At 41.0% G+C, this 143,683-nt stretch overlaps 5 protein-coding genes, 4 non-coding genes and 1 pseudogene across 14 annotated transcripts; 8 read left to right on the top strand and 2 right to left on the bottom strand.

The window, feature by feature from the left end:
- Nucleotides 1-17,961: 17,961 nt before the first annotated feature.
- Nucleotides 17,962-37,200, top strand: FETUB (fetuin B). 3 transcript variants are annotated; one of them, XM_060100110.1, is made up of 7 exons: nt 17,962-18,189; nt 18,523-18,633; nt 20,177-20,264; nt 22,373-22,542; nt 23,257-23,355; nt 35,728-35,811; nt 36,826-37,200. In XM_060100110.1, exons 1-7 carry the CDS (start codon nt 17,962-17,964, stop codon nt 37,198-37,200), a joined length of 1,155 nt encoding a protein of 384 aa, XP_059956093.1. The 3 variants fall into 3 exon arrangements, with proteins under 3 accessions (XP_059956093.1, XP_059956094.1, XP_059956095.1); XM_060100111.1 differs by lacking the exon at nt 18,523-18,633; XM_060100112.1 differs by lacking the exons at nt 18,523-18,633; nt 20,177-20,264 and having other exon boundaries at nt 17,962-18,193.
- A 6,617-nt stretch (nt 37,201-43,817) lies between these two features.
- On the top strand, nt 43,818-52,337 carry HRG (histidine rich glycoprotein). Its single transcript, XM_060098842.1, is given in 9 exon segments — nt 43,818-43,871; nt 45,213-45,292; nt 45,294-45,327; nt 46,322-46,412; nt 47,852-47,961; nt 47,963-48,019; nt 49,017-49,097; nt 50,887-50,988; nt 52,140-52,337. Coding segments are annotated over 9 exon segments (807 nt in total).
- A 3,945-nt stretch (nt 52,338-56,282) lies between these two features.
- On the top strand, nt 56,283-83,229 carry KNG1 (kininogen 1). The gene is made up of 10 exons (XM_060100113.1): nt 56,283-56,474; nt 58,700-58,810; nt 59,628-59,712; nt 62,699-62,871; nt 63,995-64,102; nt 74,083-74,167; nt 75,043-75,215; nt 80,758-80,865; nt 80,984-81,070; nt 82,438-83,229. Exons 1-10 carry the CDS (start codon nt 56,283-56,285, stop codon nt 83,227-83,229), a joined length of 1,914 nt encoding a protein of 637 aa, XP_059956096.1.
- A 21,075-nt stretch (nt 83,230-104,304) lies between these two features.
- Nucleotides 104,305-110,104, bottom strand: LOC132490514 (putative uncharacterized protein MSANTD5; annotated as a pseudogene).
- A 597-nt stretch (nt 110,105-110,701) lies between these two features.
- On the top strand, nt 110,702-116,945 carry EIF4A2 (eukaryotic translation initiation factor 4A2). Of its 4 annotated transcripts, none has more exons than XR_009532600.1 (12): nt 110,703-110,765; nt 111,577-111,625; nt 111,713-111,845; nt 112,138-112,277; nt 113,026-113,194; nt 113,297-113,406; nt 113,650-113,793; nt 114,112-114,249; nt 114,495-114,584; nt 114,807-114,886; nt 115,333-115,439; nt 116,159-116,250. XR_009532600.1 is itself a non-coding variant. In XM_060099272.1 (11 exons), the coding sequence occupies exons 1-11, from the start codon at nt 110,737-110,739 to the stop codon at nt 116,301-116,303; spliced, it is 1,224 nt and encodes a 407-aa protein (XP_059955255.1). In that variant the 5' UTR covers nt 110,702-110,736; the 3' UTR covers nt 116,304-116,945. The 4 variants fall into 4 exon arrangements, 2 of the variants coding, with proteins under 2 accessions (XP_059955255.1, XP_059955254.1); XR_009532599.1 differs by having other exon boundaries at nt 115,333-115,443; nt 116,159-116,249; XM_060099272.1 differs by lacking the exon at nt 115,333-115,439 and having other exon boundaries at nt 110,702-110,765; nt 111,580-111,625; nt 116,159-116,945.
- LOC132491495 (small nucleolar RNA SNORD2) lies at nt 111,968-112,036 on the top strand. The gene has a single exon (XR_009532708.1). It is a non-coding gene; the product is annotated as a small nucleolar RNA SNORD2 (small nucleolar RNA).
- On the top strand, nt 113,842-114,020 carry LOC132491491 (small nucleolar RNA SNORA81). Its single transcript, XR_009532704.1, has one exon. It is a non-coding gene; the product is annotated as a small nucleolar RNA SNORA81 (small nucleolar RNA).
- Nucleotides 114,299-114,430, top strand: LOC132491463 (small nucleolar RNA SNORA63). Its single transcript, XR_009532681.1, has one exon. It is a non-coding gene; the product is annotated as a small nucleolar RNA SNORA63 (small nucleolar RNA).
- LOC132491477 (small nucleolar RNA SNORA4) lies at nt 114,611-114,750 on the top strand. Its single transcript, XR_009532693.1, has one exon. It is a non-coding gene; the product is annotated as a small nucleolar RNA SNORA4 (small nucleolar RNA).
- A 655-nt stretch (nt 116,946-117,600) lies between the features above and the next one.
- RFC4 (replication factor C subunit 4) lies at nt 117,601-131,244 on the bottom strand. Its single transcript, XM_060100114.1, has 11 exons — nt 130,999-131,244; nt 129,509-129,651; nt 127,914-127,992; nt 124,395-124,474; nt 121,886-122,005; nt 120,307-120,450; nt 119,997-120,117; nt 119,353-119,478; nt 118,154-118,234; nt 117,966-118,082; nt 117,601-117,884 (listed from the first exon to the last, which is right to left on the bottom strand). The coding sequence occupies exons 2-11, from the start codon at nt 129,637-129,639 to the stop codon at nt 117,789-117,791; spliced, it is 1,095 nt and encodes a 364-aa protein (XP_059956097.1). The 5' UTR covers nt 129,640-129,651; nt 130,999-131,244; the 3' UTR covers nt 117,601-117,788.
- Nucleotides 131,245-143,683: the final 12,439 nt, after the last annotated feature.

The following is a 143,683-nucleotide window of genomic DNA, read 5'->3' on the forward strand; positions in this document are numbered from 1 at the left end:
TCCTGTGGAACTGATGAGGATCCTACTCATCCCCTTTCAGCTTCGGGTCCCTATATCAAACATCTATTATAAATCTCCACTTAGAGATCCATCAGGCTCTTCAGATTGAAGAGTCCCAACTCAGTTCTCCATCTCCTTCTCTCTCAAACCTGCTCCACTCCCCTGATGGCTATACAACTCCTCAGCCCAGTCACCTGGCCTGAAACCTCTGGGGTCATTCTTGACCCCTCCCCACTCCTCACTGCCATATTTGATGGGTGTTATTTTCTACATCCTTAATATATCTCAGATTCATCCCTTTCTGTTGGCACTGTCACTTCTATCTCTGCAGCAGCATCACCTCTGACAGGTCTCCCTGGTTCATGACTGTATCAGTCAGGGTTCAACTAGAGGATCAGAACCCTTGGGAGTTATTACAAGGAGCTGGCTTATGCAGTTGTGCACCCCTCCCTGTTGTGGAGGCTGAATAAACAGTCCCTCTAAGGCTGTCTCTGTATCTGATGCTAGACCCTGAAGTCCACAGAGCAGCTGTTCCGGAAGACAAGACTGATGTGAAGTGGGGGGATGGAGAGCAGCCTGGAACCCACAAGCGTGAGTTGGAACCCCATGTCCATTCTTTTGCCTCTGACCTCATTGAGGAGGGTGTCCTGCAGAAGCTGGGTCTTTTATCATTGTTACCTGGAATGATCTTTATGAGAACCAAGTCTTTAAAACTCTATCATGACTCCATTGCTTTGAGAAGGCTATGCAAATCATACAGCACAGGGGGCCCTCAGGTCCCTGCCTGGCTACCTCTCTGGCTTGGTAACTTGTCCTTCCCCAGTCCTCCCCCTTCTCCCCTCCTCCCCTTCCCCTTTTAATTCACACACAGACAGACACACACACACACGTGCACACATGCACACGCACACACATGTGCCTGTGCACACATGTGCACGTGCACATACTCAAGTCATATAAAACTGCAGCAGAAAAGAAATTACCCATAATCTTTGGGGCCCAGTTTGTTCAAAATTAATGCTATTTTTGAAGTTCAGCTATCTTAACTCCCCAAAAAAAGGTGAACACTTGAAAAACTATGTTGTTACCTGTTAAAACACAGAAGAGGCTGGGGACAGTCACAAATTATGTATCACAAGCCAGGTATCCTCCATCACATGGGGATTTCATTATAAAGAGCATGACCCAATCCACAAACAATAAATGCTGGAGAAGTATGGAGAAGAGGGAACCCTCCTACACTGTTGGTGGGACCGTAAATTGGTACAGCCGCTGTGGAGAACAGTATGGAGGTTCCTTAAAAAACTAAAAATAGAACTACCATATGATCCAGCAATCCCACTCCTGGGCATATATCTGGAGAAAACCATAATTCAAAAAGATACATGCACCCCAATGTTCATTGCAGCACTATTTACAATAGCCAAGACATGGAAGCAACTTAATGCTCATCAACAGAGGAATGGTTAAAGAAGAAGTGGTACATGTGTACAATGGAATATTACTCAGCCATAAAAAAGAATGAAATAATGCCATTTACAGCAACATGGATGGACCTAGAGATTGTCAGACTGAGTGAAGTAAGTCAGACAGAGAAAGACAAATATCATATGATACCGCTTATATGTGGAATCTAAAAAAAAGGGTATAAATGAATTTATCTACAAAACAGAAATAGAGTTACAGATGTAGAAAACAAACTTATGGTTACCAGGGGGTAAGTGGGGACAGGGATAAATTGGGAGATTGGGATTGACATAAACACACTACTACATATAAGATAGATAAGGACCTACTGTATAGTACAGGGAACTCTACTGGGAACTCTGCTCAATACTCGGTAATGGCCTATATGGGAAAAGAATCTAAAAAAGAGTGGATATATGTATATGTATAACTGATTCACTTTGCTATGCACCTGAAACTAACACAACATTGTAAATCAACTATACTCCAATAAAATTTTTTTAAAAATTAATGAACCAAAAAAAAAAAAAAAAAAGAGCATAACCCTGTTCTCCTAAGTCAGGCCGTCCTCCCTGTCATCACTGACTGTCATCTGCAGCCCCATGATGCCTGTTATCCACCACATGCCACTGGCCACTGGAGCAAATGATTCTCAAGTTACAATGGAATGGATCGAAAAATAGGCACTTATTTAAAAAGCCTCTTTAGAACATTTCTGGGTTTGGATTTGTTGGTGCTTAGACTCCCCTGAATCTGCTCTTACTTCGAGGTCTTGATCATGTGATTCCTCTGCCCTTCCTTTGCCCTTCGTCATGGAACTAACTCTTGTTAACTTCAAAGCTTCTGTAGGATGTCACGTCCTCCAGGAAATCTTTGCTAGTTCCCTTTGGCCCCTCCATCTGCCCAGGACTGGGTTAGGGGCTAATCCGTAGGCTTAACTTTTGTCGTTAGACTTACCACATGGTATTTCATCTGCTTCTCAGGCAGGGAATATGCTGTTTTTAGAGGATTTAGTTCCTAATCCCCAGCATGTAGCATAGTGCCTATCACAGCTTCATTCACTGGAGAAGAATTTAGGACATTATACTTGAATGAAGGAACTTGCTTCTTACCTGCACCCCCATCCTGCCAAAATCCTGATCCATCTGTCTGTCCACGGACGAGTCCAAAAACGAAAGCTTAGGACATTCAAATGAAGATCATTTCCCAGTGTTTTATACAATGCTGGTGTGAATACTATTTTTTATAATTTTGTGGAGGGCAATGTGATAAATTATCAAAAACTTTAGCATTAGGAATTGCCTTTAACTCTGTAATTCCATTTCTAGGCATTTGTACTAAGAAAATAATTAAGGGTGTGAACAAAGGTTTACCCACAATAATGTTAATTGTAGTGTTGTTTATAACAGCAGAAAATTGAAAATAATCTATGCATCTAAAAAAGAGAATTAATTTGAATAATTGTCAATGAACTATATAGTAATTGAAAATTAAATTCTACACTTAGGTTTATTTATATGTTAAGATGTACATGATCTATTGTTGGATTTTAAAAGCAATTTACAATACAGTAAGCACAGTATTTTATTATTTTTATATAAAAATATGTGTAACGTATGCATAGAAGAAAGTATAGTGGAATATCTTATCTTTTTTATTGTCTGTTTCTTAAATTTTTCTAAAATGCATATAAATTGCTTCTAAAATATTATTTTAGCAAGAAAAACATTAAAGTTACTTGTAGTGAGTTCTCCAATCCCTCTACCTAAGCTCTGTTAATAGGCATAAATGCTTTGGGACTGAAAGAAAAAAGAAAAAAATTACCGAACATTAAGACTTGGGACTGGCTGGGCATACAACACATACATGATCTCATTTGGTCCTGTAAAATGTATATGTTGCCTCCATTTATATTGATGAGAAAACTGAGTGCCAGAGAAAATAATTGCTCTTGTGCCTGAAATCCCACAGCTAGTGACAGATTCCATCCAACAGGTTCACCCAACCATAAACTCCAGCCTTTCTTTCACACCACACAGCAGAGGCCCCACTTGGGAACACCCACCCCTGAGGCCAGTGCCGGCACTGGGAAGGGTGAAAACAAATTCATTCCCAAGGTCAGTGTCCTCTAATGTAAGCCCACCAGAGGTCAGGGACCCTTGCATTAACAGAAGGTGGATCGAAGCTGTGGGGCTTATTGGTTTTGCCCTGTAGTTAATGATAGTCTATCTATCTGAGTATTGACCCAACAAGTTCCACGATGAAGGAGAACAGCAAACACCACGCACTCGCCCGGAAGAGCACCAGGTTGGGTTGTCTTGCATTCAACCCCTGCTGGATGTGTGGTTTCAGGAGGATCATCTAATTTCTCCGAACTTTGGTTATCCCATTTACAGAATGTGAGGGTTGGCGGCCCAAACTCCAAGGACCCTTCCATCTCTGATGCTCTACCATCCTGTGATAAAACACATATCACACATGCAGGAAGGGCATCTTCACAGGAAGGGGAACAGGAACAAACATTTCCAGTGTCTCAAAGACCCCAGTTTTCACCAACCCTCAGAGAGAGGTTTTCCTATTCTTGTTTTCAAGATGAGGAAACTGGTTCTTAGAAAAGTTACAGGGACGATTTCTCAAACTTCTGAGCAGCTTCCTATGTGGAACTTCACACTCTTTCTCCCTCTCCTCGCCCCTTTCTTATTCTTTTTAAGAATCTGTGATTAAGATAACTTCCAAGTTTTCTAGAAAATTAGTGAAGGGCAAGTTAATGCTTTCTCTAACAGAGTGGCAAAAGGCTGGCACATCTTTTTTCCTCTGATAGAAACAGATATCTTTGCTCAGCTCAGCTGCAAGTCCTTTAGCCTGGCTCAGGGGATGCAAGACCAATCTTTCTTAAAGGGACATTCCTCGAAGCTTACTTATTCTTCATTTATTTCCCAGAAATATGATACACTCTGAGTGCTGTAGAACACACAGCCTCCATGTTCTTTGTGTGCTTTGAGGACCTGGATCCTGAGCATTTGCACTCAGTACTGTCAAAGACACTGCTTAGAGTACCCCAGGACTCAACTGTGTTTTGAAAGTGAAGGAAATTTAATAAATTTTTTGAACACTGAAAAGCAAGGTAATGGCAAGGTAATGTTTGTAATTTAGAAACAAAGAAGACAACTTCAGAAATGTTGTTCTCTGTTCATTTCCTACTAACTGGAAGATACTGGTGCAATGGGGAAGGGACAGGAAATGGAAAAAGTTCACCCACTCCCTCCAGATTCAGGGCAGGAATTTTCAGTCTTCCCTCCTTCTCTGCTACCCACCCTTGTATCATTACCCCTCTTCTTCTCTTCTCCCCTCTCTCTCTCGCCATCCACCGTTCCCCTTAGAGCTTCAACAGGAGCGGCTCAGTTCAGCTGGCAATTAGGCGGTAATTATCAGCAAAGGGCATAATTGAGGTGTTACCTCCTGGAGGACATAAACCTCATCCTTGCCTCCAGTGAAATGCAGACAGGGCTAGTTCCCTCCCCCCTGTGCTCCTATAGCATCCAGATGTGTGCGTGTGTGTGTGTGTGTGTGTGTGTGTTAGTTAATCTTCATTATTTGCAGATTCTGTATTTGCAAGTTCACTTACTTGCTGCAACTTACTTGTAATCCCAGAATCCCTGTCCACACTCCTATTACTTTGGCAGATATGCACAGAGTGGTGGAAAAGTTGAGTCCCCGGATGGAGCAGTTTGAGTTTTGAGCTGAAGTCAAATGTGTTTGTGCCCTGCTTTTTGTTTCCACTCTGATGCTATAAACAAGTGTAATTTTTGCAGTCTATTTAGTGCCACATTTTTCACAATTTTATGCTTTTTGTTGATGACTTCATTATTTAAAATATCCCCCAAGCATAGAGCTAAAGTGAACAAGAAGGCTGAAAATGCACTCGTGTGATAAGCTTCATTCAGGTATGAGTTACAGTGCCTGGTAAATTCAATGTTAATGAACTAACAGTAAGTACTAAATAAGATGTCTTTGAACAGAAACACATATAAAACAGGGTTATGTATTATTATTGATTTGATGAAAATGTTGTGACCAGAGAATCAGTGGACGGACACACACACACACACATAACACCATATTGTTATTTTCTCCTTACAAATATTCCTTCTCCTCTAGGCTATATGTTCCTTATGAGTCAGAACCCTGTCTAATTCATATCTCAATCTCCCCTTCTATTTAGTGCCTGGTACTTATAGGTGCCCACCAGGAGTCTGCTGAATGAAGAATGAACGACAATCTTCTAAAGTTGTTTGAACCACACTGCAAAACCTCTAGTCCATTGGACACCCCCCGCACAGGCCTGAATCCCCATATGTGTTGTTTCCTTGGTTTCCCCAAAGTGATCAGTGTGGAGGTGTCAAGATAAAGTCATTTGTATTAGTACGTGTTTGAATAAAGCAAATGCCAGCTTCATAGCTATAATTTTATTCCCTGTACGCTGCCATAATACATATTAATTATAACATGAGAAAGCCTTGGATCTCTTGGGCTCCCTGGCCCCAAGAGTAAACACTGAGTAAACTTATGTAAAAAAACGTGAGATGGCATCTTATAAAGGACGGGGTCCATCTTTTAAAGGAAAGAGTCTTTCTCTTTAGAAAATTTACAGAACTATAGTAGAACTCTGACAGTCAGTCTCTAAAATTCCAATAGAGTTAGTATATAAATTCTCTCCTTGACTCTTTCCCTAGGCTCAGCCCTCGTGGCCTTATCAATCCTCGGGGCTTCTACTATCAAGGCTAAGAGTTTGTCTTCCAGCCCTAGCCTCTCTCACTTGATTGGCAAACAATTATTGAGCAGGTACTGTCTGGTAAACATCACATGGATATCCTGCAGGTATGTTGAATCCAGTATTTATTCCAAAATTTAGCTCCTCATCTCTTTCCTATCTTTCCCTCAAACCTACTCCTCTTCCTGGCATATCTTTTTCATGATACGCCTCCCTAACATTCTCCCCAAATCATATCTCTGCAGCCATTTCTGGCCCTTCTTCACCCACGTCCCCCATCAGCTGCTTGCCAAGGCCCTTGCATGTTGAGTGAATGAACAAACTAAGCAGACCAATCAGTGATTCTGTCCTGGCTTCACACTGTTGAAACATTTCCTCCTCAAAGGTATCAGGATCTAGAGAGTATGAGGTAGAAATTATCAAAAGTAATGGAAAGGAGGAAAGCTCAGGGATGAAGACTGGGGCAGAACAAGCACAGCATCAGGCCTCATTGACTCAGGGTTCCAGAAGTGGTACAGGGATCATCTGTGTGGTCAGTCATTTCATAGAAAAATGAACATATGCACTCAGTCTAGTGGGAGTGTGAGGTGGTACTTCTGAAATCCATGTATAATGCTGTTGTTGGGAATGTCTCAAGCTATAAGCATTTGGCCCCCAAACTTAAATCTTCTCACTGGGAGATCACTTTACATTTAGGGTTTCATGTTACATGGAGCTTAGTCTGCTTGGACTGCTGTAACAAATACCATAGACTGAGTGGCTTAAATAACCGAAATTTATTTCTCATAATTCTAGAAGCCAGAAGTCCTTGGCTAGAAGTTCAAGATCAGGGTGCCAGCCTGGTTGGGTTCTTGATGAGGACTCTTCTGGCTTGTAGACAGCCACCTTCTTGCTGTATCCTTACATGATGGAGAGGAAGATCACTGGTCTTTTTCCTCTCATAAGGGCACCAATTCCATCACAAGGGGTCCACCCCATGATGTCATCTAAACCCAATTACCTCCCAAAGACCTTACCTCCAATACCATCACACTGGGGATGGGGTCTTCAACATATAGATTTTGAGGGGACACATTCAGTGTGTCCACTGAATGAATTCTATAGCATTTGGACATTTATGGTAAATAATGCTACTAATAATTTCCTGCTTTTAATCATTATCTGGTATTTATATAACTAGCAACTTTATAGTATTTTGAAATTTTTATTTTGATTATCTTCAAAATTACAGAATTGTAGTAGTACAAAGACCTCTCAGATATTCTTTGCCCTTTGAACCAATTGTTGATATTTTATCACACTGTCTCTGTCCCTTTCTCTCTCTCTCTCTCTCTACACACACACACACACACACACACACACACACACACACACACACTCAGATTACCGTTATTTTTTTCAAAACCATTTGAGAATAAGTTACAGATATCATCACTTTTCTCTTTATTCCTAAATACTTCAGGTCTATTTTCTAAGAACAAGCATATTTTCTTACATGATCACAGTATCATTATCAAATTCAGAAAATTTAACATGCATATACAATTATATAATTTACATTCCATTTGCAAAATTTGTTAACTGTTCCAACGGTTTTTTTTTTTTTTTTTTTTTTTTTGCGGTACGCGGGCCTCTCACTGTTGTGGCCTCTCCTGTTGCGGAGCACAGGCTCCAGATGCGCAGGCTCAGCAGCCATGGCTCACGGGCCTAGCCGCTCTGCAGCATGTGGGGTCTTCCCGGACTGGGGCACGAACCCGTGTCCCCTGCATTGGCAGGCGGACGCTCAACCACTGTGCCACCAGGGAAGCCCCCAACGGTGTTTTTTAAAGCAATCTTTCCTCCTTATCTCAAGATTCAATCCAGGATCAAACTGGAATCACATATTGCCTTTAGTTCCAAAGTCTTTTTAATCTCCTTTAGTCTAGAATAGTTCTTAGGCTTTTCTTTGTCTTTCATGAGTTGCCATTTTGGAAGAGTACAAACTCGTTGTTCTGTAGAACACCCTTCAATTTGGTGTGTCTAATCTTTCCTCGTGATTAGATTTAGGTTATGCTTTCCCCCTCCCCACAAGAATACCGTGGAAGTGCTGCTGTGTCCTCAGTGCATCACATCAGGAAACACGTGGTATGTTTGTCCCATTATTGGTGATGTTAATTTTGATTGTTTGGTTAAGGTGGTGTCTTCCATGTTTCTCTGCTAATGTAATTATAATTTCTTCTTTTACAACTAATAAGTAATTAATAATTAATAAGTAGTTTGTAGGGAGATATTTTGAGACTATATAGATAAACTATTCCATATAAAATTTTCATTCAGTCGTTTTAATATACATTGATGATTCTTACCTTAATTAATTATTACAATGATGGTTACAATGTTGATTTTCTGTCATTTTGTCTATATTTAGTAATTGGCATTTTATTGTAATCAAAAGTTTTTCCTTCTTCCTTATTTAGTCAGTACCAGTAGAGACTCATGGATCACTATTTTATTCAATGAGTTTAATTCACGACTATCATTATTTGTTTTGATGCTCAGGCTATCCTAGATTTGGCAATTGATTTCCTTCAAGTGGTTCTTTTTACATGAACTAATCATTCTTTCAGTACTTGCTTACTTTCTGGCACAAGGCCATCTTGTACTTTTTCTTTTCCTGGAATTAGTCACTTCTTCAAGGAGCTTTGCTTGCTTTTCATGGGGACCAGTGCGTAGAAACCAAGATCTGAGCACTCGATGGGCTCACTGCTACTGAGTGCCTTTGCTTCTAGGTCTGCACAGTGGACAAAACTGGAAAGAATAGTAATTTTGTATGGTTCAACAGTCACTCGTGCTACCTATGTAAAATTATGAGTTTATACTGCCTTCTCTAGCACCTATTCAAACTCACAGTGTTTTCCTTGTCTTCCCCCTTTCTCACTCTCTTCCGCAGTGAGAACCAAACAGTAGAACAACGTTATTTGCTCAGTATTACAACACAGAAAATAGTTCCAGGAATTGCTACATTTATTCCACTATGGAAGAACAAACCTACTAAGGAGAGTTCAAGATTTGTTTGCATTTCTTTTTTCTTAAGATTGATAATATACAATCAAAGAATTGTATTCAAAAGTTACTTGGATTAATTCTTTTTTTTCCCTTTCACTGTTTGGTATGCATCTGAAATACAGGCTCATTTGTTTCTGTTTGTATTCAATTTTACCTCCCCTCCCCCAGTTTTATTGACTTAATTTTATTGTTTTGACTCTGTATAATAAAACATTAACATGATTCCAAAAGTCGAAACTGTACAAAAAGGATACCCCAAAAATAGTACTAGCAATTTTGAGTAATATATTTTTGTTTCATTTATATTTAGAATTCTCTTTTAATCAGTTAGGTATGCCTCCTTCCAATGGGATTTGGTGAGATCTCCCACTGAATACACCTCCTCCTTGCCCCACTCAACTTTGGCTGTCCCGTATCCCTTTTCTCTTTCCAGCTTTACTGTGATGTAATTAATATCGAACATTGTATAAATTTTAAGGTGTACAACATGATGATTTGCTATATGTATATATTGCAAAATAATTACCATAATACGGTTAGTTAACACATCCATCACCTAATATACCTGCCATTTTTCTCTTTTTTGTGTGTGGTGAGAACATTTAAGATCTACTCTCTTAGCAACTTTCAAGTATACAACACAGCATTGTTAACTAATCTAGCTAATGTCACCATGCTGTACGTTAGATCCCCAGAACTTACTCATATTATAACTGGAAGTTTGTACCCTTTGACCGCCATCACCCATTTCCCCCACCTTCTAACCTATATCCTTTTACTTCAGCGGAATCTCCTTAACCCCCAACATGCAGACCAAATCCAGAAAAGAAGCTACTGAATCATAGCAGAGCTTCCACTGAAAGAAAATGTGTCAGAGCTGCAGCCCCTCCATGACAATGTGTCCTGAAACCAAGTTCTGGTTCTGTTAATTTGGCAGATCTTACACTTGGGTATTAGAAAGGACATATGTTTTGGGCTGACACAGTCATCAAATGGGCATGAAGATAACTTCCAACAGGGCTTTATGAGGGTTGAGGGAGCAGCTCCTCAGAGAGAGTCTGTCCCTAATTAAATCTTAGACTTCTGTCTGGACCATGCCTCTAATTCAGGAACCAGGGTGTATGCCCAGCACTGGATGCCAGCTATTGAAGGCCAAGTGTATTGTTGCCTGGCATTCTGAAGTGACAAGGCAGTCTATTTGCAGGATATAAAAGCGTGATCAGAGAGGAAGAACTTGGTGGTGTTTGTCCAGCCTGCTGGGGAGATGCCAGAGAGACATCCCTCTCCAGTGTAAATTAACCATCAGGCGTCTGGTTTATACATCAGTTGCTTGTGCATAGTGTGAGTTGGCCCCCAGGCCTGAGTGACCCTGGGTACCCTGCAAAGCTGAGACACCCTTGATATCTCTTCAGAAACCACCACATCTGCCTCCAACCTCCTTCATTAAAGTGAGTGTGAGATGTGGTTTGGAGATCCTACCTGCCTTCCCTTAGGGTCCCTGTTATCTTTTAGAATCTCTTTGGTGACATGCTGAGGGCCAACTGTGTCCCAAGCACTTTATTTGTGTGCAGGACCCTGCCTGATCCTCACAGCCTTCCTGTGGGTTAAATGTGGCCTCAATCTATGTATTAACGCTCACAGGGCTGACGAGTGGTAGAGCTGGGATCACACCCAGGCTTGTTTGAGCCCAGAGTCTGTGCTCTTGGCCACAACACCATAGGGATTCTTGGAGAAAATCCCACTTTCAATACTGCAAAGCAGATTTGCCCCAAGAATATTTTGATACTGAAAGATGAGCTCTAAACCTTCTGAATTTTTTCATACATTGCCTACATATGATTGATAAAAGGGAGAGAGAGGTTCCAGAGTCCAGGAACTTTAGGAGACAGACTGTCAATGGGTGGCCTGAGGCTACTGGGTGGGTTGGGAGCAACAAATACCCTTCAGTTTATAGAGGAGGCAGCTGGAAGGGTTGGAAGGGCATAGAAGGTAAACTACATAATTCACATTTTTTATTTTTACTGCTGCTCCAGCTCCCGCTTCCTTGGATGCCCTCCCTGCCTTGCCCATCAGGCATACTCCTATTCCTCCTTCAAGCTCCAGCCAGAATGTCACTTCCTCTGGGAAGCCTTTCCTGACTTCTCCAGCAGAGCTAGTTCCTCCCCTGTTGCTTTCCTAGAATCCACTCACTGAAGACAAGAACTCTGCCTTCTTCTCTGAAGCCATATGGGCTAGATGTACACCCTGCTGTAAAACCTTGGGCAAGCTGCTTAACCTCTCTGTTCCTCAGTTTTCCTCATTTGAACAATGGGAATTATAGTGGTACCTAGAGTGCTAGGTTGGTTGAGGACTTTAAATGAGAGGAGGAACACAAAATGTTTAGCACAGGGCTGGCACACACTGAGAGCTCAGCAGTGGTACTTATTATGTGTAATGCTGAGCCTTGGCAGCATATGGAATAAATGTTCATTCAGTATTTATGGAAGGAAGAGAAGATAAAAGGAGGAAAGGAGAAGGGAGAGAGAAACACAGCAACCAGCTGCAGAGACGGTCTTTAATGAGGGCAGTGCCAGCCTGACATTCTGGAGCTGTGGCTGCTGAACATTCTTCCTGAGTACACAACCCACCCTCTCAGGTCAAGACTTGATACCATTTTTCTACCTCCCCAGGGACCTAATCCTATGGGCTGTGCCTCTCCCAGCTGCAGCAAACAATGCCTCACCTGGCCAACCTCTCCCTGTTGTAAAATCAACAATCCTCTATCTCTGCCCTGAATCACACCATTGTCAGGAGGCTGGTGGGTGGGGAGCCCAGGTGACGCCCCCTCCTGGCTCAAGGATAATCAGCCCGGTTTCTCCTAACCTGGCTCCCTGAGCTGTGACTCCGTTTGGGTGGGCTGGGAAAAGTCTCCAGCAGAGTCTCCTGGGGTCTGTGCTATGTGAGACAAGGTGAGGACCACAAGGACAGTCACGGCTGTGACAGCAGATGTTGTCCCACGTGTCCTATGCACCAGGGCTGTACCAAGCACCTTGCACTTACCTCCCCTGTGACCAGTCCTCACTGAGGCCTCAGAACATGGAGGTTCCCGCTACCTTTCTTGGACCGGGAGAGCCTGTGCCCTCTAGTCAGTGGCCACATCTGATTGTTAGCATCTTAAATGAGGCGTGCCATAGTGTAAAACGAGTGGAAACGATCTTATTCATAAATCTTTCTATTAATGATAGATTGAAATGATGATATTTTGAATCTATTGGATTAAGTCAAATGTTAAAATTAATTTCACCTGCTTTTTTCTTTCTTTACTTTTTAAATGTGGCTACTAGGAAATTTAAAATAAAACATGTGACTTGCAGTGTGTTTTATGGAAAGCACTGGATTAGATGATCACCCTAAGCCAGAGCCAAGATTTAAACCTGGGGTGATGGCTCCACAGCCTTGCTCTCACGTTCCTATGCCAAACTAAACTGCTCTGCTGATACTAAAATCCTCCACATACGTGATGGGGACAAAACAGAAGTGTACCTGGGGTGGGGCTCCTGGGGAAAGACCAAATGTGTTCCCCTCTTTCTACAAGTAGGTGCAGGTTTGTGTGTGTGTGAGCCTGTGCGTGCTGGTGTTTTATGGGCAAGGAAGCTAAATGTTACGGCACCCACAGTGTCTCAGGCCGTCTACAAAGCAACTGGCAGAGGCAGAATTTTTTTTTTTTTTTTTTTTTTTTGCCGTATGCAGGCCTCTCACTGTTGTGGCCTCTCCCGTTGCGGAACACAGGCTCCGAACGCGCAGGCTCAGCGGCCATGGCTCTCGGGCCCAGCCGCTCTGCGGCATGTGGGATCTTCCCGGACCGGGGCACAAACCCGTGTCCCTTGCATCGGCAGGCGGACTCTCAACCACTGCGCCACCAGGGAAGCCCGGCAGAGGCAGAATTTAAACCCAGGTCTACCTGACTCCAAAGACCGGCCTCCTCTCCCTGCTGCTTCTCACAGGGCTCCGCACTCCACAACCTAGCAGGAGGCTGGGCCCAGGTTGTTTGAAACTGGCTTGAAACGCAGATTCCCTGGGCCCTGGTGAACAAGTTCCATCTTACCAGATCCTAGGAGGGATCTCTCCTGGAAAATGGAACCATGTCAGGTAAACAAAAGGGCAGGCATGCCTTCAAGGCAGGGCTGAGGGCTCTCAGCAGTCGCCTGATTCTACACCCGATTTCACAGTTGAGGAAACCGATGCCTCTCACCCGTGGTCACACAGCTAAGGGCTGAACCAGGACATTCGAGTCAAAGTCCAGTTTCCTCTCCGGTCAGTCAGAGTTTAATCCCCCTTTAATCTATTTGCCTTTCTTCTTAGGTGCGGTGAAGGCCTTTACCCCTGCATGTCCAGTGCATTTCCTCAGGCCCCAAACTCTCTCCTCCTCTTTTGGCTTCTCTTAGGTCCTGTCTCCTCCATCCTTCCCAACCTTTTTCTGTACATCATCTGAGCCCTGTGAATGTTTGTTCCCTCGCTGGCTGTAAATCTTTGTTGTACTCCAATAATTGAACGTCTGACGCCCATACCCATTTCTGGTTTTCATACTCATTTTCCTAGTGTTGCTCCTGGTTGAAAACAAGGCCTCATGCCCATCTCTAAGGAGTTGGGATCATTAGATTTGAGTTTATAAATCAAGCCTTGAAAACTGATTGTTTGTTTGCAGAAATTAGTTAGGGGCTGTATCATATTAAGCTAATTAGTCTTATTAACCCTTGATTACAGAGAGCCTAACACAGTCCCTGGCATAACCCTAACCCTCAATCAGTGCATGTGGGGTTTCAAGTAACTGCCATGATTATACCTATAACACTAGCTATCCTGGGTACCAAGTGCGGGTCTAGCCCTCCTCGTATAGAAGAATCTCCTATGAGGCAGGCTCTGTGATTAGCCCATTTTACAGATCTGTCTATTGAGGTTTATGGTGGTTACCTGACTTTCCATGTTCATTCAGTTGGTAATTAAAAGAGTTACAATTAGGCTATTGCTGTAATATTTGCTCTGATGAAAAACATTCTAAACTAGAAGTTTTCTATAACTGGTTCTGCCACTAATTCACTTACGATTTTTGTTAGGCACTCCCTTCCTAAACCTCAGTTTTCTCACCTCAGAAATCTGCTGGTTAGTCACTAAATTACCACTAAGGGCACAGTACATTTCTGTGAGTCTGTATGCTACCACCAAGTGATCTACAGTGACCCCCAAGAACATGGTGATTGATGAAGAAAAAACTATTTTCCACTCAACTTTTTAATAAAAATTTAAATTTTATCACAATAGCTAATTACAGTAATCCTTATTAGCAACACAAATCATTATATTTAAGTTTAGTGTGAAATTAAAGTTTTAAATAAACAGATAATATTAAATGACTTGCTTAGGTTTAGTTCACTGTTATCAGCCGTGACTACCGTGCTGTGCATTTCAGTTCAGGGAGGGACATTTCTTTCAAACCACTCGGAATAGCTCCACTTTCAGTAAAAAATCTTCATACCTCTGAGCAGGCTCCTATCAAAAAATCTCACAGATAGCTATCCTTATTTACCAGTGCAGCAATTCCAAAACTGGATTTTGCAGGTTAATAATAAGTAACACAAAAATCTCTCTTATAGTCAAGTTAGTGTAGGAAATTGTGATATAAATAGATTTCTTCACCTCAAAGCTTCAGAGAGGCTTTAACATGCTCACGTGTGTTCAGACTCTGTAAGACTGTGCATCTATGGATGCAGCAGTTCCTAAACTTCTTTGAGCACAGAACACTGAGGGCGGGGGGTGGGAAGGGTGGAGAGAGGGGTGGGTAATGTGCATATCTCACGGAATAGGGTTCTATAGAATACCTTCCGTGGTAGCCTAGTCTAGAAGCTTTCCTTCTCTTGTGACAAGCTATTTCTGATGTGTGTATGTGTTTTCAAATAGAAAGTTTTAAAAGATGTTTGTGCTTTGTACAGTTCCAGTCAGTAGTAACTTCCACGTGGAACCCCAAGCAGAAGCTAAAAGAGAAAAGCCAGGGTCCGAACCAGTGTACTCCTGTATTTCAGCCCACCTTCCAATCATTATCTATCTCTTAACAATAGTATTAGGTTTTAGCCTCTGAACAAGTTTGCTTCCACACAGATCCATAGAAAAAAGTGTAGAATTGGAGTATGATGCGAGAACTATTGACATGCCATTCACTTTTCTTTTTAAATTAATTAATTAATTTATTTTTGGCTGCACTGGGTCTTTGTTGCTGCTCACTGGCTTTCTCTAGTTGCCTAGAGCGGAGGCTACTCTTCGTTGCAGTGCGTGAGCTTCTCATTGAGGTGGCTTCTCTTGTTGCGGGGCACGGGCTCTAGGCACGTGGGCTTCAGTAGTTGTGGCACATGGGCTCAGTAGCTGTGGCTCGCGGGTTCTAGAGCTCAGGCTCAGTAGTTGTGGTGCATGGGCTTAGTTGCTCCGCGGCATGTGGGATCTTCCCGGACCAGGGATAGAGCCCACCTCCCCTGCATTGGCAGGTGGACTCTTAACCACTGCTCCGCCAGCGAAGTCCCTCACTTTTTTTTAATGTAAATGAACTCCTTGTTTTAAAAAAACTAAACGAGGCTAAATAGAACACTTTTTTAAAAAGTTTTAAAAATTTATTTTTTATTGAAATATAGTTGATTTAAAACTATATTAGTTGTGTTGGTTTCTGGATGTACAGCCAAGTGATTCAGTTATACATATGTATGCATATTATTTTTCATATTCTTTTCCATTATGGTTTATTACAGGATACTGAATATAGTTCCCTGTGCTATACAGTAGGACCCTGTTGTTTATCTATTTTATATATTGTAGTTTGTATCTGCTAATCCAAGACTCCTAATTTATCCCTCCCTCACCCCTTTCCCCTTTGTTAACCATAAGCTTGTTTTCTATGTCTGTGAGTCTGTTTCTGTTTTGTAAATAAGTTCACTTGTGTCATATTTTAGATTTCACATATAAGCAATATCATATGATATTTGTCTTTGTCCTACTTCACTTAGTATGATAATCTTTAGGTCTATCCATGTTGCCGCAAATGGCATTATTTCATTCTTTTTTATGGCTGAGTAACATTCCATGAGATATATATATATATACGTATATATATATATATATATATATATATATATATATATATATACACACACATACATATATCACATCTTCTTTATCCATTCATCTGTCAGTGGACACTTAGATTGCTTCCATGACTTGGCTATTGTAAATAGTGCTGTTAAGGACATTGGGGTGCATGTATCTTTTTGAATTAAAAGTTTCTTCTGGATATATGCCCAGGAGTGGGATGGCTGGATCATATGACAACTCTATTTTTAGTATGTTAAGGAACCTCCATACTGTTCTCCATAGTGGCTGCCCCAATTTACATTCCCACCAACAGTGCAGGAGGGTTCCCTTTTCTCCACACCCTCTCCAGCATTTATTATTTGTAGCCTTTTTTTTTTTTTTTGCCGTACACGGACCTCTCACTGTTGTGGCCTCTCCCGTTGCGGAGCACAGGCTCCGGACGCGCAGGCTCAGCGGCCATGGCTCACGGGCCCAGCCGCTCCGCGGCATGTGGGATCTTCCCGGACCTGGGCACGAACCCGTGTCCCCTGCATCGGCAGGCGGACTCTCAACCAACTGCCCCACCAGGGAAGCCCTATCTGTAGACTTTTTAATGATGGCCATTCTAACTGGTGTGACGTGATACCTCATTGTAGGTTTTTTTTTTTTTTTTTTTTTTTTTTTTTTTTTTACGGTATGCGGGCCTCTCACTGTTGTGGCCTCTCCCGTTGTGGAGCACAGGCTTTGGATGTGCAGGCTCGGGTCCAGCCACTCCGCGGCATGTGGGATATTCCCGGACCGGGGCACGACCCGCGTCCCCTGCATCGGCAGGTGGACTCTCAACCACTGCGCCACCAGGGAAGTCCCCTCATTGTAGTTTTGATTTGCATTTCTCTAATAATTAGCAATGTTGAGCATTTTTTCATGTGCCTATTGGCCATCTGTATGTATGCTAAACAAAACTGTTTCTAGCCAGATCCCAAAGTGCTTTAGGAATCTCACGGGGCCTTTATGTAGATGATATGGGGTTAAAGCCCTTTTTCAGATATAACAAGAATGGTGATCCTGGGAGGTGGAGCATGAAGTCACTGAGCACCATTAGTACAGTGATTCTGGGCTCCAAGACGGAGATAAAGATCAGTGTGGCCAGGTCATCAGCTAGAGGCAAAGTGCTAGGGGCGATGAGAGAACGTGATAGTCTGCATATTCTGACTCAGCTGGAGCCCTGGACACAAACCAGAACTCAATCATGACTTCCTGGGAGCCTTGACCCAAGGGTTTATTTTGATTTCTTGGGAAAACAAAGTTAAGTTAGGAACTTAAACTTAAATCTGTTTACATGTACACATGAATGTGAGATTACTCAGGGGTCTAAGGTTACAGATAGTGGCAAATCCCATCCAAAGTACTGACTCAGGGAAATCCACACTTAGAATTCAAAGAGATAAAATAGGACATTGTGTTTCAAATCCAGATCACTGGTTTAGCTTGCAATCACAAAGCTGCTCAAGTTGGCCTCAGAGCCCTATAAACAGCCCGGTGCCTGCAGCTCTGCATATTGACCCCTCCTGGGCCTTGCTCCCCACAGGATGAGTCTGTTTCTACCCCTGGCGCTCTGCACCCTGGCCGCGTGCTGCGGGGCTGCACCTCCACCCCAGCCAGACCCCAGCCCCTCGCCTCTCCTCTCCCTTGCCTGCGACAGCTCATATGTGCTGGATATCGCGAACTTCATCCTGCAGGACATCAACAGGGACCGAAAGGACGGCTACGTGCTGAGCCTCAACCGAGTGAGCAATGCCCGTGAACACAGACAAGAGGTAAGTGGCAGTACCCTCTGGGGCAGGTGTTTGCACGGTTTGGGGAGGCTGGCCAGGGGACGGGAACCCAGAGACACCTGTTGGCAGGTGTTTTCCAAATCAGAAACCCTGCTGAGTACATGTTGCTCTCCTTTGCCAGGGCGCTACAGGCTCTTATTGTTATTAGAGACAAGTGCTAACGGTATCTGCTCAGAAACGTGAGTCCCACCGTTTATAAGAAATCGTCACAAACGTCATAGCCTTTGGTTTGGCCATAAAGCAGGGACCTTTTTTGCTGGTCTTTAGGGGTTTCTGCTTCATGTGGGTTGTGCATTTCTCCTCCCCTTCCCACAGGCTGGTCTGGGGTCTCTGTTCTATTTCACGCTGGACGTGTTAGAGACTGGCTGCCATGTGCTCAGCAGGAGGTCGTGGAAGGATTGTGGGGTGAGGGTCTTACATGAATCGGTAAGTACTTGTGTCCAGGAGCTTGAGGGGGGAAAACTAGGTGTTCTCTGTCTACAGGATGAAGATGGTTCAATGTGTACCATCTTTAAATGTCCCTCTTTAAAATCTCTTTGGCGGGGTGCCTATGTGGTTATTCCAATTCTACAGACAAAATAGAGTTTAATCAGAGGGGTGTCTGAGGCTCCCACTGGGGTCATGACACCAGAATTGAAAAGTTGCCCCCAAATTATTTCCTACCTCCAAGACCTTTCTATAGGCTCTGAGCTAGTGTTTAAATTGAGAAAAAAAGATCTGAGGTGTAGTGCTCTGGAAGTGTGTCTAAGGAAAACTGTAGAAGTAATGGAGGGGGAACTTTTAAATTTGTTTTATTTTGCTTTAGTTTGTTTCACTGAACACTGATATGAGATTTGAGGCTGGGGACAGGGAGGGCTATGGTATGGGAGCTCTCAGAGGTTCCATGGAAGGATTTCCTGGAATCATAGAACCTAAAGGGAGTCAGAATTGATCCTATTAAAGATGACCATAGAAGAGGCTTGAAAATAACATAGTCAGTTTTCATTTGGTTCTCAATTATCCTGAGGTTATTTTCATTAATTTATATGAAATTTTATGAGTACAGGAGTGTGATACAGGTGTTTAGAAGTGAACTATTTGACCAAGATATCTTTTTCTAATCATTTAACCAAATTTGTCAAACTGCACCTACCTGGTTTTGAAAAGCAAATAGTCTATTTACCGTATTGTGAATTACATTTGTTAAGGTGACACTAGCTGCTATAACACATACACTAAAAAGCGTATACTGATGGCAAAATGATAGAAGTTGATTCCCATTCACATAAAGTTCAAAATAGAAATTCTTAATCAGGAAGGGGCTTTCCTCCAGGAGTGATTTGGAGACCCAGGTACCTTCCATGTTGTGGCTCTAGACTCTGCTGCCTTCAGCTCGTGGCTTCTGTGGTCACCATGCTCATCTGCATCAAGCTATGGAAAGGGAAAGAGCATGGAGGACAGATAGCACATGGGAGAGCTTTATGGGCTAGACCTGGAAGTGGTTACACATCACTTCTTCTCACCTCGCTGTGGTTAGAACTCAGTTTCACACAGTCTCATCTAAGCAGGAAGGAGGCTGGGAAGAAGTCAAGCTGTGTCTCAGGAGAAGGTTAAACTGTTTAATGATCAGCTGGCAGTTTCCCCACCCAAAACTACTAAAATTGACCTTAAGTTTCTTGTTCTTTAAAAATGAAATGTCCAGGGCTTCCCTGGTGGCGCAGTGGTTGAGAGTCCGCCTGCCGATGCAGGGGACGGGGGTTCATGCCCCGGTCTGGGAGGATCCCACATGCTGCGGAGCGGCTGGGCCCGTGAGCCATGGCCACTGAGCCTGTGTGTCCGGAGCCTGTGCTCCACAACGGGAAAGGCCACAGCAGTGAGAGACCCGTGTACTGCAAAAAAAAAAAAAAAAAAAAAGTCCAATTTCATTCTGGGGGTATTTAAAAGTCTTAGCTCATTCCACTGCGTCATAAAATGTATTTGTTGGTTCCAGGTTTATGGTCAATGCAAAGCAATATTTTACATTAATAAGGCAAGAAGAATTTTCTATTTACCTGCTTATAATTGTACTCTTCGCCCAGGTAAGAGATCACTTTGATTTTGTGCATTTTAATAATAGATGGAAAAAGAGCATTTAACTACACTATGCTATAGTGTATAGGGTTTCTCCCATCCTTACTTCCTATTCATTCCAAAGCCAAGTTCTTCATATATCCAACACTTGCACTGCTCCTCTTCCCACAATTAATCTTCCTAAATAACCTGCAATAGCTCTGTATTGTGTCCTACATCAAATCCTAAATTTTCAGTCTGACTTAAATGGCATAATCTCTTTGACTGGTCCCCAGACTTCCTTTCTAACTATTTCTGCCTTACTTCCTTGACTATACCAACTCTGCCCTCCATTCAACTGGATCGCTCACTATCTTCTGAATACACATCACACTTTCCAATCTCTGCATCTTGTTTGTTCTTCTCCCTCTGCTGAGGATGCCCTCCACTGATAACCTCTGCCCTTGGAACTCATAAGTATTCTTTAAAGATCATTGTCAATGCTGCTTCCTCCACCACATTCTCTATTTAAGAAACTCCCCCTCCCCTCAAAAAACAAACAAGAAGTGGTGCTTTCCTATTCTACAACCCTATACAACTTTAACCTAACCATTCATGGAGTACAGACCATGCACTGCCTTGATTTGGGGTCTTCTGTCTTATATTGTGTAGAACGTTTTATCCCTTCTTCCTCTCTGCTTCAACTCTCCCCCAGTTCCTATCAAGTGTAAGGAGTCTGTAATATCATTGAATAAATTAATAAATACATACATTCATTCTGGGTCTCTCTTTGAAAAGCAAGCATCCATGGCATGGGAAAATAGGATATGGCTACTCATCAATGAGTATGGCTACTCATTATGTGTGTGTGACTCCCCTGGGAGATCTTGTTCAAGTGCAGATTCTGATTCCATAGGTCTGGGGCAGGGCCTGAGGTTCTGCATTTCTAACAAGCTCTAGGTGATAATAATGCCGTTGGTTCCTTTGAGAGACAGGGCAACAGATCTAAACCTTCCTGGTTGTGAAGATGAGACTCGCCTAAATTAGAGGACAACAACCAATAAAACGGATCAGGTCTTAAATGGAAGTCCTAGGTACCTGAGGTATGGGAGGTCAGGAAGTGACATGTGGGGATGGCGCCGGGAGTGACAGCTGTGGGTGTAACTTCCCCACAAAATGCCCGAATACATCCAAATAAACACACAGTTGATCAAAGCAATGTGCTTGCTTTGTCAAAACAACTTCTAGACAAGTTTCCTAGCCTGACTTTTATACAAGTTTTGCCACCCCCAGCTCCTCCCAATCAGACATTCTAGCTGTACCATTAGTGTGATTATCTTACCCAGTCATACAGTGATTTGATCAACTTTTATTTTCCAGGTCACTTGCATTTTCTAACCAAAGAGGGTGTGCTTCCACCTTCTGTGTGTCATTCACTCACTCATTCATTCAGCAGGTATTTACTAAGCACCAACCATGCATTAGACATTATGTTAGGTGTTGGCAACTAAAAGGTAAATAAAACATGACGGTAATGAAATCCCAACTCAGTCTGCTTTACAGAGGCAATAATGGTGGAAGATATTGAACTAATTAAGAAAATGTTTTTATACCAATATACAGTTGACCCTTGAACAACATGGGTTTGAACTAACTATCATGGTCCACTCATACGTGGATTTTGTTTTCACTAAATACATACTGTAATATTACACTATATGCAGTTGGTTGAATCTGTGGATGCAGAACTGTGGATACGGAGGGCTGAATGTAAAGTTAAACTGGGATTTTTGGCTGTGTGGAGGGTCAGCACCCCTAACCGCCGTGTTGTTCAAGGGTCAACTGTACTATATTATGTGTTTTTTAACTAAATTCCTAGGGTAAAAAAATTTGTGTAAGGTGAAAAAATATTGCTTTGTTTCCTTTTAAATTATGAAAGTAATACACACTCATTGAAGAAAACTCTGCAGAAAGCTAACTTTCTTTCTAAATAATGCTTTTCCACTCCATCCTTGACAAAGCTGAGCATTATCTTTTTTTTCTTTCAATCTCTGCTTCTGTTGTGATCATATGATTTATAGGATTATGTATCATTAAGGAGTTTTATTTTTAAACTTGCTCCCTTTGGCATCAACAGTTTCTCGAAGGGAGATTAGCATGATGTGCCCTGACTGCCCCAGCTCCAGCCCCTATGATTTGTCAGACCCCAGGTTCCTGGAAACTGCTACTGAGTCTCTTGCAAGATACAACAATAAGAGCCCCTCGAAGCAGTATGATCTCGTCAAAATCACCAAGACTTCTAGTCAGGTGAGGCTGAAAGGCCAGTTACAACAATATGTCTCATAGCTGTTGCTATTGCTATCGAGGCCCCCTTTTTGATTAGAACCCTAAGAGCCTTTGCTTCATTCCCTACCTTTGGTAACCCTGATGCACATTCAATCATGTTTTAGTTTCTGAGTCATTCCATGGGATTTCCATTAGAGTTGTGTGATATGATTTTACTTCATTGCCCTGAAGGCAAGAAGGGAAATGGACTCACAGTCTCCCTGGGTTATTCTACTTAAGTTCACTATTTACTACCACATTCCCGTATCTGGTTGACCTTGGACCACTTAGCAAGTCAACTTCTATTCTGTGTTTTAAGTACAGGAGTGGATGTTGAGTTTTATGGGTTAGGGGAAATGTTCATTTGTACCTGAATTATGTTGATATGTATCATATGGAGAAAAGCTAATTTAAAAACAAATTTACTTGAGGAAAAATAAGCTCACCCAGGGGAAGGTTTTTAGAGCCCATTTAAATCCTTAAGAAGGGAAGAAAAGTATGGTGATTATGTTTTCTAAACAACAAAATCATAATACATGGTTTGATCATGGTGGGGATTACAGGGTCAAAAAGAGACCTGTGTTGACAATGACTCTGGGAATGTATGGTTTCTGTAAATATAATGTTGCCAAACCTGAGTCATTTCTCCACTTGAGAAAGTTTGATTTTTATTTCTCACCTCTTGTCTCCTACCAGTGGGTGTTTGGCCCCGCCTACTTTGTAGAATATTTAATCAAAGAGTCATGTACCAAGTCCCAGGCTAGCAGCTGTGCACTTCAGCCCCCTAACTCTGTGGTGAGTATTGTTGAATGTCTTCATAATTTAAGCTTTGTGCTCACAGATCATCTATATATATTTATTGAGCATAAATTATACATGAAGAGTTGTAATGCATGAGATACTTTTCTTCCCCTTAAGGAGCAACTGACTAGGTAGAGATGGCCCAGATACAATAATATTTTATTGTAAATGCAGTTTTCATCAGCAATGTGATGCCTTTGCAAAAAATGATCATAGGAGGCTATAAAAAGATAGGCAAATCTTCTCAGTGGTTGGTGGTAGTCCTGCTTTTATCCAAACAGACCTAGTTACATTTGGAATACAGCATGGTGTTCCATTCCTTGGACCTCTCTTTAAGAAGGACAAAGTGAAACAGGGCTTCTTTCAAAGAATGCAGCCAAGATGGGGAGGGTGCCCTGAAACTATCTGAAGCACACCTAGTAGGAATGTCAATTGGCAAAATGTATTGTAGCACAATTAGGAAAAATGCAAGCCTCTTCCCCCCCTTATTCACTTAGTTATAATAAAATTTTATTAAGATATAATTCACACACCATAAAATTCACCCTTTTAAGGTGTACAAGTCATTATTTTTTAGTCTATTCATAGAGTTGTGGTGTCATCACCACTATCTAATTTTAGAATATTTTCATCAGCCCAAAAAGAAACTCCACATCCATTAGCAGTCATTCCCCTTGCCCTCTCACCCATGCTCCCGGAAGCCACTAATCTACTTACTGACTCTATGACTACATTTTTTGAACATTTTATATAATGGAATCACACTGTATGTGGCCTTTTGTGTCTGGCTTCTCTCACTTAGCAAAATGTTTTTAAGGGTTATCCTTGTTCAGCATTGATGTATCAGTGCTTCATTTCTTTTAATGGCCAAATAATATTTCATTGCATGGATATGCCATGTATTGTTAATCCATTCAACAGCTGATTGATATTTGAGTTGTTTCCTCATTTGAGATGTTACGAATAGTACTACTATGAACATTTGTGTATAAGTTTTTTTCTTTTGGCTTGCGGGATCTTAGTTCCCCAACCAAGGGTTGAACCTAGGCCCATGGCAGTGAAAGCACCAAGTCCTAACCACTGGATGGCCAGGGAATTCCCTGTGTATAAGTTTTTATGTATACATATGTTTTCATTTCTTTTGAGTACATACCTTAGAGTGGGACTGCTGGGTCATATGAGAATTCTATGTTTAACCTTTCAACTAACTGCAAACTGTTTTCCAAAGTGATGGCACCAGTTTCATAATCCCATCAGCAATGTGTGAGGGTTTCAATTTCTTCATGTTTTTGCCAATGCTTATTATTATGATCTGTCCTTTTTATTATAGCTATATTACTGAATATGAAGTAGTCTCTCATTTTGGTTATATTTGAATTTTCCTAATGGCTAATGATTGAATATCTTTTAATGTGCTTTTTGGCCATTTGTATGTATTCTTTGGAGGAATGTCTATTCAAATCCTTTGTCATTTAAAACTTAGATTATTTATCTTTTTATTGTTGAATTGTAAGAATTCTTTACATATTCTGGATATAATCCCCTTGTCAGATATATGATTTTCAAATATTTTCTCCCATTCTCTGATTTGTCTACTCATTTTCTTGATGATGTTCTTTGAAGTACAGAAATTTTTAATTTTAATGAAATCTTCCTTATATTTTTTCTTTTGTTGAATGTGCTTTTTGTGTCATATCTAAGAATCCATTACCTAATCCAAGATCACTAAGATTTACTCCTCTGTATTCCTCTAAGAGTTTTATAGTTTTAGCTTTAGGTCTCTGACCCTATTTTTTTTTTTGGCCACGCTGCATGGCATGTGGGATTTTAGTTGCATGTGGGATCTTAGTTCCCCGACCAGGGATCAAACCCCTGTCCCTGCATTGGAAGCACAGAGTCTTATCCACTGGACAGCCAGGGAAGTCCCCTCTGACCCACTTTTGAGTTAATTTTTGTATATGATATGAGGTAGGAGGTTCAATTTCATTCTTCTGCTTGTGGATCTCCAGTTGTCCCAGCACCATTGGTTGAAAAGGCTATTATTTCCCCCATTTAATTGTATTGACATACTTTTTGAAGATCAACTGACTATAAATGTAAGATTTCTTTTTTTTTTTTTTTCGGTATGCGGGCCTCTCACTGTTGTGGCCTCTCCCGTTGCGGAGCACAGGCTCTGGACATGCAGACTCAGTGGCCATGTCTCACGGGCCTAGCCGCTCCGCAGCATGTGGGATCTTCCTGGACCAGGGCACGAACCCGTGTGCCCTGCATCGGCAGGTGGACTCTCAACCACTGCGCCACCAGGGAAGCCCTTTTTTTTGAATTTTTGAATTGTATTTTATTTATTTTTTTATACAGCAGGTTGTTATTAGTCATCAATTTTATACACATCAGTGTATACATGTCAATCCCAATCTCCCAATTCATCACACCACTACCACACACCCTGCCACATTCCCCCCTTGGTGTCCATACGTTTGTTTTCTACATCTGTGTCTCAATTTCTGCCCTGCAAACCAGTTCATCTGTACCATTTTTCTAACTCCATATATATGCATTAATATACGATATTTGGTTTTCTCTTTCTGTTTTTCTTTTACTTCACTCTGTATGACAGTCTCTAGGTCCATCCATGTCTCAACAAAAGACCCAATTTCGTTCCTTTTTATAGCTGAGTAATATTCCATTGTGTATATGTACCACATCTTCTTTATCCATTTGTCTGTCAGTGGGCATTTAGGTTACTTCCATGACCTGGCTATTGTAAGTAGTGCTGCAATGAACATTGGGGTGCATGTGTCTTTTTGAATTATGGTTTTCTCTGGGTATATGTCCAGTAGTGGGATTGGTAGATCATATGGTAATTCTATTTTCAGTTTTTTAAGGAACCTCCATACTGTTCTCCATAGTGGCTGTATCAATTTACATTCCCACCAACAGGGCAAGAGGGTTCCCTTTTCTCCACACCCTCTCCAGCATTTGTTGTTTGTACATTTTCTGATGATGCCCATTCTAACTGGTGTGAGGTGATACCTCACTGTAGGTTTGATTTGCATTTCTCTAATAATTAGTGATGTTGATCAGCTTTTCATGTGCTTCTTGGCCATCTGTATGTCTTCTTTGGAGAGATGTCTTTTTAGGCCCTCTGCCCATTTTTGGATTGGGTTGTTTGTTTTTTTAATATTGAGCTGCAGGAGCTGTTTATGTATTTTGGAGATTAATCCTTTGTCCGTTGATTCATTTGCAAATATTTTCTCCCATTCTGAGGGTTGTCTTTTCATCTTGTTTATGGTTTCCTTTGCTGTGCAAAAGCTTTTAAGTTTCATTAGGTCCCATTTGTTTATTTTTGTTTTTATTTCCATTACTCTAGGATGTGGATCAAAAAAGACCTTGCTGTGATTTATGTCAAAGTGTGTTCTTCCTATGTTTTCCTCTAAGAGTTTTATAGTGTCCGGTCTTACATTTACGTCTTGAATCCATTTTGAGTTTATTTTTGTGTATGGTGTTAGGGAGTGTTCTAATTTCATTCTTTTACATGTAGCTGTCCAGTTTTCCCAGCACCACTCATTGAAAAGACTGTCTTTTCTCCATTGTATATCCTTGTCTCCTTTGTCATAGATTAGCTGACCATAGGTGCCTGGGTTTATCTCTGGTCTTTCTATCTTGTTCCATTGATCTATATTTCTGTTTTTGTGCCAGTACCATATTGTCTTGATTACTTTAGCTTTGTAGTATAGTCTGAAGTCAGGGAGTCTGATTCCTCCAGCTCCACTTTTTTCGCTCAAGACTGCTTTAGCTATTCGGGATCTTTTGTGTCTCCATACAAATTTTAAGATTTTTTGTTCTAGTTCTGTAAAAAATGCCATTGGTAATTTGATAGGGATTGCATTGAATCTGTAGATTGCTTTGGGTAGTATAGTCATTTTCACAATATTGATTCTTCTAATCCAAGAACATGGTGTATCTCTCCATCTGTTGGTATCATCTTTAATTTCTTTCATCAGTAGACATAGTTTTCTGCCTAGGTAGGAAACTTTTGTCTTTTGTCTCCCAAGGTTGGTTTATTCCTAGGCATTTTATTCTTTTTGTTGCAATGGTAAATGGGAGTGTTTCCTTAATTTTTCTTTCAGATTTTTCATCATTAGTGTATAGGAATGCAAGAGATTTCTGTGCATTAATTTTGTTTCCTGCAACTTTACCAAATTCATTGATTAGCTCTAGTAGTTTTCTGGTGGCATCCTTAGGATTCTCTATGTACAGTATCATGTCATCTGCAAACAGTGACAGTTTTACTTCTTCTTTTCAATTTGTATTCCTTTTATTTCTTTTTCTTCTCAATTGCCATGGCTAGAACTTCCAAAACTATGTTGAATAATAGTTATGAGAGTGGACATCCTTGTCTTGTTCCTGATTTTAGAGGAAATGCTTTTGGTTTTTCACCATTGAGAATGATGTTTCCTGTGGGTTTGTCGTATATGGCCTTTATTATGTTGAGGTAGGTTCCCTCTATACCCACTTTCTTGAGAGTTTTTATCATAAATCGGTGTTGAATTTTGTCAGAAGGTTTTTCTGCATCTATTGAGATGATCATATGGTTTTTATTCTTCAGTTTGTTAATATGGTGTATCACATCGATTGATTTGCATATATTGAAAGATCGATCCTTGCATTCCTGGGATGAATCACACTTGATCATGGTGTATGATCCTTTTAATGTGTTGTTGGATCCTGTTTGCTAGTATTTTGTTGAGGATTTTTGCATCTATATTCATCAGTGATACTGGTCTGTAATTTTCTTTTTTTGTAGTATCTTTCTCTGGTATTAGTGTCAGGGTGATGGTGGCCTCATAGAATGAATTTGGGAGTGTTCCTTCCTCTGCAATTTTTTGGAAGAGTTTGAGTAGGATGGGTGTTAGCTCTTCTCTAAACGTTTGATAAAATTCACCTGTGAAGCCATCTGGTCCTGGACTTTTGTTTGTTGGAAGATTTTTTTTTTTTTTTTTTTTTTTTTTTTTGCGGTACGCGGGCCTCTCACTGCTGTGGCCTCTCCCGTTGCAGAGCACAGGCTCCAGATGCTCAGGCTCAGCGGCCACGGCCCACGGGCCCAGCCGCTCCACGGCATGTGGGATCTTCCCGGACCGGGGCACGAACCCGTGTCCCCTGCATCGGCAGGCAGACTCCCAACCACTGCGCCACCAGGGAAGCCCCTGTTGGAAGATTTTTAATCACAGTTTCAATTTCATTACTTGTGATTGGTCTGTTCATATTTTCTATTTCTTCTTGGTTCAGTCTTGGAAGGTTATACCTCTCTAAGAATTTGTCCAGTTCTTCCAGATTGTCCATTTTAATGGCATAGAGTTGCTTGTAGTAGTCTCTTAGGATGCTTTGTATTTCTGCGGTGTCTGTTGTAACTTCTCTTTTTTCATTTTTAATTTTATTGATTTGAGTCCTCTCTCTCTTTTTCTTGATGAGTCTGGCTAAAGGTTTATCAATTTTGTTTATCTTCTCAAAGAACCAGCTTTTAGTGTTATTGATCTTTGCAATTGTTTTCTGTTTTTATTTCATTTATTTCTGCTCTTATCTTTATGATTTCTTTCCTTCTGCTAATTTTGGGTTTTGTTTGTTCTTCTTTCTCTAGTTCCTTTAGGTGTAAGGTTAGATTGTTTATTTGAGATTTTTCTTGTTTCTTGTGGTAGGATTGTATTGCTATAAACTTCCCTCTTAGAATTGCTTTTGCTGCATCCCATAGGTTTTGGATCATTGTGTTTTCATTGTCATTTGTATCTAGGTATTTGTTGATTTCCTCTTTGATTTCTTCAGTGATCTCTTGGTTATTTAGTAATGTATTGTTTAACCTCCATGTGTTTGTGTTTTTTACGTTCTTTTCCCTGTAATTCATTTCTAATCTCATAGTGTTGAGGTCAGAAATGATGCTTGGTATGATTTCAATTTTCTTAAATTCACTGAGGCTTCATTTGTGAACCAAGATGTGATCTATCCTGGAGAATATTCCATGCGCGCTTGAGAAGAAACTGTAATCTGATGTTTTTGGATGGAATGTCCTATAAATATCAATTAAATCTATCTGGTCTATTGTGTCATTTAAAGCTTGTGTTTCCTTATTAATTTTCTGTTTGGATGATCAGTTCATTGGTGTAAGTGAGGTGTTAAAGTGCCCCACTATTATTGTGTTACTTTCGATTTCCTCTTTTAGAGCTGGTGGCAGTTGCCTTATGTATTGAGGTGTTCTTATGTTGGGTGCATATATATTTATAATTGTTATATCTTCTTCTTGGATTGATCCCTTGATCATTATGTAGTGTCCTTCTTTGTCTCTTGTAACATTCTTTATTTTAAAGTCTATTTTATCTGATATGAGTATTGCTACTCCAGCTTTCTTTTGATTTCCATTTGCATGGAATATCTTTTTCCATCCCCTCACTTTCAGTCTGTATGTGTCCCTAGGTCTGAAGTGGGTCTCTTGTAGACAGCATATATATGGGTCTTGTTTTTGTATCCATTCAGTAAGCCTGTGTCTTTTGGTTAGAGCATTTAATCCATTCACGTTTAAGGTAATTAGTGATATGTATGTTCCTATGACCATTTTCTTAATTGTTTTGGGTTTGTTTTTGTAGGTCCTTTTCTTCTCTTGTGTTTCCCACTTAGAGAAGTTCCTTTAGCATTTGTTGTAGAGCTGGTTTGGTGGTGCTGAATTCTCTTAGCTTTTGGTTGTCTGTAAAGCTTTTGATTTCTCCATCGAATCTGAATGAGATCCTTGACGGGTAGAGTAATCTTGGTTGGAGACTCTTCCCTTTCATCACTTTAAGTATATCATGCCACTCCCTTCTGGTATGTAGAGTTTCTGCTGAGAAGTCAGCTGTTAACCTTATGGGAATTCCCTTGTATATTATTTGTCATTTTTCCCTTACTGCTTTCAATAATTTTTCTTTGTCTTTGATTTTTTCCAATTTGATTACTATGTGTTTTGGTGTGTTTCTCCTTGGGTTTATCTTGTATGGGACTCTATGCGCTTCCTATACTTGGGTGGCTATTACCTTTCCCATGTTAGGGAAGTTTTCGACTATAATCTCTTCAAATATTTTCTCAGGTCCTTTCTCTCTCTCTTCTCCTTCTGGGACCCCTATAATGCGAATGTTGTTGCGTTTAATGTTGTCCCAGAGGTCTCTTAGGCTGTCTTCATCTCTTTTCATTCTTTTTTCTTTATTCTGTTCTGCAGCAGTGAATTCCACCATTCTGTCTTCCAGGTCACTTATCCGTTCTTCTGCCTCAGTTATTCTGCTATTGATTCCTTCTAGTGTAGTTTTCATTTCAGTTATTTTATTGTTCAGCTCTGTTTGTGTGTTCTTTAATTCTTCTAGGTCTTTGTTAAACATTTCTTGCATCTTCTCGACCTTTGCCTCCATTCTTTTTCTGAGGTCCTGGATCATCTTCACTATCATTATTCTGAATTCTTTTCCTGGAAGGTTGCCTATCTCCACTTCATTTAGTTGTTTTTCTGGGGTTTTATCTTGTTCCTTCATCTGGTACATAGTCCTCTGCCTTTTCATCTTGTCTATCTTTCTGTGAATGTGGTTTTTGTTCCACAGGCTGCAAGACTGTAGTTCTTCTTGCTTCTGCTGTCTGCTCTCTCTGTAAGGGTTTATTTTTGTACCTTCAATTTTATTCCATTGATCTGCATATCTGTTCTTATACCAGTACCACACTATCTCCAGTATTATAGTTTTGTAGTAAATTTTGAATTGAGAAGTCTGAGCCCTCCTATTTTTTTTTACCTATTTAAGATTGTTTTGGGTATTTTGGATTCTTTGCATTTTCATAATAAACCAACTTTAGAATCAGCTTGTCAGTTTCTATCTTTAAAAAGCAGGAAATTTGATAGGGATTTCATTGAATCTGTAGACCAATGTATATAGTAAGTACTGTCATCTTAAAAATAGTAATTCTTCCAGCCCATGAATATGGAACGTCTTTCCATTTGTTTAGGACTTATTTAATTTCTTTCAACAATGTTTTGTAGTCTTCAGTGTCTAAAACTTTCACTTTCTTGTATAGCTAAGTATTTTATCCTCTTTGATGCTGATATAATGTATTTGTCTTCTCAATTTTATTTTTGGATTGTTCATTGCAAATATATAGAAGTATAATTGATTTTTGGTTTTTTTTTTTTTTTTTGCGGTACGTGGGCCTCTCACTGTTGTGGCCTCTCCTGTTGCAGAGCACAGGCTCCCGACGCGCAGGCTCAGCGGCCATGGCTCACGGGCCCAGCCGCTCCACGGCATGTGGGATCCTCCCGGACCGGGTCACGAACCCATGTCCCCTACATCGGCAGGCGGACTCTTAACCACTGCACCACCAGGGAAGCCCAGATTTTTGTATTTTGATCTTGTATCCTGTAACCTCATTGAACTCATTTTTAGAGTTCTAATAGTTTTCTGGTAGAGTCCTTAGGACTTTCTGTATACAAGATCGTCTTCTACTAATAGTTTTCATTCTTCCTTTCCAATCTAAATGACTTCTAATTCTTACCTAATTTTCTTGACTAGAACTTCCAGTACAATGCTGTATAGAGATGGGGAGAGCAGACATCCTTATCTTATTCCTGATTTTAGGAGGAAAGCATTCAGTATTTCATCATTTAATATGATGGTAACTGTAGGCTTTTCATAGCTGCTTTTTTATCAAGTTGAGAAAGTTCCCGTCTAGTCCTACTAGTTTGTTGAATGTTTTTATCAAAAAACAGTGTTAGAGTTAGTCTCATGCCTTTTCTGTGTTAATGAGATAATTGTTTGGTTTTCTTTTTCTCCTTTAATCTATTAATATTGTACATAACAATGATTTTTTTACATCAAAACAGACTTGTGCTTTGGGGATTAATCACAGTTGATCGTGGTGTATAACCCCATTTATATGTTTCTGAATTCAGAGTTTTTAAAAACTTTATTTATTTATTTTTGGTTGTGTTGGGTCTTTGTTGCTGCATGCAGGCTTTTTCTAGCTGCAGCGAGCAGGGGATACTCTTTGTTGCAGTGCACGGGCTTCTCATTGCAGTGGCTTCTCTTGTTGTGAAGCATGGGCTCTAGGCACGTGGGCTTCAGTAGTTGTGGCTCGTGGGCTCTAGAGTGCAGGCTTAGTAGTTGTGGTGCACAGGCTTAGTTGCTCTGTAGCATGTGGGATCTTCCCAGACCAGGGCTCGAGCCCATGTCCCCTGCACTGGCAGCCGGATTCTTAACCACTGCACTACCAGGGAAGTCCTGAATTCAGTTCGCCAGTGGTTGTTTTTTTCTTTTAAAGATTTTTAATCTCATATTTATAAGAGACATTGGTCTGTAGTTTTTCTGTGTCCTATCTGCCTGATTTTCATATGAGTCTCATATTGGCTTCATAGAATGAATTGGCAAATTTTCCCTCCTCTTCTGTTTTATTTTGGAAGAATTTGTGAAAGGTTGATATTCATTCTTCTTTAAATATTTGGTAGAATTCCCCAGTGAAGCCATCTGGGCCTGAGCTTTCCTTTGTCGGAAGATTATTTGATTAATAATTCAATCTCTTTACTTGTTGTAAGTCTATTCAGGTTTTATATTTCTTCTTGAGTAAGTTTTGGTAGTTCATATCTTCCTAGGAATTTGTCTATTTCATCTAAGTTATCCAATTTTCCAGCATACACTTGTTCATAGTATTCCATTTTTATTTCTGAAAGATTAGAAGTGATGTACCCTATTTAATTCCAATTTTAGTAGCTTGAGTCATTTTTTTCTTAGTCTATCTAAAGCTTTGCCAATTTTATTAAGTTTTTCAAAAAAGAATCAACTTTCAGTTTCATTTTTTTCTCTGTTCTTTTTTTGTTATCTAGTTCATTTGTTTCCTGTCTACTCTTTATTGTAACCTTCTTTTTGCTTGCTTTGGGCTTAGTTTATTTTTCTTTTTCTAGTTTTTAAGGTAGAAGTTTAGGTTATTGATTTACAATCTTTATTCGCTTTTAACATAAGCATTTACATCTACAGATTTCCTTCTAAGAAACGATTGAGCTGCATCTTACAAGTTATACATGTTGTTTTTGTTTCCATTCATCTCCAAATATTTTCTAATTTTCCTTGTGATTTCTTCTTTGGCCAATTGGTTATTTAAGAGTGTTATTTAATGTCCAGATATTTGTGAAAATTCCAATTTCCTTCTGTTATTCATGTCTAATTTCATCCCATTGTGGTTGGGGAATGTACTCTGTGTGATCTCAATTCTTTTAAGTGTATTGAAGCTTGTTTTATGGTTTAACATAAGGTATATCCTAGAGAAATTTCCATGTACACTTGAGTAGAATGTGTATTCTGCTGTTGTTAGGTAAAGCATTCTGTAATTGTCTATTAGGTTTAATTTGTTTATAGTGTTGTTCAAGACTTCTGTTTCTTTGTTGATGTTCTGCATACTTGTTTTACCCATTATTGAAAATGAGGTTTCCAACTATTATTGTTGAATTATCTATGTCTTCCTTGAATTCTGTCAGGTTTTGCCTATGTACCTTGGGGCTCTATTATTAGGGGCATTATATTTATAGTTGTTGTGTCTTTCTAATAAATTGAGCCTTTTATCATTATAAAATGTTTTTCCTTGTCTCTAGTAACAATTTTTGTCTTAAAGTAAATTTTGTCTGATATTTGTATAGCCTTTCCCAGCTCTTTTTTGTTACTGTTTGCATTGTAAATTTTTTTCCATCTTTTAATTTTCAACCCATGTGTGTCTTTGAATCTGAACTATGTCTCTCAAAAGTCTTTCATAACCAGTCAATTGAATATTAAGGAATAATTGGGAAAATGTCTTCATCATCTTCTGTAGCATCTCCCTTTCTCACTTCTCAATGCCCTCTTGGGCAGATCACATAGCTTTCTGGTTGTATTCAGTAATAAGAACAATTTCACTTAGATTATTAAGATTCACTTTCAGGTATTAAAAATTCCTTTTAGTCAATTCTGAATCAAAACTTCTATCTCATATCCAATTCAAAGCTTTTTCCTCCCTGTAGCTCAAGCCTGACCTAGAGCTTAGAACCTGCTGTGAGGAAGAAGTCAAGGTCTGTCCTTTCACTCTTTCTCCCCCTCCTGCAATCATTTATTTAACTGTGGCTCTTCCAAATTCCAGGAAGAATGAAAGAGGATTAGAGAAAAGAGTTTAAAGTCTTTTACATAACTGGACCTGCAGTTGTAATTTTCTCTTGGTCTACACTGGCCCTCTGTTTACACTTGAAAAAAATGCATACTCTATGACTCTAAAATTTCTCTTCTAGGAATTTACCCTAAGGATATATGAAAATAGCTTCAATGTTTAAACATCAAAAATTAGATTCAGGGCTTCCCTGGTGGTGCAATTATTGAGAGTCCGCCTGCCGATGCAGGGGACATGGGTTCGTGCCCCGGTCCGGGAAGATCCCACATGCCGCGGAGTGGCTAGGCCCTTGAGCCATGGCCACTGAGCCTGCGCATCCGGAGCCTGTGGTCTGCAAGGGGAGAGGCCACAACAGTGAAAGGCCTGTGTACCACAAAAAAAAAAAAAAAAAAAAAAAAATTAGATTCAATCCAGCTTATAACAAAAGAGAACTTGTTAAATAACACAGAGGAATATTAGCTAGCCATTATAAAGAAAATCATAGAAAACTATTCAGTGTCATAGACGGATTTTCACTATATATTGTTAAATGCCAAAGAGAGTTATAAAATATTATGAAGAGTATAATTCTGTTTTTCTAGAAGAAAAATTATGTATGCATAGGAAGAAATGTTAGAAGAAAAGAAATCAAATCACTGCAGGAAACGGGTACCTTTCATGTAGTTACGGTCTTTTTATTTTCTATTTATCCATATTCTAAATAACTGTTTATTACATTTCTAATAAGAAAACAAACTTATTTTATTTTTAAATAAAGAAAAGTTTAAGGAGATGAGAGTAGTCTTGTCTGAGAAACAAAAACTCAGGTGGAACATACATAAAGAGCTGCTATATGAGAGATGAAAACAAGTTTTCTAGTTGACCCAAGGGTAGAAGTGTGGCCAAGAGATAGACCCAGATTTCTGTGTCTGTTCTATAGACACAGATTTCTGCTCAATACAAAGAAGTTTCTAATAGAGTTTGTTCCTCAAGAAATCCTGAGTTTCTCTCATTGGAGGTAATTTAGCCTAGTTTGGGTGATTATTTGGTAGGGATGAGCTAAAGGATTGGCTCAGAGCCTACCTATTACATGGTAGGAGCATGAAAGTGTTGATTGGCCGTGTGTCTATGTAATCAGAAGGCAAGTTGATTTCCATTTATGATCATTGATAATCATAATACACATGTGACATTGTATTTTCCTTTTTTTAGCCTGTTGGTATTTGCCACAGTTCTCTTAGTGAACAATACTCAGAAAAGTTCGTCTCCGTGACTTGTGACTTCTTTAAATCAGAGGTATTTTTTAGTCTAATTGGTTGTCTTTCTGTGAATAAAAGAGCAGATTATTTTAGTTGCCCCTACCCTACCCTCTCCTTTTATTTTCCTAAAATCCATGATCACCACTTTATTCAGGGTGTCCTAAGGCCACATCCACAGGGTAGCTAAAAGAAAGACCTGTCACCCTTTCTTATAGTTACAACATGGTCCCTCTAGCATAAGTAAGACCCCTGTAGCTTGAGTGGCTCAGGCCTCTGAGATATTAAATTCAGTGTCCCAAAGACTCTTACCCTGAACCATAGGTAGAATTTGTTTCCATGGAAATACTGAATCCTTTTTCAGAAGTATTTATTGAGCACTTACCATAAGGTAACCTGGTGTAGTTGAGAGGGTGGTTGAGACAGGCCACCTGGGTTCCAGTCCTGTTCTGCCACCTACAAGTTGTGTGAACATGGACAATTTCCTACCTCTCTGAGTCTTGGTTGCCTCATCTATAGAATTGGATTGCAATACCTACCTCCTTCAGATCCCCATGAGGATCTGGTTGAAGGGCACTGCCCTGGGCCTGGCACAGAATAAACAGTCAATAAAGGTGGCTTATTTTGCCACTACTAGGAGTGGGGAGACACCTTACTAGGGACTTTGAACAAGCCATCTTACCTCTCTGGATTATTGTTCAGCTCTGAAATTTGTGAAGCCTACAGTCAAGCTTCTAAAGGTTTGGTTCCCCCTGGCCCTTATCTGTTTTGCTTTTTAACCATTTTTTTATTTAAAAAAATGTTTTGGCCATGTGGCTTGTGGGATCTTAGGTTCCCAACGAGGGGTTGAACCCCAGCCCATGGCAGTGAAAGCCTGGAGTCTTAACTACTAGATGACAGGGAATTTCCTTTAAGCCCTTTAATCAGAGGCCCGTCTAGCTAGTCTCCCTTTGAAAGTTTCATCAGAAAGGCACAGAACAGCGTAACCTAGTACCAGGCATGGCAGGGATTTTCTTGGAGGACATTCCCTTATTTGAAAGCATTCTTATTTCAGGCTCCCACCCCTAGAGGTGAAAACTCTACTGTTAACCAGAGACCTGTGAACCTCTCCAAGGTGGAAGAGCCCCAGCAGAAAAACACAGCTCCCACCAACTCATCCGCCAAAGCCGTGCTCAAAGGATCTGTCCAGTACCTTCCTGACTTGGATGACAAGCCTAACGGTTCCCAGGGAACGGGCCTTGTTGAGACCTTCCCTGTGCAGCTGGATCTAACCACAGATCCCCAAGGAGAACCACTGGATGTATCCTTCCTCTTCCTGGAGCCTATGAAGGAGAAGCTGGTTGTCCTGCCTTTCCCCTCAAAAGAACAACACTCTGCTGAGTGCCCAGGACCAGCTCAAAAGGACAACTCTCTTATTCTCCCACCTTGAGAACCACGTAGATGATTCTGGGGGACATACTGCCCTACAGGAGATGAGAGTCATTGGGAAAAGGGAGACAGAGAAACAGTTCAAACATAGAGAAGGCTAATAAAGTAATAAAGTATGTCTTTTTGACTTCTCTTGGTCTCATCATGTTGCCCGGAAATGGAGATAAGACTTAACTGTTCACTTGCACACTGGGCTGCATCCCTCCTAAACCATCCAAGGCCCCATGCCATGGATAGATGCCTCTCATATCGTCTGCCTCTCTCTTTGTAATGACTTCTTACTTTTAGCTGATTGTTTCTGATACAGGGCCTTACTTAAGAATGTCCTCATCTTTCTGAGGTTAACCTAAAACAAATAGACTGAAGATATCTCTCCAGGAAAGATGGGTTTATTCAGGATCAGCAGAGGGTTGTGATTTGGGGTCTGCAACTGTGGAGAGCCACAGGTAAGCCCCCAAACAGCAAGCGAAGGAGAAGGCCTTCATGGAGAGGAAGAGGAAGTTGGAAGGGCCATACTAAACAAAAAGTCCGTGGCTTTTCATTGGCTGAGTCCTTGCCAGGAAAGAAATGTCTTTCTTCTTCCTATAGGACTGTACTATTGTCACAGGTGAGAGCTCTCCCTTCTGGCCTCCCAACTCTGTGAACTGAGGTTTCTGTTTATTAATTTTTTACATTTCTCCCCTTTTCATCAAGATCTTTCTCTGAAAGCATCACTGATCAAGAGTCAGGTGTTCTAGTTTCAATGGCTTTTTGTCATTCAGTGTCAGGAAGGACCTTTCCTTGGTGTAGTGTCTCAAACCGAAGGGAAAGTACGAAGATTAGAAACCTATTAAGGTCACATTTAAATGACAAGAAGGGGTAGGAGGGAGAACTCTCAGGCCCTTTTTATCTAAAGTTCATATTTTATCAAGATCCTAGACATTGGAGATCATCTGTAGCATTATATAATCAAAATTTTGGCAACAAGCTTCCAACAGGCCTGTTCTGGTTATCCTGGGAAAGCTGTCTCATCAGCTGTCATCTGCTTCAATTCTGGGAAATCTTTACTTTCAGGTCACCAGATGATGGGCAGGTCCAATTAGGGTTTGGCACTTTCTTTAGGTGTGTCACGTGAATCCAAGAGTCTATTCCTTGGAGTTTGGTGGCACAAAAGCTGGCTAGCAGTACCTGATAGAGGCCTTTCCATGAGGTTGAAGGAGAGTTCTTCTGGAGAAGTCTTTTCAAAATAGATAAAATCTCTGGGCTTCCCTGGTGGCGCAGTGGTTGAGAGTCCGCCTGCCGATGCAGGGGACACGGGTTCGTGCCCCGGTCCGGGAAGATCCCACGTGCCACAGAGCGGCTGGGCCTGTGAGCCATGGCCGCTGAGCCTGCACGTCCAGAGCCTGTGCTCTGCCACAACAGTGAGAGGCCTGCGTACCGCAAAAAAAAAAAAAAAAAAAAAAACGGACAAATGATCAGTGTTTCCAGAATCTGCTCTACTATTATCAGAGATGGAACATAAAAACGATTTCAAAGGATCATTTAATTCACCTGGTGGATAACTTAGATGACGACTGTCCATTTTCTAGAATTATTTCCCCTTTTTTGGACAAAGACATTCACGCATGATACTTCTCTAAGAAGTCTCAGCCTAATAAATGAATAACAGCAGAGGGACTAAGGAGAAAAGTGTGGTATCTCTCAAAAGGCCTAAACAAAAGGGAATGAGTTCAGAGACAGGAACCTCTTGAGGTTCCTTGGAGATCCCCACTATTTGAACTGTTTTAGTACTCCAAGGCATCTATTCTTGCTTTCTTATCTATTAACCAGTCTTTGAACCTTTGTAACCTGTCTGGGATTCTATGTGCCCCAAATGCATATACCCTTACATGTGGGAAGATTAAGATTTTGGCTGTCTTCCTTGGAGGTGACTCATCTAGAGTACAAGAGAGCTGGTTTGCCAGATTCTCTAAATCTGGAGTGGACATAGTTTCCCTTCTATCCTGGTCCTTTTTACTAGAAGGGAAATGTCCTGGTTCAGCCCATTAATAAACATAGAGTTAAAGGCTACCCGGGTGGAATCAACATCTGAAGGAAGACCAGAATCTGAAGCCTACTGTAATATTCATGAACAGGTTCATCAGAGTTTTGTGTGCAAACCTGAATTTTGTTCCCATCAACAGGCTTTGGAAAAGCCCTAGGAATTGCTTCATAAAGTCACCTAGCAATTGCCTGAACTTGCACATAATAAGTTAGTAGGCTGGATTCCCAGTTGTACCTCTAGAGACCTTTCAGGACTTTCCTAATCAGCAATTTTCATCCAGTGCTGGGCCTGGCCTTCACCAATGAGCATATGAACTAGCTGAGAAAAGTCACAGAAACCAGGTTGATAAGTTTGAACGACTATATTAAAGTCCTCAGCGGATCATTGAGATCTTCAGTTTCTTCAGGAACGTCTTTGACTATGGCTTGCATTTCAGCTTCAGCCCAGGCAGTATAAGAAATTAAGGGCTTAGCCTCTGGATCCTCAGAAGTCTTAATTTTAAAAAGACAGGTTCTGACAAGTGCAGAGGAAAAGGGAGTGGGGAGAGTTTCAGAGAAAAGGGAAAGTTTGGTGGAAGAATTATTATGAGGGATTTGAAGGTATAGTGGAGGCATAGGCATCGTAGAAAAGAAAGAAGATGGTGCCAGAGGCAGAGCCTGAGACAAAGAAGCCAAGGAAGAAGAGCCTCAGGCTTCAGGACCAATTTTATCTTTCTTCAGTCATTTGCTTGCCTCAGTTAATCTTTTGCAGAGGTAATTTCAGACTCCTGATAATAGTTGGGAAACCTCAAAATACCAATTGAAATAAGCATTCCACTCAGTTCTGGAAATTTTTGACCTATTGTAGTCCAGTTTGGGTTTTTTTGTTTTTTGTTTTTGGCTGTGTTGTGTCTTTGTTGCTGTGCACGGGCTTTCTCTAGTTGAGGCAAGTGGGGGCTACTCTTTGTTGTGATATGAGGGCTTCTCGTTGTGGCTTCTCTTGTTGTGGAGCACGGACTCTAGGCTTGTGGGCTTCAGCAGTTGTGGCATGCGGGCTCAGTAGGTGTGGTGCACGGGCTTAGTTGCTCCGCGGCATGTGGGATCTTCCCGTACCAGGGCTCGAACCCATGTTCCCAGCATTGGCAGGCGGATTCTTAACCACTGTGCCACCAGGGAAGATCCCACATGCTGCGGAGAGATCCTACAAGCCAAGGAGAGAGGCCTCTGACACCTTGATCTTGGACTTGTAGCCTCTAGAATTGTGAGAGATTAACTTCTGTTGTTCAAGCCACCCAGTTTTTGGTACTGTGTTCTGGAAGCCCTAGCAAACTCATACAACAGGGAACGTACAGATGTAACTATTGTCCTCTCTCCTGGCAGCTGTTTCTCAGAAGAGGCACATAGGGCTTGGCATAATTTGTTTAAGAGCAATAGACAATATTCACACTCTATTACTCTTATCTGCCTCCTTTAAGAAGGAAAAATGACTAAGTAGGGGTATTATGTGGTGGCTATGACCCTATTTCAATCAGGGTCTAGCAAGAAACACAACACATCACTAGCACTGTATTTGTCTTTCAGGTTCAATAAAGCGAGCGGAAGGGAATTCATGGCTCTAGTGACTACCCTTAGGTCTCAGAACAACAGTATGTAGGAAAAGCTGATTCTCACCCTCGGTGCCCTTTCCCATCCACTCAGCGTTCCCATCTCTTTCCCTCCACCAGCACTGAGCTCACCCAGGGCGCTCCATATTGGGTGTGACCAGTGTAGCAATAATAGAAAGGCCTCATTAAGGCACGCGGGCCTCTCCCGTTGCGGAGCACAGGCTCCGGACGCGCAGGCTCAGCGGCCATGACTCATGGGCCCAGCCGCTCCGCAGCACGTGGGATCTTCCCGGACCGGGGCACGAACCTGTGTCCCCTGCATTGGCAGGCGGACTCTCAACCACTGTGCCACCAGGGAAGCCCCTAGTGTTGCTAATATTAAAAGTTCAATTTCAAATATAATCCTAAATGGGTTTCTTCCCCTTTTAACACTTACTAAACCAAACTGTGACTCTGGGAAGTGAGGTCTGCTTTCCATACACCTGTCCCCATTGTTTCTCTCTTCAAACTTTTTCCCTCCGTTCAGGTTCTGTCTAGAGCCTCACCAGTTCCCAGCCTTGGCTGCACATTGGAAAAACTCCCAACACCTGGACCCATCTCCAGAGATCCTGATTTAATTGCTCTGGGGGAGGTCTGGAAGTAAGGATTCTGAAAAGCATCTCGGGTGACTCACCACAGAGAAGAGAGTGGGGAGGAAGGCAGATGCCGTTTAAGTCACTGGTAGTGGGGAAGCAAGCTGGGCTGACTCCCTCTGATCCTTTCTGATGCCGCTGGGCTCTGCTGGCATGAGGGATCCCTGCAGGTATATTGACTTTTTTTTTTAATAGATAACTATTTTATTTATTTATTTATTTTTATATTTATTTTTGACTGTGTTGGGTCTTCGTTGCTGTGCGAGGGCTTTCTCTAGTTGCGGGAAGTAGGGGCCACTCTTCATCGCGGTGCGTGGGCCTCTCACTATCGCGGCCTCTCTTTTTGTGGAGCACAGGCTCCAGACGCGCAGGCTCAGTAGTTGTGGCTCACGGGCATAGTTGCTCCGCGGCATGTGGGATCCTCCCAGACCAGGGCTCGAACTGTGTCCCCTGCATTGGCAGGCAGATTCTCAACCACTGTGCCACCAGGGAAGCCCATATTGACTTTTTAGGAGGAGTGAGGGTGGGGGGGAAGCAGCTTAATCCCAGCCCTGTCCCCCAGTGCTGAGCCCCTCCCCCAATGGTCTAGTCCCTCTAACCCCTGTTCTGGGATGGGCATAGAATGGCTTGACTTGTACCCTCACCACCATCCTCTTCCACATGAACTAATTCTCTTTAGCATACTTTAAGGGTCACAAAGAACTGGAATGACATGAGTGTGCCTCCAACTTCTTCCCAGTCACACTAATTATAATAATAAAATAGCATTATTTATTTAGCACCTGGATCTGTGCTAAGAATTGTATTGGTGACTTTTTATACATGTTTTCTTATTTAATCATCACACAAGCCTGCCAAGAGATTTTTAAACCCTATTTTATAAACGAGGAAACTAAAGATCAGAGAAGTTTTATAGCTTACCCAGCATCACACAGTAAGAGAGTAACAGACCCAGGGTTGAAATTCAGATCTGACTTCAAAGCGACAGCCTCTTAATCCTTCTCTTCTACCTGAACTGTCTTGCTTTTATGGTGTTAACCATGTAACATGTCTCCTCCCTTCAATAATGCAGCTACATGCTACTGAGGACTTTCAGTGCCACAATCCAAAGAAGGGACTGATGGCGGAGATTTCTGGCTGGCAGATGGAGGGAAACTATTTCTGACTCCACCTCGTATACCAGTGCAGGCAGTGCTTACGGTCAAAAACACACTTTGGATCTGCCACCTACTAGTAATATCCTGATTTGTGCAGATCACAATGTCACCCACTCACTGGTGGCATGTTTCAACTTTCTGTCCCCAGGACCCACTAATCATTTACAGCGTGTTGACTGATATTTGAACCAGGGGTCAAGGTGAACATACCCAGTTACATAACAAAATTGGATAAAGACTTTGTTTAATCAATTGTGTGTGTGTGTTTTAGAAAATCTGTATAAATTTCTCTGCTGTGGTATCCCAGAGCAAGGAATGGTTTTCACATTTTAACAAAATGAAGTTACTCACTGCAGCACTGTTTTTCACCCTTTTGATCCCACTGCAGCGTTCCTGTGCTGTGAGTCCCACAGGCTGCGATGCTGCTGAGCCCGTGGCTGGGAAAGCTCTAGACCTGATCAATACAGGACGGTGGGATGGCTACCTTTTCCAGTAGCTGCGGGTCGCTGATGTCCACTTGGACAAAATGCTGTGGAGCTGCCCATGGCAGAGCTGAGTGGGGAGATGATGTACCAGGGGCAACTGAGACTCTAGCCCCTAAGCCTGCTGCTTTGCACAGTGGATTGGCTTTGGGCAGGGTTGTCTGTTTCATTTGTGGGCTGCTCTGACTGTTCTTTTTTCCTTCAGATGAATGTTTGTTACTAGTATGTCCTTAACTATGAATCAGCCTGTAAGTACTTGTAAACACTTATGCAGAACCCAGTCAAAGGCTCAGTACTATAAGACAAAGATTAGAATAAACTGTGGGACTTGCTCTCAAGGAAATAATAATCAGCTCACATGCACACATATGTGAACTGCATAAGATGGGATATATTCGAGGGACCAAGTGAGTGGTATAGATGCTGGAGTGATCTCATAAAAGAACTATTACGGGGCTTCCCTGGTGGCGCAGTGGTTGAGAGTCCGCCTGCTGATGCAGGGGACACGGGTTCGTGTCCCGGTCCAGGAAGATCCCACATGCCGCGGAGCGGCTGGGCTCGTGAGCCATGGCCGCTGAGCCTGCGTGTCCGGAGCCTGTGCTCCACAACGGGAGAGGCCACAAAAGTGAGGAGGCCCGCGTACCGCAAAAAAAAAAAAAAAAAAAAAAAAAAGAACTATTACGATGGGATGGGAGAAGGCTTCCTTTGCATCCTGTAGGATAAGCAGGATTTGAATAGGATGATGGCCTGTGTAATGGGCTTCCAGGAGAATGCCAGCCATTCCACCTCTTTGTGGGTAGGGAATCAGGAAGGAAGGTGTTAGGGAGAAGCGGAACAAAAGCAGAGGGGTTCCAGTAGTTCTCTGTGGGCTTTGGAGCAGCCATCACCTTGGAAGAGAGATGGTAGGCTTGAAGAAAGCAAGCCTACTGTTTTCACTTAGGTTATATGCTTACTTGGAGTACATTTGAGGGCTTGATAGAGATTACGGAGGGAGTCCTGCTTCTCCACCACCACCCCAGAAATAACATACCCTTTGGTGGAACCACTGAAATCAGGGAGGTGAGACCATGGGGCACCAAAGAGGACAAGCAGAGATATTTATACTTGTGACAGTGTTAGAAACCAAGACCCTCAAGGTTACAGAGAATGAGAGTGGAGGGATTTAGGATTCCACTAGCAATCTGATGACCAGTAGTCCCCTTCCAGGATCTCTGCCACGCATGTAGGACACAGGATGAATCAGCATAGACCTCTGAGTGGCAGTGGGGAAGGTGTGGGGGTGGGGGTGGTGGATCTCCCTGTGCCTGGGAAGATAACGGCGGGAGCAGGGACACTACTAGGAGCTACTTCACACGTTCAGGAGTGACGACATGAGGAGCAGCCCCAGGCAGTGGGAATTAGGGCAATGAGAGTAAAGAAAAGACATGAGACGTTTCAAAGAAAGACCGTTCAAGGCTTGAGAACAGGACATATTTTAAGACAAAGACTAAGGCAATAAATGATTAATGGTGCTACTGACCAGACAAAAGAACTTGAGAGAGGGAGCTGGTTTGTAAGGGAAGAGACTGAATTTAGCTTTGGGCAAGTTGAAATCAAGACAAGAAATCTGAGACTGCCCTGGCGGTCCAGTGGTTAAGACTCTGCACTTCCACTGCAGGGGGCACGGGTTTGATTCCCTGGTCAGGGAACTAGGATCCTGCAAGCCACGCGGTGCAGCCAAAAGGGAAAAAAGTCAATCTATATTTTTTAAAAAAGACAAGAAATCCAAGTTCAGGAATAGAGCTGGATGAGAGGACACGACTGCCTATACAGATTGGAGGCCGTGATGTGACTGTCAGCACTTATATTCTAGGCTTGTACCTTCAACACCTCCATCCAAACCAATACTGCTTTTTAGTGATTGCTTTTGAAAGTTCAAGGGCAGAAGCAACATTGTGACCAGTTAAAAAGAGCATTCAGAAGTAACTCTATGAAGCATTTTATTAAATAAATAGATCAAATGATGCAAAGGTAGGACATCTGCAATGACTTGGAGAGGAGCAGGAGTTCTATTTAATAAATAAAAAGATTGGGTTTTTTTGAAAAAGCTCTGGGCTCCCACATGCTACCCACCCATTGCTTTCTTGGTATTCCCCAGGGATCCACAGCTGTCTATTATTTAGTCTTGGATGTGAAAGAATCTGACTCTTCAGTCCTATCCAGGAAACACTGGGATGACTGAGCCAGCTGTTTCTATACGTCCATCTGAAATCGTAAGTAAACACGGTACCATTCCTCTCCTCTTAGCGTTCTTGACTTCTGTCTATTGTGCTTGCCCAGGGTGGCTGCATACCTGGGCTAACACTGTAAAAGAGTAAGAGCAGTTTCTGCCTCTTGGCTCATGAAGACTATGTTGACCTTGAGTAATATTTTCTTGAGAGCTATACCCTGGAACCCAGTTCAAGAAAAGTCAGTGGGGCTTCTGGTCCCATGTGATAGCATGACCAGCTGTAAGACCTTGAGCAAATCACCTAACGTCTAAGAACCTATGAACTTGTAACCGTGTCCTATGAATACTGGTCCCACTAACAGAAACAGCCAAAGGGATTAGTTGCAGTCAGCATGAGGAACAGGGTCTTGTTCTGCACGTTGCACGCGGGTACTCAGAGCCCAGGCTCCCTGCCACAGGAGGGGGACACAAAGATGAAAGAGCACAGATATAAGATTTCAACTCCAGAAAATAAGATGTTTACATACCCAGGGGTTTTAGCATTTTATTTCCCTTGCACATATTTGGGATATGGCCATGATCTGTTTCAACAGTTTCTCCGTGGTTCTCATGAGGGTTTTGGATGCTTATAGCATCCCGATCACAGAAATATGCTAAGAAAATACAGGGTTATTTTTTTTTTAATTTTTTTTTGCGGCACGCAGGCCTCTCGCTGTTGTGGCCTCTCCCGTTGTGGAGCACAGGCTCTGGATGCACAGTCTCAGCAGCCATGGCTCATGGGCCCAGCCGCTCCGCGGCATGTGGGATCTTCCCGGACCGGGGCACGAACCCGTGTCCCCTGCAACGGCAGGCGGACTCTCAACCAACTGCACCACCAGGGAAGCCCAATACAGGTTTTTGAGAGAGGGTTTAGTGAGAGAAAGCACAGACAAATTTCAACTGGTTAGTAGGAGTATGTTGTCTCACTTTTTTGTTCCCTCGTGTCAACCTGAGGAAAGCAGTAGGCAATAATATAAACAAACCCCTCTTTCTTGCAGGTGATCGGACAATGTAAGGTAATAGCTATAACACGTTTGGATGGGTCTCAGAATCTTAGAGTGAATGACTTTAACTGCACCACAAGTTCTGGTATGATCATCTGTTAAAATGCTAATTAATTCTAATTAATACAAAATTCAGTCTTACAGTGGTATCATCATATAAGACTATGAAGTACATATCAGAAATGGTTCCTGCCCTTGTGAACGTATTATTACTTGCTCTCCTGAGAAGAGAAGAGAGAGGGTTTTTCCTATTACTGGCACACCTTCTTTTAAATAAATTCAACATATAAAAATATAAATTTACAGGAGGCTGTATGGCATCATCGTAGAGAACATAAACTCTGGGGTCAGATTTGTTTGAGTTTAAATCCCAGCCTTATCACTTACCAGTTGTGTGGTCTTGAGGGCAAGTTACTTAACCTCTTCAAGCTTTCCTCCTTTGTAAAATGAGGATAACAATAATATTATCCCTTTGGTTCCTTCTCAGAATTAAATAAAATTGTCTGTGTAGTACACTTTGCAAAGTACTTAGCACTCAAGTATTGCCATCAACATCTGAAAGTTATGTATGTTCACAAAGCAGTTATACAAAGGATATATTATCTCCTTTAATCTCACAACAAGACTGTGAAGTAAAGATTATGATCCTTTCTATTTTAGAGATAAAATAACTGAGCCTCAAAGAGATTCAATGACCTGGCCCGGGGAACACAGCCAAAGTGTGGCAAAGTCATGACCCTATACCACCGGTATTGACTCTAAATTCCATGCTCTTTTAATTTACTTTTTAAAAAAGAATTATCACAGAACTTCTTTTAAAATAATTAATCTTAACATGTTTCAACATATAAAAATTCAACAGTCAAGCAACTCCCTCAGGAGGTTGCCTTAAAGAAAGATTGAGCTGTACCTTCTCCTCTCTCTGTTAACGATGCCTCTCTCTCGTTGGCAGAGACAGGAAGAGGTCATTAAAATATTAGCGCTTTAGGGCTTCCCTGGTGGTGCAGTGGTTGAGAGTCCGCCTGCCGATGCAGGGGACGCGGGTTCGTGCCCCGGTCCGGGAAGATCCCACATGCTGCGGAGCGGCTGGGCCCGTGAGCCATGGCCGCTGAGCCTGCGCGTCTGGAGCCTGTGCTCCGCAATGGGAGAGGCCACAGCAGTGAGAGGCCCGCGTACCGCAAAAAAAAAAAAAAAAAAAAAAAAAAAAAAAATATATATATATATATATATATATATATATATATATATATATTAGCGCTTTATGAGTGATGGGGGTGGGGGCATTGTGAATAAGGGTCACAGCAGAGACCTGAGCATCGGAAGGATCTGGGTTTAAGAGGCTTGGCTGTTGATTGGCTGATTTGATCTTGGACAAGTTACTTAGCCTCCCCAACCCTCAATTTGTCCATCTATAAATTGGAAGCTATTGTTATCCTTGCTGCCATGCTTATATGTGTTAAGTCCTAGCATTGACATTGCTGTTTCCAACCCAGTAACCACAAAGCTGCCAACTGCTTTCTCTAGTCTCTTCAGCACTGGTCAATACTAAAGACAGCCCAGTACTCTCCAATTTCTTTGAGGATATTGAGCTCTACAGAAAACAAGCTGACAAAGCCCTGGAGAAGTACAAAAAGGGAGAATGGTGACTTGGCTTCTTTCAGAGTGGACAAAGTGAAGAGGGTTGCAAGAGTTGTGAATCACCACTAACGTTTAGCTAGAGTCTGAGGGCCCAGGCACCAACGTGGCAGGTGCAAACTCAGCAGCACTGTCCCTCTCCGCTGGCCTCACTCGGCCAGCTGTCTTTTAAATTGAGACTCCTGTTGCAGCCTCAGCAGAGAGGCAGCAGATACCATAGAACCGCCCTCCTTCAGTTCTTCAGTCTTTGGAGTTGGGGTGTGTGTATCTGACTATCTAACAGAGAAAAGGGAAAACCCAAACAAGGAAGAGGGAAAGACAGAAGAAAGAGCATAATAAGATGATGCGAGTCATTGAAATCATCGGGTCCTAACCTCCTTTTATTACAATAGAAGACTGAGGCTCAGAGTGCCTATCTTACCACACCCAGTGGTGTGGCTCGAGTGGGGCAGTTCTGCCTCCCAGTCCAGGGACCTAAGTGCTTCCCACCCAGAGGCGTCTTGTAGAGCAGCTAGTTGATGTCTGTTGTGCATTTTGAAAATGTGAAGTTAAATAGATTATGGTGCATCCAAGCAATGGAATGAATACAACGTAATTACTAAAAACAATGTTTTGGATGTATATGCACTGGAAAGTGTTTCAAGATACATTGCTAATGGAAAAAAACAGGTTACAGAACAATACTTAGAATATGATCCCATTTATGTGAAATAATTAGATATATGTGTATATGTGCAACATATTTAGGAAAAGGCTTGAAGGAAAGACTCATCAAGTGGATGATAATGGTACCTCTGAGAAGGGGAGGCTGGGATGCAGGAAGGGTGATTTTTCACACTGTGCTTGATTATGTCTGTGTTATTTGAACATTTCAATGAAATAGTATTCACCTTATCACTTATGTGATAAATATTTTAAAGGCAGAGACCATCAGAAAAATGGCATATATTGGGGATTTTGAATCCTCAGTGCTATGTTGAATATTGGATCGTAGGTATCCACTGCCTTTTTTACTTTTTATGTTTCGAAACTGCTTGGATTCAACTTGTTCTAGAGAGGAGGGGAAAGAACCAATTACTACCTGGACTTCTCTGTGAAGAACTGCTCCAGTCACCACTTTCCCAGGCACTCTCATGTGAGTATAATCAGCCTCTGTGAAATACTAGGTAACATGTAGAGACCACTTACTATGGGCCAGGAAACTTTCTAAGTGCTTTACATATGTGACCTTATTAACCCACCACCACCCTATGAAGTAGGTACTATTTTTATTCCCGACTTACAGATGGGGAAACTGAGGCACAGAGAAGTTAAGTGAATCATGAAGGTATCATGTATATTATAGAATTATATATGCTATATACCTAAACTTAACACCAGGTTCTTTACCCATTAGGATTAAAGACTTAGCTAAAACTAGTAACTTGCTTGTATGAAGAACTGACACCCAAGGGTGCTTTCACTCACTTCACCTCGTTTACTCCACTCAGTGACTCCATTTGACAAACGAGGAGGTAACTGAGGCTCAACAGAGGGTCCTGCCTGATGTTCACAACTGAGCTGAGGTTAGAATCCGGTCCTCTAGTTGCTCAATCAATGGGGATTGCTCCCCTAGTCACTTATACTTTGATACTCAGGTACCTGCAGGAAGATCTCCTTAATAACACTCAGCATTTGTATGGTGACTTACAGTTTACAAAGCACCCATGTTATTGCCTCGTTCGAGCCCTGTGACAACCCCTCTGAGGAGAAGCAAGTGTTTGCCTCCATTTCCCTGGAACAAGATGGCCTAGAAGTTTAAACACTTGCCTAAGCATACTTAGCTAGAAAGTGTTAGGACACAGGATTTTAATGGTGGCCTTTTGATTTCAAGTCCAGGGATTTTCTGAGGTTTAATAACACATTCTCCAGGATGGAAAGAAAGGAGGCATTCATTCGTTCCTTCTCTCACTGTTCAACTTTTCAACCTCAAGCAGTTCTAGAATCCTGCTTAATAGCTACCAGGAAAGACACCCCACCTCCTCCATTCCCATCCCCAACAAACCCCTATCTTGGTGTAGGTAACGCAAAGCCAGTAGAGAAGCATGGCAGCTGGAGAAGCGGAGCTCAGTGCTAAGTGTTTTCCAGCATTATCTCAGTTAATTAAGCCTCCCCACAACCTGTGGATAGTTAGCATTGTACTCTCTTTACAAAGACAAATCCAGAAAGTTTATTTAACTTGCTTAAACTCACAACTAGTAAATGGCAAAGCCAAGATTAACATAGGTTTGTTTGACTCCAAAACTGTACTCAGAACCTCAATGCTTAACAGTTTCTTCTGAAGAAAAAAAGAGTTTTCTTCTTGTCCTAGTCTAACCTTGACAGCTGGGTATTGGGGCCTCTGGGGCATAGTGGTGCCAGCCAGTTGTAGCCTCGGCACCTAGGGTAGGGCCAGCAGACAGTCACTTTGACAGGGTCTGTGCAAACCCACTTTTATACTGGCTCCCTTCTTCCCAACACTTTCCTCCAAGGGCCCGGTTTAGGTTGTGCAAACCCCTCTTCTACACCACTCTTCACTCTCTCTAGACACAGGCAATTCAGGTCTTCATACAGAAGGTTGGGCTAAAGGCAAGGTATCAATGATGCAGAGTTCCTCCTACAGCCCATGGGGAAGCCCAGCGCAGGGGACCACTCATGGAAGGGAACCACTGCAACTTGGAATGAAACCCTTCAGAACCTACACTTTCCCCAAAGTGTTGACTAGGAAAAATGGTGAAATAGCTGATGGAGATATTTGATAATATTACCCTGATTTTTCGAAAGGCTGTTTTCCTTTCCCAAATGTCTGGAAGTTCACAACAAGAACTGGGCACCTTCGTACCAGCTGCACACACACACTCAGATACACATACACAGACACTAACGGGTTTATCTCTTCTTTATAGATCTTTGGGTTCTGCAAAGCAGATTTGTCCTATGATGTAGAAGACTCTGACTTGGAAACCCCAAAAGACATTGTCATAAACTGTGAAATTTTCAATCTTAAGGTGGGTTGCTTAAGTAGCCTTTGTCATGAGCAGTGCCAAACTAAGTGATATTTTCACACATATGGTGTATTTTGTTCTTATGGCTGTTGGTGTGTATTGTGTGTGTGTGAGAGAGACAGAGACAGAGACAGAGACAGAGAGAGACAGAATAGGGAGAGGGAGAGAGAGAGATGATGGATGAGAGATGGGGGGAGGAGAAATACAGAGAGAATAGGCCCCTGGGAAAGTACAATTGCTGATATGACGCAAAAAGTATGAATTTTTCCCCAAGAATTGAGGGTAAGATTTGCCAGAAAAGTAAAATCATGATCAATTCAATCAACCTCTAATGAATTTGAAAGTGGCCCTTGTAGTCAGGATTCCAGTGCTGACACTTAATAATTCCTAGTTTTTATTATTAGGCATAGAACCTAAGAAGAATGAATTAGCCTAAAATTTACTATATAAAGGTATATGAAATAAGATTCAAAACAATATTTTACATATGTCCCAGAAAGTTTTGTTCTATACCAAGATATTCTTCACAGTACTTTTTACATCAGCAAAAAAAAAAAAAAAACACAAAAAAATTTTAAAAACCATGAGTAAAATCCAAATGTCCATGTACCAACCCTCACCCCCAAAATGGAGGGGGCAGGCTTGTCACCATGAACATGGCTCCACAAGTGCAAAGAGGTAAGTGCTCATCCTTCAGGAGTAGGAGATGTTTGTACCATAAAGCCTCAACTCTTGAGAATATAAATTACAAAGCACTAGTTTTCCAAAGGTTGATCTATAGATGAGTATCATTTTATAATATAATTTCACCAGATTATATTGAAATGAGAAGAATAATAATAAGGAAAGTTTTCATAATACAACATTTATTCCATCTAAAGGAGTATCCTTTACTCTGAGATTAACTTTCTGACTCGGGTTATCAAAGTATTATTCCTATTGTGAAATAATAATGGTGGTAGATGATAGTTTTGTTCATATTTTAAATGCCAAGTTGGCTAGATAAGAATTCGAGGAACCATTTTTTGGGGTCTCCTATTTTTAAAATTAGTTGTGGAATCCAAAAGTGTGGAAGCCATTGGTATAAATTAAATTAAACATCTAACTTGTTTTGTGTTACAGGATGATATTCACTCTTCTGTGTCCTTCACCAGGAACATACAAACATCAGTGGTGTGAAGCATCGTTTGGGCCATCCCCTCCACTCTGGTGAGCATGAGCAGTCTCCTGATGGCAGACCTCCATTTAAGCCCAATGGATCTAGAGATCACCATAATCCCCACGAGTCACATAACTTTAGATGCCCACCTCCTCTAGAAGACAAAAATTACTCAGACAGCCCACCATTTTAAGCAGGAGTTCCTCTGCCATTGCCCCCTCCAGGGTCAAGATGCCATCACCCTCATTTTGACACCAGTGGGACCCATGGGCCCCCTCATAATCATAGTTCTGGTGAGCGCTATCCCCACACACATCGTCCTCACAGACACCATCCCCATGGACATTGTCCCCATGGACACCATCCCCATGGCCATAATTTCTATGACCATGGACCCTGTGACCTACCACCCCATAGCCAAGGTCCCCAAGACCACCATCACTGAGGCCATGGCCCACCACCTAGGCACTCAGAAGAAAGAGGTCCAGGTAAAGGACCTTCCATTGGAGACAAATTGAATATGTTCACTGACTCCTTCCACTAAAGAAAGGTGAAGTTCTCCCTCTTCCCGAAGCCAATTTTCCCAGCTTCTCATTGCCAAACCACAATAATCCCCTACAGCCAGAGATTCAGGTCTTCTCCCAATCAGCCTCTAAATCATGTCCAGGAGAATTCAAGAATGAGTTTCTACAAATCTCAAAGTTTTTTTTGCATATACAGTTCTAAAATGAAATCTGATTTCTGAATGTCCCTGGTGGCACAGTGGTTAAGAATCTGCCTGCCCTCCTAGAGAAATGGAAATAAAAACAAAGATAAACACATGGGACCTAATGAAACTTAAAAGCTTTTGCACAGCAAAGGAAACCATAAACAAGACCAAAAGACAACCCTCAGAATGGGAGAAAATATTTGCAAATGAAGCAACTGACAAAGGATTAATCTCCAAAATTTATAAACAGCTCATGCAGCTCAATAGCAAAAAAACAAACAACCCAATCCAAAAATGGGCAGAAGACTTAAATAGGCATTTCTCCAAAGAAGATATACAGACTGCCAACAAACACATGAAAGAATGCTCAACATCATTAATCATTAGAGAAATGCAAATCAAAACTACAATGAGATATCATCTCACACCAGTCAGAATGGCCATCATCAAGAAATCTAGAAACAATAAATGCTGGAGAGGGTGTGGAGAAAAGGGAACACTCTTGCACTGCTGGTGGGAATGTGAATTGGTACAGCCACTATGGAGAACAGTATGGAGGTTCCTTAAAAAACTAAAAATAGAACTACCATATGATCCAGCAATCCCACTACTAGGCATATACCCTGAGAAAACCATAATTCAAAAAGAGACATGTACCAAAATGTTCATTGCAGCTCTATTCACAATAGCCCGGAGCTGGAAACAACCTAAGTGTCCATCATCGGATGAATGGATAAAGAAGATGTGGCACATATATACAATGGAATATTACTCAGCCATAAAAAGAAACGAAACTGAGCTATTTGTAATGAGGTGGATAGACCTAGAGTCTGTCATACAGAGTGAAGTAAGTCAGAAAGAGAAAGACAAATACCGTATGCTAACACATATATATGGAATATAAGAAAAAAAAATGTCATGAAGAACCTAGGGGTAAAACGGGAATAAAGACACAGACCTACTTGAGAATGGACTTGAGGATATGGGGAGGGGGAAGGGTAAGCTGTGACAAAGCGAAAGAGAGACATGGACATATATACAGTACCAAACGTAAGGTAGATAGCTAATGGGAAGCAGCTGCAGAGCACAGGGAGATCAGCTCGGTGCTTTGTGACTGCCTGGAGGGGAGGGATGGGGAGGGTGGGAGGGAGGGAGATGCATGAGGGAGGGGATGTGGGAACAGATGTATATGTATGACTGATTCACTTTGTTATAAAGCAGAAACTAATAAAAAAAATGGAAAAAAAAAAAAAAAGAATCTGCCTGCCAATGCAGGGGACACGGGTTCGATCCCTGGTCCGGGAAGATCCCACATGCCATGGAGCACCTAAGCCCGTGTACCACAATTACTGAGCCCGCATGCCACAACTACTGAAGCCCACATGCCTAGAGGCCGTGCTCCACAACAAGAGAAGCCACCACAATGAGAAGCCCCTGCTTGCCTCAACTAGAGAAAGCCCGCGCACAGCAACGAAGACCCAATGCAGCCAAAAATAAATTTTTAAAAAAGTAATAATAGGGGCTTCCCCGGTGGCGCAGTGGTTGGGAGTCCGCCTGCCGATGCAGGGGACGCGGGTTCGTGCCCCGGTCCGGGAGGATCCCACGTGCTGCGGAGCGGCTGGGCCCGTGAGCCATGGCCGCTGAGCCTGCGCATCCGGAGCCTGTGCTCCGCAATGGGAGAGGCCACAGCAGTGAGAGGCCCGCATACCGCAAAAAAAAAAAGTAATAATAAAAAAATAAGTAAAATCTGATTTCCTTGATGGAAAAAATGAATCATGTCCTAGATTAGAAACATAAATAAAATGTGACCAGTAATAAATGCAAAATGACAAGTTATTTTAACCTTATATTCATACTCAGCATAGGGCAAAATGTGAGTGGGGGTGGAAATGGCATGAGAAGAGGGAGACAAATGGAAAGGAGAGGGAAGATCTCAGCACTACAGATTAGAAGTTAAGTCCATCACTGGCTATTACATCACTTGAGGCAAATCTCTGATCCTCAGAATTTCTTTCTTCCTGAACTTAACTCCTTTCATTCTAGCGTCTTTCCTCTACTAGTACTTATGCTGAGGCTGGGCCTACCAAGAAGGAATGTATTCTCACTTAAAGGATTATTCTTATAAAAGGGACCCAAATTCTCTTCCACTTGTTTTTTCCAGCCCATTTGTTTTTTGGAACAAATTAATTTCTATTTCAGGTTCATGTCCTAACTGAGCTAATGAGAAATTTAACCTCAGTCCTTCTTGGAGTTCGGGCTACTTCCCACACGAAGTGGTGCCAAAGTTTTACCCTCATAGTGTCAAGGTGTTTGGGTGGTGTGCGTGAGAAGGAGGTATGATTCTTTTTTTTTTTCTTTTTTTTGCGGTGCGCAAAAAAGGTACACACCTCTCCCTGAATAGTCTACCTTTCTCAGGTGGCGGAGGCTTGGTAGTGAAAGACACCAAGCCAGAAGCAAGGCCTGGGGATGCAGGGCTTCACCCAACCCATCTCTTCTTATGCTTCTCCTCTCTCTCCTCCACCCTGGGGAGAATTTTCCTTTCTAGAACTAATGCAAGTGGGTGGAGAGAGGCTGGTTTGACCACAGACCAGAAAGGATGTCCATTTTTTTTTTTTTTTTTTTTTTTTGCAGTACGCGGGCCTCTCACTGTTGTGGCCTCTCCCGTTGCAGAGCACAGGCTCTGGATGCGCAGGCTCAGTGGCCATGGCTCATGGGCCTAGCCGCTCTGCGGCATGTGGGATCTTCCCAGACCGGGGCACAAACCTGTGTCCCCTGCATCGGCAGGCGGACTCTCAACCACTGCACCACCAGGGAAGCCCAGGATGTCCATATTTTATTTTTAGGTGCACCAATATCCTGGAGTGGGGCCCCCAGCACTCACTACGTCACTGTGCATGGGCTCCCCAGGCACGCAATATGATTGCTGGCAGCTTGCTTCTCTGCAGCTAGAGAAGTGAACATGCAGAGCAATTTTTTGAAAGGTGTCTGCACATTGTATCTACAGTTGCATTGTTGCCACATGCAGTGACCTTCATAAATGACTTTGGGAAAGTCACAAGGGAATAACAGAGGTAGTTGGTATTTTTTTCTCTTCCTTTATTAGAGTCTGCTCTGATTTGCTAGACAAAGTTGTGCAATCACCAGGAAATGTGTTCTGTGCTCCCACATGCTCCCCAAATGCAAACAAGCAGGTCAACAACCCCAGTGTTGTAATGTTTCAGCCTGAAATCTGCTTGGATTACCCAGCAGGGCCATTTGTCCTTTTGGAATAAGCAAATAGTGCGTGGCAGCATGAATTAGCCAGACCCCCAGAGCACAGAGGCAGCAGTGAGAGGAGAGCCCGGAGGAGATAGAGGCTGAAGAGAGTTAAAATCAGCATCTTAATTGGCTCCCAATTCTTGGTGAAACTCCCAGAGCGAGACTTAAATCATGAAATTAATCACCATCCTGTTTCTTTGCTCCAGGCTGCTACCAACTTTAACCCAGGAGTCCTCGCAAGAAATCGACTGCAACGACCAGGATGTATTTCAAGCTGTGGACACTGCTCTGAAGAAATATAACAGTGGGAACAAAAGTGGCAACCAATTTGTATTGTACCGCGTAACTGAGGTCATCAGGACGGTGAGTGAGCTGTGTTTAACCTTGAGGTCACTGGGGATTTGTGCTGTCACTTGGAGCCCAGGCCTCACGCGCGTGCACACACACACACGCACCCCAATCACCAAAGAACTGATAATCAAAGGGAAGCTTACAGCTCTTAGAAAAGACCAACACCATTCTCTGGCCTGAGGGTGAAGGGAAAGGTATGACTAGTCCTGGGTGATCAGAGCAGCATATCCTAGGGTGAAATGAAACAAAGGTAGATGGAGAAATTTTAAAGGGACTGTGCAGAGTGGGGAATCCAGGAACTCGGTCAGGCTGCAGCAGGAGGATTTACTGGGTGACCAGTCCTAGACAAAAATATGAAGACCTCCAGACCTCAGGTGGGAAGCGGGTTCTTAAAGGGGCACGTCTAACAAGTATGATATGATCTCACTTATGTGTGGAGTCTAAAAGTTCAAACTCACAGACACAGAAAGTAGAATGGCGATTGCCAGGGACTGGGAGGTGGGGGAAATGGGGAGACGCTGGTCAAAGGGTGCAAACTTTCAGTTATAAGATGAATAGGTCCTGGGGATCTAATATAGAGTGTGGTGATTATAGCTAATAATACTTTATTGTACACTTGAAGTTTGTTGAAAGCCTAGATCTTAAGTATTCTCACCACAAAAATATAAGTATGTGAGGTGATGGGTGTATTAATTAGCTTGTTTGTGGTAATCATTGCACAATATACATGTGTATCAATTCATCAGATTGTACACTTTAAATATATACAATTTTTATTTGTCAATTATACCTCAATTAAGCTAGGGGAAAGGGAAGGTTTGTCTAAGAGGAGTCAGAAATGAGATTAACTTGGTTCAACTGCATTGGACAAAATACCTACCATGAAGTCCACATGGCTGAATGCATCAAGGTAACAGCCATGTTCTACTTGATTTTTAGCACTTTTTTAAAATCACTGATCGATGCACTCAGGATGGAGACAAACCCTGACAGGGTATGTGACTTCAAGAATTACAAATCTTTCAATAGTTCGTTTAAGTGAATTTCACTATAAAACATTGTGTTTCTGTGATAGTTAAGCAATTGATTACTTTGGTGGAAAAAAACCCCAGGTATTTGATATGATAAGGAAAAAGGAAAAAGCCCAGTAGATATGTTTTTGTTTATTTGTTTTCTGAAAGTCCGGCCTTTCTGTTTCACAAACTTGTGCAGTCCTGTGAGTCCTAGTGTTCTCTAGTATGGTTGTAGTCTTTATTGGCAGACATCCATGGCAAATGTGGTTTTTTATTCTAAAATGTCCATAGAATCACTCTTTATCTCTACCTTGCTGTCTGGGGACTGCCTGTACCATGACCATGATTTTATTAAAATCTGAGACCTGGACAGAACCTTGGAGTCTATCTTGTCTGATTCCATCGTCTCCCAAATGCAAACACTGTGGAGAGAGCACTGCCTGGCGAGTCAGGAGACCTGCCATCCGGAGCTGGCTCTGCCTTTCCAAGGTGGGGAGGCTGCCTAAGGCATACGCCATCTACCTGGGGCCTCCTTTCTCTCACCTGCAAACTGAGAAGATGGACAACATCCCCTCTGAGGTCCCTTGCTGTTCTGACACACCAGGACGTTGCATCTGAAGGCTCATCTAAGTCAGCACCTTTATACTTTACAAGTTCAATTTATTATTTCATGTCATGCTATACTAAATAGAAAACAAAACAATGCCAATAAAAATACTAAAATTACCCATAATTATTCCCCCCATCCAGATAACTGTTACTTTTTTTTTTAATGAAAAAAAGGCTTCTGGTTTGTTTTCTAACTGTAAAAATAATATATGTTTGTTCAAAAAAATAGACAATTCAGGAATGTTTGTTGAAAGAAGAAAGTGAAAGAGAACTGTACTCCCACCACTGAAAGACACACATTTTAACAGCTTTGCTGCATAATTTTCCAGACTTAAAAAAAGTTTTTTTATATATATTTACATATAAATTGGTTTCTACAAAAATGGGCTAAAACTATGGATCTATTTTATAATTTAAATATATATATACTTGTAAATAGTATATTATGAACATTCCTCCAAGTAAATATTTATAAACTTTCAATATTTTTAATAAATGTTTTTGCCTTAATTGAATCAAATCAAGATCAAATATAACTGCACCAGATCCCACTCAAATGATTTGCTGTTGGGTCAGTTAGATGAACCGTACGTATCTTTGTTTGCTGTTTTTCAGGATGATCCTGATACGTTTTATTCCTTCAAGTACCAAATCAAGGAGGGCGACTGTCCTGTTCAAAGTGACAAAACCTGGCAGGATTGTGACTACGATGACTCTGCACAAGCTGTGAGTGTGTTGACAGTTTCTGAGCCTCCAGTTTTCTCGGCCAAGTTTACCAAGGGCTGTCTTAACCTAACGCCTACCCTGCCCTGGCACAGCACAGCTTCTTGCTGGGCCGTAATTGAGGGAGACTGTGATGGTACCTGTCAGTAAGCAAGCCATTCTCCTCCCAGTCCAGGGAGCCACCTCTTCAATGTCAAAACCCTGGCTTCCTGTATGCAGTTTGAACACTGAAATTGAAAGGTAAATCAAGAGGACAGTTTAGCAGGCTGGTTCTCAGGCACTGTGTGCATCTTGATGAAATAGAAATATCTCCGGGGCTCAAAACAAAGATTCGTACTCTAAAACCTCGCCATTTAAACTGCCTTTCCTCCAGTATTTCACGAATATCAGTGGCTTGTATAAAATAATGATTAGGCTGCAAAACATTCATTCTTGTGTCTCAAAACTCTGCTAGAAAAAAAAAAATCTTGACAAGGTTGTGTGGGGGGGGGGGGGTACGCGGGCCTCTCACTGCTGTGGCCTCTCCCGTTGTGGAGCACAGGCTCCAGACGCGCAGGCTCAGCGGCCATGGCTCACGGGCCCAGCCGCTCCGCGGCATGTGGGATCCTCCCGTCCGCGGCATGTGGGATCCTCGCGGACCGGGGGACGAACCCGCGTCCCCTGCACCGGCAGGCGGACTCTCAACCACTGTGCCACCAGGGAAGCCCTTGACAAGGGTTTAAAAAGGAAAGCCGTATTTAGCAATAGTACTAGGTGGATTTCATCTGAAAGATTAAGATATATCTTTTTTTTAATCCTTTTTTTTCCTTCTTATTCTTAGGCTACAGGGGAATGCACAGCGACGGTGGCGAAGAGGGGGAATATGAAGTTCTCCGTGGCTACCCAGACCTGCCAGATTACTCCAGGTAGCTGCTGTGCCTGGTGGTGCTGCCCTGGGGAAAAATGAACCTCTTCTGTGTGGCACCAGACCCCTCTTTCCCGGAGGGCAGCAGTGGCGATACCACTTGCAGCCTTGTTGGGGCGCTGGAGGGGGTGGAGCGGCAGAGTCCTGAGGTGGGGCCTCACGCCCCTCGGCGCTATCCTGATTCTCTTCCTCAAGAGCAGCATTGTATTAGGTGTGTGCAAAAGGATGAGAAGACACAGAACTGGCTTCAACTGTAGGCAGCGTCCTAGAGTGAGAGTAGCACAGGCTTTGAGGTCAGATCTGGCCTGGAAGCTTTCAAAGCTCTCACCTTCTTGGCTTTCCTTTTCCTTACCTATAAAAGGAGATCACAGTAATTCCCACTTTGCACGGTTGTTTAGAATGAAACTAGATGATACACCTGAAGATGTAATCATAATCATGTATTAATGATAATTAAGGTAAAGGTAATAATAGCTAACATTTATTGAGCTCTTATTACCAGCCACAGTTCTAATCACTTCATGTGTATTAACATATCTATTCCTTACAACACCTCTATGAGGCAAATGTTAATATCCCCAGTTCACAGATAAGGAAACAGGCCCACAGCAGTCAAATATCTTGTCCAAGACCCCACAGCTAGCAGTTAGCAGAGTTGGTGGAATAGACCCTCCATAAACGATACTCCTTTGGAATCTAAGTATGGAGAAACCTATCAACAGATGATTACTGTTAGCTCCTTCCCTCTGTGGCAGAGGTGCCACATACAGAAGGATGGGCACGTCTATGTGAAGTCAGTCACAAAAGCCATCCTGGAACTGGCCTTCTGCAAGATAGCGTTTTTGTACATGAGCTCCAGAACAGCATCTTCAGCCATGCTATTGAACCCCACTGTAGTAGTGATCCTTCTATTCCAGCCTTAATCCTCTATATGGTACCCACAAAAACTACATCCCTTGAGTTTCCATTCCTGCAAGAAGTTGCATTCAAAGTAAAATAGTCCAAAACAGAAATCACAAGTAATTAAAATCTTTTGATAGGGGTAGCTTTTTATTATTTGGCTGAAGAACTCCATCTCGTAAGCACATTTTAACATTATCCAGAGCAGAGCACATTATGTACCATGAGAGAAAAAGCTCTTTGCCACACCTTCAGAAATTAGTGCTAGGTCCACAGTCTCTTATCTGAAAACTTTTTGGCCAGATATGTTTCAGAATTCAAAATTTGAAACATTTTAATTTAAAAATCTCTCTGGCAATGTTGAGGCAGGGTGGAAAATCATTGTCACCCAGAAAAACTGAGTTTGCATCTTTCCCTGCTCATCTCACCCTCAAAGGCCGCTCCATCGCTTCCCCTACACCAGTGGGAGCTGCCCTTGAGGTCAGGCAAACCAGCTTCTGGGCTTTTCTCCATCTCTCCCTTTCACCTCCTGTGTTCATCTTTTTTTGTTTTGTTTTCCCATCAGTAATTCTCTCATCTTTCCCATGTCATCCCCTCTAGTTTTTGTTTGTTTGTTTGTTTGTTTGTTTTTTAACAGAAACCATCTTAGAAACAATTTTATTCAAAGGGTCTGTATATTTTTCTTGGAAAAAAATGTAAATATTATTTCAACAGTATTTATTTATTTATTTCCCTCTAGTTTTTTAACTTTGCCCATTACCCTGATTCAACCTAACTTCTACAAGGAGAGGAGGGGGGAAAGCTATGAATATTCACAGAGTGTGTCATTTCCTGACACAAACTTATGGAGAGAATGCCGAGAAACAGTTGCAAGGGGGGTTGTGTTGAACTGCTGACTGGGGGATCTTACATCCTCGGTCTGTGAGAGCCCCGGGGCCAAGGGGCCCAGGACTCCTTCATTTCTTCCCCTTTTTGCCACATGTACTACTACTGACCAGGGAGTCACGGCTGTGTGTCATGAACAGTGGTGATTTAACACAGACTCTCTCCTTTTTAAAATATTTTACATCATTTTATTAAAACCCATTCGGTGGCTCCGCATTCTTACCGGGGACCATTCTTAATTCACCTCAGAGGGTCTAGGAATACCCAGAAGTGGAGAAGGTTGTGAGTATGTGCATCTTCCAGGAGAGGGTGCCATAGCTTACATTAGGGTCATCAAAGGAGCCTGTGACCCAGGAAAATAGTTAGGAATCCCTGCCTACAGAGCACAGCCCAGACTCCACAGCAGAGGCCTCTCTTCGGACTGCTCACACTTCAAACCACCCCTCCCTGCCTCCTGCTATAAGCTCTGGTTAAGATGTGTGTACAACACGGTCCCTGCCTCATCCTTCTTCCTCAGGAGCCATCCCTCCATTCTCCTCAGGCCTCACACCCTGTTTTGAGAGGTTGACCTTGACTGCTCTTCACCCTTCTTAGATCATCCTGTTCTCCTCAGGAAAGGCTTCCCTGGGCTCACTCTGGTCTCCTGCCTTTCCAAGCTCTTGCTGAATTATACTGAAATCATCCATCTCCAGTTCGGTCTCTCCCCCTTGACTTTGCCCCACTCCTTCATGGCAGTGACCATTACTAACGAATTAATGCATCCACACAGCCATGCTCAACACAGGGCATGTTATAGCAGGTGCGAAATACATGTTTGTTGGATTGAATTGATACAAAATGTATTACACCCTGCTCCCAGCTTCAAGGAGCTTTGGTTAACACTGAAAAAGAAATAAAAATGCATCTGTAATGTTTTAATTCTTATGAGGATAAATTCGTGTATCACTTCTGTAATTTAAAATGACTTTAAAATAAATTTAAAATAATTATGCACAATAGGATGCATATAAGATGTCCCTAAGTGAACGACAGGTCTTCCCTATCATTCAATCTTGTGTTCTCTTTTTCCAGTGCATACTAGGACTTACTGGAAAGTTTGCTTATCAGGGCCTTCCAAATTATCTGACTTATTTAGGGCAATGTATGTGAATGCAGGATTTGCTTGTTAACGCTGCCCTTTTGCTTGCTCTTTCTTTGTCAAGCCAAGGGCCCCGTGGTGACAGCCCAGTACGACTGCCTTGGCTGCCTGCACCCCATATCAACCGAAAGCCCCGACTTGGAACCTGTTCTGAGACACTCCATTGAACACTTTAACAACAACACTGATCACCCCCACCTCTTTGATCTTAAAGAAGTAAAAAGGGCCCAAAGACAGGTTTGTTCTTTAATTTTTCCCATGTCATAGTATTGTTAAAATTTGTTAGATCTTTATGGTTTAGGGTTTCATTACCTAAAATAAACCTTTGGCCGAGGAAAACATATGATTCCACAGGTGGTGGTGAGGAACTCTTTCATGTTCTCATACGACTAGCTCAGGAGGCAAAGGCTTTCTCTTCAGGCACAATGATTTGGATACTGCAGTATGTAAATGGGGAAAGGGAGCCTAATCAGACCACCTTCCTGGGAGATTTGTTTTTAATGAATGGGTGGTCAGCATTGCATGTCCTCCTAGAGATGGTGAAATGGAAAAGTCATTCTGGCCTTAGGGTTTTAAGAAGACTCTCTCATCACCTAACTATTATGAGGCAAATATGGCCTCCCAATATTAAATTGTACCTAAAAAAGTTGGCAAAGCTTGCTGGGTACCCTCTAAATTATGGTTTCTGTGTCAACAGAGAAAAAAGCAAATACTTGTAAATCTGGTCTTTCCGTTGCCTCAGTTCATGAAGACTTTACTGGCAGCTGACTGGGCCCCTTGGATTTCAGCCTCTAATTATGAGGGACCCACTTTGGTCAGTAGCATTTCCTGCTTTTAATTGACCTTCCGACTTGCCTTCATGCAAGATGCATGCTGTACTCAGTTCTGTCAATATCCAGCTATCAGGGTGGGACCCACCCCAGATAAAGCAGGAGAAATCTTATTGTCTGGCACTCTGGGAACCTAAAGACCTACTGGTCAAGGCCACTCCAGCTCCAAAGTTTTCTTTATCCATCTAGAAAAGCATTATTAATATTTTACAAAATTCAACAGATCATTTTTTTCCTGTTGCCTGGCAGAGGAAATATTGCTAGGTCTTACTTAAGGAAATACAGTAAGTCCATCTCTAAATTGCTTTTCATTTTCAGATGTGTAGCTGTGTGTGTGTGTGTGTGTTGTGCTGAAGGGTGTGAGAGTCATAATGTGCTCAATATTTATTCAGTAATGACTTTTGCCTAATAATAATAATAGTGTGTATTTTTGAGCACTTATGAAATGTCAGGCAGTATTCTAAGCTCCTCCTGACACTGTGAATTATGTTTAAACTGCCCTTTAAATATTCAATCCAAAATCGTTTCAGGTGGTGGCTGGATGGAACTATGAAATTACTTACTCAATTGTGCAGACTAATTGTTCCAAGGAGAATTTTCTATTCTTAACTCCAGACTGCAAGCCCCTTTCAAATGGTGTAAGTAGGCTAAAATCTAATCATAAAGTTCTAAGCCTTTTGTGTCCAGTATTTACAGGTGTGGGAACTCTCAGCTGTGGAGGAAGACTCGGTCAGTAAAATTTTTGATGACATACGCAGCTCACATTCACTTTCACTTGGAACTCAACAGTTCATGTCATTGGTCAAGCTGCTTACCCAGCTGGTCAGAGTCTGTACATCTGGCAATAAGCACTTACAGATATAACCAGGGGCTAGGACTCGCCTGAGACAAAATGATGCCACGGTCAAGTTTGTCTTTTCATGTCTTCACGCTTTCCTGTCTCCTTTCCTCCCCATGTGCTCAATGTCCTTACAAGGCTCACGAGCTCTACCCAGGATAATCCTTCACTTCCAACTTGTCTCTGCTTGTTCTTTCACCTTCCCTCCTCTACTTTTATCTTTAATAAGTACATCCTGCGTCTCTCTCCCTCAGTGGCCCTTTCCAGGATGATATCTTATTACCTGAACCAAAATTATGTTAAAAGAGAGCATCTCAAGGTGGCAGGAGTTAGTGCATGTTAAGATGATAAGGCATGATGACCTTCCCAGGGCTATTTGCATTTTAGCAGAAGGCTGTGCTTTAAGCAAGGGGTGGCTGCAAGTCCCTTCATCTAGTCCAGGGGTCCCCAACCCCTGGGCCGTGGACCGGTACTGGTTTGAGGCCTGTTAGGAACTGGGCCACACAGCAGGAGGGGAGCTGCGGGCGAGTGAGCGAAGCTTCATCTGCCGCTCCTCACAGCTCCCCACCGCTCCCCATGGCTCCCCACGGCTCCCCATGGCTCCCCATCACTCCCCATCACTCCCCATGGCTCCCCACGGCTCCCCATTGCTCCTCACCACTCCCCACCGCTCCCCACGGCTCCCCACGGCTCCCCATCACTCCCCATCACTCCCCATGGCTCCTCATTGCTCCTCACAGCTGCCCATGGCTCCCCTTGGCTCCCCTTGGCTCCCCACCACTCCCCATTGCTCCCCATTGCTCCCCATCGCTCACGTTACTGCCTGAACCATCTCCCCCACCCCACCACCCCCTACCATCTGTGGAAAAATTGTCTTCCACGAAATCGGTCCCTAGTGCCAGAAAGGTTGGGGACCGCTGACCTAGTCATTCTACTTCTCAAAGTCCATTATATGGGAAGAAACTGAGAAATCCAGGCAGCAAGATGTTAATTTTGACTTTTTATTAGCAGGAAAATATTAAAAATAACATATTTTCAGCATATGGAGTGATTAAGCAAATTACAGTATAGCCATACAGTAGAATATGTGCAGCCATTAAAATTATGTTTGCAGAAATTTTAGTGACCTAGTAAAATGGTTACAGTATGTTAAGTAAAAACCAAAAAAAGCACAGTACAAAATTACACATACGGATTTACTCAGGTACATAAAGTAGATGTAAATATAAAAAGTGATGAAAAACAAATATGCCAAAATATAAAATATGGTTAACTTTCAGTTGGAACTACAGCTGCTTTTTCTGATTTTTTATACTTTTTGGAACTCTTCAATACTTCCCAATGTTTCTAATCAAGCATGTGTTTGTTTCATAAATGGGGGGAAAAATGTAAAAAGGACACTATTAAGAGAGTGAAAAGACAATCCACAGAATGGGAGAAAATATATGCAAATCATATATCTGAAAAGGGCTTAATATGTTGAATATATAAAAAACTTCCACAGTGCAACAACAAAATTTTTAAATGGGCAAACAACTTAAATGGACATTTCTCTAAAAAAGTCATACGAATGGTCAAAAAGCACATGAAAAGTACTCAGCATCATTAGCCATCAGGGGGAATGTAAATATAGACCACAAATGAGATGCTACTTCACACCTAGAGGATGGCTATAATTTTTTTTTTTTTTTTGCGGTACGCGGGCCTCTCACTGCTGTGGCCTCTCCCGTTGCGGAGCACAGGCTCCGGACGCGCAGGCCCAGCGGCCATGGCTCACGGGCCCAGCTGCTCCGCAGCATGTGGGATCTTCCCGGACCGGGCCACGAACCCGTGTCCCCTGCATCGGCAGGTGGACTCTCAACCACTGCGCCACCAGGGAAGCCCGGCTATAATTTTTTAACATTGTAAAATGCCAAGTATTGGGGAGGATGTGGAAAAATTGGAACTTTTGTACATTGCTGATGGAAATGTAAAATCATGCAGCCATGGTGGAGAACTGTATGGCAGTTCCTCGAAAAGTTAAATGTAGAATTACCATATGACCTAGCAATTATACTCCTAGATATATACCCCAAAGAATTTAAAACAGGAACTCAAAAAGATACTTATATGCCAATATTCATTACAGCATTATTCACAATAGCCAAAGGTGGAAAACAACCCAAATGTTCATCGATAGAGGAATGCATAAACACAATGTGACATGTATATAACAATTCTTTAGCCATAGAAAGGAATGGAATTCTGATATATGCTACAACATGTATGAACCTTGAAAATGTTAAGTGAAATAAGCCAGACACAAAAGCACAACCAGTATATGATTTCACTTATAGGAACTATCCAACATACACAAATTCATAGAGACAAAAAGTAGGTTAGAGTTTACCAGGGGCTGGGAAGAGGGAGAACGGGGATTTTTTGCTTAATGCTTGCAGAATTTGTGTCTGGGGTGATGAAAACTATTGGAAATAGATAGTACATGGATAGAGATGGTTGTACAGCACTGTGAATGTAATAAATGGCCCTGAATTATACACTTAAAAATGGTTATGATGGTTATATTATATATATTTTACCAGAAATTTAAAAAATAGTATAAGAGAAAGAGAGAGAGAGAGGAACCCTCTAAACACATAGGTTCTAGCCACTATTTAATTTTGTCAGGTTGAGTTGAGTCTGGCCTTTTAAGCATCTATTAACATCTTCTGTTTTTTATGCTTGGCCATTTGAGGTTATATAGGCCTAAATGTTATCTAGCTTTAATCTTGCTGCATCTGTTTATAAACTCCCAGTTTTCTCTTTGCAACACAGAGAGTTGCAAAGGCTGGTTGGAGTCACAAAGCCAATCAGATTTGGTATAACTTTTCTGAGCCTTCACTTCCTCATTTGTAAAATCGTGAAGAATAATAGCACCTGTATCACAGAGTTGTTACAGTAATTAAAGGACATGAAATATTTTGCCCACAATTGGTAAGATTTAAGGCCTTGCTATTCAAAGTGTGGTCCATGGACCAGCAGCATTAGCACCACCAGGGAGCTTCTTAGCAAAGTAGAATCTCAACTCCACCCATAGCTACTGAATCAGAATCTGCATATTAACAAGGTTCTCAGGTGATTCATCTGCACATTAAAGTTTGGAAAGCACTGATTTAAGGGTTTTCCTACGTAGTTCTCAGGGCATGTTGCACCTTAGAAGCACTAGCCTAGATTTAAAAAACACCTATTCCCAGATCACTCCCCCAGACATTCTGATTTTTTTTTTAGTTGCATCATCCAAAGTGTACATACTGAACATTTAAGTCTTTTTTTTTACATTTTTATTGGAGTATAATTGCTTTACAATGGTGTGTTAGTTTCTGCTTTATAACAAAGTGAATCAGTTATACATATACATATGTTCCCATATCTCTTCCCTCTTGCGGCTCCCTCCCTCCCACCTTCCCTATCGCACCCTTCTAGCTGGTCACAAAACACCGAGCTGATCTCCCTGAGCTGATCTCCCTGTGCTATGCGACTGCTTTCCACTAGCTATCTATTTTACATTTGGTAGTATATATAAGTCCATGCCACACTCTCACTTTGTCCCAGCTTACCCTTCCCCTTCCCTGTGTCCTCAAGTCCATTCTCTAGTAGGTCGGTGTCTTTATTCCTGTATCGCCCCTAGGTTCTTCATGACCATTTGTTGTTGTTGTTAGATTCCATATATATGTGTTAACATACAGTATTTGTTTTTCTCTTTCTGACTTACTTCACTCTGTATGACAGACTCTAGGTCCATCCACCTCACTACAAATAACTCAATTTCCTTTCTTTTTATGGCTGAGTAATATTCCATTGTATATATGTGCCACATCTTCTTTATCCATTCATCTGTTGATGGACACTTAGGTTGCTTCCATGTCCTGGCTATTGTAAATAGAGCTGCAGTGAACGTTGTGGTACATGACTCTTTTTTTTACATCTTTATTGGAGTATAATTGCTTTACAATGGTGTGTTTGTTTCTGCTTTATAACAAAGTGAATCAGTTATACATATACATATGTTCCCATATCTCTTCCCTCTCCCTCTTGTGTCTCCCTCCCTCCCACCCTCCCTATCCCACCCCTCTAGGTGGTCACAAAGCACCGAGCTGATCTCCCTGTGCTATGCGGCTGCTTCCCACTAGCTATCTATTTTACGTTTGGTAGTGTATATATGTCCATGCCACTCTCTCACTTTGTCACAGCTTACCCTTCCCCCTCCCCATGTCCTCAAGTCCATTCTCTAGTAGGTCTGTGTCTTTATTCCTGTCTTACCCCTAGGTTCTTCATGACATTTTTTTCCTTAAATTCCATATATATGTGGCAGCATATGGTATTTGTCTTTCTCCTTCTGACTTACTTCACTCTGTATGACAGACTCTAGGTCCATCCACCTCATTACAAATAGCTCAATTTCATTTCTTTTTATGGCTGAGTAATATTCCATTGTATATCTGTGCCACATCTTCTTTATCCATTCATCCGATGATGGGCACTTAGGTTGTTTCCATCTCCTGGCTATTGTAAATAGAGCTGCAGTGAACATTTTGGTGCATGACTCTTTTTGAATTATGGTTTTCTCAGGGTATATGCCCAGTTGTAAGATTGCTGGGTCATATGGTAGTTCTAGTTTTAGTTTTTTAAGGAACCTCCATACTGTTCTCCATAGTGGCTGTATCAATTTACATTCCCACCAACAGTGTATGAGGGTTCCCTTTTCTCCACACCTTCTCCAGCATTTATTGTTTGTAGATTTTTTGATGATGGCCATTTTGACTGGTGTGAGATGATATCGCATTGTAGTTTTGATTTGCATTTCTCTAATGATTAATGATGTTGAGCATTCTTTGTTTGTTGGCAATCTGTATATCTTCTTTGGAGAAATGTCTGTTTAGGTCTTCTGCCCATTTTTGGATTGGGTTTTTTGGGGTTTTTTTTTGATATTGAGCTGCATGAGCTGCTTGTAAATTTTAGAGATTAATCCTTTGTCAGTTGCTTCATTTGCAAATATTTTCTCCCATTCTGAGGGTTGTTTTTTCATCTTGTTTATGGTTTCCTTTGCTGTGCAAAAGCTTTGAAGTTTCATTAGGTCCCATTTGTTTATTTTTGTTTTTATTTCCATTTCTCGAGGAGGTGGGTCAAAAAGAATCTTGCTGTGATGTATGTCATAGAGTGTTCTGCCTATGTTTTCCTCTAAGAGTTTGATAGTGTCTGGCCTTACATTTAGGTCTTTAATCCATTTTGAGTTTATATTTGTGTATGGTGTTAGGGAGTGTTCTAATTTCATTCTTTTACATGTAGCTGTCCAGTTTTCCCAGCTCCATTTATTGAAGAGGCTGTATTTTCTCCATTGTGTATTCTTGCCTCCTTTATCAAAGATAAGGTGACCATATGTGTGTGGGTTTATCTCTGGGCTTTCTATCCTGTTCCATTGATCTATATTTCTATTTTTGTGCCAGTACCATACTAGACATTCTTATTTAATTGGTCTGGGGTGAGTCCCTGGAGTCAGATGATCTAAAAATTTCTCAGGTAAACCAAATGTGCTAATAATACTGAGAACTTCTGAGCTATCTCCAGCATCCTTCTCCCCATCCAAAATTAAGGCACTATAAGTGTGGTATTCCCTGTATCTTTAAAGAACATGACTTTTTTTTTAACATCTTTATTGCAGTACATTTCTTATATGTGTGTTCCTTTATTGGAACTATACATTTATAGAAAGCTTCAAGACAATGCAGAAACAAAGAAAAAATAATAATGTTGCACCACACACCCAAACACCCAAAGTTATCTGAACGTATTTCCCTCTTTTCTTTTTTGGTGGGGAATATGGGGAATTTTGAGTGATTTTTTTTTGTCTTTTTGTAGTTGTATTTATTTTACATGCTACATTTTTTTCACCTAAGAATTCTTCTATGTCATTAGAACTCTTGATAAACCTTAAAAATAACTTTTAATATCCTAGTGAAGATACCATAGATTATTTTTTAAATTACTTTCCTATTTTTGGTCATTTGTTCAAAACCCACCAAGAAAATGGGTTGTTTCCATTTTTATTATAATTAATAACTCACCAAACATCTTTTAGAATAAAGCTATTTCTGTTTGACATTTTTTTTTCTCAGAATAAAGTCCTGGCTTTACACAGAGTATAAAATTGTATGAAAACTCTTAAAACTCTTGATATATATATAGGTTAACTGCTAAATGCACCAATTTACATTCCATCAGCCATGTTTACCCTTGATAGAATTAAGTATTTTTTTTTTTTTTTTTTTTTTTTTTTTTTTTTTTTTTTTTTTTTTTGCTGTACGCGGGCCTCTCACTGCTGTGGCCTCTCCCGTTGCGGAGCACAGGCTCCGGACACACAGGCTCCGCGGCCATGGCTCGCGGGCCCAGCCGCTCCGCGGCATGTGGGATCCTCCGGGATCGGGGCACGAACCCGTGTCCCCTGCATCGGCAGGCGGACTCTCAACCACTGCGCCACCAGGGAGGCCCGAATTAAGTATTTTTTTAACTCAGCTAATTTCATAGACAAAAACATTTTTAGTTTTTATTTTCTCAATCAACAGCATAGTTAATATGCATTTATTTAAGCATTATATTTTCATACATTCATTAGAAATTTATGGGTTGAATTTATGAATTGTCTTCTATATCCTTTGCCCATTTCTTTTTGGGATAAATCTTAATGCCTTAGAAATAGTATTTATATATTAAAGGTATCAGTGTTTTGTCATATTTTCTCATTTATTTACTTTTTAGTTTTCATTATGGTATTTCTGACTTACAAATAGTTTATGTTTATAGGTGACCAAATCTATCAGTATTTTCCTTTTGAATCTTTCTGCAACTTGCTCAGCAGTCACTATATATGTTTTTTTTTCTAGTTTGTCTATGGTCAGTATTTTTAAATACAGCTTTTGAAACTATATGGAATTAATTTTGATGTATCTTGTGAGGTATCTAACTTGATTTTTTCAAGAGAATAACCAGATACCTTAACAGTCTTTTCTTCCACAAAATTTGCAACAAACTTTATCCCATAATAATTTCTTACAAAAAATCTGTTCTCTGTTTTTGTACCAACACTACCGTATTTTAACAGCCATAGCTTCATAGTAAGTTTGAATACATGATTTATTATTCTAGTGTTTATATCTTTAAAACCAATCTTAGAAGAGGTGTGGAAGAAAAACTTACACTGTCATGTAGATTGGAATTGCATTACATTTCTAAATTAATTTGAGGAATTGGCATATGTACTATATTTAGTCTTTTTAATCAAGAACTTGTTATACATCTCTATGTAGTCAAGTTTTATTTTATATTTCTAAAATTGTGTGATTTTCTTAAATATATTCAGAACAATGCTCACTAAAGTTATTACTAGGTTTTGTTTTGTTGTTTTTGGTTATTGTTATTAGGAATTAAATCCTTTTTTTTCTTTTCCTTTCATTCTCTTTTAAATAAGTTATTGTTATATACAAATGTATACATTTTGATTCACTTACCTTATATCCAGAAACTTTAGTGAACTCTCTGATTAACTCTAATGTCTTTTCATTGACTCTTTTGATTGTTCTAGATCTATAATAATACCTTAGGCAAATAATACTATCTCCTCTTTTCCAATGTTTATTTTTTTGTTTCATGTCTCAATGAATTGACCCAAATTTTCAGAGATATTTTTTGAAATAGTGGTGATCACACAAATTCATGTTTTATTCCTGATTTTATTGAGAAAGCCTCTAGAATTTTGTCGTTATGTATAATATTGCTGTGGGATCCCAGTAGATATTCTTCCTCATGTTAAGGAAACATCCTTACATTCCTCCTCTTTAAAGAGTTTTGTTTTGTTTTTAAATAAGGAGTTGGTGTTGAATTTAGCAAATGCTTTAGAATATGTATTGAAATATCATATTTTTCTAATTTAATCTATGCTGTTTTGACAACTTGCCTAATAGTAATCTTTAGATTCCTAAACTAAGCTCTACTTGTTTAGTATTAATTATTCTTTAAATATGCATTTGGGTTCTATTCCTAGTTTAGTTAAGAAGTCTACGTATACATTTATAAGTGAAAGTGGTGTAACAGTTTTCTGGGTGTGTGTTTGTGTGTGCATTCTATTTTTTAAGGTTTTGGTATCCAGAATATAATTTTATAGAATGATTGGGTAGTTTTTCTATATTCAGAAATGGTTTATATAGCATGTAAATACAGTGTATATTTCTTTAATTTTTAAAATTATTCATCTATAAAACATCTATGCTGTTTGGAGGTGAAAAATGGCATGTAAATTGAGAGTAGTAATAGCATTCTCCATTTCTTCTTTAGCCATTGGTCCATTCAAGTTATCTTCTTGTTCTTAAGTCAGTGTTGGTTATTTATAGTTTTCCAGAATAGTGTCTTTCTTTGAGATTTAAATTAACATACACTTGTTCATAATATTCTCTTATATTTTTACATTTCTCTGTATACTTTGTTAGGTTTCCTTTTTTATGCATTTGATATTTTTTCCTCAACCCACGAATGATTATTTGGATTTATTTATTAATGCTAGTGCTTTCTGTTTTCTAATTCACCAGTTTTGCTTTTATTTTTATTGTTTCCTCCTTCTTGTTTTCCTTAAGGCTGTTTATTGCTCTTCTTGTTCTAACTTCTTGAGATAAACACTGAGGTTGGGGTTGTTTTGATGATTTTTGCCTCTCTTTTTAAATTGTGGAAGTGTATAAAGCCAGGAGTTAAATCTGAGTGCTGCCCTGGCAACATGTGGAATTCTCATTTTTCTCAGTTTGTTTTTTTATTATTTTCCTTATCAATGAAGATTTTAGTTAGGAAAGTGTGTTTATTTTTCCAAGTACTTTTTGTTTGTTTAAACTTATGTTATTAATTTTTAGGGAGGTTTTTTGTTTCATTGTGGTGCTAAGGTCAAAGAACATGGCCTGTATTGTTTTCAAGTTGCAAAATTTATTGAGACTTTCTTGTAACCTAGTATAAAAGCAATTAGAAATATTATTTGCATCATACTTATGAGAGTATCATTTTAAATTGTGTGTATCATATGAGAATACCATTTCAACAAATCTTTATTATGTTATTCAAGTCATTTATGACCTTATTTATTTTTTATACATTTTGTCTGTTGTATAATAGTTATATATTGGAGTTTCCCAGCACAATTATTTTTATCCATTTCTATTTATATATGTTTTCTGCTTTATGCATTTTGATTCCATGCTTTTAGATAAAAATAACATTATCTTTCTTTTACCTTTAGGAGTTGTTACCTTGAATTTTACTTTGTCCAGTATTAATAATACTCTAGCTCCTTTTTTGTTCATATTTGCTTCTTGTGGCTTTGATCATCCATTATATTTAATCTTTCTTTATCTTTTTTATTATATGCTATTATTCTTGAAGATATAGTACACTGATTTTGGTTTTAACCTAATCTGAAAGTCCTTGTCTTGCTAAAAGAAAATGTTACCCATTCACTTGTATGGCTATTATTTCTACATTAGATATTCTTGTCATCTTTTTTCATGTTTCTGTGTGTTTGTGTGTATGTATTTGTTGTTGGCGCTACTTTTTCATTGTTTCTTATTCTATCTTTTGAAAATAGACTATATTTTGTTTTTTTCTATGTGATGATTTGCAAAGTCAACATCCTATTTTTAATTTTGAACTAGTTGTTTAAAGATTCTTAAAAACGTTTTTAATTTATGCTCTTATATGCTTTTTAAAAACCAGAATATCGGTGAATGTACAGATAAAGCATACGTGGATATCCAGCTAAGAATTGCTTCCTTCTCGCAGAAATGTGACCTTTATCCAGGTACAGGATGATACGTATTGGTGCTCACATTGGTCCCAGACAACTGGCTAAATCTTTCCATAGATATTGTGCTTTGGTTCCCATGATATGCCACAAAATCTACATGACCCACAGACCTTACTAGGAACACTGTGCCCCATCTCTGCCCTGCTGTGCTGCAACAGGTGAAGCTGAGATTGCTCAGCAAGTGGCAGAAGGGAATATGGTGACAGAAGGGAAAATGTATGTTTTCTGGGCAAAGCTAGCTTTCAGATATGTCAGCTGGTCTTTCTTGTATACAGGCTGTCCCTGCATCAGATATTGTGAATTGGGGAAGCTGTATCTCATTTTTAACTACTCATAATAAAATCCTTTCAATTAAAGGTTTTTTCCCTTGCATGTTTTAATGTGGGGAAAGGGCGATAGTGCAAGTTTAAGGTCAAGTCAGTATTTCTTATACCAAGAGTTGGCTTTTCTCATATTTGGAAGATAGTTGTATACATTGTACAATATAAAGCATTACAGAAGTTACCTGCTCACCAGAATCATAGGATTTAAAATTTTCCCACTAGAAAATCATTCCTTTACGTTAAGCATTGCTTTTTACAGCTTCCATTAAAAATGCAAAAACTTAAGAAAAATGCGGCCTATTGATTGTCACTAACTAACACCTTCTGATTGAAAGTTTCCCTAAACACACTTGGCTCTTAGGAGAGGAAGAGAGGAAAGACAGTAAGTTGGAGGTCTGACAGGCAACCTCCACCCACTCACTGCTGGGCCTTGGGCTGCCACGTGGCCCTCTATAAATGGGTGCTGGATCACATGTGGGAAAGGTACAATACTGGGCTAGACGGCTCCATAAGTGCACAAGCTGATATAAAACCTGCCTCTTTCAGGGGAGGATTTTGTACAACCACCCACCAGGATTTGCGCTGGCTGCCCCATATCTATACCTGTCAACAGCCCAGAGCTGGAGGAGCCTCTGAATCATTCCATCGCAAAGCTTAATGTAGAGAATAATGGAACCTTCTATTTCAAGATTGACACTGTGGAAAAAGCAACAGTGCAGGTCTGTAAATTATGCTACAAAAATAGTGATTATCTATTTCAAATTGCTTACTAATTTTGCCACTGATCTTGGCTCTGGATTGGGAAACAGTATACCTGGTGAATGGGATTTGGTAGACTTGAATTTCAGGTCCCAACCTCGCTGCATGCTTGGTGTGTGATCTTGGACAAGTCATTTAAAATATTGTCTCGGGCTTCCCTGGTGGCACAGTGGTTGAGAGTCCGCCTGCCGATGAAGGGGACACGGGTTCGTGCCCTAGTCCGGGAAGATCCCACATGCCGTGGAGCGGCTGGGCCCGTGAGCCGTGGCCGCTGGGCCTGCGCATCTGGAGCCTGTGCTCCGCAACGGGAGAGGCCGCAACAGTGAGAGGCCCGCGTACTGACAAAAAAAAAAAAAAAAATTGTCTCTTTTATCCGTAAAGGACTATAGTGAGGGTTAAAAAAGATAATGTATATCAATCACATTTCAAAATCTAAAGTGCTATATAAATATTAGCAATGATTATATATATAATTAATAAAATTCAGGGCTAGGAAAAGCAAGACTTATCCTCTGCCTTTCTAGACTCTTCTCTCATTATAACATCACTTAATGCCTTGTGCTCAGCCACATCAGCCAATCGTCCCCCAGGCTCTCTTCACACATTCATCTTCATGTCATTTGTTCCCTGCCTGGGGTGTCATTCTCTCCTACAATTGTACCCTCTGGGGGATTCATCTCTCCTGTCCATGCCTGTGAATAGAGGATAAGGAGTATCCTGGTCTGGAGGTCAGGAGAGTCAGCTCTGCCCCAGCATCCACCACTTTCATCCCAGGTGATCCTGGGCAGTCATTCAGAATCACACAGCATCTGTAAAATGAGTGGCTGGATTAGAAGAGCCCAGATCCCCTCTAACTCCAACAGCCTATGACTGATGTATTCATGGACAATTCCTTTTATGGAACCTCAAAACGGGCTTCCCTAAATATAAGCTAAAAAAAGTAATCAAAGTAGAACCAAACTCCTATAGCAAACCAAGATGATTTTTATAATCTATCAATACGAAGAAAATCTCACTAAAAATAAGTTTATAATTCTGGCTAAGTAATTGAATTTCTAGAAATCTAAAATAGAAGGAGTCTTTAAATACAATGATATTCATTGCAGCTCTAACTACAAAAGCAAGAAAAGTAAACTATAAAAATGATCAGTAATATAGACATGATCAGATAATGTCTGGTATATTTATACAATGGAATATTAAGCAGCAATTTTAAATCATTTTTGTGAGCAGTTCTTGATGTGGAAAATGCTTATGTTATATCATGCAGTGAAAAAACAGGCCATACACAGGGAACTATATTCAATATCCTGTGATAAAGCATAATGCAAAAGAATATGAGAAAGAATGTATATATATGTATAACTGAATCATTTTGCTGTACAGCAGAAATTAACACAACATTGTAAATCAGCTATACTTCAGTAAAAAAAAAAAAAAAGAGGCCATAAAATTGAATAAACATTCTGTACTCAGTTGTGTTATTTTAAAAAGTTTAGGGACTTCCCTGGTGGTCTAGTGGTTAATACTCCAAGCTTCCACTGCAGATGGCACGGGTTCAATCCCTGGTCAGGGAACTAAGATCCTTCATGCCACACTGTGCAGCCTAAAAAATAAATAAATAAAACCCAAAAATTAAACAGTACAGGAAACAATACTGAAAAGAAACAAATACCTCGGATTATTCATAGTGGTAGCTTTTAGGTAATGGCACAATGGGCTGTTTATTTTCATCTTTCTTGTTTCCTGTAGTAGTTTTATAACTGGGGGAAAAAAAGGACCTAAACAAACTGTATTAAAATAAAACTGACACTTGATCTCTCTCCTACTCAGGCACTTATTCCTGTCCCGGTCACTAACTCCTCTCCCTGATTTCACTGACATGTGACCCACATTAAGCTTACTTGAAGGAGTTACCAATCCGTACTACTCCTGTCTTTGTCAGCTTTTCTTCTCACTCTATATTTCTGCTTTTCTGTGAAATTCCTTTATTCCTAAGGATGCAGGAACAGTCTTGTACTCCACCATATATTGCATGTCAGAGAGTTACTGTCAGGAGAGAACCATTCATTCTCAAGCGTGAACTACTAGCCTTGGTAGTCACAGTTCTTTCTGTGAATTAGTCAACACACTAGAATGGGTGAGTGTTTGTTTACGCTAAGGGTGCAAGGGGAACCACAATAGATTATGCTACGAATTGAAAGGGAATGACATCCCTTCACTTGCCAAATTAATCTGGAATAGTGTGAGAATTTCAAATTTACTTTTAAGAGGTGACTCTTTATTGATTTTTGCATGTAAAGGGAGCAATTTGGTTACTCAAGGCAGCCTTAGTGGAAGCAGCCAATTTATTATTATTGGAAATCAACTTACCATAATGAATTTGCAACAGCCAATCTCCAAATGACCAATTTGCCAAATTGCTAGATTTGTTTTACAATTTTAGTCTTGCCTTGGCTTCTCATGTTTAGTTCTATTTGGGTGGATGTCCATTCCAGGTTGGTTTCATATTTCAGATACCAAACATTTCTTAAATCCTTCGTTTGCACATGTGAATGGTTGCGATTTCTGTTACATACCGTTCATTTTGCTGTGTCCCTACTGCCTCTGTCCCCGCTGCTGTCAATGTCCCTCCCTGCCTCTGCACAGATGAGCACACTTCAAGGACCTGTGTGTGCACATTAGGATTTTTCCTTTGACAAAGTCCTAGAAATGTCAAGGAATATGTGGATGTCTAAGACTTATCACCAAGTGATTTGCAATTATGCCAATTTACATTCACACCACCTGGGTGGAAGACACTGGTTGATGGTCTTGATCTGAATTATATTCCTACCATCAGTGATTGAAGCTGCATGTTTCCCACACCTGGCCGACACCAGGTGTCATCGCTGTTTCTCATCTTTGCCAACGCGCAAGGTTAAAAATGATGTTGCATTGTTTTTTAACGTACGTGTCCTTGGTTATTAATGAAGGTAAACTTTTTTCAGGATTAATGACAATTTTAACTTCTCCAAAAGATCTGGTCATGTCCTTTGTCCAGTTTTTTAGTGTTGGGCTTTCTATGACCAACACTAAATATTGGTCACATTGACCCTACATCATATTCTTCCCAGTTTACCCTTTTTACTTTACTTATGGTGACTTTTGAGAATCAGTTTTCATTTTTGTCTAGTCAAATTTAGACATTTTTCCCTTCCTCCTGGTTCCTTCCTCTGCTTTTCACCTACAAAAAGCCTTCATCATCCTGAGAACTGATGAATGTTTTTTATATCTTTCTAGCTTATTTCTTTAATTTAAATGTTTTAATGCATTTGGAACTTACATTGCTACATAGTGTTCTCTGCCTTAAAAACAAAACTTGGGCAGGATGGGCTTAAACAGGGAAGACTTCTGATAAGCATGGCAATATGGATGCAATCTTGAGGCCCTCGAACAGAAGATGTTATTAGGTCTACTTTATTCCTCCCCTCTGGACCCGGAAGAGTGTTGAGCCAACAGCTGTAGTTTGTGTCATATATTGTCAGATTTCTTAGGTGACATCACATTGATCAACTGTAATGTCAAACAAAATGGATTAAAGTATACTCTGAAATAAGCAACAAAATTCATGATCACCTAAGTATAGACTCTAAAACACTTTTCAAACCTTCCTACCCAACTTATACCAACTTATACCCAACTTATATCTGGAGTTTTAAAAGGTAATTATTAAATTTGTCCTAAAAATTTAACTGTGCTTACCTAGCAAAATGATGCCAGAAAGTGTAGAGGAGGAGTTTGGTTCTTCCTGTGACTCTTTGCTCTCCTCATCCTCCTCCCACCATAATTTCTCCATGCTTTTAAAAAACATAAAGAGATCAGAAAGACTGTTATGATTTGCTTTTACAAAAATGGGATTATACTATCACCCTATAACTTTATTTTTTCAATAATGGTCAACCCTCCAGGCCAACAGATATATGTGATATATTCTTTTTGATAACTACTTAATATTAAACACACACACACACACAGTGTTAGCCTGCTGAGGCGGCCATAACAAAATACCATAGACTAGGTGACAAACAACAGCAGTTTATTTCTTACAGTTCCAGAGGCTGGAAAGTCCAAAAACCAGCCAGTTTGTTTCCCTGGTGAGGACTGTCTTCTTGGCTTGCAGATGGCTGCCTTCTCACTGTGTCCTCATATTTCAGAGAGAGAACGGGGTCTAGTCTCTCTCTTATAAGGTCACTAATCCCATCATGGGGGCCCCACCATCATGACTTTATCTAAACCTAGCTGCCTACCAAAGGCTCCACCTTCTAATACCATCACCTTGGAGGTTAGGCCTTCAACATATGCATTTGGGAGGGATACATTCAGTCCATAACACACACACACACACACACACACACACACACATTTAAATCCTAGAATGAAATACTGAATAACTTAGCCTGAAAATTGAGCCATATCAACTAACTTTTTTTTGGTGGGGGGGGTTGTGTTGGGTCTCCGTTGCAGTGCGTGGGCTTCTCATTGTGGTGGCTTCTCTTGTTGAAGAGCACGGGCTGTAGGCACGTGGGCTTCAGTAGTTGTGGCACATGGGCTTAGTTGCTCCACGGCATGTGGGAATCTTCCCAGATCAGGGATCGAACCCATGTCCCCTGCCCTGGCAGGCAGATTCTTAACCACTGCGCCACCAGGGAAGTCCCTAACTTTTAAATTTATATATATAATTTTAAGATATTTTATAAAGTGTGTTTTTCAAGTATATAAAGGCTGTAAGGCTTTAAAAAAAAACTGTGCTTGGGATTTTGTTGAAGTCAGTGTATTAAAACACACACACACACACACACACACAATGATTTTTACTTTTTAAATAAATAAACTGTGCCTCTTCTAGGCCAAAAAAAAAAAGGAAAAAATTGGGCCACAAATGTTAACAGAAGACAACATTGTATAATGATTAAAAATATTGCTAGAGTGCTAGAGGTTAAAATAATTTCTTAATATTAAAAAACTCAGAGAAGCGAGCTAGAAATCCAAATAATTTTCCTATTCACATAATTTAATACACATAATTTCTATAGTGGTACTAACTCAGTATTTCTCTGATTCAAGACTTGGCAGGACAATAAGTTTGTGTTTAAAGGAAATGTTTAAGTTTTACTTCCTACTCTTCTTAGAGTCTATATATTATGACTTGAGGCTTAGAATTACTAGTGAATTTTGCAGCTGCTAAACAATAAAACTCAGAAAAATATAAAAATAAAAATTATAGCCTGGTTTTCTTTTCCCGTTTAGAAAAGGAAATGAGCCCAACCAATAGCCAAATATTTTAACATGCATACAAACAAAGTTTTGTTGTCAAATATTTGTGCTTTTTGAGTGTAGCTCTCATTTGGTCAATGTATAATTAAAATTTCAATATTCTTCCCTAAAAGCCCTTATGGTAAAATATATGATTTATTACACAGTGTTAATTAAGCTCCTATTTTGTACTAATTCATTTTCCAGGTGGTAGCTGGAAAAAAATACTCTATTGTGTTCACGGCCAGGGAAACCACATGTTCTAAGGAAAGTAATGAAGAGTTGACCGAAAGTTGTGAGATCAATAAACATAGTGTGAGTAGTAACGCAGCCGTCTTACTTATTCCCTGGAAACCTATATGATGTTTTGTGCTTGTTTATGTATCTCATGAATAACATTGTTCTCTCTTTTGGCTTCTGTTTTCGTGGATAGCTAATTCTAAAATGTAAAGCTGATGTGTACGTCGTACCTTGGGAGAAAAAAATTTACCCTACTGTCAACTGTCAATCACTTGGACAGGTATGATTCTAATTACAGTTGGTTTGGGTTAGTTATGCTCATTCTGAAAAATCATATTTTGGGGTTGAAAATGAACCACTATTTAAGTGAATTGGGAGACTATCTTTTTAAAATGGGGAGAACTCTCACATTTCTGTGCTGATCTCTTTTTTTTTTTATGACTAGAAAGGAGAGCAGCAGTCCTCTTAATCACTTCTCAGACACTGTCAGTGCCCCATGGGTCCACAGGCTCTCTTAGTGAAGCACATCCAAGGAGCTTGGGAGAAACGCAGGTCTCATACTTCACTCCACATTTCCTGAATCAAAAGCTGCATTTTAACACAGTCACCAAGGGAGTCATACCCATATTCAAGTTTGAGAAGCATTAGTTTGCATCATTTTCTTAATTCTTAAAAGAACCCTGGGAGGTAAGTAATACTTCCCTCCCTGTCAAGGTTGAGACACTAAAAATTACAAAGATGCTAAAGTCCTAAAGTGAATAATAACGTTCTCAAGTGCTTCCTCCCTCCCAGGCACTGTACTGAGGACCTGACACATATATTCCTCCTGACAATTCTATGAGGCAGGTGCTTTTATCATTCCTATTTTACATATGAGGAAAGTGAAGCTAGTGGTGCTTGGATTCAAATCTAGGTCAAATCAGAGCCCACGCTGTTCACCATGATGCTGGTAACTAGTAGGGTCTGGCTTGTTTGACTTCAAAGACCATGCTCTTTGCATCACCAAACAGTGCCTCTGACTGCCACGTCCTTATAGGTAGTGAAAGTGTAGGTAGAGACAATCCACAAATCCGTATCTTCAATGCAAGTTGCCTCCGCTCCCTTTGTTCTCATTTAGGTTTTTGCCATGTGTAGGTATGTATATACTCTAATACAAACATTATACAAAGGCTGTGTTTCAAGCTTATGAACATATATATTCTAATGTGTTTCAATTCAACAGAGTGATTGTGGTATATGCTGCCTATGTATTCCATTCTTTTTGGATAAAAGCAGTAATTGTGCTAATAGAAATAGCATCAACTAATAAGTAATGTGCCATGGCTTTACAGAATCATAGGCTTAGAAAGTACCCTAGAGATTATATAGTTAACCATCCAGTTTTTCCAGATAAATAAAAAATTCTCTAGTTTAGAGTACTATTAAGAAAAATAATCAATATCTACAAATTATAAAATCAATCCAAAAAGGAAAAAATGTTATCCATTTTCATCCTTTTTGGATTATTATTATAATATAGTACTTAAAATCTGGCAAAGACATGACCCACTGTAAACTGAGATAACATTGCCAGGTCCCTGTTCCTTCTTTCTTCTTTGATAGTGTGGTTTTCACAGTAATGCATTCATCTTAATATCTCCTGTTTAGACCTCACTGATGAAAAGGCCTCCAGGTTTTTCACCTTTCCGATCAGTACAAGTGGAGAAAATTAAAGAAGGAACAATCGTAAGTCCACCCCACACTTTCCTGGTACCTGTACAAGATGAAGAGCGGGATTCAGGAAAAGAACAAGGACCCACTCATGGGCATGGCTGGGGCCATGGAAAACAAATAAAACATGGCCTTAGCCACGGCCATAAACATGAGCATGACCAAGGCCATGGACACCGAAGGGGTCATGATCTTGGCCATGGGCACCAAAGGGGTCATGGTCTTGGCCATGGGCACCAAAGGGGTCATGGACATCAAAGGGGACATGGCCTAGCCCATGGACATAAGCATGGTCATGGCCACAGAAAACATAAAAATAAAGGAAAAAACAATGGAAAGCAAAATGGTTGGAGAACAGAGTATTTGGCAAATTTTTATGAAGACAATACTACCTCTTCTTCACAGATACAAAAGAAGACAGAAGGGCCAACACCCCTCTCTTCCCTAGCCCAGCCAGGTGTAGCCAATACCTTTCCTGACTTTCAGGACTCAGATCTCCTTGCAACTGTGATGCCTAATACACTACCACCTCCCACAGAGAGTGATGATGATTGGATCCCTGACATCCAGATAGAGCCAAATAGCCTTGCATTTAAATTGATTCCAGATTTTCCGGAAACAACTTCCCCCAAATGTCCTGGGCGCCCCTGGAAGCCAGTTAATAGAGTGAATCCAACTGTAGAAATGAAAGAATTTCATGATTTCAGTCTCTCTGATGCTCTTTATTAATTTATGCAGCCATGGGTATTTCTTTAACATCTCATCATCCCCTCTCCCCATTGTCCAAATATCCTGATATAATACAACTAAGACCATGAACGTTCAGAACAGCCTAGAGAGAAATGGTGAGACTCCTAATGGGGACACCACCAATCTCTACGGACGACATAAAGCTGTGCACAGAATTCAAACTCCTTTCTGAGTCTTCCTCACAAGTTTTCTCAACTAGCACAGAAAATGGACAAACTAATGTGACTTGTGGCCTACTGCAATTTGCTTTTCTGATAACGAATGTGTACCTTAAAACATACGTTCATCAATTTTCATACAAAGATTCTTGACATTTTGAATAAACTGTGACATCTGTGCCCTGACCACATGTGAAAATAAGGGAAGTCAAGAGACTGAATGCTGAACTTCTTAATGGGGAAAAAAAAATAATAAAATCCTCCAGAGGTCAAAGAGGGACAAGAGAGAAAGACAGACTGGCCAAAGGCAGGAGAGAGAAAGTAAATTAATTGACTTTCTGTTTCCAAAATGGGCTAGTTATATTAAACAGTTACTCCCACTTGACAAAGCTATTCTGATAATTCTCCTTTTGGGTGAGAGTGTTTCTTATAAGTCAGTAATTTCTGTTTACCCATTAACTGTGCTTTGCAACAGCGCTTTCAAATAGGAGTTTTCTGTTTGTTTATATGTTGCCAGGGCTAGATTGAGTAATCCTTAGTGTTTAGTAGCTCTGAGTTTAATGATAAGGATGGAAAGCAGAAAAAGTAATACAAATGCAGGTCTGCTTAAGGAAATCTTTTTTTAAGGATTGATAAGGGAATATCACGAGATGTGACGTAAATTTTGTTTACTATACTTACAGGAATTTTATGAGAAATTCCTCTCTAGCCTCACTTTATAATTGCATTATATTTTTTGCTACAACATTGAAGTGTATGGACTTTGCAAAAGAGAATAATATGATTATCTTTAATTGCCTGATAATGTGAAGGAGGCATATATTTTATAACCCTTGCTGTGCTTTTGCCTAGGGAAACAGATAGGGCTTTATACAGCTACACTCACTTGTGGATGCATGTGTCACTGCTCCTTCAATTTATTGGATGCATTTGAGCCTCTGAGTTTTTATTTCATTTCAAATATTATCTGTACTTGCAAATAAAGAACCTATGATGTCAGGAAAAAGTCTCATCTTGTCAACTGGTGGCTTCACTTTTCTCTTTTTGCATGATAACATCAGATTAATGGAGTTTTACTATACTTACAGAGGCACATAAAGTCTTGCGAGTACAAGGGCCGACCTCAAGAGACAGGGGCAGAGCCAGCATCTGAGAGGTCAATTGACCGGTGGGCAGAATCTCCACACCTGGCACAGTTGCCCCGACAACCTCTGTCAGCAGCCCTGCGTGGAAGGACAAGAAGATGGGATAGAATTTAAATAGAGAAGAATGCCATTTTATCCCTCTGTGTCTGGGTGAAATAAAGTTCTGACTTGATGTTCCCCCTCCTAGTTAATTCACAGTCGTCTCCTTTCAGTCACAACCAACCTGCAGCAAAGTCGAGCTGATCAGGGAGTGGGCACTAGGGCTCTGCCCTGGGAGCTCACAGCCCAGCCCCAAAACATTCTTGCTCACCGAGAAAGGATCCCTTTGGTGGGGCTTCCCCACCACAGAGACCTCGTCATGGGTGCCCAATCAAGGGTTAGTGGGTTATGTTTCTACCACCAGTCTAAGGACTCTCTTTTTCCCTTCTTCCTCCTCCTCCTGATTCCCAGACCAAAGCTGAGAGAAATTCGTCTTGTTTTATTATTATTTGTTATGATCCAGGTAATTACCAAAAAAGAAAAATAATCTTTTGTTAATATGATGTCTACCAACTTCTCATTATCAGAAAATATTAAGTCTCAAAAAAGTTAAAAGAAAATGTAAAATTATCTTTCTGATCTGGGTAAAGGAAAAAATAGAAAACCAGTAGAATAAAAAATAAGAGATTTAAAATTTTCTGTAACAAAACGTATTTATTGAATGCTCCTTTTCATGTGTAACTTAGTCCTCACAACCACTCTGAGGTCCCTGTGATCACCTTTCTTTTACAATGAGGAAACTGTAGCTCACGGAGCCCTGCCCAGGGTCACAGAGTTAATATGCAACAGAGCTGGCATTCAAACTCAGACCTTGAATGCCTTTACACCATATTATTACGAGGCTTTATCATCAATGTTGTCATTACAAAAAACACATCAAGATAATTTCTGATTCTGAGATGATTATTATTTCGCTCCAAAGCCTTTATGAAATATCTCATTGTGGCTGGTGCTGTTCTGAGTCCTGCTCATGGTAAACTAGAATGGAGTCAAGCACAGGCATTGGCTATTTACCATAGTCAGTCCTGAGAAAAAGAGAAATACTTATTATTTTTTTTTTTTTTTGCGGTATGCGGGCCTCTCACTGTTGTGGCCTCTCCCATTGCGGAGCACAGGCTCCGGACGCGCAGGCCCAGCAGCCATGGCTCACGGGCCCAGCCGCTCCGCAGCATATGGGATCCTCCCAGACCGGGGCACGAACCCGTATCCCCTGCATCGGCAGGCGGACTCTCAACCACTGCGCCACCAGGGAGGCCTTATTTTTTTTTAATATTGAATTTTTATTTAAAATATCCCACTCCATTGTACTATCCAGATTGAAGAGAAAGTCAACAAAGAGAAACCTGTGCAATCATTTTAAAGAATTACTGAGTAAGGGACTTCCCTGGTGGCGCAATGGTTAAGAATCCGCCTGCCAATGCAGGGGACATGGGTTCAAGCCCTAGTCCGGGAAGATCCCACATGCCACGGAGCAACTAAGCCCATGCACCACAACTACTGAGCCTGAGCTCTAGAGCCCACGAGCCACAACTACTGAGCCTGCACTCTAGAGCCCGCGAGCCACAACTACTGAGCCCACACGCCTAGCGCCTGTGCTCCAAAACGAGAAGCCACCACAATGAGAAGCCCACACACAGCAAAGAAGAGCCAACGCAGAATAAATAAATAAATAAATAAATTTATATATTAAAAAAAAATCATTATGTCTTTAAAAGAAAAAGAAGAATTACAGAGTAAGCTGAAGATGCCATCAGTAAGATGACAGAAATTGACGTAAGCCTTCTTTTTTGTCAGTCTTAGTTTAAATACCTGCCAGCTCATCACATTTTTGGGGTTCCCTGGGTGCTCAGAGCACGAGTGTGGTGATCGGGTGCTTCTACTCATCTTTAGTTGACTTGTGTTCACATATTCAGCCTATGGGAACCTCAAGGCAAAAGAAGAGAAATAAATTTTAAAAGACATAAATGCTTTCCCTTGAAGAGCTTACAATCACTTTGGGAAGCCTAGACAAAAGCATATGAAACAGACATTTAATCCAAGTAGGATCTTTGTGGAGCAGTGAACCCGACTAATGTGGCAGGAAGATGCTGAAGAGATGGAGGGACCAACTTGGAAAGATAAAATGAAGCCCAAGTGGGATGGTTTTTAAAAAATTTTTTATTGAAATATAGTTGATTTATAATGTGTTAGTTTCAAGTATACAGCAAATAATTGATGTGTGTGTGTATATATATACATATATATATATATATATTCTTTTTTAGATTCTTTTCATTATAGGTTATTACAAGATATTGAGTATAGTTTCCTGTGCTACCAAGTGGGAGTTTATATTGAAGTAGGCAGTGGAGTACCTTTTACATGTCCTGAGCTAAGACATGCTAAAAGAGCATTTAAAACCCATTATGCTGAAGATTCTGGAGAGCACTGGTTAGATTAGACAAGACTGGACTCAAGGCAGTGTTCTGGGTATCTCCAGACCATCACATCTCAACAGAAGAATGACCACTCAGGGCTGGTATACAAAGTCTACGGGTCTCACTTTACTCGACAACAGGAAGTATTTCCACCTCAGACCCTTGTTAGATAAAATAATCATGAGTTTCCTGAGACCCAGCACCTACTTTTCACCCTTCTGAAGTATTTGCACCCTCCGCCTACTCCCAAGCCAAAGGCACACCCATGTTCATGACCTTGGCTCTGGAACCACACAGCTTCATCCATTTGTGCTTTTTTTTTTTTTTTTTTTTTTGTGGTACGCGGGCCTCTCACTGTTGTGGCCTCTCCCGTTGCGGAGCACAGGCTCCAGACGCGCAGGCTCAGTGGCCATGGCTCACGGGCCCAGTCGCTCCACGGCATGTGGGATCTTCCTGGACCGGGGCACGAACCCACGTCCCCTGCATCGGCAGGCGGACTCTCAACCACTTCGCCAACAGGGAAGCCCTGTGCTTCTTTTCAATGCAGGAATTTCCTCTTGTCCAGTCCAACCCAGATTCTTTACCTCATCTAGTCTTAGCACCTCAAGCGGGATGCCCTTATTGGCTTTTTACCCCATCTTCCACTTCCTGCTTCTAATCCTGGTTCCAAAAGACAATGCTTGTTGACCTCATCCAGTCTGTCTGGCACTCAAGCTCCACCCTCTCTGCTGGTGCTCTGTGTCTTTACCTTGTGGAAGAAACCAGGCCTCTCTAAGGCTCCCATCAGAAGACTTAAAAGGATCCAGTAAGTATAACATTCCACTCTTTCAGAAGTTCCAGTGTCTCTCCCTATAATGTTAGATGATCAAAAAATAAAATACTGTCTCAACACATTGCAAAATTGCTTTTAAAAATTATGTGCCTTCAGCCTTTATTTTATAAGAATCTCCATTTGAGCACCATTCTGTCTTTTGCAAAACTTTCATTGGAGGCATTGCCCAGCATATTCATTTTAGAGGCAGTAGTGAAGTGGTTAAGAATCAGGTTTCTGCAGTTATACAGCCTGAGTCCTAAGGCTGGCAATTTATTTAACATCTCAAAACCCCAGTTTCCTCATATGAAATATTAGGTTAACAATATGTTCACATCATAGGTGTGTTGTGAGACTTAAAAGAGATAATCCCTTTAATTGGCATAATGCTTGGCACATGGAAAGCACACAATAAAGAATAGCTATTATTACATTACTAAGACATACACAACATATTCCTTTTAGAGCTTAACTCTGTGGGGGGAAAAATGTTTTGTCAGACAATGGGATGTGTCTAACACAGCATATATTCCTTTTTGCCTTTGCAGCCATACTCAGTATTCAAATGTTGTAATCAGCTCAGATCAAGTGGCCAGTAATAACTACTCCCTATTTCCAATTCCACAGGTTCTCAACCTTTGCTGCACATTAGAATCACCTAGGGAACTCTAGACCATGTGAATCCAAATCTCTGGGAATAGTCCTGAGTATCAGTATTTTTCAAAAGTTCTCCATTGATTTTAATACCTCCATTTGATTTAGGCCCTCTCTGTTCTCTTTTTAATCTTAATTATCCGGTGTTACATTGTTCTATTTTATTAACTCAAATATTTTTGAAAGTAGGGTTATGAAACTCATAAGGGATTGATGGATGCCTGGATGGGTGGATGGATGGATGGACAGACAGATGAGTGTAAGTATTATATACACTAGGATTGTCACAATAAGAATGGGGAGTACAAGATGGGTATATATGGCATTTCAAAGACTTATGAACACATTACTTACTGAGAATGAAGAATGAAGGACAGGAATAAATCAAAGATGGCAAAAAGTTTTCCAGTCTCAGGATCTAAGGGAATGGTGATGCCATTAACACAAACAAGGAAATGGGGAGTGGGTGTGTGCTTTCTAGTAGCTCATAAAGAAACAGACTGACCCCAATGGTCATAATTTAAGATATTTCAGTAGCTGAATATACATATGAAATCGATATACAAATGGAGTGTAAAACACTGCTATGTCCCCCCTCAAATCACTTCATTTTCTCTGGTATCTGTGGCACCTGCCATATAAACAGGGATGTAGCATTAGATATGCATGGACTAAGCTTGTGAGAAACGTGGGAACCTGCAATTTCAGGAATGCTTGTATCAAAAAGAACATAAAGGAAAGAAATTATTCTCTGAAAATAACCTTAACTTCTATTTCTACTACTGAACTAGAAACCCGAATCTAGCAACAAACCTTTGTTATAACAGCTCTCCTGCCTTTTATTTTCTCTGTATGGCATTTGGAGATGGTACCCTACTGTGTCTAGGAATAACACTATTCTATCATGGCTATTAAAAATGGGTGCTGGGAATTCACTGGTGGTCCAGTGGTTAGGACTCTGCACTTTCACTGCCGAGGGCCCGGGTTCAAACCCTGGTCGGGGAACTAAGATCCCGCAAGCCACACAGAGCAAAAATAAATAAATAAATAAGTAAAAGGTAAAACAGTAGCTCCTGGAGAGAATATAAATACCAGTTTTTAGGTAAGTAATATTTACCAGCTGGGTGATTTAGTACTATGTCAATTTGGCTAAATAGGAATTATAAAAGAAGCCCCTCTGCTATGTGGCTCTAGGCTAGAGTTGTTCATTGGAGAAACTGATACGTGACAGAAAATGAAAGAGCTGCTACTCCCGAAAGGCGTGGAGTAAGACGCAGAAGCGCTGAGAGCCCCTGCCTGTCCTCATCCTCCCTGTTTTGTATGTGACCCCCCCCTCTCACTACCGGCCTTGTGGACCTCCAGCCACACAAGGCCCACCAGGACAACAGCCTTCCGCAGACTTCTCACTAACTGTCCGCTGTCCTTCTGGCAGCTGGATGTGCTTGTGCAGATTTCCCTAAAAACTCCAGCTTTCTTGAAAGCACCAATGCCTCTGTATAGCACAGGGAACTCTGCTCAATATTCTGTAATAACTTAAATGGGAAAAGAATTTGAAAAAGAATAGATACATATATATATATAACTGAATCACTTTGCTGTACACCTGAAACTAACACAACATTGTTAATCAACTAGACTCCAATATAAAATAAAACTTAAAAAATTAAAAAAGGACCCAAGGCTGATTTGTAACTTTTCTCTGATCCTCCAACTCCTCTTTCCTGGATCTTACTTCCCTAGTCTCTCCCACAATGGTGTAAAGTCTAATTTCTAAGGTAAATCTTTTCTGCCATAATCCTCACAATGGTTCTGCTTCCCTGATCAAACCTTGACTGACACACCAGCCTTTTCCCTCCATCATTTTTCATTAGGGGAACACATTCCATTGGTCTTAAATGCAGAGCCAGGCCCAGCAATGTAACTGCTTTTGGGCATCTCCTAGGAAATGAGTACAGTCTGTTCCTGCCCTGAGGAGATCAGTTTCGTGGGGGACACAGACATATAAAAAATATATATAAATCAGCATGAAGTTTACAATGGTAGGTGCTTAAGGAGCAGTGAGAGCAGGAAGAAGAGTTGAGTCTGAGAGGCTGCAAGCAACCTGAGGACGAGCACCTGTCTTGTACAGCATCGTATCCCCATGACCAGGCACAATGCCTTAAAGAAAACTAGCGCTCAATCGACAATTCTTCATTTCTTTTCTTTCTTTTTTTTTTTAAAAAAATTTATTTATTTATTTAGTTTTAGTTTTGGCTGCGTTGGGTCTTCATTGCTGAGCACTGGCTTTCTCTAGTTGTGGCAAGCGGGGGCTACTCTTCATTGCGGTGCAGGGTCTTCTCATTGCGATGGCTTCTCTTGTCGTGGAGCACAGGCTCTAGATGTGCGGGCTTCAGTAGTTGTGGCACGTGGGCTCAGTAGTTGTGGCTCACGGGCTTAGTTGCTCTGTGGCATGTGGGATCTTCCCGTACCAGGGCTCGAACCCGTGTCTCCTGCATTGGCAGGTGGATTCTTAACCACTGCGCCATCAAGGAAGCTCTCTCTCTTTTTTTTCTTTCTGTTTGTTTTTGCCCGCACCATGCAGCTTGCAGGATCTTAATTCCCCAACCAGAGATTGAATCCAGGCCCCTTCTGTGGAAGCATGGAGTCATAACCACTGGACTGCCAGGGAAGTCCCAACCTTTCTTGATTGAACTAAACTGAATTTGTGTATGGCACAGTGTCAAGCCCTAAGAATATGTACAGCATTGAACAAGACAAACAGTTCTTGCCTTTACTTAGCTTATAGTCTAGTGCAGTGGTTCACAAATGTTAGCATGCCTCAGAATCCCCTGGAAGGCTTGTTAAAACCCAGATTGCTGGGGCTCACTTCCAGGGTTTCTCATTTAGTAGGTCTACTAGGGGGCCCTGGAATTTGAGTTTCTAACAGTTTCCCTGGTGCTGTTGGTCCAGGTACCATACTTTCAAAACTGCTGGTGTAACAGTTCCCCACCTGGCAGGCTATACATTAGAATCACTTGGGCAACTTTCAAAAAATGCAAACTTTGCTAGGAGCATCAGCCCAGGCCTATTAAATCATGTTTTAAAAGCTCTGCAGGTGATTTTAATCTGCAGGTCAGCGTTGAAACCACTGATGTTAGTGGTAGCAGTTACCATTTATTACTTGCTTTTGTTATGTACTGGACACCACATGAAGAGCCCATACACATGACCACATCTGTGAACCCCATTTTACAGGTAAGAAAACCGAGGCTCAGAGAGGTGAGATAAACTGGCTAAGATCATACAGCAAGTGTTAGGAGAAGAGGCAGGATTGAACCCAGGTCTTTCTGGCCCCAGAGTCCACACTCAGAAGCGCCAATGACTGTGCCACATGGGCCTCAGAGAAACTGAGCACCTGATTTGAATATTGAATGATGAGTAGAAGTGCTGCAGGCAGAGAAAGGAGGAAAGCATTTCAGGCAAGAGTACTGAGCTCCACGTTTCTGGAGGTGCTGAAGAAGAGGCCAGGAAGTTAGAGGTATTCTGGGAAGAGTCTCTGAGCTGGGTAGGAGGGCGGGACAGGATGACAGGGGTGGCCCATCCTCCTCCAAGATTCTAGAATCCTATAATGAGGAAATCTAGAACTGATGGACCAAGAGTAGAAGGAAAAAGACGTGGGCAGTGACATCTGCCCAGTTGCCCTGCAAGAGTAATAATGAGCAGATGCCTCTCGCATTTTTTCTCTGTTTTGAACTTCTACTACCACTCAGTTCTGAAATCTTATTTACCCCCAAACAACTTTATGCTAGTTCTATATGCTAGGTAAATATTAATAAATAAAAGCCAGAATATGTAACAGGAAAATGTAGGACTAAGATGGAGGCTATTCACTTTTAAATATTCATTTAAATGTTGAATTTCACTATTAATTTTTCTCCAAGGTTCATGATATCTCTATTCTTTATTTTATATACTATTTTATAGTACATACTTTAATGCTTAGTATGGAAAATTTAGAAAACACAGAATAAGTTAAAGCTGGAAATAAAAACTCCTGTAATCTCACCAGCCAAATGAAACTACTGTTGAAATTTTGGTTATGACTTTCCAGAAATATTTTCTCAAAATACCTGTAGGTAGGTGTATTACAGAAAGGAAATCATGCTGTAAAAATAACATATAATCTCTATTTTTTATTCAACAAATATGACCATTTTTATGCCCTTAGAGTTGATTTTCATAAGTTCCTTCATAATTGTGATAAATATATGAATAACTTTTAATAATGATACACTGCTGAAAAACTTAGTGAGTAAGAAAATTCAGTAAGTATGGTATTTGTTGTTGCTGTTACTGTACTGATATTACAAAAGGTGGATCCATAAAATAGGTGGAGACCCATCTGTGAGTAGCTGACTCAGAATAGTCCTTTCTGAATAAGTGTTTCTACATTTGAGAGGTGATTCAGCTTAAATCTTATTTAGGTGAGTGAGGATTTTTTTGTGGGCGTCCAGCCCCAGTAAGAAGCAAGTTTTCCCTCACTGCCAGGAAAAATGAGAAACGAAATGAATGACTGCCAGTGGCCCTCACCTTTCCCAGGGTTATCTTTCCTCCTTTACGGGGAACTGCTGCCCCCCAGAGGATAAATGCAGAAGTGAAGGTCTTTACCGGACACCATAAAACTCTTAGAGGAAAACATAGGCAGAGCACAGTTTGACAATAAATCACAGCAAGATCTTTTTTGACCCACCTCCTAGAGAAATGGAAATAAAAACAAAATAAATAAACGGGACCTGATGAAACCTAAAAGCTTTTGCACAGCAAAGGAAACCATAAACAAGATGAAAAAACTCTCAAAATGGGAGAAAATATTTGCAAATGAATCAACGGACAAAGGATTAATCTCCAAAATATAAACAGCTCATGCAGCTCAATATCAAAAAACCAAACAACTCAATCCAAAAATGGGCAGAAGACCTAAATAGACATTTCTCCAAAGAAGACATACAGATGGCCAAGAAGCACATGAAAAGTTGCTCAACATCACTAATTATTAGAGAAATACAAATCAAAACTACAATGAGGTATCACTTCACACCAGTTAGAATGGGAATCATCAGAAAATCTACAAACAACAAATGCTGGAGAGGGTGTGGAGAAAAGGGAACCCTCTTGCCCTGTTGGTGGGAATGTAAATTGATACAGCCACTATGGAGAACAGTATGGAGGTTCCTTAAAAAACTAAAAATGGAATTACCATATGACCCAGCAATCCCACTACTGGGCATATACCCTGAGAAGACCATAATTCAGAGAGACACATGCACCCCAATGTTCATTGCAACACTATTTACAATAGCCAGGTCATGGAAGCAACCTAAATGTCCATTGACAGATGAATGGATAAAGAAGATGTGGTACATATATACAATGGAATATTTCTCAGCCATAAAAAGGAACAAAACTGGGTCATTTGTAGAGATGTGGATGAACCTAGAAACTGTCATACAGAATGAAGTAAGCCAGAAAGAGAAAAACAAATATCATATATTAACCCATATATGTGGAATTAGAAAAATGGTACAGATGAACTGGTTTGCAAGGCAGAAATAGAGACACAGGTGTAGAGAACAAACGTATGGGCACCAAGGGGGGAAGAGAGGGTGGTATGAATTGGGAGATTGGGATTGACATATATACACTAATATGTATAAAACAGAGAACTAATGAGAACCTGCTGTATAGCACAGGGAACTCCACTTCACTGTACAATAGAAACTAACACAACATTGTAAAACAACTATACCCCAATTTAAAAACTTAAAGATTGAAAAAAAAAAAGAAGTGAAGGTCTTTATAGGAAACTAAAGGCCACTGGGAAAAAGTGCTTTCTCTTCTTAATGAATACATTTGCATCCTTTCTTTTCCTTGTTCTTACAGGGCTACTGTGTCATTTCACTTTGCCTAAGAGCTTACTGATTCCTTTTGTTATATGGCCATGGTTACTTTTCTATGTGAAAGTCCATATGTACCCAGGAGGATGTAGGACCCCAAAAGGGACTCTAGCCTTTCTGAAGCCTTTGGCAGTAAAAGCTTTCTGTTCTGGCAGACCAGTGTAGATATGCCACAAAAGACAGAGGACAAGAGCCTTCCTTGGTAGAAGCCTTTGCATTATATAGGATGACTCACCCATGGAGGAAATTAGAAAATAAAATCCAGTAAAATACCTCAAATGTAATGGGACTCCTATAATTGGTGACAAAAGACCACTAAGACTTTATGAGTCTAGGGGAAGGGATCATAAAGATTCTCAAAAAAAATGAGACATTACGCCTGAGGAAAAAATCTCCAGGCTGTGAGGAAAGATAGACACTGGGTTGTCACTCTGTCTGCAAGTGCCCAGCAGTAAACTTATACTCTATGGCCTATAGAAAGGCATCAAGTAGGTTAACGTTTAGTCTTCAGAAAATTGAAACTTAAAAAGTCTTTTTCCTAGGAAAAGGTGCCTACCAAGTGGAAAAGTTTAAGTTTTAGATGAGAGTTAAAACTCTGAGCAAAATAAAACTTAAAACATATAAATTATGATATAAAGATAACTAAATTATTAATGAAAATTTAAAGAGTATGTCTATTGTTTTCTAATATAAACACTCTCAAAAACATTTTTAGATGAGAAAAAGAAAAATTTAACTTTCATTGAATGACGTCTTGTCTCTCTTATTTATAACATAAAAAATAGAGGTAGGAAAATTGACAACAAGCCAACAATGAGTAGTTACAAAAAGGGAAAGAAAAAAACAAATACAGGAGACCCTTTCCATTTGTAAGATGATGAATTATAAAGACACAGCTTCCTGGGACTTCCCTGGTGGCACAGTGGTTAAGAATCCACCTTCCAGTGCAGGAGATGTGGGTTCGATCCCTGGTCAGGGAACTAGATCCCACATGCATGCCATAGCTAATAGTTTGCATGCCACAACAAAGGAGCCTGCAAGCCACAACTAAGAAGCCCATGAGCTGCAACTAAGGAGCTCACGAGCCGCAACTAAGGAGCCTGCCTGCCACAACTAAGACCTGGTGTAACCAAAATAAATTAAATATATAGATAGATAGATAGAGAGAGAGAGAGAGAATGATTTTTTTTAAAAGACACAGCTTCCAACTGAAAAAACTTTTAAAAATCCATTTAATGAGATTAAATAGAGTTTCCATATTACTTTTTAAAGCATGAATAAAAAGTAAAATATAAGCTAAGTTTATGTGATACTACTCAAATACTTTAATAAATTGTTTTATGTATTCTGGGTGTGAAAGATAACTACATATCTTCTCCTGGTTTTGCTATATGAGAAATAAAAAGGCAAACTTAGCAAATGTGAGAAATACAGCATTTTACAAAATGCTAAATTAAATGAAAATTCCAAAATTCTAAACACTTGCCTTACAAATTATTATTGCTTAAAGTATATAAACATGAATATGGGCGTACAACTGAGTTGTGTTTTTATCTGAATGATTGGTGTCATTAGAAACTGATCTTGAAAACCTCAGATGATATTGCAATTTATGAGAACCTGGAGAGTTTCTCCACTTCCCTTTATGTGTAAACTTATAAGATGTGATATCTTTCTAATAAAAGTTTTTAAATAGTATTTAGTGAACTTTAATGCCAACTTAATATATTTTTCTAAAATCTTAAATTGTCTTTGGAAACTTAGACTAATAGTTTATTGAGATATCTAGTTAAGAATCAATATTTACCTGGGACTTTGAAAAATATTAAAATTCAGAGTGCCAATGGACTTCCCTGGAGGTACAGTGGTTAAGACTCTGCGTTTCCACTGCAGGGCGCCTGGGTTCAATCTCTGGTTCCAGGAACTAAGATACTACATGCCGTGCAGCGTGGCCAAACAAATAAAATAATAAAATAAAGTAAAATTCAGAGTGCCAAGAACTGTGAAGAATCTAAGATTCTACTCTAATTTCAGCCAACAAGCAAGCCTTCCACAGTTTCATGGACAGTGGCAGAAGACACAGGACACGTGGGTCGGAGATAGTATTACTCCCAGCAATCCCAGCATTTCACCAGTCCCCTAAGTGCCATTTCCCACAGAGTGACACAAAGAGGGTCAGGGGATACCCGCATTGCCCACACAGTGGATTGCATTACAGGAGAGGAACCCTGAATTTGAAGAACACGAATATTTTATAATAAGCAGTAAGCCCACCTGAACTTTGTACTGGAGGGAAACATCACTATGATGGGCAATAAATAAAAACATCCTTTGCTCTGGAGGAAGACACAATCTCTATGTCCTGGTTGTTCACTGTACAAACATCTTGGAAAGATAGTCCAGAACAAAGTTAATCATTGCTTCTTCTCTTATGATGTTCAGAATCATGAGAACCCCATGGAGAATGGTCTCCCAACACAGAGAGAAATAAAAAATAAAATGCATAGCTCCTACACAACACCTATGCATGGTTTTATATATGTATTCTTATTTATGCATGAATACTTTTTTCCTTCAGAATACTCAAATTAAGATTAAAAAGCATATAAACATCAAATTATGATATACTTGATAAAGTTGTTTTAAGAGCTGGAGTTTTAGAGATTTAAGTATTGTCATTTAAACTTACATGACTATATATGTGTGTGAGTGCATATGTACATATCAAAGTTATATTAAGGTTAATAATTTTTAAAAATTATATATAACAGAGGAGAGATGACTTGCAGTTTGGGAAAAGAAAATTGGTCTCTGGGTATGTCATCTGTTGTCAACACGAAGCAGGTAAAGGTTCTTTGCCTAAATTATATTCTGACATGGGAGCAAAGACTGTCACACCTCTGTGTGTGCCCTCTCCCTTTTTGCAAGTGTGCCAATATTTTTACTGATCCTTGAGATGCTTTTGAGTGCTTCATGATTGTACCCAAGTTCCTGACTGCTAAAAGAATTATTATGATTTCCACTGTTATCTCTCCATGGCTGTTATAAAATATCCACTTCTAATTTTTAGTCACCTTTGCTATTATTTGTATCAACTCTCCAGTCTCTTAGGGCTACTTTTTCATATATTACCCATTTCTATAACTTGACCCAAAATTCAGAAGCTTTGGACACTCACAGGATGTCATTTTCACCTAAACTGTCTTTTTTTTTTTTTTTTTTTGGCGGTATGTGGGCCTCTCACTGTTGTGGCCTCTCCCGTTGCGGAGCACAGGCTCCGGACGCACAGGCCCAGCAGCCATGGCTCACGGGCCCAGCCGCTCCGCGGCATGTGGGATCCTCCCAGACCGGGGCATGAACCCGTTTCCCCTGCATCGGCAGGCGGACTCTCAACCACTGCGCCACCAGGGAAGCCCCACCTAAACTGTCTTTGCTGCTCCCCAGACTAACAAAGATTTGCTCCCTCGCCTTGTCCAGTTCAGCACTTGCCAACAAGGAAGAGAGCCCAGGAGTGAATGGGCATGATCTGTATGCTGCAGTTTTTTCCAGAATTGCCCTGGAGTCTTGTAAACACTGCCCTTTTTTTTTTTTTTTTTTTTGCCAGCCCCTCAATGTTGAAAACGACGCTAAGAGATGGCATTCCTCCCCTCCTTGGGAACCCGGTGAAGAGTTGTTGATATGAGTGTGCCCTCATGATTGCAAGCATCTGTTTAGGAAGAGTGGAAACAGCCATGAAGAGAGGTAGACACAATGACTATCCACAAAAGACTTCTAAGAGACAGCTTATTCCCAGGTTTGGAATACCCTTGTCTGTTAACAATAGTTGGATACACTTCGCAGGAGAGATTGTAAAAGAATTTTGTTTTAGGCCCTACACGTATATAGCAATGTCTTCATTGATTTTTCCATCTTAAATTAATCACGGGTAATGTTAAAATAGAAATCTTAAAGAAGAAGAAAAAGGAGAAGGAGGAGGAGAAAGAGAGGAGAAGGAGAAGGCAGGGAAGAAGGAAGGACCAACCCACTGGCTAAAGATTTTGAAAAACTGGATTAAAGTGGCCAGAAATATTGTCCATAGCCAAGAAGCAAGTAGCAGAGGTTACCTCTGGGGAGAGGAGCTAGAGGGAAAGGGTATGAGGAAGACTTCTTTTTCACCATTTACCCTTTTGTTCTTTTGCATTTGGTACAAAGTTTATAATTGCTTATCAAAAAGTTCATATGATAACACTCTTCCAAATTACAATGTCACATACATGACCCTTGAATTACATTTCTTGCAGATATAACTGCACATGTGCAAATAATGATGGGGGAAACCTGTTCATGGCAGTATCATGTGTAATAGCAAAAGATAGGAGGCATCTAAATATCCATGAAGGGGATGAGTGAAAGGAACTGTGTACATCCATACAACAGGATAAAATGCAGACCCAAGAAAGGATCAAGAAGCCTATCATACACTGATACAGAATCTGTATCTCCAAAATATATTAAGTAAAAAAAATAAATTAATAAAAGAAAAAGATACAGAAGTAAACTATGCTATCACTCTCTGTAAAATAGACATGCATTTCCTTGCTTATGTATTAACAACTATACCTAAAGGATACAGAGGAATAATATTATTGGTTGAATCTGGGGAGAAAATTAGGTGGCAGAAAGACAAGAGTAAGAGGATGGCTCTTCACTATATACACTTTTGTACCTTTTAAACTTTAAGTCTTATAAATATATTACCTATTCAAAAATAAAAATAAGCATTTTTTGAAGGAGATAATAGTAAATGTTACCAATTGCAGAAAACCTCATCCATAGGCATTTTCTACACCTCCACCAAAGTTCAATTGGTATCCCAATAAAATCCATTTAGACTATCTCTGAAATGATCCTGAGACTATGAGAAATAGAAAGAACATGGCAACTGAATTATTCTATAGAGGTAAATGAGGAAACCCAAGTAATTTTCTGCAGATGAAAACTTTTTTCGATATGTAAGTATACATATATCAGAGTGCTCTTCTTGCTATGGGTTTTTTAAAACTTTTAAAATTGTGATATAATTTTAGACTTACAGAAGAATTGCAAAAATAATACAGATAGTTCTTGTACACCACCTTTCACCCAGCTTCCCCTAATGTTAACATCTTGCATAATCATATTACAATGATCAAAGATAAGAAATTAGCATTGGTGCATTACTACACCACAGACTTCATTCCAACTTCCTGTGAGATTTTAAATTATGTTTCAAAATCTACTTGATTCAGGCGACTTCCCTGGTGGCGCAGTGGTTAAGAATCTGCCTGCTAATGCAGGGGACATGGATTCGAACCCTGGTCCGGGAAGATCCCACATGCCACGGAGCAACTAAGCCCGTGAGCCACCACTACTGAGCCTGTACTCTAGAGCCTGCGAGCCACAACTACTGAAGCCCGCACGCTCTAGGGCCTGCATGCCACAACTACTGAGCCTGCATGCTGCAACTACTGAGCCTGCATGCTGCAACTACTGAAGTCCACGCGCCGAGAGCCTGTGCTCCACAAGAGAAGCCACTGCAATGAGAAGCCTGTGCACCACAACAAAGAGCAGCCCCCGTTTGCCTCAACTAGAGAAAGCCCACGCACAGCAACAAAGACCCAACACAGTCAAAAATAAAAAAATAAATAAAAATAAACCTACTTGATTCAAAAAGCAAGCCATTAAGAACATAAATATCATTTCTTTCTGTTACACAGCAAAACAAACTTATTTTTTGTCTTTAGATTTTAATTTTTGTCACAAATATTTTTTGTAAGTGTTCAAAATAGCTAGATAGTATTCTGAAGATTTTTAAATGTTTGTATAGGTGTACAATACGGCAAACTGAATTCCTATTGGAAAAAGTGGCATCTGTAGAATTGTGGATTTGGCTTAAGGGACTTAAATTATGGCCTGAGAGAAGTATTCATGTTTCATCAATTGATCACAAGCTTTTGCTAGTCAAAAAATTTGTGAATTAGCCACTTAATTAAAGAGATTTCAATTCCATTCCTGAGTCTACCATCAAACGCAGTGGTTCTCAAAGTGTGGTCCCTGGACCAGCAGCATCAGCATCAGCTGGGAGCTTGTCAGAATATGTGAATTTCCAGTCATCTGTGTTTTAGCAAGCCCTGGGTGATTCTGAAGGCTAAACTTTAAAAATCTCTGATTATAAGTGTTTCAATGACTACAAGGAAGGGAGAAGCAGAAGGGAGGAACTAATAGAGAACAGGAAATTCTCAATGGAACATTCAACCTGCCTGCTTGTTAACAGGAAGGCCTTGGTTCAAACTTTACTTGTTTGTTTCCAAGAAATAGATTGTACTTCATTTCTCTTAAATACAGACTTACCTTTGCTATACATCAAGGCTTCACCTTTGACCTGAGTGAACTGGTTCCAAAGACTACAAAATGATTAATGTAGAACCTCTGCATTGATAACCTCTTCTGCCAGAAACCGATTTCATCACTTTCTCATTGGGAAATGAGTATAATAACTCCTCACTTTGCACAGTTCTGATATGCACAAATTTCAGTCACAGCGGTCTAAATTAAGACCAGTCCCCCAATACCTGTGAGTAATGACATAGGACAAACTTCACTGTCCTCAAAGCACTAGGGAAATAAGAGATGTGTATCATGATCTGTAGCCAATCACATCAATTCTTTCAAAGTCTGTTGATGACTAGTCACCATGCATTTGTTATTCAGTATGCAGTTGCTGCTTTGTCTTCCAGTGATAAAGCCCACCTGACATTTTACAAAAATGAATGACTGAAAGAATTGTCCAAGAAAGATTAAAGTGCAGCACAAAAAAAAAAAAAAAAAGGAAAAGTGATATCGCTAGAAGTGAAGTGAAATTGGAAGTGATTAGAAGATACCGCCGGGGAATGTTGACACCGCTGCCATTCTTGAGACTCCAGGCATGCAGTCAGGGGAACTTTGTGAAGGTGAACTTAGCGACATAAATAAGGAAAGTGGTTGTGACACCAGGGATGAAGATGTGCCAGTGGAAGTGATGTCTGCAAAATCCTTCATGTTGAAGAATCCTCAGAGAGATTTCGTAACATAGAAATCACAAAAGATAAAATCTTGGAAGCAAAAAGTTGTCAGATTGTACTCCACTGAGGGGGGGAGCTATATAAGTGGATTGGTGGACTTTCAGGGAATTAGGAGCTGAAAAATTGTGTAGTAAGTTGGAAATATTTTAGTTCAGAGATTGTTGTTGTATCTCGTATGTTACCTTTGCTGACAGAAAATCAAGTCACAATCAAGCTAAGAAGAGGATTATAACCCGGGACACAGATTTGCAGAAGCTCTGACAACTGTTCCACTGGTCAAGAGTTAGAGGTGCAGTTTTATACATTCCTGAGACAGAATTTATGTATCACATTTACAGGTTAGCATTGTACATCAAGTTCATCAGAGATGTTTTGGTCAGTTATGTGTGTACAGAGTGAGCCTTTGGTCAGTGTGACCCCCTGTATGGGATAAAAAAGAAATATTAACCTTAAAATTACCATGCTGGTGTCTGAAGAAAGGGACCATTTTTCTCAACAGTTGATTATATCGTCCTGCTTTGAGGAGGTCTGGTTAATGTATCATGCTGATGCACGTTGGGAAAGGCCCACCACAAAGAGGGGCGTTTTTCTTTTTTCTTTCCATCTTAGTTTGATTGTCTTGTCATAGAAAAATTATGATTTTTCCTCATCACCTTTATCATCTAAAGTTTGACTTCTTTCTGGTTGTCATTCTCAGTAAGTTACTGGTCTGGTAATAATTAAATTATTGTCTATTTTTTTCTGAAAGATATAAATACTTGTGAATTTTCTTTAGTAAGCTAGCATAGGATTTTTGGCTCTTCTCCCACATTTATGGTGGTTAAAAGAAGGAAGGGGAGGAGAAAAAGGAGAGGACAAGGGAAGGGAGGGGGGAGACTGGAGAAGAAGAGGCGCTCTGTCCACCCACCCACCCATCCCCCTTCCAGATTATTCTTTTATGGTATTTTATCCTTTTCTTAGGTGTTCAGTGTCTTATTCATTTTAAATGTTCTATTTTGTGTTCTCTTTCAGATAGTCTTTCTAATACCAGAAGTTCATGGCCACCGAGTCCTACTGCTTGTTGTACGTGCTGACTCTTAACAGGGTGAGTTGTCTCCATGTATGTTTTGATTATGATCAAAACATATGATCTGTAGCAGGGCTTGCTTTTTCCTGAGAGAACCCATTGTGCCCTGGGTGAAGAAGAGTCCTGGCAGATCCATCCTCTGTTGACTTCCAACAAGAGTCTTGGGATGTCACTGGACTTGGACACATTTTTATATTAAATTCCCACCTTGGGGTTGAGGGACTTCATTGGTAAAAGAAATTCAATCTCCAAACCTCTATGAGAAACTGGACTCTAAGATGTTAAACAGGGGGGAAACTGGGTAAGGGGTATATGGAGGAACTCTGTGTACTATCTTTACAACTTTTCTACAAACCTAAAATTATTCCAAAATAAAAAGGTGATTTTTCAAAAGGGAAGCCCTTAGGTTAGACCCGTAGGTAGCCATGGAGTCAGCTTGCATGCATTCTGGTCCTGTGTTCATTTACATCTTCATTTTGTGTATCTGCAATATCCCTTTTGCCTTGCAAGTTCAGCTATGAATTTAAAATAAATTTTGTTGTAATTCATCTAGCACATCTGAGAGTTATTACAAGTAGATTTTCAGATCACATCAGTCCACTACACATGGAACTTAATTTCCTATTTTCTCTTTAATCCACACAAATCAAGCTTTTATCCCCACCAGTGAAACTGGTCCAGTCAATCTTACCAATAACATTCATCTTGCAAACCCACTGGTAAATTCTTAGTAGTCAGATACTCAGTCTTTTGTTAGCATTTGAATAGTTGAGCATGCCTTCCTTGAAACCCTTTATTCTCTTGGTTTATCAGACCTTCCTCTTATTTCTCGTACTTCAGTGGCCTCTCCTCAGACTTTTTTGTGGTCTCTCTCCTTTGCTGACCTTCAGATGTTGAGTGCCTCTGGACTCAGTCTTCCACCCAGTCTCTTATAATTCTGCAATCATTCCATGGGTGATATTATTCAGTACAGTGATTTTAAATATTCATGTCAGGACTCCCAAATTGAGATTTTAGGACCTGATGACCTGATTTCTTCTCCTACCCCTGCCCCCCTGCTTCAGGTCCCCAGACTCATTTATACAACTGCCTACTCAATATCCCTGCTTAATGTCAAATTTAATAAAGCCCAAACAGAACTCTCCATCTGGTGCCAAAAATAACAGATATGTTGTTCAGTATATGCCTGTGGTAGGCCTTGACCAGGTCTGGCAATGTAGCAGCAAATAGAAAAGTAAATCACTGTGGCATAGCAAAACCTCCTTATGGGGACTTCCCTGGCGGTCCACTGTTTAAGACTCCGTGCTCCCAATGCAGGGGCATGTGTTCGATCCCTGGTCAGGGAACTAAGATCCCACATGTCGCAAAAAAGAAAACCTCTTTATGGAGTAGTAGGTAGACCTCTGAGTGGGAACATGGCCCTTCCCCAATAATAGTATGAGATGGTAAAACCACAGTTCTCTACATTGACCACTAAATTTCAAGTATACCTTCATAAGGGCCTTCAATCCAGAGATCTACTATTTTATCAATACTATCTTTGGAGAGTAAACTTCTAGACTAGCTGGAGTAAAGGAGAGAAAGTTGCCTAACTACATGGAGTAGGGGAGGAATTCCTAAAGTCTGCTTTTTATTTTTTTCTCATTTAATTTCACATTTATTCTCATTGCACTGGGCTGGGAAAGGAAGGAGTTGTGAGTGTATAGAATTGCACTATTGCACTGTCTTTCAGACAGAATTGGGATCCAGGTTCTAACTTCCTTTGAGTTCAGGATCTGAATCAGAGTCAGAGGAGGTTGGCTGCAGCTGGAGGCTGGGAGCTGCTAGAAAAAAGGCAGGGAACAGGAATGTACTTGACCTCGGAGAATTCCTGTTCCCGGGCTCCCATCCAGGTACCTGAGGATCCTTCACATAGATCACATGTTGGGCAGGTGGGCACAGCAGCTCCCCAAAGGGAATATGACTGGCACAGGCCTGGGACTGGTATTCAGGAGGTGGGAGGCTGGCCACATGTGCACAGGGAGGACCTAAGAAGACATTGTCCAACCATCTGTATCCCAGGATCCTGTGAAGGGGCCTCTCCATAAGGACAAGGCCAGGGCTTGCTCCTTGACTTCTGGTTGGCCTCATGAATAGTGGAGTATAAGTCATGCAAATTTATAAGCATCTGGAGACATTGTTGCCACTCTTCTTTATGCCCCTGTGCTTGCGACCCTGGGCAATTGCTTTTGGCTGTACATGAGTCTTCTCACCATTTCATATTCAAGGAATTCCCATTCTTGTAGGAAACTCCCGATTTCCTGGTCACTCTAAGGTTTAATTAACTGGCTTGTTGGCTTTTCTGATCCCTGGGTTTATTTTTCCTCCTTTACTTCCTGGGGGGGTTGCCAATGATTTCAGCCTGAAGTGTCTATTTTTATTCCTGATAAAAATGTCTATTTTGTTTTCTCTGTAGCCACAGGGTTCTAATCCAGGGTCAGCAAAGAGCTGGTGTCCAGGATCTTTTGAGCATGGGCCACTGCCTGTACTCCTTGCTTGGCCCTTGCAGTAAACCTTTCTCTGCTCCAAACCCCGATGTTTCAGTTTGTTTTGGCTTCACTGTGCATTGTGCACATGAACCTCGGTTCGGCAACAAAGGCACTTACTCTGGCATGCTGGAATTCAGCAGAGCCTGGACGTGCCCGAGTATAGAAATGTGTTTGCTCCTCTCTGCTCTGGCAGTTTCTAACTGCTTTTTCAACAGACTTTCAACCAGTGTTCATGTTTTAATCTCACATCCCTACATCCAAAAAAACATGGTCCTACCAATTTCCGAGTCTTGGTTGTTCTGCAATACAAATGAGGTTGCTTATCAGCTTTCCGCACTCTGAATTTAGGACTAAGTTTTCTCCCATCTGCTAATTTTCTCATCATTTTCTCATTTGCTTTCCAATTTAAGTTTTGTGAGCTGTTGTCTCTTTTCCAATTTTCTTGAGTGTTTATGTCTTTTCAGCAAGACTTTTTACCATTATTTTGGTGATCTTTCAAGAGATGGCAGAGGTTAAATATCAACCTTCCAACTTTAACCAAAATCAAGACTTTAATACATAGGGACAAAGGTCCCCATTTGAAGGAGGAGGGTGGGATGGAGCAAAGGCGGGGCCACTGATACCCTTAGGAACCTAACAATCCACCTAGATCCAGGAACTATTCAGAGTTGCCTGGGAAGCTTTGAAAACTCAGTTCACACTAGGTAGCCCAGGGGGAATTCTCATCACAGTTCTCTCAAGGAATGCATTCAAATGCAAGCATTTTGAAGTAAATCATGTAATCTCTTTACAGTCTCTGTACAATCTGTACAAATCTCTGTATAATCCCTCCACAGTTTTTTACCTCTAGGAACCAGGGTCACTGCAAAGAAGGAGGGCAACCCAAATTGGAAAATAGGTGCCCCAAAGGAAAATTTAGTACCTATTCCTCAATCTGTATTCTGTTGAGAGTCTATCCCCTCAGTGATTCCCACTGTCCACAGGTATCCATCTATCTTATCAGACAGCCTTTGAGCTGATTAATCTAAACTCATATAGAAATGCACTCCCTGACTCTACTTTTTAGCCTCAGAACTTCATTTAGTTTGTTTGATAGATTTTCCTTTCTTTGTCTACTTCAGTGAGTCTAATAGATTGAACAGCTAATTCCAAATTAGAGAGAGCAGGAAAAAGAAGCAGCTTCCCATTCAAGGTCCCAAAGGATCTTCTGCCTTTCCCCTCCTTGGCAAGACAGGGAGTTCAGTCCCAAGTGTCTCCTTGCCTTCTGGAAGGAGTTTACCAGCTGACTTTACCACAGCACCACCTTGTCCAGGAACCAAGTTTTGAGGTGTGTTTAGAGTTAAATCTATTAGAATCATCTTTTGTGTTTTTGTTTTTTTACTTGCAGAGCCAGCAGAAAGGCAGCTAAACACAGGGTCTGGGTTTTTTTCATCAACTAACAGACATCAGCTTATAGAGAAAGATAGGTCATATAAAGTCAAGGCTATTAAAGTCAATTACAATTTAAGTGAACAAATTACATTTCCTACTGCAAACTCATTCTGCAGATTAAAGAAACACTGCAAAGTTATATTTGCTTTGCAGTAGAAGGGAGTTTAAACATGAATGATCAGCTCAGGAAAAACAGCTAGTAGCAGCGGACATCTCAGGAAAATTTTCGGTGTTTCTACTGAACATCACAAGAGACAGAGCCTTACAAATTATAATTAAATATGACTTTTCCTCCACTGGTCTGGGCTGCTTATTCCTGATATCACCAGAGTGTACATATTCCTGGTTCTTGACTTCTGAGCTTACTGTGGAGGATAATGATCAGCCTAATACTTTGAAAATTTCAAGTATTTAATGTAATAGGTTTCTTGACCACCACTCCCGCCAAAAAATGACATTATAGCCCATATAATTTCTTTTATTTGGGTCAGTTGTGAGTATAAAATTTTAAAGTTACTTTTCAAAGGAATTTTAAAGGAAAATAAAAATAGAAGCCTCTAGCAAGCAAAGGGGCACTATGCCTTGACCACCTTCTCTCTTCAGACGCGAAGGCCTTCCCAAACAGAGACAGTCTCAGGGAACACCAGCTAGTTATGCATCACCTCAGCCTTTCTACGGGAGTCAGGAAGATGACAGAGTGCCCACCCCCTTTATTTTTTCGAAGTCCTATTAATATAATTTAAAAAAAAGTTTTCATCAGAAACAACTGACAATTAATATTTAGTTGGTTATTTTCAGACTTTAGTTGGCCTATCCTTCAGAATTCAGAACTGGAAACCAAGATCTAATTTGCCTCTGCCCTGGTCTGGCTAATGACTACAGATTTAGTAGGCCTACAATCCATCTGAAACAGTGTATCCCAAACAGAAAAGTTCAGATGAGCTATGTTGACACACAGTATTTATTTTGATTTTTTTTGGTAATTACTTTAATCAGTATTAGAAAATACAAGAAATTAAACCTATGATTTCACTCAAGCGAAGTAAATGCAAATTGACTTAAAAATTAGGTAAATAATTCAGGTGGTACTCAAGTATGGCAAAAATCATGAAGCCTGAATAGGTGAAGAATGGCTGGATTTATTCCAAGGAAATGAGGTCTATAAACTGTCACTTCACTTCTACGTCTACTGCACCCGTTTCAGATGCAAGGAGTGGACTTAAGGACCACCACCACCCAGCTTATGCTCCAGGCCCACTTTCAAATGTGGGCAAATTCACCATATGAAATTCACAAACAGCATCAGCAGAAGTAACAATACCAAAGCAACTGATGGAGCAGTGAAGAGGAGGAAAATGCTGAGCTTTTTTCCTTAATGTAGCAGGGTTAGGAGAAATTTTATTTTTAAAATGCCCTTTATTGTTCTTAAAGTATTGTTTGTGCAAACAAAAAACATAAAAACTTGCAAGTAGAACTCATTTTGTTTTACAGTCCAGACAGTTTAAAAGAGCTTCTTCTTAAAAGTACCTTTATGTAAATCGTCACCATTTCAGTAAGTAAATGCAGGCCTATAAGTTCAGGGGATAAAAATGGTCACATAAGCTGAAGGGGACATCAGGATGTGTCCTTTTTTGAATATGAATAGCAGGAGTAGTTTTACTCTTTAAAAGAAATTAAAACAGCATATCAACAGTACAACTCACTGTAGGAAATAGATAATATCCCTTCATCTTTGTAGTTCTATTTATTCTTCTAGTTATTCACTCATTCAATCAAAAACATTTAAGGGCTTACTATATGTCTAAGGAATTACTGCCAGCAGTGAAAAAATTCTTTTCCTCATCAGTTTGTTTTACCTAAGAATAAAAGAATTAAAAACATCATTTTGCCATTTTTGGATTAAAATTCACAACTTCCTAGAAGCTATTCTGGATCAACTCTACTCTATGCTAACAATGCCTTTACTGTCTCTTCTTGGTTCTTATTTTATACAACAAAGTTGGTTGCTGTGGCAGGCGGAATAATGTTCCCGCCAAATAGGTTGGCTTACAATCGCTAGAGGGCTTTACAATTGTCAGCGGAGGCTACTGGAGAGTAAAACTAAACTAGGTGGTCACACAGGGAAAGAAGCCGAGTTTTAGCATCATTTGCCATATAAATGGCCTCACATGTTCCAGGTTAGCAAAGAAGCAATGTAGTTGACTTAGAGATAGCCATCTAATTTTAGATCTCAGGTAAGCGGGAGAAGTTTCACAGTATGCTCTGTGTTGATATGCAAAACTTTGTTAATGTGTATGTTTTGTTTGGATCTTTATCTCATATTTTACTTACTAATGCTATTTAGTAAGCACTTGAGAATGTGGCAAGCACAGCATTTAATAGAAATACATGGTAGAGTTGCTGGCAATGTGGGTCTGGATTTTTGCTGAATTTTGGATTAGGAAACTTTCTTACCTTGAAACCCCTTGAGCAATTATGACTTAAACCAAAGTTTAGCCCTTGATTATTTCCTGTTAAGGGACTCTGGAAATCCTCCACAGCATGTAACAGTAGTGCTAAACCTAAAGAAAACACTCAACAATTAGGTGTTGTTGATTGATTTCACCCTATGGTTGATTGATTTCACTCTGTAGACTCAAGTGAGACTAAATTGTTGGCCATTTTTCTCATTTAGTATCTTCTTCAGTTTCCTGGATCCCAGGAGATTTTTAGTACGTTTTGGATGAGCCAACAAGGATCTCTGACCTCCATTCTCAGAAAATGTCTGGCATTACCTCAAATCTGGATTTGAACATTATAGAGGGTGGATAGGGAGCATCATCTCTAGACTGAGGGTCAAGTACGCTTTGTCAGCTTGGTATTAGTTCTTGTCACAGTTCCTAGCATGATAATTTTCAAATAAATAAATGAGTTTTGGCAAAAAATGTAGTATTTAGAACCAGATATTATGTTGAATACACAAATATAGAAAATTAAGTCATTATTTCCCCGTTATCAGACTTTAGGTTGGCCTTCTGAATTAATGAGAAAATGTTTTCTTGAGTATTCGTGTTATCTTGCAGGGTGGGTAGGACTGTATTTTAAAGTTAAATGACTAAAAATACTATTTTTGGTTTTTATTAACGAGCCTGGGTTAGGGCTACAGTTGAAAACCTCTGGAGCTTTACGAATCATGCAGTTTATTTAAGCAGCAAGAGTTGTATTGCTCTCAATTTCACTAAATCAACATTCATTATGTATAAACAATTAAAGCGCAAAAAGCCTTTAAAAAAAAAAAAAAAGACCATAACCGAAACCTGTGTAGTCCCAAAGCAGCATGGAGCTGTACAGGCCGGAAGCATCCATTTAAATTCCTGAGTTACAAGGAACATTACCCCTACATAAGCAAAAGTTTACAATGATTTTATCAGGCATTTCTCACACCTGTTAAAATTATAAGCATTATTTTTAAAAGAGAGCGAGAGAAGACCAGAGGCAACATGAGAAGGAGGTGACTACTCCAGAGACATCTGCAGAGGACACTACATATTTCTTCTCGCCCTGAACGCTGGACGGTAAACTGGATCTTCTGGGGCTTGCTGGGTAGCCGACATTTTCCGTACCAGGAGTTTCACTGTCAAGGTCTGAAGGATGTTAAACGCTTGGGCCAAAGGCCAGGCTGCTCTTTACCGTCAAGTTAAGAAGCGGTGGGAACGAGCGGAACAGCCCGATTCCCCTCCAGTGCAGAGTGTGGACGTGCCTGTCCCTCCGGCACCGAGCACTGCGGGACCGGCGAGCCTGGTCCCACTCGCCGGCGGGAAAGCCGGAGCTGCCAACCGGCCGGCGCGCCCCAGCCTCCCGCCTCCCGGTCCAGCCCGGCGGCCCGGCCGCCTCTGCTTCGGGGACGCGGAAACCCCGTAGGAGCAGGGCGGGCGGGGAACGCGGGTCTTCCTACCGCTTGCTGCAATATTCTTCCGCCGCAGAGCAAAGAGTCCCAACATCCCCCCCAGGGTCTTGGGATGTTCAGCAACGCCGTAAGATGGACAAATAACTAAATTTGGGTTTTCCCACCGATTTGTTTAGGATATTTTCTGAGATAAGCACCCCAGGATCACAATTTTGTGGCTGGTCGAAGAACGACGGGAAAATTCCTCCGCAGAAAACGGGTCCCGGCCGCGAGCCTATAAAAAACGGGTGGTGCGGTCCTTCTGTCTTTCCAGTCGGACACTGAGTGGTTCATCGGATCATGTCTGGTAGCTCCGCGGATTATAACAGGTATGCCGCTTCCTCGGTGGTGGTGGTGCTCTGTGGCACAGGTCCTAAGGCGCCGGAGGAGGTTGTAATAGATGGAGAGGAGGCAGGGAACCCCGGGTTCATAGGCGTGGCTTTGGGATACAGTACTCCTGTGTTTTTCGAGAAGCTTCCATGATAGGTAGGGCCTGGATTGTGGGGAGACGGGTAAGAAAGCGAGGTGGTGAAAGAGTGTTTTCCCGAAGACGCCTTGAAATCGCGGCCGTTTCCCCTGCCCGTACGGACCCCGGCATTTATTGGCAGCCGTGGCGCAGTCCGCAGTCAGTACGGTGTAACTGGGTTGTCTAAAGCTCTATTCGTGGCGGGCGGCGCGGTTTGGGAGCGCTAGGCAGTAGGTTGGGTGGGGCCAGGACGGCAGCGGCGGCCGCAGGCCGGATGGGGCCGGGCCGGCAACGGGGTCCCGGCGAGCCGTTTGGCAAGGCCTTGCCGGGCCTAGGCCCGCGTCACTCACTACGGCTTGCGCATTGTTAGGGGCGGAGCTCGGCTTGTGGAGCTCTCGCGAGACGGTGCACTGCCGAGAGGGGAGCGCCTGGCGCTCAGGCCTGGGGGGGAAGGGCCGGCGTCTGTGGGGCCTTCCCGGGCGTCCCCGGTTCCTAACCTTTGAGCGGCCGCGCAGTACATCGTGTGCCCTGCGGCACCATCTGCCTTTGCTCGTTTGGGAAGTGTACACGTGCGGGGGAGAGCGACCGGATGAGAAAGGGCTTCTCTTCCCCTCAATGTGCAGTTGCAGGGGTTTGGGGAAGGGACGTTCTCCTAACAGCAGTATTTTTGTCAGCAGAGAACATGGCGGCCCCGAGGGAATGGAGCCCGATGGTGTCATCGAGGTAAGAAATGGGTGTGAAATTTGGAACTTTGGAAAGGTGAGTTTGTTCATCCGTTTATTCCTTTTTTTTTTTTTTTTTAACTTTCAGAGCAACTGGAATGAGATTGTTGATAACTTTGATGATATGAATTTAAAGGAGTCTCTTCTTCGAGGCATCTATGCTTATGGTTTTGAGAAGCCATCAGCTATTCAGCAGAGAGCTATTATCCCGTGTATAAAAGGTAAAAGAACTCGTTGGCGCTTCTTAAAAATGAGTTCCCTGTTCTGCATAGGACCTGCACCTTTTTCTCTTTAATATGGGAAAATTACCTTCTGGGGGACTAGCACCTATTTGTATTCCTTAAAGTGAAATGATGGCAATCATCTTTCGGGACTGACCTGAAATGAAGAGAATACTCATTGCTGATCACTTGATTATTTGGGCATAATTCATGTTCCAAATGGAATACGTGGTGTAAACTAGAAGTGGCGGTTTGATGTGGGATCGGTAAATGTGTATCCTACTTTTTTTAGGGTATGATGTGATTGCTCAAGCTCAGTCAGGTACTGGCAAGACAGCCACATTTGCTATTTCCATCCTGCAACAGTTGGAGATTGAGTTCAAGGAGACCCAAGCACTAGTATTGGCCCCCACCAGAGAACTGGCTCAACAGGTATTGATAGTGTAGTTCAAAAAAACTGCTTGCGTGTTGTACAGGTTTCAGGTTTCACAATTGTGAAGAATTTAAAGCTTAGTATAAATTTGTCCTACAGAGCCCTCCTTTTAACTGTCCGTGCATGCAGGGAGTTTCTGTTGAAAGCTAAACAGTCAAACGGGAACTGGGTGTGCAGGTATGGTTTACCAGGGTTGTGTAACAGATTGAGAAACTGAAGTTTTTGTTCAGGGTGGACTAGACCTGTTCTCATTTTCAAGTTTGAATGCAGTTGCGCGACATGAAAACTGCAGTGACATGTTATTTGACTGTCTTAGTAGTTTGTGATGTATCTGTTGCATGCTGTGTTTTCAGAGCTCACTGCCATATTGGTTTGAAGTAAAACCTTGCTAGTACATCTGTAGGGTTTATTAAAGCCAAGATAATATACGTTGCAGTGCTGCGGGAAAAATTAGTTTTACCGCGGTTTACACTTTTCTACACAATGAAGAATAACAGTAGGAAATGTTTTTAGTTACGTAGCTGGTACCTGGGGCAACAGGATCTCAAGTTTGACAAGGCACAGGATGTTTTCAGGGAAGTTTATCTTGAGGCATTTAGATTGGTCTGCATTTTAAGCTCGGAAGTAGTTACGTGCTCTGCATGCATTAAAGCTGTTTGTAGACCAGATATTTACCATTATGCTTTGAAAGTTAAGTCACAGAACCAGTAATTCTGCTGGATAATAATTAAGGCTTTTGGCTTTCAGATCCAAAAGGTAATTCTGGCACTTGGAGACTATATGGGAGCAACTTGTCATGCCTGCATTGGTGGAACCAATGTTCGAAATGAAATGCAAAAACTTCAGGCTGAAGCACCACATATTGTTGTTGGTACACCAGGGAGAGTGTTTGATATGTTAAACAGAAGATACCTTTGTAAGTATTGCTGTCGAGTATAGTTTGGTTTTACTATTATAAATAAAGTAAATAGCATGCCTGAGAACCTAGAGATGATAGTATGACTTTTATTTTAAACAGCTCCAAAATGGATCAAAATGTTTGTTTTGGATGAAGCAGATGAAATGCTGAGCCGAGGGTTTAAGGATCAAATCTATGAGATTTTCCAAAAATTAAATACAAGTATTCAGGTGAGCTTTATTTCACTCCCACTCTTAAAATAGCTGGAGGTTAGAGTTAATGCAGGTATTATTACAACACAACTGAAGTGTTCTATTGTTCCCCCTGCTTAAAGCAAAAGCAATTGATGCATAACTGTCACAATTCCATGCTCAGACAGACGCTTGGTCTGAAAGATTTTTTTCCTCGAGTATTGTGCAAGTTGTGCTAACTACTTGTGTGACGTGTGACAACATAATGAATTTTTTTTTAAGGTGGTGTTGCTTTCTGCCACAATGCCAACGGATGTGTTGGAAGTGACCAAAAAATTCATGAGAGATCCCATTCGAATTCTGGTGAAAAAGGAAGAATTGACCCTTGAAGGAATTAAACAGTTTTATATTAATGTTGAAAGAGAGGTAATTTGTCTAATTGTCAAACATTAAAATGTAGCCAGTTTTTTTTTTACCTTCTTGAATAAGCACTGTGCTAAAATTACAGAAACTAGGATCACATCTTGGTTTTTGTAATAATGCTAGCAGAGTACACACAAGAAGAAGAGTAACTGCACTAGGTTGTAAAAGACTGGGGTGGACCTCTTTCTTAATGTCCAATGTCCTTTGTCTTAAGATTTGGTGCAATATGTCTTTAGACCCATCTAATAATGAGTTTCTAATGAATGGAAGTTGGAAACAATCATGTTAATTACTGTTAACTTCCTCTTTGAAATACTGTAGGAATGGAAGTTGGATACACTTTGTGACTTGTACGAGACACTGACGATTACACAGGCTGTTATTTTTCTCAATACAAGGCGTAAGGTGGACTGGCTCACTGAGAAAATGCATGCCAGGGATTTCACAGTTTCTGCTCTGGTAAGAGGTATTCTAACATAGTAATGGTAACTGAAGTCTACCTTCACTAAAGCAGGATTTAGACTACAATATAGCTGCTAAGTGCTGTGTTGTCGTTCCCCCTGCTCAAAATAAAGTTGTTTCTTAACTATACCTGTCTGCTGTACCCCTGTAGCAGCCAGGGACGCTTGGTCTCATACATGTTGATAAAATTAAATGTTGATTTGATTGGTGATTCTTTAATTAATAGGTTTGTTCCTTCGCAGCATGGTGACATGGACCAGAAGGAAAGAGATGTTATTATGAGGGAATTCCGATCAGGGTCAAGCCGTGTTCTGATCACTACTGACTTGTTGGTAAGTCTCTCACTGCTCTTCTTAATACACCAAAAGTTTGTTTGGGGGGAAGGTTTTTTAATAACCTTTACCAGTTCTGGGCTATTTGGGAGAATAAAGAAAAGACCACACTCCACAGTGAGCTATACCACTTAGTATAGTTCATTACTATTTTGTGGCCTACATTACATAGGTGTCTAGTTTTTCAATTAGAATATGAACATCGTCGTCATTGTATTTCAGGCTCGTGGGATTGATGTGCAACAAGTGTCATTGGTTATTAACTATGATCTACCTACCAATCGTGAAAACTATATTCACAGGTAAGTAGATGGCATCTTGGCTTTACTGTACTGGTAAAATGCATATTTTGCTTTTCTACTGACTGATTTGTCTGAAAGGTCACCTCAAATCAGGGAATTGAGTAATACGACATAGTAACTTGGTAGGGTGTAATTAAAATTGTACTTGGGAAGATTGGTCGTACACAGTGGGAAAACAGTTGTGAATGTTGCCCAAATTGTGGACTCTATACATACAGATAAGGTTGTTTTAGATCGGTTGGTCTTAGCTTATTTTTGAGCTGTATTTAGTGATGCTCGTGTCCGTGTCCATGCGCTTTCTTGGTGATTCCTCTATAGTTGGGATTTTCTTGGTGTCATCTGGTAGCAATTTGAGCAGTCCCTGGTTTAGTTATAGTGGCTTTATCCCTAAATAAATTGAATTGTACTTTGTTATATGATGTAAAAAAACTTTTTAAAAAATACAGGGGTCGATAGCAGCAGTTGATGACGAGATGGCGCTCAGAAACGGCGTTGACGTAATTTAGGACGTGGATTCATAAGCGAAACAGCACACTGTTTGAATAAAGAGCGAGTCGGTATTTATATTTGTTTTTCTTTTGTCATGATTATTTGATATTTTAAGATGCTCCAGCCAAGGCATTTTGTATACTAGCCTATTAGGTGGTTTGTATTGTCTGGTTTCTATCAGGAAGGTTAGAAAGCTGTTTTTGGAGGTAAACACGTTTGAGTAATTTCAGTTATAACGTGTGAAACTGAGCAAAAAAGCAGTGATAAGTTTGGGTCACCATACCAAATAATTTGTTTTCCCACTGGAAAAAGTTGTAAGTTTTAGACAATAGTTAACCTTGCAGCATTTGTATTTGCAGTTTACAGTTCCAGAAGTGCGTCGAAATGGATTACATAACTGTTCTTTTTGTTTTATCCCTGGTGTTTTACATCTGTCCCAGGCTGACATCTGCTCTTGGCTGGCCCACTTTGGTATGGGCTTTAAATTCACTACCCCAAACACAATACTGTCATCTGCTTTAAAAAAAAAAAAATAATGCTCAAGATACTTGATAAAATCTCATTTTGCAGCCAGACAAGCCTTGAATCCTTTTGGCACTAACTGCAAAGGAAGATTTTTTTCTCTAGATACTGATTAGCAGCTAGTGCTCCAATTAGAAGCACGAACTATAACCTTGATAAGTAAACAGCAGCTGATGGTTAACAAGTGGATCATCATGTTCAGTAGTTCATGCAGCATGTGAAGTAGTATATTCTAATTGCTGATTTCTTTTTCTTACACAGAATTGGCAGAGGGGGTCGATTTGGGAGGAAAGGTGTGGCTATAAACTTTGTTACTGAAGAAGACAAGAGGATTCTTCGTGACATTGAGACTTTCTACAATACTACAGTGGAGGAAATGCCAATGAATGTGGCTGACCTTATTTAATTCCTGGGATGAGATAGTTTGGAATGCAGTGCTCGCTGTTGCTGAATAGGCGATCACAACGTGCATTGTGCTTCTTTCTTTGGGAATATTTGAATCTTGTCTCAATGCTCATAACGGATCAGAAATACAGATTTTGATAGCAAAGCGACATTAGTCGTGAGCTCTTGTGAGGAAAGTCGTTGGCTTTATCCTCTTTAGAGTTAGACTGTTGGGGTGGGTATAAAAGATGGGGTCTGTAAAATCTTTCTTTCTTAGAAATTTATTTCCTAGTTCTGTAGAAATGGTTGTATTAGATGTTCTCTATCATTTAATAATATACTTGTGGACTAAAAGATATAAGTGCTGTATAAAATCAGCCAATTATGTTAAACTAGCATATCTACCTTTATTGTGTTTGTCATTAGCCCGAATAGAAAGGCCTTTAAAACTGATTTTTTTAGAAAGCATTTGAATGCATTTTGTTTGGTATTATATTTATTCAATAAAGTATTTAATTAGTGCTAAGTGTGAACTGGACCCTGTTGCTAAGCCCCAGCAAGCAATCATCCTAGATAGGGTTAAACGTTTACCCCAGTAAAATTGCCATATTGCACATGTCTTAATGAAGTTTGAATGTTAAATAAATTGTATATTCACTTTAAAGGTGCTTTAGTCATTTTATTTTAAATTGTTCACAAAAATACATACTGAATGTTTTTTTTTTTTTTTTTTTTTATTGTAGTCCCTTGCCGTGTTTTATTATTTATTTATTTTTTTTTTCCATTAAATATCATGTATTCTTTTTTTTTTTTTAGAAAGATAATTTTTTTTTTATCAGTTATACATATACATATGTTCCCATATCCCCTCCCTTTTGCGTCTCCCTCCCACCCTCCCTATCCCACCCCTCCAGGCGGTCACAAAGAACCGAGCTGATCTCCCTGTGCTATGCGGCTGCTTCCCACTAGCTCTCTACCTTACATTTGGTAGTGTATATATGTCCATGCCGCTCTTTCACTTTGTCACAGCTTACCCTTCCCCCTCCCCATATCCTCAGGTCCATGCTCTAGTAGGTCTGTGTCTTTATTCCTGTCTTACCCCTATGTTCTTGATGACATTTTTTTCTTAAATTCCATATATATGTGTCAGCATACAGTATTTGTCTTTCTCTTTCTGACTTACTTCACTCTGTATGACAGACTCTAGGTCCATCCACCTCATTACAAATAGCTCAATTTCATTTCTTTTTATGGCTGAGTAATATTCCATTGTATATATGTGCCACATCTTCTTTATCCATTCATCCGATGATGGACACTTAGGTTGTTTCCATCTCCGGGCTATTGTAAATAGGGCTGCTATGAACATTTTGGTACATGTCTCTTTTTGAATTATGGTTTTCTCAGGGTATATGCCCAGTAGTGGGATTGCTGGGTCATATGGTAGTTCTATTTGTAGTTTTTTAAGGAACCTCCATACTGTTCTCCATAGTGCATACTGAATGTTTTAACAATTCTGAGTTAACTGCTGCATGACAGTTGAGCAGAGGCCGATCAGCTGTAGATGTTCATCAGCACCATCTGCTAAACATTTATCAACTTCCTACAAGAAAATGAAAGATTAGTAAGTAATTTCCCTTTCAGGTGTGTATGCTGTGCTGAAATGTAGAAGATGCCTACTTACAGCAAGTTTTTCTGTAATAACAGACTTCTGTTTATCAGAAAGGTTATCATTTTCTACAACCCCGTCGTGAAGCTGATTTACAAGCTGAGTTGCTGCATGACCCTCATCTATTAAGTCCTGTAGCAGAAAAGAAAATGATTTTGGTATGATTTCCATCCCTCCCCCCCAGGTTAGTAAAGTGTCTTTACCTTTACCACAGCTTCTAGTTTGTCAAAAGAGCCACTCTGACATGCAGCAAATACTCCATCAATTGTTTCAGCTGGTATTACCTAAAATAAAGAATTAAAGAATTAGTTAAAAATAAAGAATAGGGCCTCCCTGGTGGCGCAGTGGTTAAGAGTCCGCCTGCCGATGCAGGGGATACGGGTTCGTGCCCCGGTCTGGGAGGATCCCATATGCCGCGGAGCGGCTGGGCCCGTGAGCCATGGCCGCTGAGCCTGCGCGTCCGGAGCCTGTGCTCCGCAATGGGAGAGGCCACAACAGTGAGAGGCCCGCGTACCACAAAAAAAAAAAAAAAAAAAAAAAAAAAGTTTCTGGGTGAAGACAGGTTGACTTGTTTCTCTGCCAAGCCTGTGCAAACTCCCTGGTGTTCTATGCTGCAGGACATGCCACTTCAAGTGTGGAACTGTTACCTGATACTGAATCCATACATACGGAGTTGGGAGGGCAAAGAACTGAAAAAGGGTCAGCTTTAAGCCTTATGCTCATCTGGTCTCAAGATAGGTGATGGAGAAAGCTATTGGACCTGAAACAAACTTTGGGAACATCCTATTTCTAAGATGCCACTAACAAAATGCAGAGATTGGCTGGTTTTTGTTTCATTACAAAATGAAATCTGAAGACAAGGGTGTGGCACAAGAGAATTCCTTTAATGATTAATTGTAAGTTGGATATGACCCTTTTTCCTTTATAGGGGATATCTGGTAACGGCCACATCCCTGCCTGCCTGCAGCATTCTGATAACTCCCAGAATGGTATAAATGTTTATATTGCCTCAAAATTCATGTTAAAAATCCTTCATGTATTTGGAGGTGGCACCGTTGGCAGGTGATAGGAGAGTGGAGCCCTCATGAATGGGGTTAGTGCCCTTATAAAAGGCTCAGAAAGCTGCTTTTTGCCACAGGACGGTGCAGGGAGGTCAAGGCCATCTGTGAACTAGGAGTCTACTCAACTAGGAAGTGTGTCCTCAGGCACTGAATCTGGGGGCACCTTGATCTTGGATTCCCAGCCTCTGGAACTGATATTTTTGTTTATAAGCCACTCAGCCTACGGCATTTGTTACAGCAGCCTGAGTGGGACTAAGCACATAATCACTCCATATATATATCTGAATTAAAAATTTTCTAAAAGCCACAAAACAAAATTTCAGAATATCCAGTGCTCTTACCCCAGCAATGTCTGTGATCACCTTTTCTGTGACCTCCTTTCCACCTGTTAATCGAGTAGCACTCTGAAGAAATGTAATGGCTTTCCTTAAGTCTCCTTCTGACACTTTAACAAGATGAGCTAGTCCCTGAAGAGAAAAAAGTTCTTTAACCTGTTATGGCCAAGTAAGGATGTATTGGGGAAAAACAAAACCTATTTCCATTTTTGAGGGAATGTCAGTGCTATAGTGGCAGAATACATGGAGACAGCCTTGATTACATACAGCAAGAATTCAAATTACAGTTCTGTTATAATGAATAAGGGCCTATACATTCTATCACTGCCAGAATTTCATCATACCAAATTAGTCCTTGTAGTGGAGTATGGGTAATGACAAGTGGAGTATGCTGTCATGCAGAGATTGGCTGTTGCAGAATTTGCGTCCTAACGAAATCTGCCTCAGCTTTGGGTCTCTGAAGTATTGACAGATAATAAACTAATAGCAACAGAAAGGCTGAACCAGTAATTCCTAGACATTGTTTATTTAGCTTAACTTTGCCTGAAGAATCAGAAATTGAAGCAACACACATTTGACTTTCAGGAAGGGCCTCTTCATAGGCATTCATCAAAGGAATTAGTAATTACAGTAGTAATAATAGTGATTACCTCATTGCTAATTTTGATATGTTCTTTATCAGCGATGTCTAGTAATCGCTGCTGTTGAACTTTATCTGACAGAGGTTTGAAGCGGAATTTAGAACATCTAGAGGTCAGAGGTTCAATGATTCTGTAAAATATTGGAAAAAAGTCAGTGTCTAAAGAAGAAACTCCCCCGAATAACTCATTTTTGTCAAGAACAAGTCAAGATTTGATGGAGAAACTAATGTAGCCTTGAAACATTTAGATTTTTTCTCTCCCTATTTAGGCCTATCAAAATAAGGCTGCCTTGCATTCACCTTGAGGGCATTACACATACCGACTGACATAGTTACAGATGAGACAGAATCGGGTGGTTTTAGACTCTTTTTCCATGGTACGTCTTAAAGCTGCCTGAGCAGCTGAGGTCATAGAATCTGCTTCATCCAGGATCACAATTTTAAAAGGAGGACATGGCTTCCCGCTGATTCAGAGAAACACAAAGGAGTTATAATTCATACATCATTATTGCAATCTAATTTTAGAACATTCTCATCACCCCAAAAGGAAACCCTGTGACCCTTAGGAGTCATTTCTTTTTTCTCTCTCCCAACTGTCCCAGCCATAGGCAATCAGGAATCTCTACTTTCTGTTTCCACAGATGTGTCTATACTGGACACTTCATATAAATGGAACCACATGTTGTCAACTTAATACATTGTCTTTTGTGATTGGCTTCTTTCGCTTAATGTAATGTTTTCAAGGTTCATTCATGTTGTAGTATATCATCACTTCATTTCTTTTTATTGTCAAATACTATGGCAAATGGATGGATATACTACGTTTCATTCATCCATTCTTTAGTTGATGGATATTGGGGTTGTTTCCATGTTTTGACTACTATGAATAATGCTGCTATGAACATTTGTGTACATGTGTATATGTTTTCATTTCTCGTCAGTATATATTTAGGACTGGAATTGCTGGGTCATATGGTAACTCATGGGGGAACTGCCAAACTGTTTTCAAGATGGCTGCATCATTTTACATTCCAACCAGCAATGTATAAGGGTTCCAATTTCTCCACATCCTTGCTAATACTTGTTATTTTCTGTCTTTTTGATTGCAGCCATCCTAGTGGGTGTAAAGTGGTATTTCATCATGGGTTTGATTTGCATTTCTCTAATGGCTCATGATGTTGATGAGCATGTTTTGATATGCTTATTGACCATTTGTGTATTTTCCTTAGAGTAATGTCTATTCAGATCCTTTGCCCATTTTTAAATTGGGTTGTCTTTTTATTATTGAGTTGTAAGGGTTCTTTATTCTTGATCTAAGTCCCTTATCATGTATGTGATTTATATACATTGTCAATCCAAGGTGGATATCAAAAATTGAGTTATTCACTTTCTACAAATTCCTAAGTGTGCTCTGATATAAATTTAAATATATGCCAGGTACCAAAAATTTTACCTTGGAACTTTGCCACCTAAGGAGTATACACAGTTGCGTAAACATCCCTATTGAATTATTATTAGTAACAACTCCTCTTTCACTCAAAGTGTCCCAGTTTGGACAAGGTTTTACATTGTCACCAACTATGAAATATACACTGAAGCTTAAGATATATGATAGGACTTTTAAAAAATAATATAATAGCAAAAATCAGGATTTTTATTATGAGTGTAGGACCAAACCATCACATTTGATTAATAAATACTCCTTAGACAAATATCGATTAAAAACCTTTGACAGCTAAACTTAAATTAGTTACTATAATGGAAAGGTCATTTCTAGGTTTAAATAACTTAGATAAAAATACAATCTAACATGAAAAAGAAGTTGAAAATCTGGCAGAAACATGTTTTTTAAACAAATACAATGACATGGTATAGAGAAGGGAAGGTGAGCTTACTTACTCTGAACGGCTTCCTGTCACAGTTAATTGGGCAAAATTCTTCACTTTCTCTCTAACTACTTGTATTCCACGTTCATCAGATGCATTTAACTCAAGAACTCTTAATCGAAAAAGTTCAGGCCTATGTCAAAATGAAAAAAAATTATGAAACATCATAGAGCATGTAAGTAACCCAGGTTTAAACCATATTTTAACATCTGTACATTTTTCAGTAGTTTAAAATACACCTAGTAAATAATATGAATAGAAGGTATACAATTCATTCTGTATTTTCTCTTTTGCAAAGGCATACAATTAACATTCTGGCTTTTTTCCATGCATTAAAAAAATAGATGATATTACATAATGTACTAAATTTTAAATCAATCTTCCACTTTGGACTGTATCATAAGCATCTTGCCATGTCATGATAAACACTGTAAAAACCATTTTAATAGCTATATGACTTTCTAACCTAAGATTGTACCATCATTTAATTTACTTAACATCCTTCTGTTGTTAGACATTTAGATAGTTTTAAATACGTTACAATTTTAAATAATGCTGCAAGGTAGCATATTTTGAATTATTTCCATAAAGTAGTTTGCTATAAGGAAAATTACTGGATCAAAAATGAACAGTTGGGGCTTCCCTGGTGGCGCAGTGGTTGAGAGTCCGCCTGCCGATGCAGGGGACACGGGCTCGTGCCCCGGTCCGGGAAGATCCCACATGCCGTGGAGCGGCTGGGCCCGTGAGCCATGACAGCTGAGCCTGTGCGTCCGGAGCCTGTGCTCCGCAACGGGAGAGGCCACAACAGTGAGAGGCCCAAGTACCGCAAAAAAAAAAAAAAAAAAGAACAGTTAATTTTTAAGTGAGTTTTTAAAAAAAAATTATCAAAAGTAACTGTAGGGGGCTTCCCTGGTGGCGCAGTGGTTGAGAGTCTGCCTGACAATGCAGGGGACACGGGTTCGCGCGGAGCGGCTGGGCCCGTGAGCCGCAACTATTGAGCCTGCGCGTCTGGAGCCTGTGCTCCGCGGCGAGAGAGGCCGCGATAGTGAGAGGCCCGCGCAGTGGCCCCCCGCTCGCCGCAACTAGAGAAAGCCCTCACACAGAAACGAAGACCCAACACAGCCAAACATAAATAAATAAATTTATTTAAAAAAAAAAAGTAACTGTAGGAAAATCTGAGAACTCAAAAGAAAATAAAAATACCTGGCACACACTGCCAAACCCTGTTTTGAAGACTTCCTTCTAGTTATTTTTCTATATATGTGTGTATATTTTTTTTAATAGAAAAAAAACAAGAGTTGGGATTTCGTCCTCACTTTTCCTAAATAGCATGATATCCTACGCATTTTTCTATGGGCATAAACATCTAGAAAGCTCTGTGCATGTATTTTCTATTTTAAAACCACATATACTATTAAATGTGGAATTTATAGTTAAGTCCTTTTAGGTCTATCAAGACAAACATTATTTAAAAAAAATATTTTACAAGTTATATAATTTGGACTAACCTACTGTAGAACAACCAGTAATAAACTATACTTAACAGTTTCATGATGACTACATTGCTAAGGATGATTCAGACTGGATCTAACTGATTGAGCTGTAGAATAATCAAAAAAGCTCTCTTAAAATTTCCTTGGGAAAATGAAAGTTGCTGTCAAATAAAATCCTCGGTACAGAGCAGCTTCCCCTTTTGTCCTCCTTCACATTTCAACAGAACTGATTACCCTTATATATTTGGTGGTTTCAGAGGCATCTAATTATCTTCATGTGTAGGATTTCAGATGTACCCTTAGGCCATATGCCTGATACTAAAATTCTGGATTAATTAAAGATAGGCTTTGTTATGTTGGTGCATGTTGCATAGATATCAGACATGGCTGATATGTATCTTTTAACCTTAGGTAAAGGGCTCCTCTACTACAACAGTTGGCTAAGCCGAGACAGTCAGTCTAGGACTGACTAAGAAGGTGGCTCATAGAGATTTTCTGCTGTACCTGGAATCATACTGCCTCAACTACCACACACTCTGCTTATACTCAGGATACTTGAGGGCAAGGAGCTGGCCCAGCCACTCCAGAGGCAGGTCCTGGCAAGTCCAGAGCAAGAAGGAACTCAAGAAGGGGTGGTGCGCATCAGTAGCATCAAATAGCAAATTCTATGACAGATGTGAACACGACCATTAAAAGTCATGAAACTATCAGCATGACTGGAGATAGGGTCTTCTGGTTTCCAAAATCATAATGAAAGAGTTAAAGTGATGAAAAAAATCACAAGGCTCCTTGTAGTACACTCAAACATTTGAACAAGGTTCAGAATAAAGGTTACAAAAGATACAGGCAAGCTAATTGGAGGGGAGGAACTGGAAATGGGCCAGCTGGATTATTAAAAAATTCAGAACAAAAATAAACCCAACAACCTCACAGAAAAACCAAATGCAAAGTTTTAGAGAATGAAAAGCAGTACCAGAGATTCTTAGTGTCAAATCTTTAAAAAAAAGAGAGAGAGAGATTTCAACTTACCCAAAGAGTTCCCTAGCTGCTGCCAAAATAGTGGATGTTTTTCCAGTTCCAGGTGGCCCATAAAACAAGAGATTAGGGAGCTGTAGAAGTTAAATTTTATTTTTTTAAAAATTGTATTCTGGCACAAATAGGTGAAAGTGACTGAAAATGTCTATGGAGCAGTGCAATGACTTCCCTAATAGGGCATATATATCTGAATACAAGGATTTCTTAATATAACTGGTATCATAGTAATAACAGTACTAAATCCTGCTTTTTCACAAACACTATCATTTTTCCCTAAGATATCTTTCTAATATCTTAAGCTGAATCAATATTTATGATTGTTCTACACCGAATCTAATACTTAGGTGGGATTTTCAAAGCTGGAATTAAAAACCTCTTATTTCTGAAGGGAATACTAGGCTTCTGTCAGTTCCCTATCCCACACCTAGGCTCAGGACTGGGCAAGATTTTACATTTTATAAAGATGTCAGTTGCTTCAAAAGGGACACAGATCAAATTGGATTTGGCCAATACTGAGGAAAAAGGAATGAAAATGGCATACTGGGGCTTTGCATGAGCTAAAGTTCCAAGAACAGAAATATTAAAAAAGCCAAGCATCTTTTAAGTGCCAGGCCGTGGTCCACATCATGATTACATATGCTGCCTGTAGGGATACCCGCATGTATCAGGGAGATTTCATCAGTGGAAGACAGGATAAGATTAAATAACTACTTATCTTCTTTTATACCTTAAGTCTAGCTGGCTTGGTGCCTATCAAATAGGCAACTGATCTGTGGTACAGATTAACAAATGTACTAAATTCTAATGAACACTGTAATGAAACTGTACGTTCTTTTTTTCTTTTAATTTTATTTCATATTGGAGTACAGCTGATTTACAATGTTGTGTTCGTTTCAGGTGTACAGCAGAGTGATTCAGTTATACATATATCTATTCTTTTTCAAATTCTTTTCCCATTTAGGTTATTACAGAGTATTGAGCAGAGTTCCCTATGCTATACAGCAGGTCCTTGTTGGTTATCTATTTTAAATATAGCAATGTATACATGTCAACCCTAAACTCCCAATCTATCCCCCCACCAACACTTCCCCCCTGGTAACCATTAAGTTTGTTCAGTAATTCTGTGAGTCTGTTTCTGTTTTGTAAATAAGTTCATTTGTATCATTTTCTTTTAGATTCTGAATATAAGTGATATATATTTGTCTTTCTCTGTGAAACTATACATTTCTTTCATGTATGGAAATCACTGCACATAGGAAACTAAGCAGCATAGTTTATTTGCTTCCACTCTTGCCTAACCTTCCCCCTTCCCATCCATTCATTCTTCACCCAAATCAGATGCCCCTCTGCTTGCTACTTAAAGCTATTCACTGTATTCATACTCCACTTAGAAAAACAAAACAGACCAAAAAAATCACGCTGCTTACCATAACCTACAAGGATGTCCATGATCTGCTCACCACCTCTTTCACTTTCAAGGTTCCAACTTACAATGGCCTCCAACAGCTAAGCACTTTCTGGCCTGCACGTATGCTGTCCCCCATGAGCTGGGGTCTGACTCCATTCTTCTGTCTGGCAACTCCTACTGCATTACAAGTCAGAAGCCTTCCCTGACCTCCCAATCTAAAGAGGGTCTCCTCTGTTATTCTCTCACAGGTCTTTGCTGCACTTGATGTAATTTGCAATTATTTATTGTTATTTATGTAACTGTTGGGTTTAATTGTAAAATACCCATTCACCTCACTATATGAGAAGCTTGAGAAGGTCAAGAACCTTATTTGTTCTATTCACATCTATATTCTCAGCATCTCCCAGAGTACTCAGTATGCACCAAGTAAATAAACCAACATATAAATGTATTAGTTAAAAGACCATTACTGTTACACTGGTAACATACAGCTTAAGATACAAACTATGAGATTCACTTTAAAAACAAAAGCAGAAGCAAAACCTCCTAGGCTTCTTTATTTTTAAGGTTGTAACCATTATTTTGATCCAACTACCTCAGTAGTTGTAATGATTCATCCAGTCAACTATTACAATAATTTAAATTCTTTAAAACATGGTTAAATTACTAAACCCTACATTATGTAACAGTCTGATATATATACGCATTCAAGAACTGTACATGGACTAGCAGTTCTAAAAATTGATTTCTGAAAAATCTCTTATAATTCTACTGTAAAACCCTTTAATATAAATGAAGGAATGAATTTTTTCCTTTACTCTTTAGAGATAAAAAAATTACTTCAAGTTTCAAAAAACTTAAGTCTGAAAAGAAACAAATCATTAAACAAGTGGATAAAGAAGAAAGTTCTTAGTTCAGCCTCATAAATTAGATGGTATAAAGAACTGGATCATAATCCAACTACATTTGCCTAAAGAGTTGAGAATCCCAGCAATTAAAATACATCATGGGGCTTCCCTGGTGGCGCAGTGGTTGAGAGTCCGCCTGCCGATGCAGGGGACACGGGTTCGTGCCCCGGTCCGGGAGGATCCCAGATGCCGCAGAGCGGCTGGGCCCGTGAGCCATGGCCGCCGAGCCTGCGCGTCCGGAGCCTGTGCTCCACAATGGGAGAGGCCACAACGGTGAGAGGCCCGCGTACCACAAAAAAAACCAAAAAACAAAAAACATCATGTCCTGCAATCTGTGTAAATATTACCATGCAATTTAAATTGTATATTATTATAAAATTTAAAGATATTTGGATCAAATCACAACAAATACTGGTAAAGAAAGATTTTCAACAGTTTTATAAATATAACTTCTTTCAAAATATATACTGTTGCGGTGTAATCCCAGGAAGAGACCAATGGCAGCAAAAACCAAAGAACCTCTAATTCAAAGCAGCCAGGTTGAGAGGAGGGAAGAAAATCTTGGGAATAAAGTAAAAACCACATCCCACTTTGACCCACAACTGTTTCCCTTCCTCCACTAAGCTCTTAAAACACTTTATCATATACAATTTTAAATTGCTAATTCTTCATATGGTTTGTCTCTGAATTAATCTAAAATGCAAGTCACTCAAGGACATTTTATCCCACATATCACAGCAGGGGGACATGATGCCATAAGCAGAACAAAAGACTCAATTTATTTTGTATTGTAGTTCAAACCAAATCCTAAAATTAGGTGAGCAATCACACGGCCAAAGAATCTTTGACTCTCCCTTATAGTGCCTATCATTATCTATAATTCTCGTATTTATTTTGCTTACATGTTTATTCTTCTGTGTCTCTCCCCACCAAAATAAAAGCTCACGAGCAAGGGGACCTAGCCTGTCTTGCTCAATGATCTCCACTTGAGTACCATATAACAATGCCATAGAACAGAACAGGAGATGCTCAACAAATATTTGTTGAACTAATCATCCATTGTACAAATAGTAATCAAGGGCCTACTGTATATACAGGATAGTATTTAAAGGGGGCCGGAGGCTATAAAGGAAGGAAGAGGGTGAATAAATTAAGTCTTAAATCTCCCAATGACTTTAGACAGCATCTGCTACTCACATCAGCTCCTTCTAAAGACTTTTTTAGCACTGCAACCACTTCTTCCTGGAAAGCAACTTCATCCACATATTTTGGGCGACTGGAGAAAAAGAAAATAGAGAAGTTATTCAGTGTATTATAGTAGCCACAGAAGTCTCTCCTTTTGCTAAAATACCAATGATAACTCTCTCATATCAGTAATGAAATGAGAAACTTTCATAATTGGATGTGGAAACCCCATCTATATTTACTTTACTCAAATATATACTGAGGAATGAAGTAATTTTTCACTTTTCCAGATGCATTGCTTGTATCTGTTGTGCTTACAAAAACTATGCAAAAGGATTTTATAACATCACAAATGCCAACCGGTTCAAAATGTAAAATGAACATTTGCCTAGAAAGTAATATTATGTTTTGACAACATGCCCCTAAACTGAAAAGGGAGACCTATTTAGCAACCTCAAGATAGGTAACAAAGTTACATATATGTTACTATGTTGTTAATGGGTTAATACCAATTTCTCCTATCACCTAACTGCACAAAAAATGCATACCTATTCACTTCATTGAGGGTTAACAAAATAACAAGCTTAACCAATATGGAGTGTAATTTTTGTCTTATATTGTTAACTAATGATGTTAACGAAGTTATACTCCCAACCCTAAGTCAGGCTCTGTGCTTAGCTAACTAAACAAAAGTTTTTATTTGATTTATACTTTTCTAACTAATCAGGCCAATGCCAGGCAGATATTTTATGTCAGATAATGTTATCTTGGAAAACCAGTGTATATTATAAACCAGGGTTTCATATTCAAATACCTGCAGAGTCCAGGCAGATAACAAGAGTGAAGAATTCGAGTGTAAGACAAGAGACACTAGTAGGGACTATGGTGAAGCGAGGAACATATGACCTTACGAAAATGAGTCGTACACACATCCATCTAAGTGTTTTCAGGTGAGAACTTGAATCTAGTGCTGCCTAGTCTCCTGAGTCTGAAAATCTAGATTTTCCCCCTTGTCTAAAATGAAAAGTTTCTAGACTTTTATGTGAAATTTCCCATTTTTAAAAGCATTGTTGGTGCCAAACAAAACTTATGAGGGCCTTACTTGCCTTATAAGTAATCTGTAATCCTTTGGTAATAACTGAGGGTACACCAGGGGTTCCAACTACTTGCTATAATATCACTTAGCTGACTGAAATTTAAGAGCCACTTCAAGTGCTGTTTTTGCCAAAAATGTATAAACAAAAACTCAACAATTTTCAGCTATCAGTAATGAAAAGAGGAACAGATTATTTGGACTCCTAAGTAAGTCGAACTCCTAAGAGCTTATAGAAACTGTTTTCTTCACTGCTGTATCCCAGCCCCCAAAACCGTGGACCTGAGTTACAGAGAAGGCTGTAGTTCATTCAGAAAATACGTGAATTCAACTAGATTATTCTAAGGTACATTTCAGTTCCAAGGTTCTATGACTTATATAATTGGGTGACTTTTAAAGCAACATTTAAACAAGGCAAATCATTCTCCTCTTAAATTAAAAAAAAAAAAAGTGATCAAAACTGGTCAGAGAGATAATTTATTAACTATTTCAACAAAAACAAAAGCATTCTTACTATTTTTCCACCCACGGAACAGGTTTGGCTTTCTTGTTCTCTCCACTACTTCTGGCAGTGGCAGCTACTCCTCGATCCTTAGTCAATGGTGGTTTACTGCTGATAGATGTGCCTTTTAGAAATGCCTGCATGGTTACTTCACCCTGACCAGGTGCAAGACAGAAAAGGAAAAGCTCTTTTGAAACCATCATGAGGAAGTACAGCCTGAAAGCACACTTAACCTTGTGCAAAGACATTCAAAAAATATTAAATGAAGGACATCACCCCATGACCTAGCATCCTTTGAATGCATTCTACTGAGGACTACAGGGACATAAAATAGGCCAAAGTGCTGAAGGAACTTAAAATCTACTTATAGGGACTTCCCTGGTGGCACAGCTCCCAATGCAGGGGGCCCGGGTTCGAACCCTGGTCGGGGAATTCGATCCCACATGCATGCCACAAGCTAAAGATCCTGTGTTCTGCAACGAAGATCCTGTGTGCCGCAACTAAGACCTGGCACAGCCAAAATCTATAAATAAATATATTTTTTTAAATCTACTTATAGTGAGGGACTTATAGAACAAAGTTCTATAACTTCAACAAACTTTCTGATAAATATGATGGCATTAATGGCCAAACTGTACATGGGTCTCAACACTCTCTTCAGTCATGGGCCTAACTCTAGCTCAGACCCTGGAATGGACTCAGCAATTAGGAGCACTGGGACCAAAAATGAGAACCTCCACTTCTCTTGGGCCTAAAGAGCCACTGGAGAGCCTATTTTATGGGCAGAGCCCGTGCCTGCCTTCAGACAGAAGCTTTTGTGGGGAGGGGAAGGCGGGGGGGTGGGGGGGAGGCGAGACACTGTTGTTAAAATGGAAACAGCTGTTTTTCTCATAGCATGCTCATTTGAAGAAACCAAAACAATTTGGAAAAGCATGAGAGTTTTAAAAATTGAAAACCTCACCCAGAAGATAAGCACTATTAACATTCAGGTAAACGTTCTCCCAGGCAGCAAAAGGCTGTTTTTAGGGATAGTTCGTCTGAAAATCCCCAGCATTAATAGCAATTCTATTTTTTTCACTGCTGTGTCTCCAGTGCCTGGTACAGCATAGATGCTCCATAAGATTTGGTGACTGAATTACCACTTATCAGACTCAGTTTCGCCTTCTGTAAAAGAAGCTAAGGCCCATTTCATAAGGCAACTGGGTCAAATAAAAGAATCGTGCAAACACACAGCTCTGTGCTTGGCATACGGGTATAACCAATAAATAAAATAAATTGTTAACATCTGTAAACAACTAAGGTTTTTAACGTTATTGGATTACTCAATCCCTGCCACAGGCTGCCAAACAGTAATACCGCCCAAGGAAGGGCTCTGAAGGATGCTGGATTGAGCCACCCGTAGACCAAGGAGTAAGCAAGAGGTGGAAGACATCACAAGGGCATCGAGGGCACAGGAGTAGAGGAAAGCGAAGGCAGTCCTCGCAATTTCTCCGGCTGGTCACCTGTTCTCCCCGGCTCCCCGCGTGTGTCCCCGGGCACCGCCTGGGCCTTTGAGCCGCTCGTCTTGAGAGCTAGGACGCCACCGGCTCGTTCTTGAGGTTTCCGCGGCAGGGAAAGGGCGAGGTGGTCGCGAAGTCTTAACCCCGCTCCCCAAGCGGAGACTCTCAGGCCCAGGAAGCCACGAGCCGCCAGAAAGGGGGGAACCCTTACGGTAGCCGCCGTCAGCAAGCAGCCCGAGTTCCCGCCACCTAACAGCGGCGAAGGGCAGGGCGGGAACACGCCGTACGTCAAACGTCACTTCCGGTCCGCTGCGCGCGCCCCGCTTTAAGGGAGCCGTATCCTCTTATTCTGTGGTGGTTAAACTGATGAGACACGCGTACTCTCGGGTATGCTGGGGCTGGATGGGAATGAGTACGGTGGTGTAAATAAAGCTCCGTCCTGTCCCGACGTAGCCTCCGACTAGAGGCTGCGGGGCAAGGGAACTTGAGAGCGGCCGTCTGTAGGAGAGGCTGGGGCCGAGGACCCGCGTGCTCAGCGGACGGGGGCGGAGAGGGCTCCGCGAGCCCTGACCCACTAGGGCGGTTGAGGATGGGCCTGTGGGCCTCGAATCGCGGAGGTCCACTCTCTTTTGTAGGTACGAGCGTGCAGAACCTGTAATTCATGGGCATTCATGGGCATGTCACTGGCATTTCTGCGGCGACACAATTCGGCTTGCAACCTGCTTCACCCCAAAGAAGGGCGGGGATTGGAGAGGGTGGAGTCTATCCTTCGCCAGAAGAGGGCGCCGTGAAGATCTCCGTCCTCTCCCTCCGGCTTGGTCGTCGCGGAGCAAACCGTGTGTGCTTTAAGGGCGGAGACGTCGGAAGAAGATGCCTTTCCTTGCCCTTTTGGGTGCATGTGGATTATATCTCTATTAGTGTCTGCCCGTTGGTGAGAGGGAGGGCCTTGCCGCGCAGCTATGGTCAGCTAATCCCAGGGCCCTGCCCAGAAATCTGGTGGTGCAGACGCTCAATAAAAGTTACAAGATTGATGTTAACGCCACCAGGGTACATGCAATGTGTGCTCTAGGCAAGTGTTTGAGGCCACCCTTTTAATCTTTACCCACTGCTTGTCTTAGCTATGGAGTTTTCCCAAGTGTTATTGAAATCTGAGCCTTTTGAAATGCTGCCTTCGCTGCAGACCTTTTACTAATTACCCTAACCCACAGGGTTGATCTGGGTCTGCTCCAGATGAATGACTTTTATTTGGCACGTACTCATCATGACACTCATTGTTAACTTTACATGTTCATTTGTCTTTCAACAAATGCTTATGGAGTGCCCATACCTACACTGCGAGGTGCTGGGGATATGGCAGAGAACAAGCTGGAAGGTCTTGCCCTCAGGAGAGTGACAGTGTGATTTGTTATGCAGAGGAAGTAGGGGCTCTGAATATATACATCCCAGGCCTAACCTAATCCAGGGGTTAACCAGATTAAGGGTGCTTTGTTTTACTTTGTAACTCCCACAGGCAGGGCCTGGTACAATCTCTGGACAGTATAAAAAGCACACAGTTTACCTATCTGGTCACTGGTTTACACTGTCAAAACTCATCACAATGTACATTAAATGTTTGTACATTTTATGTAAATTATACCTAAGTAAGGTTGATAAAACAAAGATCTGTGAAGGTAGGTGGCATTCATTTGCTACCTGAACACCATAACCACACAGAGGGAGATATAATCCCATTTTACAAAGGAGACTCAGCCTTAGATGGATAAGGTTAACAGCAAGTAAGCAGCAAAGCCAGAATCCACATCTAGGACTGTCTGACTCTGGAGTTAAGGCTTGTAATTAGTCACGAGGCAGGTCCAAGGCTGGCATAGAGGTGCCTTTATCCTAAGTAGAAAAAAAAGAGACCTGAATGGTAGCCTGTTAGGGCAATTGGTTTAGAAAAAGTCCCACGTTCCTTCAGTACAGTCAGCCTATGATAGGTTGAAAGTCTTGGTGATTAGAGGTTGGGCTGGATTTCGGCCTCCACTTGCCGTTCCATTCAGCTGGCCGTTCCATTCTTGAACACAACTATAGGTAGCATCCTAATCCAGGTATTTCATGAGTTTATGTGTGCACCAAGTACTGTCTCTGTCACCAGAACAAGAAATGTCATTATATAAATACATAACATTTTTTTGTATTATATATACATGGGTGCTCATGTGATTAAACCAGTTACTAAATTTATAATAGCTTTTATTATTTTTTAATGGATATTCATTTAGTTACTATTATGGTACTATAATGTGGAAATTTGTGAAGTTTTTCAATGTTAAAAGAGGGCTTTCAAAAGTTGAGTACAACTCTACTTAGTATGTTGCCAAGACAGTACTGTACCTGGATTATGATTTATGGGTCCATTGGAAAAGGAAAAGACTTGGATGGAAATTAAGATTGCTGTCAGGAGTGGGAAGAACTAGACAGTGGATGGCCGTGTCAATTTTAAAATCAGGAAATGCAGGTGTAGTGGATGTCCTGGTGTGCCACCTTTCAGGACTGAGACACTCACTCCCATAGCTGCTTTGAGTGTCAACAGCTGACAGCTCTCAGCTGAGTCCTCTCCAGCAACTGTCCTCAGCCAAACACAGCCACTTTGCCCAAAGTCACTTTCCTTCCTTGGGGCAGTCCACCTCCAAGGACAAATTTAGGAGAGTTATAAAGGCTAAGCCATTTTGCCTTATGTAGCACAACTCATGGATTGTCCCATCCCCAGATCTCTGTGCACTTGCATCACAGTACAACCTCTGCCCAGTCCTGCTTCCCTGACCCCTCTCAGGTGTTGGTCTCTAGAGTACCACTTAATTAAAAACCTACATGGGAATCTCAAAATCTCAGAATCTGTTTTCCTAAGGAATTCAACCCATATGGTTGCTACAAAAAGTAGTCCTAGAAAAAGATTCTAAGGTGAAATTTTGAAGTTGGATCACCTACCAGCCTTCTGGTAATGAGAACCCCATCTCAGGTGACAGTGGGGACTGATAGCCCCTGGAATTATATGGCAATTGTTAAAATGTTCACCAGTGGAAGACTGGAATGGGATGCCAGTGGTAGGGAATGTACCAACAGATGCAAAATCTCAGATGTTTTAGGGAAAAGCAATTATAAGAACTTTGGAGTTGGATGGCCACTGGGGGAGGCGGGGCTCGTTAATTTATTAAATGAAAGACTGACGGTGATTAATTGCCAATTTCAGCCCAAGTGTGAAAGCCAGAGGATCTATTTGACAGCTTATAAAATGATTCACACATCCTGCAGCCAGAGGGCAAAAAAATCTGGGGCCGGACCAAAAACCTAAATTTTAGGAGTATCAGAGTTCCAGAGAAGTTTAAATTCTCAGCCTCACCAAGCCTGCCACACTGAGGTCAAGGCCTTGACTGGGAGAAAAATGGGATGCTGATACTTGAAATGAAGTCACCTGGGTTGATGTATTTGAAAATCTTAAATTTCCCTATTTCCCTGAATGTTTTTGATCTATAGACGTAGCTCATTCTTCCCTGTTAGAGGCTGATGCTAGTCTCTTGGGGATGTATGTATATGCTTGATGATGTAGAGGCTTCTGCCTTGTACACGTCTGCCCTTACCCCCAACCATCTATTCCACTTTCCACTCACAACCACCAGAATGATAGCCAGGATTATGTCACAATGTAGCCCACCTGGGGAAATGCTGTGATGGCTCAAGGTAGAAAAGGACTATATGGAAGAGCTGCAGGACTGCAACGTGAACTGGCAAAGCAGGAGAGCATATATGGGACTGCGCTGGATGAAGAGGAACAGAATACACAGTTGGAAAAGGGAGATAAACCTACAACACAGGATTTAATAGCTTGGCAAAGACCCCAGGTAATAGTATTTGGTTGGCCCTTGGAAGCTTGTAAAAAGAAATAGCCCACACTAAATAGGTAGAAATGCCAGAACTACAGTGGTAAACACTGGGGGAGGAAGTCAAAAGACTCACAGAAGTAGGATATTCTATGTAAGGCCAAAAAACCACTAGCCAACTCGGTTCTTGGGATATAGTGCTCTTGTCCAAAGTGATAAGGATCGTGCTGATGAGGAGGCCTCCAGCGTTGTAAAGAAGCTCAGTGGTGGGACGTCCTCTGTAGGCCAAGGCTGCTGGTAGCAGATGCTGGGACAGAGCAGGATTTTCTGATAGGAATGGAGACAACACACTTCCAAAATAACAGAGGCCAGATGGCAATGCTTAACTCTCAAAAACAAGATAGGTGCAATTGTCATCATGAGTGGCAAGGTCAGAGGCAGTCAGGGAGGTCTGACTCACAGAGAGCTCGGAAGGTGGTTGATACAGCACCACCTCCCAAGGGACATGACAGATGGGCAGCAAATGAGACTATTGCTCAGTCTATACAACCAAAGCAAGGAGGCTGAACGCAGCCACGATAATAAAAAGTCATGATCACTTTCTAAGTTTCCAGACCTGAGCCAGGTCTCTGACCCAAATTCCACTGACTGATGGAGAAACTAGGTCCTTATGAATCATGGCATGCATGTAACTGAGCAGGACCGTATGAAGCCTTCCCAGAATAGACCCCCACTCATGTCCTCCTCCTGCATTTTGCCTGCAGAAAAACTTTAGTTAAAGAATAAATTTAATCAAAGAAGTGAGGAAATGCAGAAAGAATGGAAAACAGTCAAGCAAGACAAAATAATACTTTAGCCATTAAACCAAGTCAAGGACCTTTAGTTCTTCCTTAAGGACTATAGATAATATTCTGAGCCATGTCCTTTGAGCTGTTTTGCAGATACTGAAACCCCTACCAGGTGGAAGAAGTTAATTGTATGCTGCCCACAAGCATGTAGACCCCAGACCGGTTGGAAAGAGAAGGTTGATGTTGACCCCCAATTACCTCACCACCAACCAATCAGCAGAATGTCCACGAGCTGATCACACCCTGCTCCTTGAACACTATGAGACTCCTCACTATCCCCTCCAGGGTGGGACACACAGTCCTGAGGGCATTAGTCCATTGTGGCCCCCTTTGCCAGGCAAAGCAATAAAGCTATTTCTTTCTACTTCACCCCAAACTCTGTCTCCGAGATTTGATCCACCATTTGTGTACGGAGGCCGAATTTCGGCAACCTGAGTAGAGATTTCTTCAGTCCTTGCCCAAAGCCATTTATTCATGAGACTATACACTGGGGGGGAAAAAAGGATACAAAAACCTTTCAAGGACAGTTGGATACAAGGTGTGAGTTGAGGAATCCAGGGACCCAAAGCATCCTCATAACTCCCTTGTTGGAATGGGTGGATAAGGGGTCAGGTAGTAAATGGAGTTTGGACTCAGGTCTGGCTCATGGTAGGTCACTGGCTCCACAGACTCACTCACTGATCATTTCCTTGGTTCTCAAAGGAATAACTGCCATACTTAGGTACTGGCAATAACCACATTGGTTCCTTGTCCTGTGCAGTACGGGCTAGTAGCAAAAACCAAGTAGAAGCCTTTGAAACCCTCTTACCCTCCCCAGCCAAGATGGTAAATCAAAAACAATACCATATGAAGTATATGGCTAATATAAGTGCCACCCCTCTCCCACTTAAACACCAGAGTCGGCAGGAATGGTGGTCCTCATCACATGCCTTTTCTATTCATCAGTATGGCCACTATAAAAACCAGGTATATCCTGGAGGGTAGCAGTGGGTTACCATAAACTCAACCAAGTAGTAGTCTCCCAATTACAGCTGTGAGCTAGATATGGTATCTTTGCTAGATCAGGTTAAAATGGCCTTAAATATATAGCATATGGCCATCAATCTGATAAATGTATTCTTTTCCATCCTTATCAGAGGACCAAAGCAGTTCACATCCTCATAGGACAGGACACAGTATCAACTCACAGTGTTGCCTGGAAGCTAAATCTGCCCTTTGCCCTAATATAGTCATAAGGACCTGGGCCATCTGGACACTCTGCAGAAGATCACATTTTTTACTATATTAAATGGTCAAATGAGTAGGAAGTGGCAAATGCATTGGAAGACTGGATAAGACACATGCATTCCGGAGGGAAGAATAAAGACTAGATGAAGATTCAGGGGGTCACTACTTCAGCGAAGTTTTTAAGAGATCCAGTGGTTTGGGGCAAGCTGGAACATATCCTCCCATCCCCACTGCATTAGGACAAATTGTTATCTCATATCTCACACAACTAAGAAGAAAGCACGATGCCTGGCAGGCCTTTTGGATTCTGGAGGCAGCATGTTCCATATTTAGAAATACTGCTCTCACTTATTTCCTTAGTGACAAGGAAAACTGCCAAGAGGAACGGGTTGTGTAGCAGATCTAGGCTGAGGTGGAAGCATCCCTGCTCCTGGGGAATACAACCAGTGGGCTACACAACCAGGTAGACTCTATGGGATTAGAGTTATCTGGGGTGAGAAAAGATGCCTGGAGGAGAGCAGAATCACAGCATAATGCCCTGGGGTCCTGATGCAAATCTATGCCATCTGCGGTGGAGAATCATTCAGAGAAGAGATGCTCCTCTGCTAATGGGCCCTGGTAGAGATTATGCACCTAACCATGGGACATGAAGTGACCGAGTGTCCAGATTTGCCATCAGGAGCTGGGTTCTGTCACATTCATCAAGCTTTAAGGCCCGGGAGGAGTCTGCAGCATTCTATCATAAGGTGGAGGTGGAGGTCTGGGAACAGCCATGCATAGGACCAGAGAATACAAGCAAGCTGCATGAGCAGGTGGCCCAGGCTCCCATGTCACCTACACTTTGTACCAGTGCCTCTCTCTCAGCTCATATTTATGATTGTATATTGGTTTTCTATTGCTGCATAGCAATATTATATACTTAGCAGCTTACTTTAGTACATACTTATTACTTCCCAGTTTTTGTAGGTCAGGACTCGGGCATGACTTAGTTGTCTCCTCTTCTTCAGGTTCTCACAAAGCTGCAATTGAGACACTGACTGGGGCTGTGATATTATCTGAGGATCAGCTGGGGAGCTATTCACTCCCAGCCTCACGTGCTTATTGTCAGAATCCAGTTCCTTGCCCATGGCCACAATGAAGGGTTTAGTTTCTTGTTGGCTGTTGGAGAGATGCCCCCTTCAGCTCCTGGTTCCTGGTTCCTTTCCATATGGCAGCTCATAACACAGTCACTTGCTCCTTCAAAGCAAACAAGTCACGGGGAGTGCCCTTGTGAGATGGGCCTTACCATCTTATGTCATGTATCATGTACACATTCTCACGTTCATCCCATCACCTTTGCCATATTCCACTGATGAGAAGCAAGTCAGAGAACTTTCCCACACTGAAGAGGAGGGGATTACCTAACAGAGTGAACACCAGGAGGCAGGGGTCCTGGGGGCCGCTCTAGAATCTGCCTGCCTCAGACTGTGTGAAGGGTTCTGAAGACAAGCTGACAGAGAAGGAAAAGCTAAGCTTGGTTCATGGATGGGTCAGTTGGTATGTGGGTGCAAGACAAAAATGGACTGCAGCTGCTCTGCAGGCTCACTTGGGGTGGCTCCTTTGGCCTGCAGGAGAGTTTCCTCCTAACGACAGCTACAGGCAGTGCATCTGGTCATCCACTTGGTGAAGAAAGAGAAGATGCCTGGGGCAAGGATGCCCAGAGACTCATGGGCAGTGGTCATGCTGGCTGGTTGGCCAGAGACTTGAAAGGAGAAAGACAGGAAGACTGGGGATGAAGGTGTCTGGGGAAGAGGTGTGTGGCATGCGGACCAAAGCAGTGGGCTTGGAATGTGAACATCTATGTAATATATGTTAATACCCAGCAGGGAGCATCTCCCATGCGAGAGGAACTAATCAACCAAACAGAGTGACTTCCAGGGGTCCTGAGCCAGCCTCTCCCCTTGGCCACCCTAGTGTTGGCACAATAATTTCATGAACAGAGAGGACACGGTGGCAGAGATGGAGGCTATGCATGAGTCCAACAGCATGGGCTGTTCTAGCTTCTGCACTGCTCAAAGTCCAGCCTGCTGTTTACAGAAACCAACACGCACTCCTCTCCCCTCAAGCACTAGCTCTCAAGGGGACCTACCACCCTGTTCCTCATAAAGAAAGAAAACATCACAGAAACAAATTTCTACTCTCTAGATTGTCCTAGAGATCCTTTCTCCCTAGAGTAATGTTTCTCAGGACCAAGCTTCAGAATTACTTGGGCTTGTCACTACTGTGGATTTCCAGACCCCATCCAACCTACTGAAGTAGGATCTCTAGATTGGGTGCCTGGGAATCTGCATTTGTGGAACATGGAGTGTTTAGTCAGTGCCCTTTGACTACAATTCAGTATCCTAGCTAAATTTCTCCCAGAAAACAATCCAATTGTTATGAGATGGGGAAATAAAATATAAACTTAGGAGTGTCAAATTGAAAAATCACTTCACCATATTAGTAGGACAAACCCGTTATTCAGTTGCCAATTTAGAAACATATTTATAGGGTCCCTGTGAGCCTGGAACTGTGCTCTAGGTTGTGGTGGGAACAAAGAGCATAAAGTTCAGATAAGAAGGAAAACGTCTACACACATAAAACCTCAGAATTGGAGGACAGCCCCAGAGGTGTGGTCCCAGCCCCTTCCTTTCACAGGCAGGCCAACTGAGGGTCAATTTTACACAGCTTTTCTGCAGCAGGACCAGGTCTCCTGAGCCTGGCTCACCAAGCAGGGTCTGATGAAATGTCACTGCGAGTGATGCCCACAGTAAGGGCTCTAGGAATTCAGAGGGGCCTCCGTGCCCTGTGGGTGAGTGAGCAGGAGTGGGGCCTTGGGCTGGTCCCCGAGAGATGAGACTCCAGGGCAGAACACAGACTCAGGGGCATCAGGCAACAGGGGAGGGAGGTTTCAGAGGTTGCCAGATCAGGAACATCAGGACCTCACCCCTGCCCAGCACTCACACAGCTCTGACACCTACGCATTATCACCCCAGTTCATTCCTACACCGCCCGACCCCACCTTCAACCACTGGGACTGCTGGGCACGATAACTTTGTGCCCTCTGGACAAGGCCTCTGGGACCCCAGCGACGAGGGCCTCTAAGGTGACAGGATGGGCCCTGGGAGCTGCTGAGGGTGTGGAGACAGGGCCTCTGGAGACAGCCAGGCAGAAGAGGCCTGTGCCCAGAGGGAGTTACAGAGTCAGAGAGGCTCTGGGCTGGGAAGAGAAGAGCGTAACCTGACGCGTGGGACGTGGCGGCACAAGTCAAGGAGGACGGCAGGCCCTGTGGTTTGGGACAACCTCTTCCCGTGTGGCCTGACCCTGTGTGACAGGGAGGCCTAGGGACACTGGGAGATCAGGCTCACCGGGCAGGGGCTCTGACGGCAGGTAGCTTCGCAGGGGCAGCACGGTGCGTGGTACAAGGCAAAGCCCCTTTGTGGTACAAGGCATCGTGCTCTAGGCCGCAGGCCCATCCTAGCAACTGGGCAACTTGTGCCGTCACATGGGTAATAAAGGTGGACCCACGAACCTTTGAAATCACCGAGCTGCCGCCAAGGGAGCATGTTCAGTGATGACTTGGAGCCTGGCTTGAGAGGTTCATGGGTAGAGTGGAAGGAAATGAGGTTGAGAGTGAAGGAGGTAAGCCTCGAGCATCAGGCTGAGGTGGACAACACTTGAACAGAGAATGTGATCACTGACCCAGGGATGTGTAAGTTTGCCCCACCAACTTATACAGTTTGGGCTCATCTATATTCTCTTTTGGTATACATAGGGAAGAATGGAGAATGGTGGGAGCTCTGCTATTACTTATTCATTATTAACAGAGCTAACTATCACAACTTGGATGGGCCGAGAATCAAGGCATGCAGGGAACACAGCAGGATGGGCTGAGAAGTGGGAGAGGATGCCAGGACCAAGTGAGCCAGGACTATAGAAATGTCTTCTGAATGTATGAGAGGAAGAAAAGATCAAATGCATGCATTCATATACATTTAAGTATGTGGTTATAATGTTTTTTGTGTGTGGTGGCCTTGTTCCTTTAATACTTGCTTACCCGTGTGTGTGTGTGTGTGTGTGTGTGTGTGTGTGTGTGTGTGTGTGTGTAAAATAAATGAAAACTGGCTTCACCGCATAGCACAGGGAGATCAGATCAGTGCTTTGTGACCACCTAGAGGGGTGGGATAGAGGGGGTGAGAGGGAGACGCAAGAGGGAGGAGATATGGGGATATATGTATATGTATAGTTGATTCACTTTGTTATAAAGCAGAAACTAACACACCATTGTAAAGAAATTATACTCCAATAAAGATGTTTAAAAAAAACCCCCAAAACTGGCTTCAATTTGAGTGCCGATTTGTTTTTTTCTTTCAGCCTGAAATCTGCTTCTGTATGAAGCATGCAAAAAATTGCTGGCTTGGGTAAATACTATTTTTATCTTTAAAAGAAGTATCATGTTTTGAGAGTTCATGTTGATTACTGATTTTCTTTTTTTTTTTTTTTTGCGGTATGCGGGCCTCTCACTGCTGTGGCCTCCCCCGTTGCGGAGCACAGGCTCCGGACGCGCAGGCTCAGCGGCCATGGCCCACGGGCCCAGCCGCTCCGCGGCATATGGGATCCTCCCAGACCGGGGCACGAACCCGTATCCCCTGCATCGGCAGGCGGACTCTCAACCACTTGCGCCACCAGGGAGGCCCTGATTACTGATTTTCTCAGCTAACTGCAAGGAATTTTTTTTTTTTTTTTTTTTTTTTTTTTTTTTTTTTTGCGATACACGGGCCTCTCACTGTTGTGGCCTCTTCCGTTGCGGAGCACAGGCTCCAGACGTGCAGGCTCAGCGGCCATGGCTCACGGGCCCAGCCGCTCCACGGCATGTGGGATCTTCCCAGACCGGGGCACGAACCCGTGTCCCCTGCATCGGCAGGCGGACTCCCAACCATTGCGCCACCAGGGAAGCCCCGCAAGGAATTTTTGATGTTTATAAGAACAATACCAATGCCCTCTCAGTGATTATTAGTAACTCTGATTCCTCTTGGTTCTAGACTGGTTTGAAAGGAAATACACACTTCAGAGATATACTGGTCTAAATGTACAAGCTTAAACTCTGGTTTGCAGAGCAAAACTTTGCAAAAGGTCCTAATCTAGGCTAGTAACCTACACTAATCCTGAGCCTCCTTCTTTCCTGAGATCTAGGTTACTATTAGGGCAGATGAGGCAGAAATTAGCCCTGTGATTTAACACCCACCAGGTAGCAGTCACTTAGGTGGCAGAAGCACAGGGTTAAGTGCAAGTGCTCACGCCAGCTCTGTTCCTTCGGTCAAGTTAACTAATCTCAATGTGCCTTAAATTCTTAATCTTTAATTTTACAAAATGGGGGTGACACCTTGTAGTCTCCCTATGAAGATTCAGGTAGATGGAGCTCTTAGCACAGCACCTGGCTCAGGTAGTACTCACCTTCACATTATCACAGTGGTACTGTCCAATATTTCTCCAAAGGCAGGGAAGCAAGTTCCTGGGCTTCTTTAAGGCAACTCCAGCCCCCTAGTCAAAATGACTCTGTTGATATGCTAGGAAAGGTCCTAAATGTTGCATATACAATGCTTACCTATCTTTTCCATTAGACGAAAGAAAAATCTGGAAGGAACCAAAACATAGTTTAACCATTTAAAATCTGTTCAGGAAGAGCTGCCTCCCAACCAGCAGGATCCAGAGTGGTTTCGTTCTGCCATCTAGAGGACAGGAAGGGAAAAGAGAAATTTCAAACAAAATAATTGCTCTTAGATTTTTGTTGTCAACATCCGTAATTTACCAAAAAAGTATTTTCTTTCTTCTTTTTTAAACTATAAAACATAATAGTTAGAATTTTTTAAAGGCTTACAGTCTGCCAGAGGCATGCTGAAATCTTTATAGGTATTTCCCTTATCACTACATTAACCCCATGAAATATTGATAGGTCCCATATTTAATTCCTATTTTGGAAATTAGGTAAGAGAGGAACAGAGAGGTGAAGGAACTTGCCCCATATTATACAGGTAAGAAGTGGAAGAATAAAAAAGTGTTTTCTGAATAGTATAACAAACTCTCTTCTGAGTTCACTTATTAATAGATTCATTTAACTTTTTAAAAGCAAAACAACAACCCAGTATTCTAAACATTAAGAATTAAAACTAAGTTCCCCAAATGTTTATATTTACAAAGTGTGAGTTTCAACTATTGTCTGTGGAAGGAAGAGAATGCTCTCAAGTTCTTATCATCGTGAATTTTTCTGGCCACCGTTCCCATTTATCAGACCCATTTCTGCAAAGCACTGTGCATTTATTTTGGCACACAGACTGGGAGTAGCCCAGAGCCTCTGAGGTTTATGTCTTCCCCAAAATACTGGGTGAAATCAGTGGGGAAATAAAATAGTTCCATTCACGTAAATAATGTACACTAACATAAAATGTTGGTGTAACCAAGACAAATATTTGTTAAGGCCCGTGTGTTTGAATCAGTTTTTTTTTTTTTTGCGCGGTACGCGGACCTCTCACTGTTGTGGCCTCTCCCGTTGCGGAGCACAGGCTCCAGACGTGCAGGCTCAGGGGCCATGGCTCACGGGCCCAGCCGCTCCGCGGCATGTGGGATCTTCGCGGACTGGGGCACGAACCCGTGTCCCCTGCATCAGCAGGCAGACTCTCAACCGCTGCGCCACCAGGGAAGCCCCTGAATTAGTTTTTTGCTGGTGTATGTATGCACAAA

Source organism: Mesoplodon densirostris, chromosome 5 (genome assembly GCF_025265405.1).
Source record: "Mesoplodon densirostris isolate mMesDen1 chromosome 5, mMesDen1 primary haplotype, whole genome shotgun sequence".
Classification (NCBI taxonomy): Eukaryota; Metazoa; Chordata; class Mammalia; order Artiodactyla; family Ziphiidae; genus Mesoplodon; species Mesoplodon densirostris.

What these genes read in the sequence shown, in the direction of transcription:
- KNG1 (XM_060100113.1), top strand. Translation starts at nt 56,283, where the DNA reads ATGAAATTAATCACCATCCTGTTTCTTTGCTCCAGGCTGCTACCAACT. An exon ending in GCAAGCCCCTTTCAAATGGT is followed by an intron (nt 64,103 to 74,082) that starts GTAAGTAGGCTA and finishes TTTAAAAACCAG; the next exon opens with AATATCGGTGAATGTACAGA. An exon ending in GTGAGATCAATAAACATAGT is followed by an intron (nt 80,866 to 80,983) that starts GTGAGTAGTAAC and finishes TTTCGTGGATAG; the next exon opens with CTAATTCTAAAATGTAAAGC.
- EIF4A2 (XM_060099271.1), top strand. Translation starts at nt 110,737, where the DNA reads ATGTCTGGTAGCTCCGCGGATTATAACAG. An exon ending in AATTAAATACAAGTATTCAG is followed by an intron (nt 113,407 to 113,649) that starts GTGAGCTTTATT and finishes TTTTTTTTTAAG; the next exon opens with GTGGTGTTGCTTTCTGCCAC. An exon ending in CGTGAAAACTATATTCACAG is followed by an intron (nt 114,887 to 116,158) that starts GTAAGTAGATGG and finishes TTTCTTACACAG; the next exon opens with AATTGGCAGAGGGGGTCGAT.
- RFC4 (XM_060100114.1), bottom strand. Translation starts at nt 129,639, where the DNA reads ATGCAGGCATTTCTAAAAGGCACATCTATCAGCAGTAAACCACCATTG. An exon ending in ATCTGTAACTATGTCAGTCG is followed by an intron (nt 120,118 to 120,306) that starts GTATGTGTAATG and finishes AATATTTTACAG; the next exon opens with AATCATTGAACCTCTGACCT. An exon ending in ATATCAAAATTAGCAATGAG is followed by an intron (nt 119,479 to 119,996) that starts GTAATCACTATT and finishes TTTTCTCTTCAG; the next exon opens with GGACTAGCTCATCTTGTTAA.
- FETUB (XM_060100110.1), top strand. Translation starts at nt 17,962, where the DNA reads ATGAGTCTGTTTCTACCCCTGGCGCTCTGCACCCTGGCCGCGTGCTGC. An exon ending in TCACCAAGACTTCTAGTCAG is followed by an intron (nt 22,543 to 23,256) that starts GTGAGGCTGAAA and finishes GTCTCCTACCAG; the next exon opens with TGGGTGTTTGGCCCCGCCTA. An exon ending in GTGACTTCTTTAAATCAGAG is followed by an intron (nt 35,812 to 36,825) that starts GTATTTTTTAGT and finishes TTCTTATTTCAG; the next exon opens with GCTCCCACCCCTAGAGGTGA.